The sequence below is a fragment of a genome, unplaced genomic scaffold (assembly GCF_019419815.1).
Source record: "Pyrus x bretschneideri cultivar Hongxiangsu unplaced genomic scaffold, Pyrus_bretschneideri_v1 Contig21, whole genome shotgun sequence".
Taxonomy (NCBI): Eukaryota; Viridiplantae; Streptophyta; class Magnoliopsida; order Rosales; family Rosaceae; genus Pyrus; species Pyrus x bretschneideri.
Genome location: NW_025999513.1, coordinates 2,850,947 through 2,961,760, shown reverse-complemented (window position 1 = coordinate 2,961,760; position 110,814 = coordinate 2,850,947). Strand labels below are relative to the sequence as shown.

General features: G+C 36.4%; 6 protein-coding genes and 1 pseudogene across 11 annotated transcripts; 4 read left to right on the top strand and 3 right to left on the bottom strand.

The window, feature by feature from the left end:
- Positions 1-5,445: 5,445 nt before the first annotated feature.
- On the bottom strand, positions 5,446-10,351 carry LOC103959245 (type IV inositol polyphosphate 5-phosphatase 7). 4 transcript variants are annotated; one of them, XM_048584277.1, is made up of 12 exons: positions 9,601-10,351; positions 9,383-9,470; positions 8,899-9,055; positions 8,694-8,798; positions 7,834-8,599; positions 7,548-7,741; positions 7,336-7,444; positions 7,087-7,235; positions 6,690-6,955; positions 6,080-6,156; positions 5,793-5,966; positions 5,446-5,683 (listed from the first exon to the last, which is right to left on the bottom strand). In XM_048584277.1, exons 1-9 carry the CDS (start codon positions 9,628-9,630, stop codon positions 6,733-6,735), a joined length of 1,821 nt encoding a protein of 606 aa, XP_048440234.1. In that variant the 5' UTR covers positions 9,631-10,351; the 3' UTR covers positions 5,446-5,683; positions 5,793-5,966; positions 6,080-6,156; positions 6,690-6,732. The 4 variants fall into 4 exon arrangements, with proteins under 4 accessions (XP_048440234.1, XP_048440233.1, XP_018505897.2 ...); XM_048584276.1 differs by having other exon boundaries at positions 5,793-5,963; XM_018650381.2 differs by having other exon boundaries at positions 6,080-6,162; positions 9,601-10,348.
- A 13,526-nt stretch (positions 10,352-23,877) lies between these two features.
- LOC103961168 lies at positions 23,878-47,233 on the top strand (annotated as a pseudogene).
- Positions 47,234-50,350: 3,117 nt separating this feature from the next.
- On the top strand, positions 50,351-52,665 carry LOC103961157 (protein RDM1). Of its 2 annotated transcripts, none has more exons than XM_048584469.1 (3): positions 50,351-50,470; positions 51,321-51,499; positions 52,161-52,665. In XM_048584469.1, exons 2-3 carry the CDS (start codon positions 51,340-51,342, stop codon positions 52,538-52,540), a joined length of 540 nt encoding a protein of 179 aa, XP_048440426.1. In that variant the 5' UTR covers positions 50,351-50,470; positions 51,321-51,339; the 3' UTR covers positions 52,541-52,665. The 2 variants fall into 2 exon arrangements, with proteins under 2 accessions (XP_048440426.1, XP_048440425.1); XM_048584468.1 differs by having other exon boundaries at positions 50,388-50,519.
- Positions 52,636-55,955, bottom strand: LOC103959246 (pentatricopeptide repeat-containing protein At3g22690-like). The gene is given in 2 exon segments (XM_048584467.1): positions 52,636-55,309; positions 55,311-55,955. Coding segments are annotated over 2 exon segments (2,535 nt in total). The 5' UTR covers positions 55,707-55,955; the 3' UTR covers positions 52,636-53,170.
- A 789-nt stretch (positions 55,956-56,744) lies between these two features.
- Positions 56,745-62,546, bottom strand: LOC103959250 (serine/threonine-protein kinase STY13-like). 2 transcript variants are annotated; one of them, XR_007258473.1, is made up of 7 exons: positions 61,452-62,546; positions 60,449-60,570; positions 60,004-60,212; positions 59,741-59,915; positions 58,169-58,303; positions 57,685-57,976; positions 56,745-57,139 (listed from the first exon to the last, which is right to left on the bottom strand). XR_007258473.1 is itself a non-coding variant. In XM_009371602.3 (6 exons), exons 1-6 carry the CDS (start codon positions 61,822-61,824, stop codon positions 57,770-57,772), a joined length of 1,221 nt encoding a protein of 406 aa, XP_009369877.1. In that variant the 5' UTR covers positions 61,825-62,546; the 3' UTR covers positions 57,569-57,769. The 2 variants fall into 2 exon arrangements, 1 of the variants encoding a protein (XP_009369877.1); XM_009371602.3 differs by lacking the exon at positions 56,745-57,139 and having other exon boundaries at positions 57,569-57,976.
- A 1,510-nt stretch (positions 62,547-64,056) lies between these two features.
- On the top strand, positions 64,057-66,551 carry LOC125477290. Its single transcript, XM_048584243.1, has 2 exons — positions 64,057-66,301; positions 66,438-66,551. Exons 1-2 carry the CDS (start codon positions 64,772-64,774, stop codon positions 66,549-66,551), a joined length of 1,644 nt encoding a protein of 547 aa, XP_048440200.1. The 5' UTR covers positions 64,057-64,771.
- A 32,369-nt stretch (positions 66,552-98,920) lies between these two features.
- On the top strand, positions 98,921-103,570 carry LOC103961154 (protein tesmin/TSO1-like CXC 2). The gene is made up of 10 exons (XM_009373684.3): positions 98,921-99,285; positions 99,980-100,140; positions 100,220-100,976; positions 101,121-101,605; positions 101,729-101,806; positions 102,150-102,330; positions 102,413-102,508; positions 102,584-102,650; positions 102,786-102,942; positions 103,024-103,570. Exons 1-10 carry the CDS (start codon positions 99,235-99,237, stop codon positions 103,361-103,363), a joined length of 2,373 nt encoding a protein of 790 aa, XP_009371959.2. The 5' UTR covers positions 98,921-99,234; the 3' UTR covers positions 103,364-103,570.
- Positions 103,571-110,814: the final 7,244 nt, after the last annotated feature.

Sequence of the window (110,814 nt, the reverse complement as noted above, 5' to 3'; positions counted from 1 at the left end):
CAACATAACCACATAACAGAAATGTGAAATCGCGTATTTTAAATTATATTTATTTACTTTGGAGTTCTAATTAAAAAGTTTTGTGATATTTTAAACACATGTATTAGCCACACTGTCATTCCTTGACGTGTTATCTTGATAACTAACGTTTTACATAACACTTATATAACTTAATTTGATCTCATTCCAAATATGTAGTAATCCATTTAATTTAAGTGCGTGTAAATTTCCCCATCTTATTTGCATGCATTTAGACACATCCTGCTTACAAATTATGTCCAGCTCTACCTCCCTTCCTAAGTGTCATGTCTTCATGTCTTTGCTCCAGCCATTCGACACCTCAAGTGCATATTCACCAACATGGCCGACCTATGTCTCCTATAAATAGCATCACCACTTCAAATTTTATTCATACCATCTCTTTACAACTTCTCGCGTTGCATGCATTTGTTGTAGTAGTTTTGCATGCATGAATATATATATAGTTTATAGAGGGGGAGAAAGGAAAGAGAATTTAGGGTTAGTGAGTTGATTATGTGGAAAATTATTAGTAGGCTTGTCTTGCAAATGTTTTAGCTATCGATCGAGGTGAGTGGTTTATGTAATGTGTTTCAAAACATTTTTATTTTCTGATTTATGAAAATCATGAGATATCATGTGATTTATCTATTTTAAATATCTATCTATTTCAAGTCAAGCGTGTATGATTTTGCTGTAAATGCTTTGATGAGAATATATGGTGATATGTGGATTTATCTGAGGTTGTTCATGGAGCATGACAGCTTTAGTGTTGCATTAGCGCGATGAATAAATGTAAATTCAAAACGGAAACATTAGGGCGACAATGGTCATTAGAGATCACGTGGTGAGTTACATTTGACTGAAGAATATAATAACATGTAAAGGGATGATGTGGTATGGCACTATGCTATAGAGATTTGATATTATTAATCATATTTTCTAGTGTGGGTAAAACATCACACTTGACTGCATATTACATATTCTCCTCAATAGACGATGGTGGTTATTGCTTACCCTTCACCTTTATATTTTTTTCAAATGAGTTATTTAGCAAGACAAGTGCTAGACGAGCTTAGGTTGTATTAGACAAGGGATTTAAGAGTTTTTATTATTTTTGTACACCTTGTAAGGATTTTGGAGTTATTTTTATAAGAGAAGTTTGTTTTTGTTTTTATTTTTACTTTTATTTGCACGCCGGGTGTGGAGTTTATTTTGCCACCGACCCTAGGTCCAAGGCGCGACAAGAAAGTATCCATGTTGTACCATATGTCTAACACTCAATAGATTTTCATCTAGTCCAGGTACTATCCAGACTTCCTTGATATATTTAGTCCCATACTTGGTTTCAATCACCAAGGTTCCATGTCCTGTAGCTTGTACTAGCTCACCATTTTCCATCTTCAATTTGAATGTCACATTCTTATCAACATTGATCAACAAGGATTTTTGTGATGTCATGTGATTGCAACATCCACTGTTTATGTACCAAACACTAAGCTTGTTCTTCGTAAACTAAGTGGAATGGCAACCATAGAACATTGAAGCCTCTTCTTCCACATGCTTAGCATGATGAACAAGTTGTTTCATCTTGCTATTACAGTTCTTTGCTATATGACCCAATTTGTTACATCTGTAACGCTTTGGTTTATCTTTGAACCAACAAATGTTGTAGTTTATCACAATATTTACACAACTCCTTAGCATTCTCCTTATTTCCTCCATGTTTCACAAGTGGACCAAATCTATCACTAACCTTAAAACCTCCTTTCTTCTCTTTGTTCTTCCATAACCTCTTTCCTTTGGAGCTATTTTTGTGTGAGCTATATCTAGAGGCTATATGCAAGCTACTAAATGTTTTTGCAGTGACTTCACTCTCCTCAGCGTGTCTTAGTATCTCTAGTCAAATTATTTCAGAGTAGCAACAACCTCAGTAGGATTAATCTCATCTAGTTTCTTAGTCCCCTCAATCACAAAGACAATATAATCATAGTTAGGAGTAAGGCTAATTAACAATTTCTCAACTATTCTCTTGTTTGACCACTCCTCACCATACACCTTCATTTGGTTAATCATATCAAACAATCTAGTCAAATAAGAGGATATCATTTCACCATTTCTCATCTAAGCATATTTAAAATATCTTCTAATACCTTGCACTTTCACTGCTCGAACCTGAGAATCACCTCTATTTCTTGCTTCAACATGTCCCAACTAGCCTTGGTCATCTCTTGATTTGCAAATGTTGGGGAAGATTTCATCCTACTTAAACTTTGGATCAATCGAAGATCCCTAGCATCGCGAGCAATCAAATCTTGAGCAACAATTTGTTATTTCTTAATGAGTTCACCATCTGAATCTGAGGAAAGTCCATAGCCTTCCTCTACAAATTTCAAGAGATTATGAAACTTCAATATAGTCTCAATTTTGAGTATTAGAAATCATAGTTGACTCCAGTGAATGCTGGAGCTCGAAGCTTAGCTCCAGATCTGGTGATCTTGCTTGAAATTGAGTTCTTCGTTGAAAATCCAAAAGCAATCCTTCACAGTTCACGCCCCTTGATTCAATTCGGACCAACCTCTGAGGCCATGCTGTTACATTGATTTTGGAGGCTACTTAGTTTTGTTTACTAGAAAATAAAAAATGAGAGGATGAAGACAATGAGCTCATAAAAGGAGAGTACATAGCTCTTTAGATTTCACGTTGGGTTCTATTACATCAGCTTGAACACACGCAAAGCATGAGTAAAGGAAACGACCGTTACAAACTCACACGCTCGACACGCTTGAGCTAGCTCACGTGCAATGCATGGGCATCACTTAAAATTATCAACTGCTATGACAAATGGCACAATACTTGCCTATCAGCTTCTTTTAATATTGGAAACCGTAACGAAAAACTCTCCGGTACTGTGTACTTTAATAAAAAATTATATTTTTACACTAAAATATCAATCATGATACTATTTACTTTACCCTTTTGTTCTTATTGTTAAAACTTAAAATTTTCAAGCCTTTTTCGTTAGTTTTCTTTTTAATCTTAGCAGTCTATTACATATTCAAAATAGAAAGATGAATAAGCAGCAGATTTGGTTTCTTCACTTCAATTCCCGGTACCAGCATTCCTTCGTCACTGCAATGCTGAACTAATCTCTGTAATTATCCTTTTGCAAACAATCCTTAAACCTCAACAGAAACTCATAGAAGATAAAGACGTCTACATGTATGGGTACGTCTTAAGTCTTGTCTTAACTTTGCTTCTATTCCTCTATTCCAATTCGGTCTTCATGCAAACAGAATTTCAAATCTTGAAATTAATTAATCTCCAAATTTTTTTTTGAGATAATTAATCCCCAAATTGTTAATAATGATTTCTGTTTTTTATCCCCTTATTTGTAGTCTAACCTATTTTATAAGTTAATTCCTTCAAATATAATTTATATCAATAAAATTATTGTTACCACGAAATACAACACCTCCAACAGTGGCGTGAGATAAACAAATAATGTGATTCACTTAGCATTACTGCAACTTATATATAAATTTATTGCTAGCCAATAGTATATATAATTAAGAAATTAGGTACAGAAATTTGTTTTTGACTGATTAGTAATAGACACCTGCATATTATGCATTTTTAGCAACTTGCTGAAATGTTACACTTTTCCTTATTTGTTAGATGCGTCAAAACGACTGGTTTTAAACTTGCATTAACATGCAACCTGAAATTTTGATGATGCAGATGCAACCTGAAATTTTAATGATGCAGATACCTAACTGCATTTTGCTCCTTGAAAGCCTAGACCATCAGATGCATTCGACGGGTTCGACAAAAAACTCGATCCAGAGAGTAAAGTAAAATGCAGCAAAGCCATGAAAGTTCAATTTGGTAATGCAGAAGGAGAATCTACCAAGGGAAAACTACCAGTTTACCAAGGCAATTAATTTAGATGGGAATTCCTTTATGATGGATGTATATAGCTAAATGTGGATTTGTAATAGTCTCTTCCAAATTTCCAATTCGACTTCAAATATATTAAAACCCTACTGTTTTGAATTTTACATCAGCTTTGATTTGGTGAATCCGCTTTCAAAGAGTTTGTTTGCCTTGAGATTTACTCATGTTTGCCCAAATCTTATGGTGTGCCTGCTTTGTTCTACAAAGTAGCGCCATCGGGATTTAATTATATTGAACACCTATAACTTGTTTGTCCATTTCCAACAGAAAATCTTATGTCATCTGGTGTGTCCACCTTTTTGGATTCTACGTCCACGCCACATTAACAAACTAACAAAATTTGCAACGGACTAATGATTCTAGCTATATAAAATTTACAAGACTAAGAATCTAATAAATTTGAATTCGATGAACAAATTTAAATCGGGTTTCCAGTTTAGGGAGTAAAATGCTCCAATTTTGAGACCCCTGAAAAATAGAAAGCCAAACACAAGTGACCCTCTATCATAGTAGTGGAAAGGAGGATTGTCCTTGCATCACAGCTTGGATTTGAACCACGTCGGTCCTAATCTAACAAATTTACGGTTTGACCAAAAAAAAACCATGTTCTGCTACTGCTAGTTTAGTTTTGGTGCTTCTGGTTATTGCGTTTCAGCCACTGAGCAGCAATGTACAGAAGTAGTGATGGATAGAGCAAAGAATCTTTAAATCATGACTTTTCGACATAAACGGCCAAGCCTGTGAATTTTGGCTTGCTTGTCAATTCCTTGAGCAGGAAGCACCACGACCTTTTTCAGTAAAATATATAATTACCAAGACCCAGATATCGATCAACCCCTGAAACTTCCTTTATTCTGTGCTAGCTTCTGTTCTCACTTCAGTAAATAAATATTCATCAAAAATTAACTCAGACATATTTAGTACGAGCATTATTTGACTCTTTACCACTAAGAAAGATTACAAATCGAAAACTAACACATGTACTAAATTAAAATCATAAAAGGAAAAGTTTCTATATACCTACATGCACTCCCTAATTTATATACTTACGAAGACAAAACTCATCATATGTTAAGAGTCGATTATTTTCCTGTAAACCCACATTTTTCCTTTTTCAATCTTCACATTTTAACAGAATTTTCTTTTCATTTTTGATTCTTGGGTGGGGGTTTAAATGCATGCGTAGAAGATGAAACGCATGCACGTTATAGTTTTGGCAGTTAAAAATAAGATTATCAAGTGGTCCTTGCTACAGAGGTGTAATCATGACAGTTTAGTGCAAACTGGTAAAGACAGATGTGGAATGAACCCCCACTACAAAACAAAAATCATGGCTGCTCGTCTATTTTACCTGCCAAACCTGTAAAAACTGACTCGAGCTTTCCCAGTCTGTTAAACACCAGAGAGTTAAAAAGTAAAAGCACTCACAGTAACTTTTTCAGGATAAATCAATTGCCACGACTGGAAGTCTGGAAGAACAGGAGGCTTTTGGAATTCAATCATAAAACACCATTGTTTTTCTTTCTGTTTTCTTTGCATTTAATAACAAAAAGGATGTAAGAAGATGATTATTTTTAGCCTTTTCACTTTCATTCAGTCATCATATATATATCCCTAATTCCTAAACAAATAAAGAATCACGAATAATTAAAAAAAAAAAGTCTTCTTGTACTTTCCACTTGGCGAGTTCCGATTGGCTGAGTTCATCCTGCAAGACAAAAGTTTATAACTTTACGTAAGTAAAAGCTCAAGGGAAATTTAAATATTATTTACTGTAAGCACAGAAGTAAAAACACTTTTTAACACAATTATAGTACCTAATTAATGTGGGGTAAGTGCTTATTAACTGGATGACCAAATAATGGAGTGTTGTTTCTGACTGCTGAAACTGATTTTTTTACTGCTACCAAGTTATGAAACCAACTGTAGTTACTGTACAATTTGCTGTTCATGTATGAGTTAACAGACCAAAATTGCAAAATTAGCACCTGCTAAGAGAAGGTAAAATGGTCAAATTAGACAAACTAACCCTTCAAGGATGTACAGAAAAAAGCAAGAGAAAAAAGTCAATTAAAAAAGGAAAAGAAAAGAAAAGAAGAGTTACCTTTTTCGGTTTGTGGGCTAAGGGAGTGTCTCTATCAACCCTACAAGTATGTTCTTCAAAGTGATTCCCGCCTGCAACTGCAACTGGGGACCAAATTCTAAATAAGACCAAGAAATAACCAAGATATCCATACTTGTGAAGAAAACAAGAGGATTAAAAAATTTGGACACTTTCAGGTTTACTAAAAGAGGCATTATTCCTCTCATTGCATGAGTTTTCATTTTAGGCATATCCAATAGGATCAAAATCTATGGATTGAACCGTCTGACGGGAGAAATGCTAAAGAGTGACACATGAAATGAAACTACAGTGAAAAAAGGGTTGATTTGATTGCGGAACCATACCAAGAGAAGAGTTGGAACTTGTTCAACTAAAATCTCTAGGGTACATCAGTGTATGATGTACAATGCTGAATTTAACGGCTAGATGTGGGGTCAAGAATCCAAGGGAATTTAAAAGAATTCCTAATTTAATAGGTATTGGGAACCTTAGGAACAACTCAATTATTTAACTAAACAAAACCTGCAAGTGAGACATACACTCAGATGACCATGTGATTTTGTATTGCAGGCATGACACGGACAGAACAAACAACAGAAAGAGAGCATACCTAAATGCAGGACCGATGTGGGTCATCACTGTTCCCTCATCCTTCAGAAAAAGTTTAGCTCGGTATATCCATGTGAATATGGAAGAAGCTCCTCAACTTCTACCCTAGAACTAGAATAACTCATGCTTTTCTTCAACCGGTTATGGCTTGATTCAACCTCAGCCCAAAATACGGCATAAACTGGTCTGTGATCTGAGAACCTAGATTCCCCACGGACATACGATAATTGCTGGAGACCTTCACCATACCACAATATTCGATCACACCTTCACAGATGAAAGGTTAATAAATTAGCAATTCAAAATTTTGGATGATCAATCCATTTTTATTCAATGTACACTTCATCTTCCATTTTATTCATCCATAATTCTCAGTAAAGTAGGGAAGATGGTCTTACCAAGCAGGTGTTCGACGTTTCTCCTTTGGGTGCATATCATCCCCTGCATATCTGTCTGAATTTGTTGAATACTTGTAAGTTGGTGGAAAATAAATCTTCCCCTCATTCCAGCCCCCAAAAACACGACCTCGTTTCTGCTCTATCCGTAACTGTTGCAAGAACTAATGTCAATTGCCTAATGAAGTAGTAAGAATGGAAGCAAGGATTTTAAAACAGAGAAGAAACATAGATAAGTATATTGAAACATGCCTGGTCATTCTCTAACAAGGCCCTCCAGTTTTGCATCTCAACTAACGCTTTAGCAGAGCGGTAAGAGAGGGAAATTCGATAATTTAAATCCCCAAGCCAAATAACACGACTAGAAGTCAAGAAAAAACATAATTAGAACAAGTGGCATATACCAGCAGCTGAACGCCTACAACAAAAGTATGCAATCAATGGTAGATAAGGTAAACAATTACTCATGCTCCAAGATTGTTTCTGGGGATTTCAGCGCGCCAGAGCCCTTAACTTTTGGAAATCTAGTCTTCCGAAGGATCTCCATGACATCAGAATTCCTTCTTAGTTCATCACCCTCCTTTTGTCCAGAGGTTAAATGAGTACAAACAAAGCAAAAGGTCGTATCGTGCAAAGACATGCTCACTGAAATGGATCCCTGAAAATCCAAACAGAAAATTATCTTTGTTATTTACGATTGAAAAATACATCGAAAAGAATCAAAACAACCATAACTAAGTGATTCAATACCTTATTTCCAAGATAACCCATTAATCCTCTTCCAACACATGATACTTTCATGTCTTTCACAGAATCCCTCAGTTCACTCCTGACCCATACTGTGAGAAATATGCCAACCATTTGCTTGCTTGCAACTAAGTTATACCTCGAATGCCCCGGCATTCTGTATCCATCATTGGATGCAGATCCGCCGTAGGACATTGGTGAGAATAAAACAGTACTTGGTGAATCGCCTGGTCCATTATCATCATCAGACGATGCCCATCTAGAATAGTCACTCGGTCTAGAATAGTCACTTGGCCTTGAGTAGTCACTCGGTCTTGAATAGTCACTTGGCCTATTACCCCATTTGAAATTGGGATCGCAATCACTTGGCCTCTGACCATAATCACTTGGCCTCTGACCGTAGTCGCTTTGCCTGTGACCATAGTCGCTTTGCCTGTGACCAAAGATCACTCGATCACAAACACTGAACCTTCGATCAAGTCGAGGTTGTGTGATAGAAGGGTCATTCTCCGTTCTCCAGCTGTGGGTTGCTTGAAATGATCGACGTTGGAAGAAAGACGAGTTCTTCTGCCTAGCTGATCCCTCAAAATCAGCATGTAGTTCTACAATTGGCTGTGGGATGGGAGATGGTGTATAGCACCCACCACCCCCACTGGTCCCGGGAAGATTGTTTAAGGTCTTCCGAATGAGAGCCAACCATTTCTTTGCTGGGCCATTGTCTTCTGCGCCCAGAACATTACCAGCATTTAGAGGAACTATCTCTTGAAACCTGAAAGAGAGAAGTATAGGTGTATATATGAGAAACATGCCTATAATTAGAGTTTGTTCTGAAAGAAGATGAGATTAAAACAGCGAAATCATACCCAAGAACATAAATATCCGCAGGAGGTGAGGCGTGAAGCCAATCACCCAGTTTCAGATTACTCGGAGGAGATCTTCCGGCCACATTCCATGTAGCAACAAAAATGCTGCCCCAATTCAAAAGAGAAAAACTTGTAAACAACACATTAGAGATCCAAAATACTTCATAAGAACAACATTGTAAAAGAAGATATATAGACATTTTACCTATGGTTCTCTACATCTATGATTCGAGGATGATCGAGATTCATTTTTCGCCTACGAACTTGCTCTGTGTTCTTGCTAAACTTTTCTGTCTTGCTTTTCTTAATTGTGCACGGTTCCCTCTCTGAGAAACTAGTCCTGTATTCAACCTGATCACCTCCTGAAGAACAAAATTATTGGAATTAAATGTATTTAACCCCAAGTTGAAGTATTAAAATATGAATCAGAAGAGAGGTCAATAATGCCAAAGAATTAAAAATTTTCATATATACAAGCCAAAACAGATGGGACAATTATGCAGTAACAGAATAGAAATACAAAACAGAACAGTGGCATTGCTGAGACAAAAACTCCAATTATCCAAAGCTATTAGTTAAATCGATTTTCTGTACTTAGATTAAGATTATGTCACCAGAAAACCCCAATAATTATATAATAATAGCAATACCAATCGTATGAAAAACCATTGGAAAAGACGGGTTTCTACCTCCATAGTTAACATCATCTGCCTGAAAGTCCTCATTTTTGCTCTTGATATTGAACCACTTTCTGACCATTTTCTTTGACCATGAGAGCTTCACCAAACAACAAACAAAGAATCAACAAACAATTCCCAGAAATCAAAACATAAACAAATTCATAAATAATCCAGGAAAATAATGCTTTTTTTTTTTTTAAACAGAATTAGAAAGTGAAGAAAAAAACCGTGCTTTTCTTGGAATTCTCAACTCTCATTGTTTCACTATTACTTCATACAGCTTCTGGGTTTATTTTCTGCTTCCCCAAATATGAAAAAAGTTTACTCCTTTAATCCTAAAACTCTAAAAACAATCCAGTAATCTGCAAATATTGGAAGAAAGAGAGGAAACTGCAAATGGGTTTTCTTATTTTTGGCCAATAATAAATGGGTTTTACTGTTTTGGTGTAGTTGCGCTATTAAACGCACTCAATGGTGATGTGTAGGCTCAAAGAAGGAAAACCCAGAAGAATATGAAGGCTCAAAGACTGGTGAGAGAGAGAGAGAGAAGAGAGAGAGAGAGAGAGAGAGAGAGAGCGCTTTAATGCGTGGAAGTGAGATGAGATTCTGAATTTAGAACAAGACAATGCGGCAGACAGAGAGAGAGGAAGAAAGAAAAAGAGAGCCCCCTTCTCTCTCTCTCTTTGAACCAAAGCGCCTCGTTCTTGGTAACAACAGCAAAGTATCGAACTTGAACAGTATAAAGCAATGGGGGAAGAGAGAGAGTGAGGAATGGGGGGAGAGAGAGAGTGAGGAGTGGTGAGAGAGAGTTAATTCTATTGAGAAATATTTAACCCCAAGCAATTAGCACAAGGAAGGCCCAACAGAACGGGAACCGGGCATGTTGTTTAGTTTTAAACTTGTGAGCAGAAACGACCCGGTCAGCAGAAGAATGGCTGCCCGCGGTCAGCAAAGTGAAGGGCAGGTTTTGAGATCCAGACATGTACAGTAGGCACTAGAGGGAGAGGGAGAGCTGTATCCTTCTGCACCATTTGGTCTACCCATCAAAGTAAAAGCAGTTTAAAGATGGAAAAAGAGAAAGCAGTGTTAATATATGTATCTGCTGTGGTCGTTACAAGTACTAGTACTATATTTGTTTATTTTTTTATTTTATTTCTTCTTTTGCTGGCAGAGATTTTTTTTTTTTTTCCTTTTTTTTTAGTCAAAAGAAATATTTTGTTAGATTAGTCACCGACGAAATTCGAACTCACGTCATCATGTAAGAATTCAACATATTTTCACCACTATGGTAAAGGATCACTCGCACTCGCAAAGAATGTTTGGGGTTGAACAATTTTTTCTTTTCATCAAATGCTATTATCTATACTAAAGGGAAGAGAAGTGCTTAGCCTCACAACGGCCTAACAATAATATGATTCAACATTTGACGATAATCAAATCTAAGACCTCTTACTTACAAGTGAAAAATGAATAGTATTACACTGTAGTACTAAGTGCTCTCGAAGAAATATTGTATTGATGATATTGGTAGCTACTACATGGTTTTTTGTTTTGGTGAAACTGTTGCGTTTTGGAGGTTTTGGAGGCATTCAACTTTAGCAAATGCATAAAATCTCCACGACAACTTCATTTCTTGTCCTCTATAGGTTTTTATTTCTAAAGTTCCAATCTTTAATTTTTGGAGCAATATGCATTTGTCATATGTGTGATTCTCTATGTTATTATATATGGAATGATTGTGGATGTTGGTTTGGGAGAATGTTGATGACCAATTTTGGGGGTTTATTAGCTCAAACTAGGTTCTGTGTCCTTGGAAACATATGCGGGTGTCCCAAATCTAAGGTGTTGGGGGTGCCCTTTTTTGTGTGCCACAATGGATGTTGGGGTTCCCTTTTTAATTTTTTAGAAGAGGTTGGTGAGTTTCTCTAAGCAATATTTTTCACTTTGGTTTTTACATTTGATTGGGGAGCTTTCCACATGAAATGTGCTTCCTAATAACTATTAGATTTATAAATGTTGAAGACTCTACTGTATAGTTAAGAATATTAGGGTCTGTTTGATATTCTACTTGAATTCAACTTTTTAAACTCAAAAACAATTTTCAAGTTTTAAGCCTTAAAAGCTTGTTTAGTAAGATTATTTTCAAAAACTAAACTCAATACTAACTCAAAAATAAAGTATATTCTCTAAAAACATAAAAAATGAGTTTTTAGAGTTTTTAAATTTAAACTCATTCCTTTATTTTGTCCCCCTCCTCCTCCCTCACTCCAAATCTATCTCTCTCTCTCTCTCTCTTTTTTATACCTTTTTCTTTTTTCCTTCAATCCGCTCTCTTCGTTCTCTCATCCGATCCTCTATCTTCTTTCTCTTTCTTTCAATCATCTATTACTTTCTTTCTTCCTCTCTCCTCTTTCTCCCTCTCCTGCGACTTCCTCTTTTTAGATCTCTTTGTCTAGTTTAAGTTTTAAGATTTAAAAAATGCAAATCACAAAACAATCAAGTTTTTGAGTCTTAAAGATAATTGTTTTCAAGAAATGCTTTTAAGAAATATTTTGAGAAATGATAAAAATTTTCAAATAAAATATCAAACAGACCCTTAAATTTTCGTTTCGAGGAAAAACAAACTTGAACCTATATTTCCTTTAAACAAGAAATAAGTTACCAATAAAATCCACGACGAATCTTTACACCAAACATATCAACATGTAATTGAAAAATGATCACCGCATGAAAATTTAGCAAACGAGAAACATCATAACGTAGGACCCATTTTGTTGGATCTCGCATGAGCACGTGATAAGCGAGGACTTCTTTGATTAGAGACTTTGAAGAGATCCCTCCTCTAGCATATTTTACTATTTTACTATTACATATGTATGATTTTTTAAAATATAAACGTCATTATTGTATTTAATCAAATTAAATGCCATTTATTAGTTTCTAGTTTTTTTTATTTTTTATTCAAACCCTAATTGGTACACTCTTGCCATTTCGAGATACAATGGAACTATAAGAATGAAGTAGAATGAAGTAGAAAGCGTAGATAGTTTTTTTAAAAGTACGATATTCATTAAGAATGATGTAGAAAACGTCTAAAGTGCCTAAGAAACATTTAACAGGGCTACACCAATTAAGTAGTATATGAATAGGGATTTTGAGCAAATGTGGTCACACAAAGTGGACTTCTAGCTTGATGTGCCCGTCCGCCCACGCCAAGCTCCAGCTCTTCTTGAGGATTCAACGAACCATGTTTGAAAGCCGTATTTGAACAAAAACAAGGTCTTCTCAAAGTTTGAAGTCTTAATTGGTTATTTAACTCTTAGTACCCATGACTCCATAAACATCCAAAGGCAAAGAGCAAGACTGTCTCTTATATTTTGTATTCGTTGTTGCAAATCCTCATGATTGTAATTGGGTCTTAAGCCATTGTTGAGGGGCTTACTTTTTAATGTTACAAGACAAAATCTAGTGAGGAAACGGCGGAATAATTGTTGTTGGGGGTACCACAATGGTATAAAATCACATCCACCCACGTTTCGATGGGTAATCCTTAATCACTTCATTAGCCTCCACTGACTAAATTCAGTTTTTATGATGACAATTTGGTCCCAATTCCCAAATACATATGCAAGATTGGAACTTGCACACAAATGCATTGTCTCCTTTGAAGTCCCATAATAGTGTGCTTTAAGCTACAACCTTTCAAGATTTCAACTCTAACAGGGACTGTTGAGAAGGAATCCTATATTGATGAGAGAAAAGTTTTTGTATGAGTTCATAAGTAAGTTGGGTTACTTTCGATATAACTAATTCATTTTATAGTGAAACCTCAATTTTCTTCGAGAACACCTCTTTTTTCAATGTGGGGAGAAGAAACTGGAGCACTTTTGTTATGACCCTTTCAAGAAATTTAAGTTGGATTGTTTATCCCTTTTTTTGTTCCTACGGAGAAAACATAAAGTTACACAACTACCACTAAAAGCTTATAAAAAAGAGAAAATTTTAACTGTCTGCCACACTGATATAATATGAGGGTGAACGAAAGAGTTGGTACAATCCTAACTCAGAGTATATCATCAAAATAAATACACATTTAACAAGTGTTGAACTGTTACATCATGTAGCGGTGAGAAAGAAATTACAACATCATCAAAATTAAAGAATCTGCTTCTAGTAGGCCATGAACTAGATTAGAATCATTCTCAACGAGTCCATAAGAAGTGATCCTATTTTTTTCATCGGTGACCGATCTGGCAGAAGAACTCAAAAGATAAAGAAGTATCGTTAATTTCTTCATGCTCGTTCCAAGTTCGACATTTGACAAAAATAATTTGCAAGTTTTAAGCTGGTGATAAATAATATGCTTAATATCAGCAACAAAAGTGTGCCACCAAATTCAACTCAACTCTGATAAAGAGTGCCATTAGTTTTTGCATGTCTACGTAGCATTATTCGAAAAAAGTTTAGACAATATTTTTTTCTTTTGAGAGAAAATAACCTTAATACCTAGATTTTCTGTTTCCGCCATTATACACTCCGTACCAAGTTTTAAAACATGAAATAATGAGTGGACTTCCATTTTTTTCATCAAGGTTAATTATCTAATCAGCATTAAATCATTAATCTTGATGAAGTGTTGTGTTTGGTGAATTATGTGCTTTTGCTTTTGTATGCAAGTTAGGACGACATTGTTATTGTTTTTGGTTTGCTTAGGCTAATGTGGGTCTTATGAAATGATTTGAAGCAATAACGAGAACAAAGTGAATATTGAATAGTGCAAAGAAATTTGTGAAAGTGAGAAGGATTGTATCAAAGACAAAGAGCAATGGGGCCATCCTTTGCAATTGACCGATATCTAAAGGGAAAAACAAAAACTTGACAAGTGACCCTACTAGAATTCCAAACATACTCCATTCTTGTACACTTTGACAACCTTGACGATTCACGAAGAATCTCATGAAATGGTATCTAACAAAAATCATATTGTTTTGATTCAATGAGGGCGTTATGAAAAGGGAAATTTGGAAATGCATACTCATCAAATATGCGCCATTACAAGAAGAGAAAAGGATGCTAGCTAGTATACAATGTCTTTTTGTCCATACATTTGGTTGCTTGTGTGCAAATAAATGATGCAATAGTTATTTACTTGTATATGTTTATATTATTTATTAAGCCAACTTCATTATCAACTAAAATTCTTTAAAATACAATTTTAACCTTTTATAAATAAATGAGCAAAAAAAGATAATTACTAAATCATGAGTATTTATTTCAAACCACAACAAAATTAATTTCTCTTTTATTTATAGAAAAATATCAATTGCTTAAAACTAAAAAAATTAATAATGAAAAAATTCTCTCATTCTAAAAGCTTTCTTCCACTACTATCTCAACTTCAATGCTAGTATTTGTTGGAAACTCATTTGACAGGGACCTCCTTTAGATAAGATGATAGTCTGTGAACTCAGTCGGTAGTGGATTTAGCATTCTAATATTGGGAAGTCGTAATCATGATACAGTAGACGTTAGTTAGGTGACGAACTGGGGCTTAGCGTTTATGCGCTTAAGTAGAGGCCTTGGTAAACTAGTTTTATTATTTAATATACAACATGCAACAATCTCATAAATTTTGGTTTAATATTTTAATGAATTTGACACTATGAGATGAAACTTCAAGTGATTACGAGTTCGTAGTACTTTACGAAATAGTATTCAGAGGACGTATGAATTTATAGTGAATTTAAAAAAAATTAAATAAATAACGGTATCAAACATATGGTATAAAAAATATTGGTTGAATATTACACCATTCCTTTATTAATTAAATGATAAGTAACACAATCTGAATGGATAACAATTAAAAAAGAAAAAGAAAAATGGGGAGTTCGTCACATGGGAAGTGGAAAGAGAAAGTCTTTCTTCTTTGTTGGAACTAAGGTCCAAGAGCAGTATAGCCATGGTAGTCTTCTCTGTATTCCTCTTCGTCTGAAATTAAATCTTTCTTCTTAATTCAAAGCTTATGTTACACAATCATGGTGGTCTTCTCTCTTCCATCACATGCCCAGACCATTGGGTGATCCTCAGAGGTCCTCACAAGCGCTTCTTCAGAGTTACGGGTGGTCTCGGGATCACCCAAATCCATGAATGGATCTGTCTCTGGGCTTAACCGTCAATGTAATATGATAATCCGATCAAAATCCTTCATTTTTAGGACCCCATAAAAAAAATAAAAATAAAAAACACAACACATATGTTCTATTAATACATATTGTGATTGTGTAAATCCTATGGAGAGATAGATTAGGAATCCTTTGAGATCTAGAAGATCTTTCCTAATAGACTTTGTATTCCTCGGATAGCAAATTTCTTTCCTCCTTATTACTATAAATAAAGGTACAATGATTGAGAAATTAATACACAATTCTCAAGCCTATTCTCCACTCTCTTCCTCTCCATGCCGCACCTCTTGGTTAAATACAGGCCACAACACAACAAAAGTTCTATGATTCTCTGTAGTGTAGGATACTTTGAGTTTTCTAACTGTTAGATCTTCATTTTATATTTTAAACAAATATTTAATGACTAAAACATCTTGAGTATCCTATATTCTAGGGTACCGTGAAAAATCTCAAAAAACAAATCAATGAAAGAAAAAACTATTTAGCCATCTAAAAAGGGAAATTGGAAAATTAACTAAAATTTGGACCATGAATAACCATCATAACTTTTCATAATTATAATCAAAATATGACATGAAAAATACTGCAATACCTTTCTTAACTAAAATTATTACAAAACTATATGTTTTCCATGGTTGGGAGGCCATCTAAAAGCTTTCGTGGTTTTTTATATCATATTTACTTGAAAGTTGTTTGATCATGGTCCAAATTTATAATGGTGGTTAAAATTCTATCATGGTCCAAATTTTAGCTAATTTTCCAAATTTCCCATCTAATAAGTGCAATACAACGAAAAGTTATATGGGTTCAAATAAAATTTCCGTATTTGCAATGAGCACTTTGATGTTCATGAATTGAAATGGTCAAGAAACTTTTCAATTTTGTGAATTTGATAATAAGGATCTGTATATTGGTATTTGGCTACAATACTTCCATGTATTTAATGTAATTGTCATCTCAACAGTTAGATGGTGATTTGATCAAATACATATATTCACGTGAATTACATCTAACCATCGGACTGTGATTGTACTAAATTACATGTAATTATTGTAGTCATTCCCCACCACGGAAGGCATACATGTGTTATATTCTATAGTGATGATCTACCGACGCCATAACCATAAGCTATTGATGTCTCGATATATGTGAAGGGCATTTTTGTAATTTTATGATATTTTATTTATTGTTTTAGCAATTTTTTTCCCATCATTTTGACAACCATGATTTAATTTCTGATTAGTTTGCCCAATTTTTCTTTGTTTTTGCTGGTTGTCAAGATGATAAACGAAGGAAAATATGTTGTATATGACATCCAAATTGCAACAGAAAAGGTCCCACTCTACACCTTAAAATCAAAATGTTGATCGATGCTTATATAGAACACAAGAAGTTCGTGAAGTGGTATCAAGGGAGCACCACGTTCATGGATTCAGACGAGGCACTATGAATCCATGATTCTGAATAAAAAGAATGGTATCTGGGAGTTGATTGCATCTTAGTCCCACTCATTGTCTATGAGAGCAAAGGAAGTGGCCATAGACCCTTGGCAAATCCCTTTCATAGTTCCACTGAAAGCAACTGCTGAGAAAAATAAGTGATGAATTGATTATATTTCAATTAGCTCCATTCACTCTGATGTTATATGCTTGACAAGTGAAAAGCATTTCTATTTAAGGAAGAATCCCCAATTATCATTGATGTGTTCAAATTCGTCATGAAATCGACAATACGCTCACAATGGTTGACAATCATTCACACGTAACAAAAAATGCAGATTAAATTAGACACAATTAAAACTTAGTCAAAACAAAATGGTTATAAAATTAACCTTGAAGCTTTCTACCTGATTAAAAATGGACATAACATTATGATTACCTGTCTTCTGAAGAGTAAATATTAAAGGGGATAGATGTCCGCAAAATTGTATGACTATGACTATGAGAGGAGATTTGCATTGCATTATTTCAGTAAGAGTAAATTATAGTAATGATCCCTTAACTTTAATCAAATTAGAACAATGGTCTCTCAACTAAAAATCTATTACCATTGATCCCTCAACTTATCAAAATGTGTGGCTATAGTCCTTTTCATTAATTTCGTCAAAATTTTGTCAAAATAAGTTATGTTGAAATAACCATTTATATAATTAGGGTCCATCAACTTATCAAAATGTGTAATTATGGTTCTTTTCGTCAATTACGTCAAAATTTTTGTCAAAACGGTTATGTTGGAATGATTATTACTACAATTGAGTTAAAGTTAAGGGAACCATTTCTCTAGTTGAATTAAAGTTGAGGGACCAATAGTAATGAATTTTTAGTTGAGGAACCATAGCTGCACGTTTTGATGAGTTGATAGACTAATAGTAATAGATTTTTAGTTGAAGGACCATTACGTCAATTGATTTAAAGTTAAAGAACTATAACTACAATTTACTCTCCCAATAAAATCAGGTTCATGCAAAAATAGGTCAATAAAACATAAAGAAACTCGAGGGAATATTTAGTACTGCTGCAGCCTGCTTTTTCTTTTTTGTTTCCCAAATCACCCTCTTTGCCATGCCCTTGAATCTTAAGGCCAAATAATGCAGATTTACGAGGCAGTCAAAGGTATGCAGCAATTGATTTTTTTTTCCAAGATTCTTCATTGCCTTTCTTTTGGCCCATTCCTCTTCAGTCTTTTTCTTTCATGACATTTGTATCCGTTTTAAAGACATGGTTTTGTTCTTTGTTTTCAAAATGTGACAAAGCTTTCTCACATGTCATTATCTTTGGCAGATTCTCTCATCACAGAAACAAAGTTCATTTTACCTCTGTGTTTGTACCAAATATTATATATAACCATCAGATGTAGACCTCGCATACGTTTTTATCCCTGATTAAAGGAATTTATACTGGTATGGGGTGCGTGTCATCATTTTTTTACACAATTTTTTACACACGTTTTGTGGGCCTCACTATGTAATATATTTTAACAATTCGCATCGTTTATGTTTTAGAACATCATTCATAGACTATTTTTACAAAAAATTAAACAAATCCGAAATTATTAAGACTTTCATTTGTAGTAAAGAAAATATACGAATACGGTTATACAAAGAAATCATAAACCCATAATCTAACATTCATATGTTTCAAATTTTGGTGTTTTTTGGTAGCATGATCTTCGACAAAAGACTTAAAAGATAGACGGTTTGAATCGTTGAAATATCAAAAGTAATGTAAAAAATGGTGTCTGAGATCCATGTCTATTTATATTAAGAACAAATCCCTCTCCACATATATATATATATATATGTATATGTGTATGTATGTATGTATTTTCTTTTATTTTGAAGGAGATATGATATATGAGAATCAAAATGGGATATTTAATTATAGGATGGTTGCTTACAAGCCAGTCATGCCTGTATAGGGACGGGAGTGCATTTTTGCTTATCACCCTTAGGTGGTGGTGAGGCTTTCTATCTCATTGAGTAATATTTGATGAGTTTGATTTAATCCATCTATTGCAAAAATCTCAAAATTTAATATTTTGACAACAATCAAGAGGATGGCCGGGAGCACCTTAAGTGTGGTGAGCAAAAATATTCCTTAAGAATGTTAGTATTTTTAAAAGTAAATCAATCGAGGAGAAATACGTATACGTGTAGTGCATTAAGTCAGGCTCTCTCACCCACAAAATGTGGGATCCATCATAAAGAATTAATCATTTTCTTATTGCAGTACACAAACTATTTCACTTAAATTCTGTATGAACTCAGATTCATAATCCTCATAATGTGTGCACGTAAATCTCATAAAAGGTTTATATTAATCATACATAAGAATTGGTGTACATGGTGGAATATCTGAACTTTCTGTTGGTGTTTTCTTTACTTATTAGTTTTACTCTTAACTATATTCATGGAAACATGAAGTTTCTTCTGGCTATTTTTACTTCACGTCCATGAATAATTGGATAGTTATTCTGGACTATCTTTGCGATATTGTTCTTTTTTCTCTCTCTCCCCCAGTTTTCCAGAGTTTCCTTTTGTACATTCCCAGATCCGATTGTTCATTATTTCTGTAACTGTTTCCTGATTGGTAATATATACCTTTCACGAGATTTATGTCAAAAACTAGGGCATGGTCCAGACTACATAAATATATATATCAGGACCACTGTTTTTAGGGTTTTGAATAGAAAGAAATCATTTGACCTAATCTAATAAAATCATTTTCTGGAATTATACTGTCTATAATTAGTGTGACACTGATCATTCATCATAATTCATAATGTGTGCATGCTAATTTCGATCAGTGGGGGACTTGGCTGTAATTGACAACCAAGTACATCATTACATACTTGATTTCTAGACCTTACATACAAAAGAATATTAGAGACGACAACTATGTACACTTGTTACGGTGCCATTTAATTTTTTTACTAAATTCGAAAAGCAAAGGGGAAAAAAAATTCAGACATCCTAATATTTTTTTTACAGAATAATTCAATAACTCATTAAAGTAAAAACTCTCTTCTATCTACTATTTCACCTGTAATACTCTAATTGATTCATAATTATGGAACTCTTTTAGATCGAGCACCTCTCCCATTAAGCAAGCTTGAGTTTTTCCTTTATAAATATAGGGTTCGAAGCGCTACTAATTTTTTAGAAGTAAATAAGTATAATACATTACTTTGACACAAAATAACAAGTTAATACGATTGGATATATACGATTTGACTTGGTTAGCGTGCGATTTTAACTTAAGCTTAAAATTGCACACCAAGCCAAAGAAACATCGCATTCAGTTTAACTGTTTAAGCCTCAAACTCAAAATAGTATATCCGAATTGGACCAATCCATTAGTATTAATAATGTTGAGTAAATCTGAACATAAATGCGAAGAGATATATAGTTCAATCGTACGGTAGAATAAAATTATAAATTGGCTGGCTGAAGCACCCACTTGCATTACATTGACATTTGTGATAGCCGGTCATCTCTTCCTCGTCCAAAATGTGTATCAAATCATTAGGTTCTGACCATTTCATTAGTCTTGTCGTCCCATTAAGCTCCCTAACATGAGCATTCAATATGATTTGGCCCAGCTAATGGTTGGTATATGGATGGGATGGCTCTCTGCGTTTAGGCCATGAAATTGAAATATATACACACACAAAGGTTTTTATTGCAAATGATGTTTTAATTTTCAAGGAGTCATCAGTTTGATCTTTTCATTTCAAACATGGGACTACAATGACCAATCAAATTACGTCACATGTATTATATAAACAATTATTTTTAAAAGATTTAAAATTTGGAAAACCAATTAAGAAAAAAAAAAAAAAAAAAAAGCACAGCGGCCAGCCATCACCCCACCGCCCCACCCCCATATTTTCCCCTTCCTTTCTGTTATCTCCTTCTCTTTGAATGAAGGGTGAATCCAAATTGGACTTTGACATAACATTAAAAAAATAACAATAACAAGATTTACACAAACTTAAATGAAAAAACTCGCATTTTTTCATAATTATGTGGCGTAATGTGATTGGTTGTTGGCGTTCCATACATGTGCCACATAAGCAAATTAATAGAAATTTTAACGGAATTTAATGACAAACACAAAATTAATAGCCTTCTCCAAAATAAAAGACGAAATTAATGAGTTTGAAATATAAAAAAAACTAAGCTGAAGGCTTGTCAAAGCATAAAGACCACTTGTGATAAAATATATATATATATATATATATATATATATATATATATATATATATGGTCCTGTGGAGAGGAGAGAAGGGGCATATGGTTGATGTCGAAACATGGAACACTAGGATGGTCCTATAATTGCGACGACATGTCGGTAAAATACATGAAACTAAGTTTAGGAAAGTGATTTTCGCCACACCTTTTTATCTCCACTCGATGTTTATTCATGGCCTTCAAATAAGTTAAAAAAATAATAGTAAATATATGGGTGCAAAAATCGTTTTCCTTAACGAGCAATATACAATTGCCTCATGGCTAGAGTACCGAATAAAGGTACCGCAAAACCAAAGAAATAAGCTCATTTCCAATGAGTTAGAATGTAGATTCTTGCAGCCCACCTGGAGATGAAGTGGACTGTCTACAAACCATTCAGCTAAGAAGTGGGCCAGTTTGTTCATCCTTTTTCCGGGGATTTCCTTGTGCTCTCAAGGATTTGATCATTACACTTGACCTCCAAAATTTATTCTTCTAAAATTTTCAAATTTTCCCCTCAATGTGATTTATCTGTTAATTGAAAAAAATCGAAAGAAAAGAAAGAAATTGACCGTTGGCCGGAGGGTTCTGCTCCCCGCCTTATAATGCTCCCATCAGTTGTCACTCTTGAAACATCCGATTTGTTCTGTTTACTTTGTGACAACCGACAAGGGAGGTTAGAGGAGGAGTAGGGCAAATGCTCACTACCACTAGAGGCACAAGTCATCACGTATATTGAGTTCTATATAAGTAAACAGTTGGGTGCATTTAGAAGATCCTTTAGTGGGTGTCCAATATATCCAAGCCCCTTCATATCCTTGTCATTTCGGCCATGTTGGATCGTTAGGTATGAATTTTAAGGCTTTGTACATTTGCAAAAGTGTGGAAAGAATTTGGCAGAGGTTGTTATTGTCATTTGATTGACATCAAACGGGTGATAAATAAACAAAGTACAAATACACGACATACATGGAACGATTCCAACGATGTGAACGGCGATATTGGTATTAAAGTGTATTGAGTTGTGTCTAACTTTTTAACAAATTAACCCTTGAAATTCAATTTGTCTAACTATGCTTTCTACCATCAAAATCCTTGAATATGTCCTTCAAAATTGGTTAGTGGAACAATAAAACACATTGTTGATAAGATTTCACAAGTGAATGTGGATGAAAAAATTAATAAAAGTTGAAGATGGTGTTTTACTGTTGTGGTCACTATTCTAAAAATTCTTATCTAGCGACACTTAGGCTCCGCCTAGGCAATAGGCGGCTGACCACCGTCCTAATTCATATTTACACTTTTAAAATTAAGAAATGGTACATAGACCTGCTTAGATGCCCGCCTAGCATGCCCAAATCCGCCTAGGCACCACTTAGGTCGCGACTCTCATTTTAACAGAAATTAAATAACTTTCATTTTACATTTTTTTAATAAATTGTAAGAGACTTATTAAATACTTGACTGAATACACATTATATGATTGTTCCCAATGTTTTCATTACGTTCTAATACTTTATTATGTATTTGTCATTCTATTTTGCAATTTATGTATCCCAATAAAATTATGTATTTTTTAAGTGTAAGCATACACTTATTTATATGATATAGAATAAATTTACTTAAATCCGCCTAGGCGCTAGGTCACAGCCCACCACCCTACTAATGCTTAGCGTTTTTAGAACTTCGGCTATGGTAAAAAGCAATCATGCATATGCACTCTTGTGGGGTTTGATTCCCACTAATCATTTCTCATAACAATTTAACCTGCTAATACTAGTTGTCAAACTAAAAAACAAAAAAAAAAAAAGAGGAGTGAAAGTTCTCTTTGCAAAATAAGAACAAAAAGGCTCTAACAAAACCTTTGGGAGACACGTGACACACATCTCAACAACAATGGATCATATTTGTGCCATTTAAATAATTTTAAAGATAGTGGATCCTACTTTGACAGTAGAAGCAAATTTAGATGCTATTTGAGTTTTGAAAAATTAATTGACAAAATTTAATTTTTAAGAAGTTAAGTGAGACTCGAGTTGAATTTCAAAAATGTTGTAAATAAGCATAATCTTCTTAATTAGGTCTTCAATAAGTCATTTTAATTATGTTATAATTGTAATTTATTATTAAGCTGAACAAATCGTGATCTAAATTGAACAAAATCGACCGGTGCCTAACCTTAGATGTCCAAAAGGATGCTTGAATACAAGGATATTTATAGGGTACAATACAAGATTTTGGAGTCTTCAACCCTTTTTCATTGGGCACGTTGACCTCCATATCATCATCAATGATAGTGAGGGTTTGTACTGTTAGTCATTTAATAGCCAATAATACTTACAAATTTCTAACTTTAGGACCCAAACTGTGAGTCGAGTGAGTAAAACCAAACCAAGTCCCACAGCGAACCCGAAGAACGTGAGTTTTGCACATTGGGTGTTCGAGAGACAAGAACAAATTGTGATTTTATTAATTGTTGCTTTTCTTCTAGTTTTTGTTTGACAATTCTCACAAACACAACAATAACAGAAGCTTTTTTTGCATCAATTTCTTTTGTTTTGGCAAAAATCTCAATTCTCTACCTAGAAACAATGGCAGCATCATTGATACTTTCCTGAAGACTTGCAGCTGTGGAAGTTTCTCACACTCTCCAAGGTATCTTCTTCCAAACCCACCTTTTCTTTTACAGGAATATGGGGTTTTTTTTTTTTGTCTCTAGCTTGTTGGTTTTGCACTTATAAGGTGTTTGGTTGCTCAGAAAATGTTGGGGAAAAGGCAAGCTCTAAGAAGTTGTTGTTTTCTCTCGTTTTCCTGGTTTTGAGATGTTCTTCTTTTAGGATATGAAAGTAGAGAAATTTGATTGTAGTGGGATTAAATTGGGCACAAGTATTGAACTTTGCATTCTGCATTCAGTCTGAATGGAGATACGTTAGCTTAGAAAAAGGTTTGATTTTTGAATGTTATGCTTCATTTGTGCAACTTGAGAAATCTCTAATCCCTGCATTCGTGAGGCTAATGAAACCATTTGACTTAGGCGATCTGATCATGTTAATTGTACCAATAGTTAAATTTCTTATTTTGCAATATGAGGGATACATTATTTACCATTTGTGGGGCCTTCTTGCCTGCACTTGGAATTGAAGGTCATGGCTTTGATTAATGTTGTTGATAAAAAGAAAATAGTATAGCAGCTCCAGTGGTACAACACATCTTGATTTTACTGACATGACATACGAATTTTGTTCCACACAACTGTTGAAAATTGAAACTAGGTTTTCCTTGGATATGCAATTGCAAATTATGTAAGACTTAGAGCAACTCCAGCGTTGGAGCCCACCCCCCTGGCAATACACTATTCAATCCACCTAATGAACAGTAATTGCCCTTAATGAACAGTAAGTAGCCCTGGCAATAGATTTTGCATCTCCACCGTTACACTTCTATAGCCCTGGCAATAGGTAATAAAATATTAGTATTTTTTTTATTTATAAAATTAATACAAAATAATTTTAAATGTAATATCGGATAAGATTTTTAATCGTTGTCGGTGCGCCACGTGTCATTATCCTAAGTATTATTAAATAATACAAAATAAATAATTATAATATGGATTTCTGATAAGATTATTAACCAATCACGTCGCGCTACGTGTCATAATCGGTTCACAATCTTTGAGGATAGATTTCCATCAGATTTTAAACGAATGACGGCATGCCACGTGTCATAATCTGTTAACAATCTTGGATGATAGATTTCCATCAGATTTTTAACGAATGACGGCATGCCACGTGGCATTATGCAGAACCTAATCCTTTCTGAATCCTCTATATAATCCATCATCCATCTTCACAAATCTCACACCAAAATTCTCAAGATCTCTATCATTATTCATAATTTCTGCTTCCTTATTCACAAAAATCAGTTTCAATATTCATAGTTTCTGTTTCTTTCTGCTGTTCATGTGCACTTCTGGACCAACTGGCACAACTCTAAATTTAGGACAATCTTTAACAATATTCCAACATTCCCACCGGTTGAATGATTTATTTTTGCCTTTGGTTTTGGCAGCATACCAAGCTTGTGCTTGAAGTTCCTACACAATAAAAATAAGTAACAAATAAATAATACAAATAAATAATTATAATGAAAATAAGTAACTAGCAAATATATACATATATATATATATATATATATAAGTAACAAAGATAATGAAAATAAGTAACAAAGCAAATAAGAAGGCTTCAAGTTTAGTAAATAATGAAAATAATTAACAAATATATATATATATATACATTAATTTTAATGAAAATAAGTAACAAATAAATAATACAAACAACATAATTATAATGTAACAAATAAATGTAACAAATAAGTAACAATAACATAATTATAATGTAACAAACAACATAATTATAATGTAACAAATAAGTAACAATAAATAATAAATTTTGTACGTAACAAATAAAGAATACAAACAATAAATAATAATATCTTGTTACCATATCCGAGTAATTTTCCCCACTTCGAATATTATTACTAGCTTGTGCCAAAGCGTCTCTCCACGTACTAAACGATTGGCTAAGTAATTTCCAACGACTGGACATCGATTCTTTGGTTCTTTTCCCACCAATTTTCTCAAGATAATTGGTATGAATAAGACTCCACATTTCTCGCAACTGCATCTCATTACCCGTAAGCGAACTATGAGTAACTTCAACCCAGCTAGTACACAACGCAACATCTTCAATAAGCGACCAATTCGTACCTGCACCAGTGGTCATTTTGTTGAAAAAAAATGGATTCAAACTTTGAGACAAAGAAAGGAATGTGATTGAAAGTGGTTGAGAAAATATGAAATTGTTGTGAAGGTAGATGATAATGAGAAGGTATTTATAGAAAAGTAAAAACAATTTTTTTTACAATTTTTTTCAGATTTTTTTTTGAATTTTTTTTAATTTTTTACATTTTTTTTGAATTTTTATTCAATTAATTAATCTCTGCCGTTGGATATAAAAAAATTTGAATTCCAACGCTCCAGATTGTGCCACGTGTCACAACGGTAACTTTTCAGATTTTTTAAACTATTTTTTCATTTATTTTTTAATTTATAAAGCATTTTAATATCCACCGTTGATCTCAGATCGAACGGTGGATATTAAATCTGACAGTTTTAAAATTTTTTACCGTTGAGATCTAACGGTCCACATTAAGTGACCGTTAGGATCTAACGTACCGTGGGAAGCCACGTGGCTTCCCAACGGTAACAGACAAAACTTTTTTTTTTCTAATTAAAGTGTCAGGACGCGCCCCCACGCGCGGGTGGGGTGCACGCGCTTGACACAAAAAAAATTAAATAATAGGCTGACGCCACCCTGGCGTCAGCATGGCGTCACTCCCACCCCGGGCTCAAGGCCTGTCAATTCCTCACGGGCCTGGCCCTCAGGCCTTCCCCTTCCCCCCGGCTTCCCAACGCTGGAGCCGATCCACCTTCACTCGGGCCTCCGTTTTGGAGCCCGTCCCCCGAGCTAAACCCCACGCTGGGGATGCTCTTATAAGAATCAAAGTATAACTACCAATTTCCTATTCTCTTGCATAATATTCTAGTCTTCTAGATGAGTTGCTTTTTTTTTCTATTTCTTTTGTGTTTTCACTTTGGTAATCTATTTCTTTTAGATTTTGCACATTAATTTGGCTACATTAAACAGTCATTCTTTAATAATGTTGTTTGTAGTATGTAGGATGAAAATTTTAGGACCTTATATAATGTGAGTTCTCAATCTTTTAGTGGATCTCTCTAATTTTGGGTCAGTCATTTTGTATGGTATGTGGATAAATGGAGACAAAGCTTGAGTTTACATAAAAGCTGTAGTTAAAAGCAATTTACGATCCAACGATGTATCATTTTCCTCTTTGTATTCTTTTTTTAATGATAAAATTCTTACTTTCATGCACATATAATATCCTCATAATTGAATATGGTCATATTTCAGTTCTCCTCGTACCTGGTATCCAAAGGCTCAAAGTAAGGAAAATTTTTAGGTGTACCGGGTACACCAAATTTTTTTGGTGTACCCTCACTCATTAGAATTTTTTTGGTGTACAAAAAGTGAGGGTGCACCAAATTTTTTTGGTGCACCCTCACCATTATGAGTGAGGGTACACCAAATTTTTTTGGTGTGCTGGGTACACCCAAAAATCCCTCTCAAAGTAAGCAGTGCAAGGTTATTCTGCACATGGGTACCACAAATAGTGGTAAGACGTACAATGCTTTGAAGTGACTGGAATCAAGTCCATCTGGTATGTTGTGAGGCTAAACTTGCAGTGATACTGATTATTTAGTTTACCTAGTTATTAATGGGTGTTGTGCTAGGATAGCATCAAACTAAATGGAACCAACTCAAGCTAACCCACAAGAAATTTATCAAATGAAAATGCAAGAACAAAATATAAAAGACACCAAGATTTTAACGAGGTTCCTCAACAGTTAGTGTAACTGGAGTACGTCCTCGGAGCAGCAGGAGCTCACCCAATAATCCACTATCAACCAAATGAGAGTTTACAAAGTGTTGACAATCTCACAACCCAAAAGCTCAATACACCCAATAGCTCTCACACACCAAAGAAACAAATAGAGAAAGAAATATAAAAAATAATTTCTTCTCTATACATATAACTCAAAGCTATTACAACAACAATTACTTTGGTTGATGATTACCAATCAAATGAAGCAACAACTTCTTCTTCTGTTTTAGGCTTTCTGCAACTCTCCCTTGCTCTCTGCAAAAAAGGAGCTCTTTCTTCTCTCCTTTTTCTTCAAAACCGAAATGAGCTCTCCATTTCTTTTTGCTTCAAAGGGCAACTTATATTTCTATATTGAACCAACACCCACGGGTGTTGAAGAGAACAAAAACACCTTTTCCCTTTTTTCCTCCCCAAAACAAGGAAAGGTGTTGTCCACCTTCTTTTTTAGGTTTGTTTAGCCGAAAGGTCTTTTGGACATTTGTTCACTTGGCCACATACTCCAACAATCTCCACCTTGGCCAAGTTCCGAAAGACGCCATGATAAGCAAAAATGCTTCAAAACTCCTACTGCTCAACGCCTTCTTTATATAGGCAAAATGTGAGCCAAGTTCAAGCAATGAATAAACTTGGCTACACCAACAACCTTAGTCAACATATCAGCGGGGTTGTCTTTAGTTGGAATCTTCTGGAGAATGATCTCCCCTTCACCAACTACTTCACGAACAAAGTGATAACGCACATCTATGTGCTTAGTCCTCGCATGATGAACCTAATACTTAGCCAAATAAATGGCACTCTGACTATCACAATGCACCTCCACCTGCTTCTGATTAACCCCCAAATCTCTAATCAGTCCATGTATCCAAATGGCCTCCTTTATAGCTTCAGCAACTGCCATATATTCAGCCTCTGTAGTAGACAAGGCAACAGACGACTGCAAAATGGACCTCCAACAAACTGGCCATTTAGTCATAGTAAACACATAGCCTGTAGTAGACTTCCTTTCATTCAGATCACCTGCATAATCTGAATCAACATAACCAACAGCAAAATGACTAATACCAGAGTCATCCCTCTCAAAGCATAAACCAACATCTTGAGTACCATGGAGATACCTCAATATCCACTTAGCTGCTTGCCAGTGCTCTTTACCAGGATTATGCATATATCGACTCACCATGCCAACTGCATGAGCAATATCTGGTCTAGAGCATACCATTGCATACATCAAACTCCCAACCAAATTTGCATATGGTATATTTTTCATTTGCAGCTTCTCCTTATCAGCTTTAGGACATTGTAGAGAACTCAATTTAAAATGAGGAGCCAAAGGGGTACTAACCGGTTTAGTTGAATCATGAACTCCAAACTTCCGAATCAACTTCTCAAGGTATTGTCTTTGATTCAAACAAACCAAACCCTTCTCTCTGTCTCTAGTGATCTCCATGCCAAGGATCTTCTTTGCTTCACCAAGATCCTTCATCTCAAACTCATTCTTCATTTGATTCTTCAATTTCTCGATCTCTTCGACATTCTTTGAGGCAATCAACATATCATCAACATATATCAACAAATAAATGAAAGACCCATCTTGCAACTTCTTGAAGTACACACAATGATCATATTGACTTCTAGAATAATTTTGGCCTCTCATAAATTTATCAAACCTCAAATACCATTGTCTTGGAGATTGCTTCAAGCCATAAAGTGATTTCTTCAACTTGCAAAACAAATTCTCTTTCCCTTTCACTTTATACCCATCTGGTTGACACATATAGATCTCTTCATTCAAATCACCATGTAGGAAAGCCGTCTTCACATCGAGTTGCACAAGCTCAAGATCATATTGTGCAACAAGAGCTAACATAATGCGAATTGAGGAGTGCTTCACAACTGGAGAAAAAATTTCATTATAGTCAATGCCTTCCTTTTGTGCATACCCTTTAGCAACTAATCTTGCTTTGAATCTTACATTGCTTTTCTCATCAGCATTTTCCTTCTTGGCATACACCCATTTACAACCAATAGCTTTCTTACCCTTAGACAATTTAGCTAACTCCCAAGTCTTGTTCTTCAAGAGAGAATTCATCTCATCACCCATGGCATTGCACCACTTCTCCTTTTCCTCACTCTCAATGGCTTCCTCAAAATTGGATGGAATCTCATCAGTGATAATAGGAACAGCAAAAGCAACATAGTCATTTTACCGAGCTGGCTTGTTAATTTGTCTTTTTCCTCTGTTCTTGGCAATAGACTCTTGAAGTGAAACTTGCTCTTCAACTTGAATAGAATCTTCAAGTTCAACTTCTTCAACATCCTCATGGTCTCCCACTTTTTCACTTGTAGTGGCTTCGACATCAGCGGAAATAGGATTTGAAGTACTAGAGGCAACTTTCTCAAGCTCCACCTGTTGGACATCTTTCACATTCTTTTCAGAGTCTCTGAACATATTTTCTTCATCAAATGTCACATCTCTGCTGATTACAAGTTTCTTCATCTCCGGGCACCATAACCTGTAACCTTTGACACCACTACTAAAACCAAGAAAGATAGCCTTTTTGTCTCTAGGATCAAGTTTATTTTCAGTTACATGAAAATAAGCAGGTGAACCAAAAATACGAATATAATCATAATCAGTAGAAGGTTTTCCAGTCCATACCTCCATTGCGTCTTACCCTGAACAGCAGCTGAGGGTAATCGGTTGATGATGCGACATGCATAAGTAACTGACTCTGCCCAAAATGACTTGCTCAAACCCGACTGAGACAACATGCATCTAACCTTCTCAAGCAAGGTTCGATTCAATCTTTCTGCAACTCCATTTTGTTGTGGAGTTCCCTGGACACTAAAATATCTCACAATCCCTTCCTCTTTAAAGAAAGGTCGGATGTGTATTCACCACCATTATCCGATCTCAAAATCTTAATCTTTCTCCCAGTCTAGTTCTCAACCATTTTCTTCCAACCTAAGAAAATGCTCAACACCTCACTCTTGTGCTTCATAGTGTAGACCCAAGACCTTCTTGAATAATCATCAACAAAGGTCACGAACCAATGTCTACCACTCAAAGAGGGAGTCTTTGTAGGACCCCAAACATCCGAATGCACATAATCAAGAATGCCCTTCGTCAGATGTACAGCAGTACCAAACTTCACTCTAGTTTGCTTCCCCAAGACACAATGCTCACAAAAATCAAGCTTACAAGTCGTGGCACCTTTTAGAAGACCTTCTTTCACAAGCCCTTGTAGAGCTTTCTCACCAGCATGGCCTAATCTCATATGCCACAATCTAGTAGTATCAGAATCGGATGTGCCCATATTTTCTGAGACTACAGATGCTTCACCTGTCACAATGCTTCCTTGCAATAAATACAAATGGCCACATCGAGGAGCTTTCATCACAACAAGTGCACCATAAGTCACCTTCAATGTCTGCCCATCTGAATGAAACCTGAAGCCCTTGGCTTCCAAAGTTCCCAAAGAAATAAGATTTTTCTTCAAATTCGGTACATACCGAACACCTGTCAACTCTTTAACCATGCCATCATGCAACTTCAAACGAACTGTACCAATCTCTTTTGTTGTGCAAGGATTGTCATCTCCCATGAACACAACATCGCCATCAAACTCTTTCAAGCTTGAAAACCAATCCTTGTGAGGAGTCATATGATGAGTACAACCCGTATCCAACACCCACTTAGTAGTACAATCAAATGATGAGGAAGTGGTTAAAGCAAAATCAGAAAAATTTGTTTCAACTTCAGCAACATTAGCTTCAGAACTTTCTTTACCTTTGGTCTTCAATTTAGGACAATCTTTCTTCCAATGGCCCTTATTACGACAAAAGGCACATTCATCCCTTTCCAAAGGTTTTCTACCTTTAGAGTTTCCTCTAGGTCGAGACTGTGATTTTTTCCTACTAGAAGATGATCTTCTCTCCGATGATCTACCTCTAACAAATAAAGCTTCCGAGGTACTATCATGATTTTTATCTCTATGCCTCATTTCATAATTCATCAAGGCATTTGACACATCTTCAAATTTCACAGTTTCTTTACCATGCATAATAGTGGTAACAAAATGCTCATAAGAGTCCAGCAAGGAATTCAACAATATTAAGGCCTTATCTTCATCCTTAATATCCTCATCTAAATTTAACAAGTCGGCAATCAACTTATTAAAAGCATCAAGGTGTCTAATCATTTTTGTACCTTCTTTATATTGGAAGCGATAGAGCTTTTTCTTCAAGTGTAGCCGGTTCTCTGCACTCTTCGTCATATACTTGTCTTCCAATTTTTGCCACAACACACTTGCCAATGTCTCCCGCATCACAAAATACTTCTGAGTTTTTGCAAGGCACAACCGAATTGAAGAGCAAACCCACAAATTTAATTTCTCCCATTCCGGCTTCGACATAGCTTCCGGCTTCTCTCCTAAAGCGGCAAGTAGATCTTGTTGAGCCAACACATCTTTGACCTCACATTGCCACATCCCAAAGTTGTTTGTGCCATCAAACTTTTCAACTTCGAACTTTGCATTTTGCACCGTAGTTCTTGCAAATCTGGAGCTGCTTCCAAAAGGATTCTCATCTTGCCCGTCTGACATTTTTGGCAATTAGACAGTACCCAAGAGCAACCAGTGCTCTGATACCAATTGTTGTGCTAGGATAGCACCAAACTAAATGGAACCAACTCAAGCTAACCCAAAGGAAATTTATCAAATGAAAATGCAAGAACAAAATATAAAAGACACCAAGATTTTAACGAGGTTTCTCAACAGTCAGTGTAACTGGAGTACGTCCTCGGAGCAGTAGGAGCTCACCCAATAATCCACTATCAACCAAATGGGAGTTTACAAAGTGTTGACAATCTCACAACCCAAAAGCCCAATACACCCAATAGCTCTCACACACCAAAGAAACAAATAGAGAAAGAAATATAAAGAATAATTTCTTCTCTATACATATAGCTCAAAGCTATTACAACAACAATTACTTTGGTTGATGATTACCAATCAAATGAAGCAACAACTTCTTCTTCTGTTTTAGGCTCTCTACAACTCTCCCTTGCTCTCTGCAAAAAAGGAGCTCTTTCTTCTCTCCTTTTTCTTCAAAACCGAAATGAGCTCTCCATTTCTTTTTGCTTCAAAGGGCAACTTATATTTCTATATTGAACCAACACCCACGGGTGTTGAAGAGAACAAAAACACCTTTTCCCTTTTTTCCTCCCCAAAACAAGGAAATGTGTTGTCCACCTTCTTTTTTAGGTTTGTTTAGCCGAAAGGTCTTTTGGACACTTGTCCACTTGGCCACATACTCCAACAATGGGAAACTACTATGATAATGCAAACACATCTGTGAACATAGTTCATTCATTTTCCTTCTTTGCAGGAATATATTGTGGTCATCTGAGATTGCTGGCTTGGGAGGTTACAAAACGGTTGAACAAGGCAAAAGTTCCTTGTGATCTTATTATAGGACAAGAGAGAGACGAGATTGATGGTGCAAAACACAAGGTTGTGACGGTTGAAATGGCTGATGTAACTTCCAGCTACCACTGCGAAATTGTTGATGAAATTCAGGCAAGTTGGTTTTATTATGTAGGCTCTAGAGATTTGCTTTCTACCATTTTTCAAAAAGATTTTAAAGATCAGTTTGTGTTGTTCAAATTGAGATTGTCGTGTTATGTGGAAATGCATAATTATTGAGGTATATGAAAAATACATTGTCCTGAACATACAGAAATACTACCATCTAAGTGAGGTCTGTGTTGAGGTAGCTAATTTCCTTACGGTTGCAAGTCAACATGCATTCTGCCACATAGCGAAATACTATTGTCCTGAACATTGCTTCTTAATTGATTAGTGTTCCTTCTTCTTTTTTTTTGGACCAGATGTTGAGTTGTAAGACAAGGGGTTTTTCTTTCACACGAGCTCTATTAGGAATATCTGCAGATGAACTTCACCTTTGTGGAGACCAGCTTTTGTTCCTCTTATTCAGGAAATATTAAAAGTGACTGGTGATCATTTTGAGGTAATAGGATATTTTTGCAGCCAGATTGTCTCAAGTATTTTCTTGTTTAGTAAATTAGTTGGTTGTAGACTAGAGTGATAAGGATGCTAAATAATTCTTTATTAATGATTTTTTTCGTTGTGCATGGATTTTATTCATTTCAATTTTCAACTATTAATAAAGTTGTATGTATTTACTAATCCCATATTATATCCAAACTGTAAGTTCATTTCACTTTAATTCAAAAAGACTGACAATAATTAGAAGCCTTATGCAATATCAGTAATACATCTACAAGTATTTTAGCCAGAAGCTAAGTGTATGCAGGGTATTATCCTTTATATTTATTCTGGTTTTCACTTAGGAAAATTTAATTGTATGCTTGAGAGGAAGGGAACAAAAGAGTCTGAATGTTACTCCGAGAAATTTTGAGAATTATCACATGTTTTTCGTAGATTATTCAACAAAGTATAGTATCGTTGATTGATATATGAATGATATTTTACTGGTTAAGTGCTTTTTTGAGCCTAATTGTTCAATGCCATGCTGGTGTCTCATGTTATTCTCTTTGTTCTCTCGAAGCATTCTTGTTTGTGGCTTTGATTTAGGTTCACTTCTATGAGAGACTTTCTCCTCTTGTTCCAATGAAAGTTCCTCTCGGTTCTTTTTCTAATATAAAGATAGGTGACTGCATTGTAACTTTTTCACGCCATAAAATATACAAATTAAAGGTAGTGATGGCAGTCTTTTGTATTTGTTTGGTATGCCATGAAATATATTGGTGCATGTGTGTGCGGTTTATGTTTAATCGAAGATATCTTTTCAACATTTTTTTTCTGGCCGTCCATGTTCTTACCTTAATTTTCTCCTGCTTGATGGTTTGTCCTTCAGTTGTGAGGTTATTTGTGTATGGTGTGAACTCTTTAGCATTCTAGGCATGCTTCATGGATAACTATATTTAGGTAGAAGAGTTTCTAGAACTTAGATGTGTTATAAGATCCTCTCTGGAGGGCGAAATAGATGTTGTAACATCCAAGTTTCTAACAGGCTGGGTTAACCTAAAGGATAGATCTTGTTAGATTGATTGACAGGGTATGAGAATTGCATGACTTATGTTTGTTGGTTGAGAAAAATAAAAATTTATCTCAGAATAAGCTTTGAAGCATCTTGATAATGATAAGATTCTATACTTTGAGGTACATGGGAGATAAGGCTGGGAAGAGAGATGCTTGAAAGAAATTGGGAATTAAAGGACAGTCGTGAGTCCAAACTGGTCATTGATTGATAAAGCATCATGCTATTATTAAAAGTGTCAATCCCAATTGTCTCAATAGATTGTGCATCTCTAATATTTTAACATTCACTTTTATTTCTCAGCTTTTAGAAAGGAAATTCTTTTAATGTTTTAGTGCCGATGCTATTTCAACTCGTGTTGATACTCTTTTTCTTTTTTTATTCTATTTATTGACCAAATTATTTTGTACTAAATTGTCAAAGTGAATTTATATCATCTATTGTATTGCTAGAAAGAAACTGAAACTGTGGGAAAACATCTTTGTTCGGTTGTTTATGGTTCCCTTCCACCTGAGACTCGAACAAGATAGGTACTAGTTCCTTTTTGTGTATTTAAAGCTCATCTTGCCAAACTACAAATGATTTCCTTTAGTTACAAGCGTTTTACTATCATGCTACACTCATGTTATGAGAAAAAGTAAAATTCAGATTTCTACTTAATTATGGATTTGTGGTCGTGATTATTGATTTATAATTTCAACCTTTTGATATCACCACATTTTATGAGTTAATATACCCTTTAGGACTGCAGGCAACCATGATTAATGATGCAAGCAATGAGTTTGATGTTCTCGTGGCAAGGTATGCCATTGGGATGGGTCTTAATTTGAACATTTCACGGATCATATTCTCAACAATGATGAAATTTGATAGTTTTGAGATGAGGGAGCTCACTGTACTAGAGGTCAAACAAATTGCAGGTACTGTTGTGTGTTATGTCATAAACTTTGTAATTTGCACAAACATACATTTATTTGGTGCAAGTGGTAACTTGTTATTCTCTTACATTGAAATGATGAATTCTGTATACAAGGACGGACATATTGTTTTTATGGTAGGAAGAGCTGGCAGGTATGGATCAAAATTTCATGTTGGTAAAGTGACTTGTTTAAATGCAGATGATTTGTCCTTGCTTCATTCATCGCTAGAATCCTAATCTCCGACTCTTGAGGTGATTATACTATAATGAAAATGTTCATTACATCCACTTTTAGACATCAGTTTGTGGTTTAGTATGATGTTGTTTGTCTTCTAACTGGGTGCGGTTGCTATACTGCAAAGTGCTGGATTATTTCCTACCCTTGATCTTATGTATATTGATTCATGTTTACACCCAGAATGTGGCCTCTACCAAATATTGGTTGGTTTTCATTTGATCCTTTATATATTGCCATATGTGCTTATCATAGGCTATATATCTTAAATGCTTGCTTACAACCAACGGGGGCTCAGTGAGAGTGGGTGAGGCACATGGATCTGTCACATGTGGTCTTAGGTGAATATTGTGTACTGTTGGAGCTAATTCTAAAGTAGACTAGTGGGAAATTATTAAAGCTACTCTATGATTATGTTTCACTTGTAGTTCACACCGATAACAATTTGGTTCTGGCTGCTCGTTGCAACCAAGATATAAATGATTTCAAAATGGTAGGGTCAATCTAAGTCGATTTGAACATTTTAGGTGATATATTTTGATTTAAATCCAAGACTGCTCTTTTTGTGTTTGCTATGAGTATATGACAACTTCAAACAAAACTAAAATTATCATCTGATGAAGAATTATTTTGATTGTTGACAGTCTATTTTACTGAATTTTAATCCACTTGTTTAATGAGATATATATATATATATATATATATATATATATATATATATATATATATACACACATTTCCTTTTCTTCTCCTACGTGTTCGCAGAAACATTTTTGACAAACTGCCAAATTATCAACCAATTACTTTATTGCCGACTGTGAAGTATTCGTATGCTTGTCAACCTCAATGTAATATTTCTTCTTAACGATCACATATGATAATTGACTTTGGTAAATTGTTTTTCTCCCTCCGTTGCTTCCACCTTCACCTGAAGGAAAAATTTTGTCCTAGCTAAGAACATGTAAGAACATTTGAATACATATGCAAACTAATAACACTTTAAAGTAGGCATGCATTCAAAAACAATTCATAAAACTCATGACTTTCAAAGCCTAGTATATGGTGAACCATAAGACTCTTTAACAATATTAAAGAGAATAAGAATTTTAGAGATTCTTTACCCTTGAAGCTCATCCTTGATTGCACAAGGGATTCACCCAAGTGGAGGGCCTTCAAGTCACCTCCTTGCTCCTTGGATCTTCCTTGTGATTTTCTCCCTTTTAATGCTCCTTTTTCTTCTTTGAGGATTTGAGGATTTGTTCTCCAAAACACCAAAAGTTTGGTGTCTCTAAGTCTCCACACCAAAGATGTTGTGTGAAGATGAAATGGATGACTTAGGGAAGAAAGATTGCTAGATGTTCCTCACCTAAGGTAATTTGTTCTCAAAGAAAATGAGAGAGTTTGTTTCACCCAAATTCAATTAGAAAAACCCTAAGGATGAAATGGCTATAAAGATGTCTTTATACCACCTCACAATGGAGTGGCAAACTTGCAATTAAGCCAAGTTCACTACCCTCCACCCTTATGGCCGGCCATTAGTTGTTATTGGGCTTAATTGCCCATTTTGTTTTAGTTGTCATACAACTTAAACATAATGGGCCTTGTGGACCAAAACGTTTTTGTGCCCCGAAGCCCAAAACTAACTTAAACGCCCAATACGAACGTTTCGTATAATTAATTAACTATTTAATTAATCTTGACTATTCTTCAATTAAACCATTTAATTGCTTATCCATTTCATATAATTTCTTCACTTATATCTTTACTCGGTGTACGATCCATTAGGTTCCAATTAGCGAGGTAGTGGGCGATGTTACTCTTAACGATCGATTGTGAATTGAAACCACATTTCAATTCTCCCTTAAATTAGTGTTTGCTAATCTTTAGGGCTTCCACAAACCATGGGTGACGCCTAGCAGCATGTCATGGTTACCCAAGCTAAGTAGAAGTGGTTGGAGAACCTATCCAGTTACAACTACAATGCAATACGGTCCTTCTCTAATACAATACTCTTAATCACATTGTTTAAGTGATAGTTTGTTTCATGTCTACTATCCAATGTGATACTTCTCTATATGATTCAATTGAATAAGATTTGGAACATCTTCCTTAGTCATATTCATATGCTTTGGCCAAAGACTCTCGAATCATATCTTAGAGTATTCTCCTTCCATCATGGAAGGTTAGAGATCCCTTGTTGTGCATTCATATGCCTACATGACTAGATAGCTTGACCCCAACAATGCCGTGGACACTCCAATGGAATGCCGTTGACATAATCAAAGATCAAGGACCTAACCATTAGACATCAATGATGCCTCAGGTCAAAGGACTACTTTGCATATTGCAACTATTGAGTTCTCACATGACATGTATGTTCGAACTCTTGTTTGATCGTTGTTCAGTGTACTCGATTACTCTTTCGAGCACCTATGTGTTTGCCTTAGTGTCCAACACCAAATGACTTGAGACTAGTTCATACTCACGCTTGAGTCGACATAACACATACTAACCTTAGCGGATTGTCAATGCCCAATTGGCAATCCTATGGCTAGGAACGTTTTAGGAATGAACATAAGAGAAAGGTCTTGTTAATTTAACTAACTTAAATCACTTGTCTCTTAGATCAAATACATTCCTTGGATTCCCTTATTGCTTAAACACAAGATACTATAAATAGTGATTAACAATAAGCTTTGCCCTCTATTAAACATATAAAAGTTTAACACAATAAGTATTCCAAAAAGCTATTACATCAAATGAGTGGCTTTGTGGGCATACTTCCAACAATCTCCCACTTGCACTCAAAGCCATCCTCCCATGTATCTAATACCCATCTTTTCCATATGGCGGTCAAGTTGGATTTGAGACATTGGCTTCGTTAGTGGATCTGCTACGTTATCGGCTGAAGCAACTTTGAGGATGTTGACTTTCCCTTCGGCAGCATATCTTCTAATGATATTAAAGCGCCTATCAAAATGCTTGTTCTTTTGATGTGCCCTGGGTTCCTTGGCTTGAGCTATCGCCCCATTATTATCACAGTACAAAGTTACTGGTGACGTAATGGTTGGAACCACTCCAAGTTCAGTGATGAACTTCTGCATCCAGAACGCTTCTTTGCCGGCTTCAGCTGCAGCGACATATTCAGCCTCTGTCGTGGAATCAGCAATTACACTTTGTTTCTTGCTTTTCCAGCTGACAGCCCCACCATTCAGAGTGAATACATATCCGGAGTTGGAACTTCTATCATCGACGTCAGATTGGAAATCTGCATCTGTATAGCCTTCCACTCGCAACTCTGTCGCTCCTCCATAAACGAGGAACATGTCCTTAGTTCTTCTTAAGTACTTAAGGACCGTCTTGACAGCTGCCCAGTGTTCTGATCCTGGGTTAGATTGATATCGACTAGTAATGCTCACAGCATATGCGATATCAGGCCTTGTGCATATCATGGCATACATGAGACTTCCTATGGCGGAAGCATAAGGAATAGTATTCATTTGCCGTATCTCTTCAGGAGTCTTAGGTCCCATGGACTTAGAAAGGTGAATTCTATGTCTCACAGGAAGAAAACCTTTCTTAGATTGTTCCATCTGGAACCTACTTAGCACCTTATCAATGTACATAGATTGGGATAATCCAATTAATTTTCTGGAGCTATCACGATAGAGCTTTATCCCAAGTACATAAGATGCATCTCCTAAATCTTTCATGTGGAAGGTTTTGGTCAACCACACTTTTACAGAAGAAAGTACTGCAGTGTCATTCCCGAATAGTAATATGTCATCTACATATAACACTAGGAATACAACTGCTTCCCCAACGACTTTTTGATAAACACAATTGTCGTCTTCGTTTTGAGTAAAACCAAACGATTTGATTTCAGTATCAAAACGAATGTTCCAGCTCCTGGAGGCTTGCTTAAGTCCATAAATGGACCTCTGAAGCTTGCATACCTTAGTCTTTTCAGACTTGGACACGAAACCTTCGGGTTGAGCCATATAAAGCTCTTCCTCTAGGTAGCCGTTCAGAAAGGCTGTCTTCACGTCCATTTGCCAGATTTCATAATCATGGTACGCAGCTATAGCAAGCAAAATCCGAATAGACTTAATCATGGCTACAGGAGAGAAAGTTTCTTCATAGTCAATCCCTTCTCGTTGCCTGTAACCCTTGGCTACTAGTCTAGCCTTATAAGTCTCCACGTTCCCATCAACGCCTATCTTCCTCTTGAATACCCATTTGTTTCCAACAGGTACTATACCTTCTGGAGGGTCTACAAGAGTCCAGACCTGATTTTGATACATGGAATCCATCTCGGATTTCATGGCCTCATGCCATCTCTTTGAATCAATGTCGGACATTGCTTCATTGTAGTCTCTAGGGTCCTCCTTTGTGTCATTGTCACCTAGAAGGTGCAATTCCGCAAAGTCATTGTCTAAGCCATACCTCCTAGGTGGCTTATTGACCCGTTCAGATCTACGTGGAGCTAGGGGTTCAGGAACAGGGTTGTCAACATGTCGAGTGCTTATTTGTGGTTCATCATTAATCTCATTAATTTCCATCGTTATACTTATAGTTTCTTTGAGAACAAATTCGTCCTCTAAAAACTTAGCAGTTCTGGCGACAAAGACTTTCTGGTCGTCAGGATGGTAGAACTCATATCCCATAGTTTCTCTAGGATATCCCACAAAATAGCACCTTTCTGATCTCGCTTCAAGCTTAGTAGCTTCAAGCTTCTTGACATATGCTTCACAACCCCAAATCTTAATGTGATTAAGACTTGGCTTTCTTCCATGCCATATCTCATAGGGCGTTTGTGAAACTGATTTGGAAGGTACTCTATTAAGCAAGTAAGCTGCTGTATATAGAGCGTATCCCCAGAATGTTACTGGCAGATCAGCAGAACTCATCATAGAACGAACCATGTTCATCAAGGTTCGATTTCTCCTTTTAGAAACTCCATTAAGTTGTGGAGTTCCCGGTGGAGTCCACTGTGATTTTATTCCACACTCTTTGAGATAATCTAGGAATTCATTACTCAGATATTCACCCCCTCGATCTGATCTTAGGATTTTTATCTGTTTCCCAGTTTGCTTCTCAACTTCATTCTTGAATTCTTTGAACCTTTCAAAGGATTCTGACTTGTACTTCATAAGATACACATAGCCAAACCGAGAGTGATCGTCGGTGAATGTGATATAGTAGGAGAAACCTCCTCTCGACGTAGTAGACATAGGTCCACATACGTCAGTGTGGATTAACCCTAGAATTTCAGTGGCACGCTCTCCTTTCCCAGTGAATGGAGATTTGGTCATCTTCCCTTTCAAACAGCATTCACAAGTACCCATCTGGTCATTACCTAATGGGCGGACATATCCGTCTTTCGACATCTTGCGAATCTTTTCAAGGTTCACATGTCCAAGTTTAAGATGCCACATCCTTTCTTGGTTAACTTCTTCTCTAGCCCTTTTGGGTTTTGAGGTATTCCCGCTTTCAATACAGTGCATCCCACTATTCGTCTCTAGGTGAAAAAGTCCCTCTATCATATTACCATGAGAGATAATACGACCGTTCAAGTATAAAGTGCAACTCATTTTGTCAAACAATACTGAGTGCCCATCTCGTAAAAGCTTAGATATAGAAATCAAATTCTTTATACATGAAGGAAAATATAAACAATTTTTAAGTTCCAGGACTTCCCCAGAGGGTAGGTTAAGCATGTAGGTGCCTATTGCTTTTGCAGAGATTTTGGCGCCGTTCCCAACTCGCACAACCATCTCCTCATTGCGCAGTGTCTTGCTCCCTACTAGTCCCTGCATCGTATTACAGATATGTTGACTAGCGCCTGAATCAAATATCCAAGAATTGGAGCTCACTGTAAAAGCACTTTCTATGACCGAAATAGTCTCTTCAAAAGTTCGTGTCATAAGGCTCGCAATGCGCACCCTGTATTTCTTCTTCCAACGTTCATCCCTTCCACAATGAAAGCATGTTCCTTTGGATTTCTTTGCCTTCTTCTTAAGAAACCTTTTCCTTGTTTTTGCATTTTCACTCCCACTGTCCTTTTTGAAACATCTTTCAAATTTACAGCACATGTCAATCATCTCGTTAAAAGTATGATCGAATCTATTCACTTTATAGTTTACAATAAACTTAGTGAAATCATCCGAGAGATATGCTAGGAAAAAGTCTTGGGCCATTTTGTCAAGTATAATGGTGGGTAGTATTTTAGGCATGTCGTTAACTACATAACATAACAGAAATCGTATTAGATTGTTGATTAACTACTTGATTAGGTCTTGAATCAAATAGTACCACCCACTATTTTTGGCAAACTCCACATCCCTCAATGGAATTCGAGAGTTATATTGAACTCTTAGCGGGGCATGGGAGACTCACCATTACCAAGCCCACCTCACGATGATACGATGTTGGTTAGCAAAAATAATGATGAGAGAATAACGCTTTATTCATTTACAACGTTTGTAATTACCCATCTTGTTTGGCCTCTAGAGAATGTTGCCTCACGATGATACGATGTTGGCATTATTGCACTTAGTTAAGTTATTCCCACCATGCTTAGTTCGTGTAGGGGTTCAAGAATAACCTCACGATGATACGATGTTGGCTATCCTCGTTGCCTACACTTACCTCATCATATGTTTATGGACTCCTCCTGAGTGTAAGCATGCACTTTGTACTCCCCCATGATAGGGTGAAGCCGATGTACAAGTCACAAACGATTGGAGCCCACCACGGTGGAAGGCCTACGAAGAAATGTTCAAAACATCTCTCGTTTATCAACTTAATATTCGTTTGAGGGAGTAGTTTTGGGCTACATCAAAAACATTTTAATCATATTAAAAGAACATGGCCCTATCATAACTATTGGTCCAAGTTAATATGATTTAGTAGCATATAATACTCCCACTTTTTCGTTGAAACAATCGAGACTATATGGAACTACTAACGAACGCATTGCATCCTCATATGGACTATATAGTCATATTAGGTTTTAGGATGATTATGAACCGTTTGATATGATCCAACACGAGCCTTGTGTTGGACCTTGGGTTTAAGGTAGATAGTTGTTGATTTTAGTTACGCGTTTAATCCAATTAAACCGTTATTTCCTATTGGGCGTTGGACCCAACTATTCCAATTTGCATACATATAAACAAAGAGGAATACATGAAAGAATAAGAAGGGCTTATGCCCTTTTACAACACAAATAATGGGCTTATGCCCTTTACAACAACTTGAACTAATCAAATTACATTCAAATCTACTTTACTTAAAACCCAAGTATTCATAATGTAAATCGGCCAATCACATAGCTCAATTATCGAGGCCTTTGGTTCATAATCACCCTTTTCTTAATTAACTAAATTAACTAAGAAAGCAACTTTAAACAATTGGTTTTTGGATCCATAGAATTGATTTAAATGGAACTAAATATAATGAAAATCAAATTCTCATTAAAGAGACAAAACAATTTTTGTTCTCATTTTGTTTTTGGGCCAAAAACAATGACCACAACAATTTGGGTCACTTTGTTAAAACAAAAAACTTTTGGGGTCAAAATGCAAATACACAAAAGTATCAAAACTTTATATAATTTCACAAAAGTCCCTCCATCACCTTTTACCAAAGGTGGCCGGCCATAGTGTTGTAAAATTGAAAAAATTCTAAAGTTTTGTGAGTGGTTTTTGGTAGGTGAGACAAAGGTGACTTTGATGGTTTGTAAGAAAATGTTTTTTATAAAACTTTAAATTTCTTTTAGTCACATCTCACCAATAACTATCACCCATCATTTGAAAATCAAAACTTTATGAAAAACATAAAACTTTTGAATCAAAACTTCAAAACTTTTTGTTCTTGGTAAGAACGTCAAGAAATATGAAGAACATACATGAAAACTCATAATAGCTCCATGGATGTTTTCTTTCACCAAAAACTCAAATTTTCACAACTCAAAAGAGGGTTAATATCCTAGGGTACTTAGGGGTTCCAAAAAGCACTTTAAAACCATTTTAACAAGCCTAACATGAACCCAAAAAATCACCCTTTGGATTTGGTCGAAAATCCCAAAACACTTGGCACCAACTTTTAGTTCCATTATTCATGCTTTAATGAAATACATCTACAACATTTGAGATGCTAAATTTTCAAGTAAAATTTATATTCAAAGCAAGGACAAAGCTTGTAACATTTACAACACTTAAATCACAAAATATGAAAAATCACAAAACCCAAAAGGATCCACCATAAACTAGGCCTAGGCTCTTGATACCACTTGAAGGAAAAATTTTGTCCTAGCTAAGAACATGTAAGAACATTTGAATACATATGCAAACTAATAACACTTTAAAGTAGGCATGCATTCAAAAACAATTCATAAAAGCCATGACTTTCAAAGCCTAGTATATGGTGAACCATAAGACTCTTTAACAATATTAAAGAGAATAAGAATTTTAGAGATTCTTTACCCTTGAAGCTCATCCTTGATTGCACAAGGGATTCACCCAAGTGGAGGGCCTTCAAGTCACCTCCTTGCTCCTTGGATCTTCCTTGTGATTTTCTCCCTTTTAGTGCTCCTTTTTCTTCTTTGAGGATTTGAGGATTTGTTCTCCAAAACACCAAAAGTTTGGTGTCTCTAAGTGTCCACACCAAAGATGTTGTGTGAAGATGAAATGGATGACTTAGGGAAGAAAGATTGCTAGATGTTCCTCACCTAAGGTAATTTGTTCTCAAAGAAAATGAGAGAGTTTGTTTCACCCAAATTCAATTAGAAAAACCCTAAGGATGAAATGGCTATAAAGATGTCTTTATACCACCTCACAATGGAATGGCAAACTTGCAATTAAGCCAAGTTCACTACCCTCCACCCTTATGGCCGGCCATTAGTTGTTATTGGGCTTAATTGCCCATTTTGTTTTAGTTGTCATACAACTTAAACATAATGGGCCTTGTGGACCAAAACGTTTTTGTGCCCCGAAGCCCAAAACTAACTTAAACGCCCAATACGAACGTTTCGTATAATTAATTAACTATTTAATTAATCTTGACCATTCTTCAATTAAACCATTTAATTGCTTATCCATTTCATATAATTTCTTCACTTATATCTTTACTCGGTGTACGATCCATTAGGTTCCAATTAGCGAGGTAGTGGGCGATGTTACTCTTAACGATCGATTGTGAATTGAAACCACATTTCAATTCTCCCTTAAATTAGTGTTTGCTAATCTTTAGGGCTTCCACAAACCATGGGTGACGCCTAGCAGCATGTCATGGTTACCCAAGCTAAGTAGAAGTGGTTGGAGAACCTATCCAGTTACAACTACAATGCAATACGGTCATTCTCTAATATAATACTCTTAATCACATTGTTTAAGTGATAGTTTGTTTCATGTCTACTATCCAATGTGATACTTCTCTATATGATTCAATTGAATAAGATTTGGAACATCTTCCTTAGTCATATTCATATGCTTTGGCCAAAGACTCTCGAATCATATCTTAGAGTATTCTCCTTCCATCATGGAATGTTAGAGATCCCTTGTTGTGCATTCATATGCCTACATGACTAGATAGCTTGACCCCAACAATGTCGTGGACACTCCAATGGAATGTCGTTGACATAATCAAAGATCAAGGACCTAACCATTAGACATCAATGATGCCTCAGGTCAAAGGACTACTTTGCATATTGCAACTATTGAGTTCTCACATGACATGTATGTTCGAACTCTTGTTTGATCGTTGTTCAGTGTACTCGATTACTCTTTCGAGCACCTATGTGTTTGGCTTAGTGTCCAACACCAAATGACTTGAGACTAGTTCATACTCACGCTTGAGTCGACATAACACATACTAACCTTAGCGGATTGTCAATGCCCAATTGGCAATCCTATGGTTAGGAACGTTTTAGGAATGAACATAAGAGAAAGGTCTCGTTAATTTAACTAACTTAAATCACTTGTCTCTTAGATCAAATACATTCCTTGGATTCCCTTATTGCTTAAACACAAGATACTATAAATAGTGATTAACAATAAGCTTTGCCCTCTATTAAACATATAAAAGTTTAACACAATAAGTATTCCAAAAAGCTATTACATCAAATGAGTGGCTTTGTGGGCATACTTCCAACATCACCTTGATTAGAAAGCTGCTACTGTTATCGATGTGTTGCCTCTTAGGTTGCATGATAACTACCTTTTCTGCATAAGGTAAAAACTTCTGCTTGAGTTTGACTTTGTAAGTTTAGAATGCCTTATCGCTAGGTTATCTCATTGGTTTAAAGAATTTAGTTCACCATGCATGGTTGGTAGATTTTTTTTATAACTTTGCTCAATATAGATTCATTGATCATTGCGATTTGCAGCCCAGTTGACATGGATGATGAAATTTCATCCCAGGGCTTTATGGAGGTAACACTAAAATACTATTCTCAAGTGTTGCATATTGTTTATTCTTTATCGGAAACCAACCATTATGTCCTATTATAGTTTGCATAGAATTATGCACAAAGGGGCATGTTTGGCTCCGGGAAATATTCACGCCATGGTCACTTGAGGTACCAAAAACGGAAGCTGCACTTAAGAAGCTTGAATCCATTCACAAGGTAATATAGTTTTACTTAGATTACCTGTTTTGTGAGGAATATGGGATTCTAGTTTTCAAAGTTCATCAGTGGTATGTTCACTCCCAGTCCATGGAAATTACTAAATTCTAACCCGTAAGATTCAGTTGTGGTAATCACTTTAGATCTCACTTTACCTAAAAATATCTGAGTCTGTACTATTTGTTCGTTAGTAAGGATTAGAACCAAAAGATACAAGTTTTCTATGAGGTGAGCTTCTAATAGTTCCTCTGTTGGTGCCAAAATTGGAGGTTTTGGATCTCTATGTTTGGTTGAGTTTCCAGTTAGAGGAATCATTCCCAGACCATGAGCTTGAATCCACATAGAAGTCCATCTACAGCATGTGAGTTCACTTGCAAATGGCATTGGTTTCTTGGTCTGCAATTGCTTGGTACCTCTAATTTGTTTTACTTCGAAATTGTAGGTTGATCGAAGACTTTTTGGAGAGGTTAGGATGGCAGAAGCCGAGAACCAAGAGATTAGTCTCGCTGTACTTCTTCAACTTCACTATTATCCCAAAAAGCCAGACCTAACTTGTGACATATTTGTCGTCCTTCAATGTGTCTTATTCCTTCTCATCGGCGATCAGTTGAACCTTTCATACATCAACTTTTCGGACAAAACATTGAGCTTCAATCTTTGAAGAAAAGTTGTTTGCTTTCTAATTTTTAACAACTTGAAAAATAGTTTCAATTTGTCATTATTTAGCAATGGAAATCAAATCATTGGATTACTCTTGTGGTGTATGCAACATGGATGAAAATAATGGCAGTCAAATTGATGGATACACTGCTCTACATTACATCAAGTAAATATACCTTGGTTAAAGCAAAACTCCAAAGCTCTAAACGAAATCTGAATACATTGTCTTTTTAATTGGCTCAGATCAATGACAATGAAAGCTTTCGAAACTTATCTTTGGAGAAAAAGAGGCATGCATATAAAAGAAAAAGTCTCTTCCGTGATTAAAAAAAAAAAAGCCTTGCTAGAATTTTTAAAATCAAGATAGTTCAAAATGGGGGCGCGTAGCCTTGATCTCAAAATGATGAACGTATATAAAACATTACTTTACGCAAAGTGAAAACAAAAAATTTGACAAATTCTTAAAAACGTGCATGATAATAAAAAGTCTCTCTCTTGATGATTACAATAAACAACTAACCAAAAACATCTTTAGGGGAGCTGTGTAATACCCATATTTAAAAAAATAAAAAAACATAATAAAAAAAAAGTTATACGTATGTGTGTATGTGGGTAATTATTTTTACGTAATGATTTTATTAGAATTCTTTTATGCAAGAACCTACTTTCGATATGTAAAATTGTCTCAATGTAAAATCCTTTATGCTACAAAATTATTTCATTAAAAAAAAAAAAAAAAAAAACCAGCTAGTATTATTTCATGTTCATATGTGCTTAGAGATATTTTTAGCTTGAATTGGAGAAGGGGATTATCATGAGTTTGGCTTGATTTTTCTCAAAAAAGGCCAAGAGTTTGAGGTTGGACTAAATGAGTAGTTTTGTCTTGATATTCTCTCAAAGATGAGGTGTTAATGATTTGGTGATTATTCTCCACTCTAAATGTGGAGGTGGGAAGTCTATAGCATGTATACATTGGCTTCTTAGTATGCATGAGGCAATGTTTGTGGTATTAGAAGTGCTTGCTCATCAATCTAAAGGACTCTTAATCATTTGGGCAATATTCTCACTCCAATGCAACTCTATCAAACTTACCTTGAGATAAATCTTAATGTAGCCTTTGATGCTTGCATCCATCTTGCATGATATTCATTAGTTCATGATTAACTTAACACATGTCTCTTTGCCATTTGAACCCATACCATTGTTAATGATTAACTTCACATTTGGTGTGTTTCTATTGGAACACATAATAGGGCTAATGATTAGTTTACCATTTGTTGTTTTTCTATTGGACCACATTTCATTCTTAATGATTAGGACAACACTTGTTGTTTTGTTATTGGAACACATTTTATGGTAATGATTGGCACCACACTTGGTTTTTTTTCTATTGGCACACTTGGGAGATTTTTTGGAGAGGAAGATGTCATGCAATCTCTATAAAGGAAGGAGAAAGAGCCAACAGAAGGGACATGGAGAGAAGAGAGAGGAACAAGAAGAAAAAGAAAAAGAACAACTCCAACAAAAAGCCATCCTCCCTTTCATATTACCTCTTTACCTTTCGTTTACATACTGTTAAGGTTTGAAGCCATCTTTCATTGTATTTGTAAGTCTCTCATATATAGTGAAACACAATGAAAACAAACCCTAGAGAATGTAGTCGATTCGGCAAACCATTTAAATCTTGTGTTGTTTATGCATTTACATTTTGAGATCATTATCATGAGAGCACTCCCACTAAACCATTGAAAATCTCCATTTACTTTCCTTGAGAATGTTGTAAAATAAGAGAGGCAAATCCCAGAAAATGCAATGAGAGCTTACCCAACAGAATTGCTCTATGGAACTCAAATGGGGTTATGCATCAATATCACCTAGAGAGATGGAGTAAAATGGTAAAGCAATATTTCTCAATTAGATTGTTGTGTGTTATCAATACTATATTATTGATAATATAATACAATTTTGGTTACTAACAATTTGATTAGTGTTGCAGATGTTTTAGAGCATATGATTATTGATATCCTTGTTACATGGCATATACATAAGCATTCTTGTAAAGTAAGAAAAGAGTTAAGTTATGTTTGAGTTGTGAGGATATTCAAGGGCTGAAGCTTGCCTGGAATATAAATAATGAAATCTTGTATATGTCAGTGCATCAGGGGAAGGGCTTGAATATACAATTGGACGTTGGGAGAAGTTGGAAATTGAGAATTTAATTCTGAAAATTGGGCTTAAGGGATGAACGGGAGTTAAGTCATATTCTAAGTATTTAGAGTCATAGTGGTATAAGTATGGTATGGGACGTACATGCTTGTATGCCGTAGGTATGTGTTAGTGGGATTAGAAGGAAGTGAGTACATTCATCCATCTCATTTGCATATATTTCATGCATTTGAAAGAAGTGTTACAATTTAATTATTATTTAATTGATAGATCTTGTTGTGAATTAAAAAGGAAAAAGGTTAAAACTAGGAACAAAAGAACAAAATCTTTTACCAATATAACGGAAGGGTAAAATGCTAACATTTGACTCTCATAAACGCTAAGCACGCAAAGTTGATTGTCAGTCATTGTTACCATTAAACCCACACGCTAAAACCACTCCTTTTCATGAACAAATCTTACTAGTTGATTGTCATTGTATATACTAAAACACGTGATGTGAGTGATGTTTTCTTTGAAAAATGAAAGAAAAGTTAAAGTTAGAAACAAAACAACAATAATTTTGAATTATACACTAAAAGAGGGATCAAATGCTAACGTCTCTCATGCACGCTAATTATGCAAAATTGATAGTCAACCTTTATAATCGTTGGTTTTTCATACTAAGCACGTAAAAGTGATTGTCGGCCTTTATAATCGTTAGTTTTTCATCCAAAGCACTCAAAAGTGACTGTTAGTTATTGTTACCATTAGTTTACTATGGATCCCACACGTAAAAGGGTTGGGTCGGGGCGACCCATATGGTGAGCACTTATGACGGGCCAGTGATGGAGCCCAAAGTGGAACTCTCCTCAGTCTCCTCAGTCTCCTCTGCTTACTTATTCTATTACAAATTAGACCGAATTGGTACAACTGACTGAGAAAAGTTGACGTCACCACAAAAATTCGCTTCTCCTTTGCTGTTTACAGGTCAGTCAGTTCCAGTCCTCCGCTGCTCTCTCTCTCTCTCTGCAATTCAGTAAACTCTCGTACCTCTTATTTATTGGGTCTTCTAATTTGACAAATTGGGTGATTCAGTTCTGCCACTTTTGGGAAATTTGAAGAATCAAGAATGTTTTTAGGATTTTTTTTTTTTTTTTTTTTTGAAATACGATGCAATTGAAAACTAATTAGGCAAAAATGGTTCATGGAAATTCACTGCAAGAATGCTTTGTAGAATTGTTAATTCTGACAAAGTTGATAGAATCGAGCGAAATTTGAAAACCCATTTGGCAGAAGGAAATGGGTTCCCGGTAGAAATTGAAAAGATTAAAAATTGATGATTCATGATTTTGGTAGTCCAGATTAGATTAGCTTAGACTGTGCCTGTTTATTGCATGCCTTTTATCCATAATTCATAACCTAATTTATCTGTTTAGGTTTTAATTTTTGCCTTTGGGAATTAGGAATAGAGAATTTTTGTGACAGTTGTTGTTCCCATGTGGGCAGCCATGGTTTTGAATTTAGCAGCAGGTATTGTCATGCATCTAGTTTCCTCGGAACGCCATTGTTTTCGACAATTTGTAATTGAAGATTAGCGAAAAACCCGATGATAGGATGATTATGTTTCAAATGCCACCAGAATCTGTAATTTTCTCTGAAACCTTCCGTGTAGCAAACTTATCGAAATGATGCTTTATGGTGGTGGGTGGTGTGTATGCTGCAGAAATTGAGTAACTTATGGTTCTTTTGGGAGCTTAACTTTTTTGCGTTTTTTATTTCGGCTAGCTCTTTAATCTTGTACTCCCTGAGAATGCTGAGTGAGTGATGTTGTGTGCAGGTTTGCTGAGTGAGTGACTATGAAGAGGGCAGCTCCCTGGGATGAGCAGGTGGATGTTATTTCATCAGATGACTCTTCTTCCCCGGAAATGGAGATGGAATCCGTTAATGAGTGCGATAGCAAGCAGTCAGACACTAATATCACATTTGATCAACCTGACAAAGAAATAACACCAGAAGGTACGTGCAGTCAAGCTATTGGAGCCTTGTTTTGCTGAAACTGGTGAACCGATTTATGCTGAAATCGTATTGTTACCATCATTTAAGATTTATTGCTAGGTTTTTTTCTAACTATAAGGAAGTATTGTTACCATCATTTAAGATTTATTGCTAGGTTTTTTCTAACTATAAGGAAGTACGAATTCCAGTTGAAATTGCTAGCGCTTTAAACATGCTTTTAAAATACCTTACATTCAAGTTTTGAGGAAGTTATCATCGTAGATGCTTATTATCAACCTTGTATAGCTGAAACATTATGCACCCGTATCATGTGTAGATTACAGTGACTAATTCCATCAAGATGTTATTCATCTGTAAAAATTTCTGTTCCAAGCCATGCAATGCTGTTTGTTCCGGTAAATGGATTAACATTTTTCCATTTTATTACCGAAAAAGCTCCTTGGCTAAGATAATCGGCCAGAAAGTTTTGTTTTTCCTTTTATTGCGGTGCAGTGGCTGGCTACATAGTTGGCTATATTAAATGCGGACTCGCTATTGTTATTCTTGACGTTTGAAATGTACGTTTCACACCTAATGAAGCGTACGTTAACACCCCTGATGAATCCAATGCTCTTGAATCGTTAGATAGCTTTTTATCCTCTAAACGTGTATGTAATTGTAGGTGCTTTGGCACGAAGGGCAGAGATGTATCAGGACTACATGAAGCAGATCCCGATCCCATCAAACCGTGGCTCTGTTATTCCATTTACCTCATGGACGGGTTTAGGCAAGTCCATTAAGCAATTGTATGGACAACCTTTGCATTACCTCACCAATCTTCTCCTAAAACAGTGGGATCAGCTGAGGATCGGCAGTGAGGAGGAGTACAGGCCCTTGGATACCATCATTCATCCTTGTAAAGCTGAAGCCACCATCTGGCTCGTTGAAGAAGTCCACCGGCACACCTCATCTCATCATCATGTAGCAAATCTCTGGCTCAAAGATCCGATGCACCATGCCTCCATTGACGCCATCTTTCCCCAGCTACGAAGCAAATCGTGATAGCCTACAGGCATTTAGGACTGTTTTATGATGCTTGATTATTTTGTCATGTAAAATGTTGGTTAAATTTTGTAGACTTGCTCTCTTTTGTATCCTGATGAAATAAAAACTTTGTTAATGCTCAAGCTTTAGAATGTCGGTTATTAAGATCCTGAAAACAAAAAATGTTGATCGCATTTGAATTCAGTAGGCCTTCATTCTAAGAAGGACAAACCACCACGAAAGTTTGCTAGTCGTCGCTAAATCATTGGCGAAGTTGAAGTAGCCGGCTGCTCCTCACGCTTCTTTTTCGACGATGCATTGGTTCCTCAATTGTCTTCCTTTTCTCCGGATATGCTTGCACTTGATGGACGTTGGTATCATCCTGTTTCATGAGAACTGAGGCTTCTTGATGATGTCCGACGTTAGTATTATCGACGGATGAGGCCGAAACCGAGCCTGGGTTTCCAAGATCTGTGCCTCAATCCCAGTCCAAGGTGGAATATGCTTGATCCATAGATGAGTAGACGTCTTTCTTGAACAAGAAGAAAACTCGTAAGTACGATTTAAGCATGCATTACTGACGGAAAGCCTGAGCAACGAGAATAACAAGGGTTCGAGAAAAGAAACCTTTCTTCAATTACATTTCTATCACCAGTAATCACCACAAGAGCAAAGCCCCTGACGGAAAAAATGGAACCTGTTGTTATCTCGAACGGTAATTTCCCGGTTGTATATTTTTGACACAAACTTGGCAAAGGAGTGACAATCAGAGCACATTCTGAGATTCTTAACCACACGAATCGGCACTCGTTGTCCTGTTCCGATGAGCCCGAAAGCAATGGCCAGTTTCTCGCTGTGACGACTGAGCAAGTACTCCTTTTCCTTCTCATCAACATCAAGCAGTACATTGTCCAAATCCGGAACATGACCAACTTCTCTCAGTCTGAAATTTATTTCTTGTAGCATCGATGCAGTCTGGCTCTTCTCTGTGTTTGTATCACCACCAGACGTAAACTCATGGATCATTCCATTAACCTCTATGGAACTTGATCCGGGTACCTTGTGGATGCCTTTCTCCTTCAAATGCAGCCTCACTTTTGCAACGTCATCCCATTTCCCAGCAGATGCGTATATGTTTGATAGAAGCACATGAATCCCGGTCCTTTGAGTAGATAGTGTGGACATCTGTTCGGCCACATATGATGCAATTTTAACATTCTTATAAGTTCGGCAAGCAGCCAAGAGAGTCCCCCAAATGACATCATTGGGGTCCATTGGCATACTCTTTACCAGATCAACAGCTTCTTCCAAGAGCTGCGCTCGGCCTAGCAGATCAACCATGCAACCATAATGAACAATGTGTGGGGAAATGCCATGAACAGACTTCATTGACCTGAAAATGTTCCATCCTTGTTCCACAAATCCAACATGGCTGCATGCCGTTAGTAGTGCCACAAAGACAACTTCATCTGGTTTCACTCCTTGCCTAATCATCTCATCGAAAAGCTCTAGAGCCCGTTCCCCATTTCCCTCCATGGCCATTGCTCCAATGGCTGCGGTCCATGCAGAAACATCTTTTCTCCTCATTTTATCGAACATCTTCATTGCACTCTGAGGATCGCCACATCTAGCGAACATGTCAACTAAGGCTGTGCCAAGCCGCATATCACAGTCGATTTTATTCTTCTCAATATAAGCATGGGTCCACTTTGCAAGATCAAGAGCTCCTAGATATCCACAGGCAGATGCCACTTCCACCATGGTCACCCTATCTCCTTTTATTCCCTCAGCCTGCATCACCCGAAAAAGCTCAATAGCTTCCTCAAACATACTTTCTTGGACCAAGGCACCAATCATGGTGTTCCAAGAGACAAGATCACTCGTTGGCATCTCATTGAACATTTGCCACGCTGACTTCACGGCACCACTTCTTACAAAACCAGCAATCACCGAGTTCCATGAAACTACAGTCCTATTCAACATATTATCAAAAATTCTGCAGGCCATCTCTTGTTTTCCACACTTCATGTACATGTCAATCATGGCATTACAGATAGCGTCCCAACCTTCTAGTCCATTCCTTATAACATAACCATGGCAGCACTTTCCAGATAAAGAATCGCCTAGTTGTGCACATGCTGAGATTGCAGATAACAATGTAACCCTGTCGGCTCTTGGACCCTGTCGCATCATTTCATCCAAGACAGAAAGTGCCTCCCTAGCCAGTCCCTGACGCACATAATTTGACAAAATTGTATTGTAAAGAACCAAATTCTTATCCACACATTCGTCAAAAATCTGCTTTGCAGCATCCGTTTCTCCACATTTCATATACATATCAACAAGTGCATTCACCATAAGCGTATTAACTTTCACTCCCGACTCTCCAAGGTAAGCACACACCCTCTCACTCAATTTAAGATCCTTCAACTTTGCACAAGCAGAAATGACACACACCATGGTAACTGAATTAGGTTCAAAACCCTCTGCCACCATCTCAAAAAACAAAGAAACAGCCTCCCTTGGGAAGTTCCTCCTAGCATAACCACAAATCAAACTAGTCCACGACACAATATTTCTCTCAGACATTCCATCAAACACCTTGCGTCCATAATCCAACTCCCCACACTCGGCATAAAAATGGATCAAAGAATTCTCAATAAACGCATCTCCCTCCAATCCCATCTTCACAAGCGCTCCATGGAGCTGAACCCCCTCACAGAAAGCCACAACCTTCGAGCAAGAGCTCAGCGCGAACGGAAACGTGAACTTATCGGGCAAAATCCCCCTCACCTGCCATCTGAACATAAAGCAAGATAGCCTCATCACTGAGCCCTGCACTTGCATAACCCCTTATCAGAGAATTGCACATGAACAACACACCCCTTGTTTCTTGGTCCCCAAGGAACAAGTCGAAGGCTTTTCGGGCGTACTCCAAGCTTTCGGAGGTGCCCATTTCGGCGCATGTAGAAATTAGCCTGGTGACAGTGGATGGTTTACTGCCATGGCCGGTTTTGGTGATGTGACAGTGGAGCTGCTTTACTTCGTTCATGGTTTTGCAGTTTCTGAGTGACACAGTTGGGGAAGTTTCCATGGCTGTGGTTTTGGGTTCGTTTTGGGTGGTGGGAGCTGCGAAGCTTGGAGCGGCGGAGACCAGAGGGCTCAGTTGGAGCGTCGCAGCCATTGTTTGGGGTTTGCACCAACTGTGCCAACTAACTTAACTGAAATGTTTCAATTGCTTCCTTCTGCGTTGGGATTGGACTCTTGAATCGTATTGGATTTCATCATACTGTTTTGTAGAAAATTTTTCCCTCTGTTTCCCAATTGAGCGGATATTTTCATTTTTTATTTTTTGAGATGACAATTTCTTCAAAATTTAGAGAAAATGATAATCACCCTTTTTTTTTTTTTTTTTTTTTTCCTGGTGCACACCATTGTTTAATTATCGTGTATAATTATGTATTTCGTTTTTTTATATTTAAATAAAAGCGCGTGGAAATCAACTTTCAAAATTGAAACTTACATATATTCACCTCTTGTATTTGATAACGTACGTAGGATTTTAAGTTACAATTTGCAATAGTTTTTTTTTTTCGTCAGCAGTATTTAAGTTGCATGACATTCATTTTTTTTCCAAAAATAACATTAAAAAATTAAGCGATAAACTGCAATTTTTTTCCAAAGTCTTTATCCAAACAAGATTACAAGCTATAAGGGTATTTATATGTGCGACGAGGTTTCATACTCTGAAAACATGTCACAATAGTTTCATTATCAATACAAGAAAACATTATTCTCAATGTAGACAATTAAGGTATAATTAACCATTCTCCCATTATGTTGCAGAGTAGACTTTTTTAAGATATTCATGACGAAAAATGCTCTGCTCACTGAGACAATTGTAATCAATAAAATTAAAGTCAATTCAATAAGTAAATACACATATTGAAATACTTGGTGCATTTTTTATTCCATATTATTTTTAGAGTATCGAAAACATAAGTCATCTAGTGTATTATTTCAAGTATTATGATGAGCGTGACCTAGAAGTCAATGTGTCCCAAAACATAAAACATTTTAATCAAAACAAATTTACTGAATTATAATTTGAGTCAAATAATAACATTTGAAGTCTTTTTTTTTTTTTACGACTTTGCCTTTGACCCGTGGAAGACGTGTTGGACAACCCAAACATGTTAGGCACTTAGGCTGCATCTAAAAATCTCAGAAGGTGGTTCATCGGAAAAACAAAAAAAAAAAAAAAGGCGTCCCAGTAGGTACTGCTTCACCCCTCATATTTTATTATTATTTTTTTAACTTATAATTAAATAAAAATTGCAATTTCCAAAAACGAAAAAACAAACAAACATCCTTTCCCTAATTTTTCGATACCGACATGTTGTTACCAACACCAGATTTCACAGGTGCAAAGGCAGCTCCAAACTTATCTGGAATCAAAACAATGACTCAAAAAACTGCTTGCAGAACTTCCTACAGCAGCTGCTGCTCTTCTCCTCCACCTCAGACTAGACTTGGGCGGTCCTCCAAGATCCTCATAGCCACTCTCCGGGCTTTTGGGTGGTCCGGTGACCACCCAGGTTCTATAATGAATCCGCTCTGCATGTCGTTACTGTTTTGTTAGCTACAATAATATGAGATATTTGAGGAAAGGTAAGTTGTTGGTTTTGTGTTACATCCATAATAGAGAAAATTATAACATGTGCATGTCACATTCTTTATCTCTTATCAGGTGATGATATTATTGTACAATGGAACAAGGGAAAATGCTCAGAATGGTTGCATGCTTCAGCCTCTGTAAACCACAGAGGAATGTTCATATTCCTTCTCACTCTCACACAAAGAAATCGCGCACTGCCAATGTCAGTTACGTAGCTGGAGCTCACACATTCATCAAAGTGATCTCAGCCATTCATCTTCCTATAGTCTACGATTCTAACACATGGCATTCATAGCTTTACATTATGAGCCCTACACTCGGACCAGTTGATATGGCACGACGCAGTGTTGACACAGAACCACCTCACAAACACAAAATGGAATAGAGATTGATGGAAAATCATAAACCTTTCTTTGTTGATTCAATAAAAAACAAGTTCGCAACCTTAAGAGAGTCTGCAACTGCATATCAGAGTAAACCTTACCACTCTTTCTGTTTTTATCTTATTTTGGCAAGAAAACAGCCCGATCAATTTTCTTTGGTGGTTGCTACAAATAAAGGGTAAAAGCTCATGGACCGCGAGTGGGAGCAAAACAAAAACAGCCCGGAGAACGGTCTTCAGGTATCATTCCACCTCCTTTGCTCGTATCAATTGCTTCCAACATATTCACCACCTCACCCATTTCAGGACGTTTATCTGCATTTCCATCCCAGCACATGCGCATGATGTTTGCCAAAGAACTTGGACAACATTTGGGGATTTCTGGCCGTAGATTCTGATAACAAAATCGTATAATATGCACAATGAAACGCCCATAGAAAGTTATATGTCAAATCTTTAACAGAACAAAAAATTAAAATCTTTACTAAGACAACCACGAATGTTCATTCAGACCTGAACCAACAGAGAAATGTAAACTCTACGTCCTTATGTAAAAAAGAGCCATCCATTCATAGAACAAACTTACCTGCCGAACAACCGCAGATGATACATCAGCAAAGCTCAGATCCGGGTAGGGCATGTCACAGCAATAAATTTCCCATAGACATATGCCAAAGCTATAGACATCACATCTTCTATTGTAAGGCTTACCATCCAGAACCTATATAAATATCTTGTCAGCTTAATGGCTTACCATTGAAAACCCTACATGCTACCACATGAGCTACTGTACTGAACCGTGTGTTCAAACATGCAATGAGAGATGTAAGGAGAGGAAAGAATGTGATAAGTTTAATTTTTGTTCATTGACATTCATTTCAAACCCAATAATGTACATAAAATTGGAAAGAAAAAAAAATTACGTACTCTGTAGATATTTGTAACCAACAGCACAAGTGATGGTTTTACCTCATCAAGGAGGAACAAAAAGCAATTAACCCCCATAAACTCTAGGCTCGTTCCAATGATAACTTCTAATTCTACACTTAATAGTTAGACCCTTTTGTCCAAACCCCGATCACAACCCTCAACCGGCACACATCCCTTTTTTTCTTGATATCATAGCCATAATGCCTTCTCTCTCTAACACCCTTCTCAAAAGGTTGGCCCTTTATGTGGCAAGTATTAGTTCAGGCGAGGGCCTGGAATCCTTAATTTGTACCATCAGTAACAATGACTTCAGTGTGATCTACAATTATGATCCTGCAATCCGCAACTCTTCAACTAAACCCTATCACCTTCCCCTTCTCTCTCTTTCATCTAAAGCTCGATTCAACTTAATCAGTCAAGCTAATTTTTAGTAACACGAAAAGGTCATGAAACTAGTTCTTAAATGCTCAGTGGTGTTGCTCGTGTATTTAATAAGAGGTTATTAGGCTCAACCTCAACGTATTACTTGTTGGGTCTTGATGCCTGGGGATTGCGAGAATGCCAAGGGAGACGATCAGGAGGACATTGAATTCGTAATCAAGTTTGGATGCTAAAAAAGTTCTCATTTGAGTCCTTGTGTTCATCGCCTTCACTTGCAAATTTGGTGGGGTTAAGAGTAAGGGGTCATAAGGTGGGATGGAGAAGTAGTTAGTGCAAATAAGTGTCGATTTGTCCAGGCAAAAGTAAAAGGAAGGTGGCTTTGTAATACTATCTTTACTACTATGAATACCAGCTACAACAAGCAATCCCCAACATTTCAATAGGGATGTTGAGACCCTGTCAGAGCTTTCCTTCGTACCGTTTTCCTGAGCCCAGTTACCATTGCAATTGCCCCACAACAGGCTTATGGCATTTTGGTCTCCTTGGAAAATATGTGGGTAAGGTTTGGGCAGGTGGTTTAGGCTTTTCTCACATGAAAGGCACACGCTTGCTCACATGTGAAAGCCACAAGTTATTTCCACCCATTTTAAAGGGCAATACCAAACAAAAAGATGCATTTAGAAACTATGCATAATTATAGGTGTTAATTGATGACATTAAAAGTGTAGCGAGGTTTGTCGTATTTCTCTTTTCTTTTTGTTCTTGTATTCCAAGTTCATAGAGCACAACTAAAGAATTAGCTTTTAAGGGTAACAAAACATGTAAAGATATTAACTAGCGTGAATACCTCTGGAGCCATGTATCCAAGGGTACCAGTTTCACCAGTCATGTCCCTTGGATTCTGAGCTTCAACACGAGCAACACCAAAATCAGCTATTTTAAGGTTTATGCGAGTATCAAGTAGCATATTCTCTGTTTTGACATCACGGTGTACAATCTTCTGAGAATGCAGATAGCTAAGACTGCAAGGGGAAAGGTAAAAAACCCAGATCAACAAAAATTTACTGGAAAAGCATATGGCCCTGAAATGTAGAGAACAATCGAACTCACCCTCTAGAAAGGTCCAAAGCAAGTTGGACCACAACCTTAAAGGCAAGTTTCTTATGCCTATTTCTTATCAAGTACTGCTTTAGTGTCCCACCAGCGACATACTCCACAATAACACAACATGCTCTAGCAGGATGTGAAATTACACCGTCACTTGAAGAGCCTTTTGTAGGAATCTTAAGATCTGAAGTTCCCATTGAAGCTCCAATGAACTGTGATAAAAGAGGGGAGTGGAGAGAAGCGTTAAGACCCAAAGGATTATAATAAACAAAGAACCACACCGAGGAACTGAGATACTACTATTTTACCGAATCATTTAGTAAAATAACTATCAAGATCACCAGCACAAAATGGAAATGATAATCACTCCACAGCTGACAATATATTGAACATTAATGGTGCAGATTTCAAAACTGAACACAAGATATAAAGAAGAATTGGTATGTACCTTTGTAACATTAGGATGGTCAAGCTTGTGCCAAACAGCAACTTCTTTTTGAAACGATGCCCGCAGAGCAGCAGTTTCAGCAACTGTGGCATAGCCATCCTCCCCCCAGTCCAACAGCTTCACTATAATATTTAGCATGAGATTGCAATTAGAATTCGATATACACACAAACAAAGAAGCAAACAATTTTGTTGCTCTTATTTGACCTCAGTTTGTTAGTCGTAGTCCAAATTTAAATCGCTAGTGTTATACAATATCAAAAAGCCAAGATTCAATCATAATGCTACCATGAAAAATGATCAAACTCCACTGGATTCCAGATAAGTTTATATTGTCGGAAGCATCCAAGAGAGCATATATGAGGTTCAACACCTACTTACATGACTGATAAACACTTAGCGAGAAAAGAGTGAAACAACAGGATTTATGTCACATATTCGCCTTTAGACAGAAAGTTCGATAAACATCGGTACACAATTGACCATACATGCAATGGTACTTTCAATAACGGAAGCCAAAAAGTGTAAATACAATTCATATTACTAGAGAGTTGCTGCAGTATCATATCAGAATTATGTGGTTTTGATGTGTCGATCAAAATTCGACTTAAGCCCTGCAAACACAACCTTCTAATACATCACTACGTCAAGATAAGGTGAAAATCTAAAGATAAATTAGCATGATTACCATGACCATATAAAACTCACATGTCATGACTCAAATGTGAACATGTAACATGTAATCCAGTTTATGCCCAAAAACTTGATATATTCCAAATTAGTGCTTTAACATCACCATTATTCAAATTCTAATATTACATCGTTATCGTTACACTCCAAGCCAAATTAAAATTAGTGATGAGATCCCAAATTAATATCAGAGATACATGGAGAATATGTATTCAACAAATCGGCAACTCAATTGTAATCAAAACAAAAACACGATATCCTACAGGACCAATCAAAATCAAAATTACAATGGAAATGGCATTACTAGTGATTACCTGCAACATCTTGATCATCATAGGTACCCCTGAATATGGTACCATAGGTCCCCCGAGCTACAATGTATCTTATTTCCAATTTAGCTAAATCAATCTCCCATTCTTCCTTAGGCCTGGTTCTCTCAATGTTTTTGGACCAAACCCGGCTCAAATGCTTCTCAAGCTGTATATCTAAGTTCTTCAAATCGATTTTATCCGCTCGGAAGATCATCTCTTTGTTACTAATACTTCCTGTGCCCGTAATATTTGGTTCCACCTCTTTGAAACTCACACTCCCTGCACTTCTAAGTTTTGACTTCATATTACCTTTCAAGTGATCCACCATGTTTGGTACATCCGCAACTTCAACATTCTCACTTGTCCTTGAATCCATTGCTAACAATCAATGCAGAACAACCGAAACACAGAACACCAACTACCAAATAGTAATCGAAACAACCAAAAACAATCAAAAGAAAACAAGCAAATCCCAAAAACAAATCCGTGTCAAACTGCTGTCATAGAGAGACATGATCAACAAAGCTTCAAATTTTCGTCGTCATCTCATCATCATCTTTGCCAGATTCGGATGAATCCCATCAATGACAAATGCTCAAAACAGATAAGTTCGAAAAGCCTTTCGGGTTAACAAATCGATTTAACCAACAAAGGTATCCTTAAATTCAACAAACAAACAGAAAAATATGATCCAATTGAAACCAATCACAACCACCAAATTGCCTCCAGTATTGATAATGATGCGCCAAAGAGAAAAATCGATAGCAGCTTCCCTTCCTTTATATTCCCAGTTCAAAAACAATCTTCAAAATCCCAAGTACCTCGTCACCAACCACTTCCTTTTCATTTTTCTTTTTTCCAAAAAATAAATAAATCAAAAAATGGCAATAAACTCTAAGAAAACGACTCAATTTCCACAACCAGATATATAAGATTCAAACAAAACAAACCCTTCAGGTACAAATCAAACCCACGGACAAGTACCAGAAGGATTTCACGCTTGCAAAAAAAATCCCAATCGATCCCAAAAGATGAATAATTTATAGAGATAGGCGAAAAGGTTGGCCCTTGAATACTACAGAATAGAAGAAAGACAACGTTTTTGGGGTGTTTTGGCAGGTTGGGGCTAATAGGTTGTCTATCGTTTCGGTTTGGTTTTTCCTTTGCGGATGAGATTTCGCGAGAGGATTAACCAAAAACCAGAACAGGCAGCCACAGCCAGAAGGCAGAAGCGAATGAATGAGAGTTTTAGAGAGAGAGAGAGAGAGGGGAGGAGAGAGAAAAAGGGGAAAGGAGCGAGAGAGAAGCGCGGGTTTGCCTAATGTACGGCTTTAGAGGAGAGAGACAGGCTGTTTCAAAAATTAAGGAAAAGAAAAAGGACGAGAGGTACAATTGAGAGGTACAGACGGATACGGGAAAAGCGGCGACAAATTAGTTGGACAAAAACTCAATCTTTAATTTGTTGAAAATATTTGGCAGATTAATGGATGTCGACATGGATTTTCAATACCCACATAGTAACGTGGATTTTAGAAATGAAGGTGATCGTATTTTCAAAAGATCACTGAATTTATTCTATAAATAGAGCATTTCGCGTACTATCAAAATACAGAGAAAAGAAAAGATAAATAACATCAGCATGTATCTATCCCTCTTTTATTTGTCATCCCCTTGTATTACAGTATGATATTTTACACATACTTCACTCCTGTCACTAGTAAATGTTATTTCTCTAACTTTTATTTATTTATATCAAGTTATCAGCACAACTCTCCAATCATTTCTCATTTCTCTTCGCCGAAAGAAAAAAAAATGTTTCCTCTAAGGATTTTACTGTACATCTTTTTCTTCTGCCTCAACTGCTGGATATACCCTCGCGAGGAACTGTTTGCATCATGCTTACTTCTAGTTCTCAACCTAACAGTTACATATATCTTTGATTTCTTATTTGGTGTAGATCTTGATTATTAACCCAGTATTTATTTATGTTAATTTTACTGTAATTCAAGATAATGCTATACAATCGCCCATCTTGAATTACAAATTTAATCTTACTGCAATCTGTTAGGGTAAAATTGGCAATCCCTGACATAATGACTGAGTCTGTAATAGTTTAGACTTGTTATACATTTTCAATTGTAATAGTTTAAGTCTAGGAAGGGTTCTCACACTTTCGATGCAAAGATGTTACCTACACGCGATAAATATTCAGGTACGTTTGCATGCATACATCCAACTACATTCATCTATATCTCATGTTATTGTTTTTGATATAGGACTCTTAACCATTGTGTGATTTATCTCTTTAAAATATCTTATTCCTTTATATTCGAGATTTTAAAGCATGCAAAATAGTCTAATTGCATTGGGACTTATCTGTTGGATGTTGATAAGAGCCATCTGGTTATATGGCTTGGATTCTTATCGGTTTGAGTCGGTTAGGCATTAAGCTCGTATAAGAGTTGTAAAACCCTTGGAAAAAGGGTGCGGCATATATGCATGCTTTTATTAAAAGATTCAAGGGCAGCAGCTTTGTGTTTTGAAAAGCATATAACATTATTTTTTAAGTGGCTGCTAGATAGTGGTTTTGATTAGAATGTGTTTAAAGGAAGCCGCATATGCATGTTTTTGTGGGGAACAAGATTGGCAGCAACTTTGGTTTTTAAAAGAGAAAACATTACCTTCAGTGCATGAATCTAAAATTAACTTTTCAGTAGCTGCCATCTTGTGGTTTGAATAGCATGTGTTTTTAACGGGAAAATATTATTTTCATGCTTATTTTCATTTGGTTTTTGTTGAATATCAATTATGAAAATGTGCCTTGTGATTTTCGTAATTGATTGATTTTTCAACCACACACTTCATCATATAAACATTCTGCATGATCGAGTTAGCATCATGCAAAGTTCGAGGGAAAGGTGATTGACGGTTGCGTTAGTACCGTGCCACTTCAACTCGAGGACTGAAGAAAGATCGAGTAGCAAAGCGCGAAGACAAAGCTGCCAACTGGTATGAGTGTCTAGTTGATGAGTTTTGTAAGTCTTTATGTATTCTTTCTTTCTTAGTGCTTCCTGGCTTGGTAGCCCGAGGATTTTCCCAGTGGTGGGTTTTGCCTCGTTAAATCCTACATCATGTGTGTGCTTTTTATATTCATGTTGAATATTTGTGTAGGATTAATTTTGCATAACTGATTAATTGAAACCATAATTTGCTTTAGCGTTAAGTTCTCATTTATAGATTAAGTTAGTACCCATCCTAGGACTTTCAATTGGCACCAGAGCAGGTCACTAAAAATATCTAGTGAGATCCGTGGGTAGTCTAGGATGAATCGGTCTATGGGTTCAGTTTCTCATCCGCCACATTTTGATGGCGACAACTACGCTGCATGGAAGGCAAAGATGAAATCATTTCTCTGGGCGCTTGACGATAGAGTGTGGCTTGCGGTTGAAGAAGGCTGGGAACCTCCAACAGTTGAAGAAACCAAAGGCGAAGGACAGTCTTCTGTCACTATTTCTATGCTTAAGCCTAGAAAGGTATGGAGTGAAGATGAACGCAACTCTAGCACATTCAATCAAAGAGCATTGAATGCGTTGTTCACTGCCGTTTCGCCTGAGCAATTTAACTACATCAGTAAATGCTCAACGGCGAAAGAAGCTTGGGATATTCTTGAAGTTACTCATGAAGGTAACTCCACTGTCAAAGAATCCAAGCTTCAAAATCTCATCACACAATTTGAAAATATCAAAATGCTAGATGATGAGAGTTTTTCTGACTTTTATGCTAAACTTAGTGTAATTGTCAATGGTTGTCACAATCTTGGTGACAGCATCCCAGAACATAGAGTTGTTAAGAAAATTCTAAGGTCTCTTCCTTCTAGGTTTCATGCGAAAAGGACAGCTATAGAAGAATCGAAAGATTTAAACACCTACAAGTTGGAACAATTGATTGGGTCATTACAAACATATGAGTCTGACTTTACTGAAGTCAAGAAAGGAAAAAATGTAGCCTTCAAAGTCAATAATGAAAAAGTGAATGAGGATTCATTTGAAAACCTGACTCAAGATGAATTTGCTCTTCTCACCAAACAAGCTAGAAAATTTTTGAAACTTAGAAGTTCCAGAGGACGTGAAAATCGAAATAATTTTGATTCAAAAGTTCCTCGTTCTCGAGATTTGTCTCATGGAAATTCTTCTAAGTTTGTCAAACTTGGTGAAAAGAAAAGTTCAAATGACAGAGACAAGTGTTTTGAATGTCAAGGGTATGGACATCATGCTCATGAATGTGCCAATACTCTTAAAAAGCTGAAGGATGAAAAGAACAAGGCGTTAACTTCCACGTGGAGTGACAGTGATTCAGAGAAAGACACGGCATCTGAAGATGATGAGGAAGTGGTTGCATTTTTTGGAACTTTTGATGGATATGAGACGGATGATTCGGAAGTTGAAGAGCCTGATTCCGTAGAAGTCTTACAAAAGTACACTGCACTGTATGATATCACCATGAAAGTGAAGAAGGAAAATGAAGAACTGAAAAATAAACTCGTGCAGCTTGAAAGTGAGAAGAATGAAGCAGAAATCGAGCATCAATCTCAAATGGAACATGCAGAAAAGCTACGAGAGTCAATGTTGGAAAAGTTACATATGCTAGCATCAGACAACAAAGGTCTTGAAAATGAATTAAGTAACATAAAGAAGAAAGTTGAAGAGTTTAGCATTGGCTCAAGCAAAATTGACAAAATGTTGAGCTATGGAAAGATTTCAGGTGATAAAAGCGGTCTAGGTTTTGATATAACTGGAAGTTCGTCCACTTCTGTTACCAAGTTTGTTAAAGCGTTACAAGAACCTAGCATGAAAGTAAGTAGTGATGAACCTTTTGGAAATTCGTGTATCACTACAAAAGAGTCAAATTTCGTAAGAAATTTTGTTGGACCAAAGAAGTTCATTAGGTCAAAAACTTTTATTCCTATTTGTCACTTCTGTGAAAAAATAGGACATATCAGACCTAGGTGTTACAAGCTTCAAAAGGAAAATAAGACTAAAACTTCTTGGATTTCTGAAAAATCAAATCTCAAAGGGAGATTTGTGGCTCACCCAAAGGGAATGAATAGAATTTCAAAAATAATGCCAAACTTCCTTACTCCAAACTTAAAGCAAGTATGGAGAAGAAAAGAGACTCAAATTTGTCTATTGGATAAGGTGTCACCTTCATCTGAGGAAGACAATCTTACATGCTTGGTGGCATTCACTGCTCTCTCATCTTGTCAGTCTGATACTTGGTATCTAGACAGTGGTTGCTCAAGGCACATGACTGGAGACAAAAGATGGTTCACATCTTTCACTGAGGATTGTAAAAATGGAGCAGTCACTTTCGGAGATGGAAAAAGAGCAAGGATTGTTGGAAAAGGAGAAATCAAAACTCTAGGAATTCCATGCTTAAAAGATGTCATGTTAGTTGATGGACTTAAAGCTAACCTAATTAGCATCAGTCAAATTTGTGATGATGATGATGCTGAAGTATTGTTCAATAAATTGAAATGTTGTGTGAAAGTTGCTAGCGGGATAGACATTTTTGAAGGAAAAAGGTCTAAAGACAATTGTTATTGTGTGAATGCAAATGAATCACATGTGCCAAATATATGCAACAAAGCAACTGATGATGTTCTGGATTTATGGCACAAAAGATTAGGCCATATGAATTGTAAGGATATGATCAAGCTTTCCAAGAAGGAATATGTGAGAGGTTTACCAATGTTGGCTGGAGAACTTGGAATTTGTGGAGAATGTCAAGTGGGAAAGCAAACAAAGAGTTCACACAAGTCAACAAACTACATCTCAACCTCACGACCTTTGGAGCTGATGCACATGGACTTAGTTGGACCGGTACAGACCGAAAGTATTGGGGGAAAGAAATATATTCTTGTCTTGGTGGATGATTTCTCACGTTTTACTTGGGTTGCATTCTTGCGTGAGAAATCTGATGCGTTCAAAGCATTTTGTGGCTTGTTGAATAGAATTCAAAATGATAGAGTTGCTTCAAATGATCGTGTGATAAAACTCAGAACCGATCACGGAACTGAATTTGAAAACACATCATTTTCTGAGTTTTGTGATGAAAAAGGAATTGCTCATAATTTTTCTGCTCCAATCACTCCTCAACAAAACGGAGTTGTTGAACGGAAAAATCGTGTGTTGCTTGACATGAGTCGTGTCATGCTGACTAGCGCTCGTTTGACAAGTCATTTTTGGGCTGAAGCAGTCAGCACCGCTTGCTATACTGCAAATAGAGTCTATCTTCGACCTGGTACAAAGTGCACACCATATGAGATTTGGAAAGGAAAGAAACCAAACGTGAAGCATTTGAGAGTGTTTGGAAGTATATGCTACATTTATAGAGATAGAGAAATGTTAGCAAAATTCGATTCACGAAGTGATATTGGAATTTTTCTAGGATACTCTCTCACTAGTAGAGCATATAGAGTGTTCAACAAAAGAACTAAAAATGTCATGGAGTCCATTAATGTTGTTGTGAATGACTCCTCCTTAAGTATTGAACAACCTGCTTCAGATGAAGAATTTCTTCAAAGTAAATTAATCGATGAGCCATCCACTTCTCAGGTTGAAGTGCACCAAAATGTTGACTCAACAAAATCGTTGAGAAAAGGACATAAGCAAGTGCAAAAAGATCACTCCAAGTCCGACATTATTGGCAACGTGGAAGATACCATACTAACAAGAAGCAAAACTACTGCTGTAGTAAACTTCACGTGCTACATATCAAAGATTGAGCCAAAAAATGCCAAGGAAGCTCTTTTAGATGATGACTGGATTATGGCCATGCAAGAGGAACTCAATCAATTTGTTCGCAATGATGTATGGTATCTTGTTCCCCGACCCCAAGAAACAAATGTTATAGGAACAAAGTGGGTGTTTCGGAACAAAACTGATGAACATGGCATCATCACGAGAAATAAAGCTCGTCTCGTGGCTCAAGGATACACTCAGGTAGAAGGTTTGGATTTTGATGAGACGTTTGCACCCGTTGCGAGATTGGAGTCCATTCGGTTGTTACTGGCTTTTGCATGTCATCTGCGTTTTAAATTATATCAAATGGATGTCAAGAGTGCCTTTTTAAACGGAGTACTTCAAGAAGAAGTATACGTGGAACAACCAAAGGGGTTTGTTGATCCAAAACATCCTGATCATGTGTATCGATTGAAGAAAGCTTTGTACGGTTTAAAACAAGCTCCGAGAGCATGGTACGACAAACTCTCATCGTACTTGTTAAGAAAAGGTTATACACGTGGAGCTGTTGACAAGACTTTGTTTGTCAAAAGAATCAAGAAGGACGTGGTGATAGCACAAGTATATGTGGATGATATAGTATTTGGGTCCACATCTGCCACACTTGTAAAAGAATTTACTGAGGTCATGCAGAGTGAATTCGAAATGAGCATGTGTGGAGAACTAAATTTTTTCTTGGGATTACAAGTCAAACAAAGTGAGGATGGTATTTTTGTCTTTCAGACAAAATATGCTAGTGAACTAGTTAAAAAATTTGGCTTGCATTCAGCAAAACCCGTCTCAAATCCCATGGCAACAACCACAAAACTTCACAAGGATCCAAATGGAAAAAGTGTTGATCAAACACTTTACAGGAGCATGATTGGAAGCTTGTTGTATCTTACTGCTAGTAGGCCTGATATCTCTTTCAGCGTTGGTGCTTGTGCACGTTATCAAGCTGATCCAAAAGAATCGCATCTGGAAACTGTCAAAAGAATCATCAGGTATGTGAGTGGTACAATTGATTATGGTCTTCATTATTCCTTTGAAACTAATTCTGAAATTGCTGGATTTTCCGATGCCGATTGGGCAGGAAATGCTGATGACCGGAAAAGTACTTCTGGAGGTTGTTTCTATGTTGGAAATAATCTTGTTGCTTGGCATAGTAAGAAACAAAACTGTGTTTCTTTATCCACTGCCGAAGCCGAATATATAGCTGCTGGTAGTTGTTGTACGCAATTGCTTTGGATGAAGCAAATGCTTAATGATTATGGCATTCATCAAAGTTCCTTTTCTGTTTTCTGTGACAACACTAGTGCCATAAACATTTCCAAGAATCCTGTTCAACATTCTCGTACCAAACATATTGACATTCGTCATCACTTTATTCGTGTTTTGGTAGAAGAGAAGGTTTTAGTACTGGAATATATTGCCACTGAACATCAACTTGCAGACTTGTTTACTAAGCCTTTAGACACTCATCGTTTTGAAACCCTTCGCAAGGCTTTAGGAATATGTCGTGTGTCTTAACTTCTGTTTGTTTTCATTTTTTACTCCTTGTTTCTCTCTTTTCATTTTTCTAGCTTCATAAAAAAAAAAAAAAAAAAAAGGGATTTTCCATATCTTTTTATGCACAACTTTTGTCCACAAAATTCTTTGCTTTGTGCTCAACATGATATATTTTGCCTTGGTGGTTGATACTATACGTATGTTTTCTGATTAAACATGACTACTTGCCAGAAACTCTACACCCTGTGAGCTTTTGAGCCTCCATTAGTGTATGCTATTTTCATACACTCTTAATTGTTTCTGTGTGCTATATCTTATGTGATTTGACTTTCTAGAACTTGCTTTGAGATCTCTCAAGGCTTTGTATCACTTCTTACTCTCCTTTTGAGATGAAATTAGGACTTACGTTCTACATCATTATCCAATAAAGCCAGTGCCTTATCATTTTTCCTATCTGCATTATTGAGCCTCTCCGTAAGTGTATCTTACCCTCTTCCATTTTTATACACTGATTCTCACCTCCGTTGCAACATCAAAGACAGTTGCATCAAATATTTTTTTAGAAAGGTCCACGGTTGGTTCACTACTGAAGACCACAATATTGTGATGATAGCACCCTCCCTAGTTAAGAAAAGATTCGAAAGAAAGAAAGAAGAAAACAAAAAAAAAAAAAAAAAAAAAAAAAAAAAAAAAAAAAAACGAAAAAGGGAATAAAAAAAGGTGTATGTCCGACATACGCATAACAAGGGAATCAAAAGGTGTTTTTCTCTGAAAATCCTCAAAGGTCCAGTTATACTTGAAGACCACGCATATATCCACTGTGCATACCACTTTACATTGCTCTAGTGTTTCTCTCTGCATCAAACTCTCTCCAGTTTTGAGTCTCACGGACTCTATAGCTTCTCAAACTTCTGTTCCCCTTATTCCTTTCTAACTTCATCCAGTGCCTAAGCCCTATTCCAATCCTTCGTAAGAACTTACTTCATCTCTTGAGGGTAGGTTGTTGATGTGTGGAGATGAGATTGATCTGCAAGCCTATGGTAAAGCATTCACATAATGATTCTTTTTGAGTGTAAACACTTCACCCCAAACACTTTGAGTGATATTTCATAATATTCCCTGTGAGTTTCGGAGTTGATGTTGAGATGGCTTGTTTAATCATATTGCATGTATATGGTTTCGACTATTTTAGCAATCTCCTGGTTGTATTATGTTTCTGTGGCCATTACATTGATTATTTTGTTTTATTTCTTATCTTTTTGGTATTTTATTTCTTATCTTTTTGGGTGTTTTATTTGCTTTGCAATTGGAGTCAATTGGGGTTCTTTCTTATTTATAGTCGTTGTTTTTTTTATTTTTGTTCATTGCATGTTGATCACAAAACCATTTTTTTTTTCATGGCATCCTCACGCAAGTCTGCATGTCCTCCTATTCGGAAAGGCAAGACTCCTGCTATTACTCCTTCCTTCTCTCCTCCCCGTACACGTTCTGCGAAACGTAAATTGTTTTCTTCCCCATCTGATTGTTCAGCTTCGCCTGATATTAATTTTTCCCAAGCGGTCCTCCAGCAAATGCTTGATCTGAACAAAAAATTTTCTTTGCTCGAACGTTTCATTAAGTCCTCCACAAATGATCTTAGTCATCGTATTTCTAATTTGGAGCAATGTTTTCATCGCCTTCCCAACCACTTGTTTGCTCCTCTTATTCATATTTCTTCCTCTGATGATGAGGATGACTTCCACCCTGATTGTGTTCCATCGTCTCCTCGTCCTCCTTGCCCACCTATTCCGGACCACTCACCGCTGCCTACTCTTACTCCAGAAGATGATCCAGAAGAGGATCCCGAAGACGATCAGGACTATGATCTCTACTGGGTTTCGGATGACGATGGTGTTGCCAAGCATGATTGAGTATTGGCTTTGGCGTTTCCCTGTGACAAAAAGGGGGAGAGACTAGAGTTAGGGGGAGAGATTTTAGCTAGAAGAGTTCTTTTTGTTTTTAGCTAGGAGAGTATTTTCGTTTGTGAGTTTTTTGGTTAGACGAGCTTGTTTGATGTTACATGATGTCTGGATGATTATTTCTTAATAAAGTTTTTTTAATTGCTGCACGATGAAAGATGTTGATATGCTTGAATCATCTTTAAGTCTTAAGTTTCTTGCAACATCTATTTTTTGTACGTCACGGGTGTTTTGTTTAATGTGTGCAGATTACAGACTTCAGTACATTAGTTTAAGGTTTCTACAATGTTGTTAATTGAGGGTTTTGTCAAGGAAATGCCAAAGGGGGAGATTGTTAGGGTAAAATTGGCAATCCCTGACATAATGACTGAGTCTGTAATAGTTTAGACTTGTTATACATTTTCAATTGTAATAGTTTAAGTCTAGGAAGGGTTCTCACACTTTCGATGCAAAGATGTTACCTACACGCGATAAATATTCAGGTACGTTTGCATGCATACATCCAACTACATTCATCTATATCTCATGTTATTGTTTTTGATATAGGACTCTTAACCATTGTGTGATTTATCTCTTTAAAATATCTTATTCCTTTATATTCGAGATTTTAAAGCATGCAAAATAGTCTAATTGCATTGGGACTTATCTGTTGGATGTTGATAAGAGCCATCTGGTTATATGGCTTGGATTCTTATCGGTTTGAGTCGGTTAGGCATTAAGCTCGTATAAGAGTTGTAAAACCCTTGGAAAAAGGGTGCGGCATATATGCATGCTTTTATTAAAAGATTCAAGGGCAGCAGCTTTGTGTTTTGAAAAGCATATAACATTATTTTTTAAGTGGCTGCTAGATAGTGGTTTTGATTAGAATGTGTTTTTAAAGGAAGCCGCATATGCATGTTTTTGTGGGGAACAAGATTGGCAGCAACTTTGGTTTTTAAAAGAGAAAACATTACCTTCAGTGCATGAATCTAAAATTAACTTTTCAGTAGCTGCCATCTTGTGGTTTGAATAGCATGTGTTTTTAACGGGAAAATATTATTTTCATGCTTATTTTCATTTGGTTTTTGTTGAATATCAATTATGAAAATGTGCCTTGTGATTTTCGTAATTGATTGATTTTTCAACCACACACTTCATCATATAAACATTCTGCATGATCGAGTTAGCATCATGCAAAGTTCGAGGGAAAGGTGATTGACGGTTGCGTTAGTACCGTGCCACTTCAACTCGAGGACTGAAGAAAGATCGAGTAGCAAAGCGCGAAGACAAAGCTGCCAACTGGTATGAGTGTCTAGTTGATGAGTTTTGTAAGTCTTTATGTATTCTTTCTTTCTTAGTGCTTCCTGGCTTGGTAGCCCGAGGATTTTCCCAGTGGTGGGTTTTGCCTCGTTAAATCCTACATCATGTGTGTGCTTTTTATATTCATGTTGAATATTTGTGTAGGATTAATTTTGCATAACTGATTAATTGAAACCATAATTTGCTTTAGCGTTAAGTTCTCATTTATAGATTAAGTTAGTACCCATCCTAGGACTTTCACAATCCAAGATGATGCGATATCATCGCCTATCTTGGACTGCAAATCTAATTTTACTGTAAATTTTATGTGAAGCGGTATAATCGCTCATCCTACCCTGCATATTTAATTTATCTACTGTTTAATTTCATTGCAATTTTAGGTGGTGTGGTATAATCGCCCACCCTGCTCTACATATTCAAATTTTCTTGTTGCTTGAGTGGTGCGGAATAATCGTCTATCCTATATTATGTTATTTCAATGAGAATGGTGCGGTACAATCGCCCTCCTCATTCATCTTGAAAATCTCGAGCCTGAAGTTTCGAGTGCTTATCATTTTGGCCTAAAGATCAAAATGAAAAATTAGTAAGAAACAAAATTTCTAATACTACATACCTTCAGCATACATATTATTGCAAGTTCTTACATATCTCAGTTTTCTTTCAGAAAAGAAAATGGCAAACTTGGCAAAGCTTGATTTTGTTGCTCTGGACATTACTGGGAAGAACTACCTTATATGGGTAGTGGATACTAAGATCCATTTAGAGGTAGGGAATCTTCGAGAAACAATCAAGGAGGAGAACAGTGCATCTTCTCAAGATATGGCGAAAGTCATGATCTTTATCCGTCACCACCTTGATAAAGGACTACAAAACAAGTACCTAACGGTTGAAGATCCGTTAACTCTCTAGAAGGCATTGAGAAATAGATACAATCACCAAAAAACGGTGATTCTTCAAATAACTCGTTATGAGTGGACTCACCTAAGGATCCAGGATTTCAAGTCAGTGGTTCAGTACAATTCTACAATGTTTAGAATTAGCTTCCAGATAAAACTCTGTAAGAAAACCATCACTAAGGAAGATATGCTGAAAAAGACTTTCAGCACCTTTCATGCCTCAAACGTGCTCCTGCAGCAGCAGTATAAAGAGCGAGGTTTCACTGAATAGAATCAGCTGATATTTGTGTTCCTGGTCACTAAACAAAACAATGAGGTCCTGATGAAAAATCATCAGTCCCGACCTACTAGATCTGCATTATTCTCATAAGTGAATGTTGTTTCCCTCAAAGTGAATGCCACATCCTCTGGTGACAATAATCATAAACGAAGACGTGGCCACAAACGAGGACGGTGGAACAAGAAAGGCAAGAATCATGATGTCCAGTTTCACAACCAGGTTCCAAGGCATAATTCAGGCCCGAACTTCAAAAATGTGAATCGCCACAAAGGCAAAGCTCATATGAACAATGCTCCTAGAAATTCTAAAAGAATCTACCATAGGTGTGGTGGCAATGGGCACTAGGTGCATACTTGTCGTACCCCAAAACATTTGGTAGATCTATATCAAGCCTCCATCAAGGAGAAGGGTGTTGAGACCAATTTTCTCGACCAGACTAAACCAATGGATATACCTGATTCAGTGTGCGACTTATCAGGGCAGTTAAACACAATCTACCTAGATGTCTCGGACTTCATTATGAAAATGGGGAATGAAGTATACCAGTTCGACTGAATCATTTATATTTGATGTACTGAACTTGTAGCTTGAAACTAACATTTCAAATTCAATAAAAGTGGCATTTAAATTTCCTATTATAAATTGCTTTTAACCGAAATCTCCTTACTCAGAAAGCATGGATAAGCATTATGGTCATTCTCAAAACAAGAGAAATAGCGGAGATATTTGTCTTGTAAACAGCGCAACCACGCATACAATACTTTGAGATCAAAAGTATTTCTCAAAATTGATGCTTACAAAAGTAAGGGTAACAACAATATCAGGCCAATTATATGTAATTGAAGGTTTAGGGAAAGCCTAGATTATGTTACCAAATGGAACAATATTGTTCATATAGAATGCGTTGTACGCTACATGATCTACTCAAAATTTGTTGAGTTTCAAAGATAAACGTTTAAATGGATACCACATTGAAACGAAAAATACATAAAATGTGGAGTATCTATGCATTACCTCTAATGATACCCAGAAGCTTATATTGAAAAAGTTGCGTGGTTTGACGAGTATATTGTATTATACATACATAAAGACAGTTGAATCACATATTGTTATGAACTAGAAGCTCATTAATTCAAAAGTTTACAGACTTTGGCATGACTGTCTGGGTCACTCAGGATCTACCATGATGTGTAGGATCATTACCAACTCTAATGGACATCTATTATTGTCTAGACACATTACTATCTCAAATGATAACCCTTACAAGGCTTGTTCTCAAAGAAAGTTGGTAATTAAACCATCACAACTACAGGTTGATCCTGAATCCCCATCATTTCTGCAAAGAATTCAAGAGGATATTTGTGATCCTATTCAACCATCATGTGGACCATTTCGATATTTTATGGTTTTGGTTGATGCATCTATCCGATGGTCACATGTTTGTTTCTTGTCTACTCGTAGTGTAGATTTTGTAAGACTTATTGCTCAGATAATTAAGTTGCGAGCACATTTCCCATATTACCTCATTAGGTCAATTCGACTTAATAACGCTGGTGAATTTACATCTCAAATTTTTTATGATTGCTGCATGACATTGGGCATTGATGTTGAACACCATGTTCCTCATGTCCATACTCAAAATGGTCTAGCAAAGACATTTATTAAGTGGCTTCAATTAATAGCTCACACTCTGCTCATGAAAACAAAATTGCCAGTTTCTGCATGGAGACATGCCATCTTACATGTTGCATCATTGGTTCGATTGAGACGTATAACCAACCACCAATACTCCTCAGTACAACTCGTGTTTGGGCATGAGCCAAACATTTCACATTTATGAGTTTTTGGTTGTGCTATTTATATACTTATTGCACCACCACAACGCACTAAAATGGGACATCAACGCAGACTCGTAATTTATGTGGATTTTGATTCACCATCTATCATTAGATATTTGGAAGCTTTGACATGTGATATGTTTATAGCTTGTTTTGCTGATTATCACTTTAATGAGACATTTTTCCCATAGTTAGGGGAAAAAAGACTGTTCTACAAGAACGACAATAGCTGACTTGGGTTGTACCCACCTTATCTTATTTCGATCCACATAACACTCAATGTGAAAATGACATGAAAATGATCGTTCATTTTCAAAGTATTGCCAATCAAATGCCAGATGCATTTAATGATGCTATGAAAGTGACAAAATCATATATACCAACTGCAAATGCACTTGCAAAAATTGATACCCCTGTTGGACAAAATAATGTGGCAGCAAATGATTCATCTAGTGCGTACCTGAAGCATGGTAGACCTCTAAGTTCCAAAGATTCAGCCCCTCGAAAGAGAAAGATGAAGGCATAACTGAATCCAAATGAAATCATTCAAGAAGAAAAAATGAATGACAAATCCACAATTCACGATTATGTATTTTCAGAAAAAGACAATGTCCTTGATAAGACACATGTACTTGAAGAAACAGATGTACATGAAAGCAAAGAAATCTCCATAAATTATGCTTGTACTAATGAATTGTGGGATCATAATGAAATAATCATCGACAACATGTTCGCATTCGCAGTAGCCATCGAAATCATATTAAGTGATGAAATTGAGCCCTACTCTGTTGATGAATGCAAACAGAGGCAGGATTGGCCTCAATGGAGAGATGCAATCCAGGCAGAATTAAATTCCTTAGAAAGGGGAAATGTTTTTAGACCAGTAGTCTAAACCTCGCCTTGTATAAACCCCGTGGGTTACAAATGGGTATTCATAAGAAAGCGAAATGAGAAAAACGAGATTGCAAGATATAAAGCACGACTTGTTGCACAAAGCTTTTCTCAAAGACCTAGAATTGATTATGAGAAGACTTTCTTGTAATAGACACAATTACATTCTATTCTTAATAAGTTTAGTGATTTCAGAAAAACTTGACATGCGACTTATGGATGTCATCACCACATATCTATATGGATAATTAGATACTGACATATATATGAAAGTCTCATAAGGACTTAAGTTGCCTGAAACATCTAACAAACCATGAGATATGCTCTCAATCAAATTAAGGCGATCATTATATGCGCTGAAACAATCTGGACGAATGCGGTATAATCGTCTATGTTAGTATTTGATCAAAGAAGGATATATCAACAATGTCATTTGCTCTTATGTGCTCATTAAGAAATCCAATTCTGGATTTGCTATAATGGCAGTATATGTCAATGATACGAACCTAGTTGGAACTCCTGAAAAGTCAATAAAACTGCAGAATATCTGAACAAACGAATTTGAAATAAAATACCTTGGAAAAATAAAATATTGTCTCAGCCTGCAGATCGAGCATTGTGCTAGTAGAATTTTGGACCACCAATCATCTTACATTGAAAAAATCTTGAAGCGATTTGGCATGGACAAGGCTTATCCATTCAGCATGCCAATGGTCGTTCGTTCTCTGAACATTAAGAAAGATCTGTTCGGTACAAAAAAAGATGATGAAGTGGTCATTGGTCCAGAAGTACCATATCTGAGTGCAATAGGTGTTTTTTTTGTATTTAACACAATATACTAGACCAGATATAGTTTTTTCAGTCAACTTGTTAGCAAGGTATAACTCTACTCCAATAATTCGTCATTAGAAAAGAATCAAAGATATATTGCGATACCTTCGTGGGACAACAGACATGGGTCTCTTCTTCTCAAAGAAATCCATAAATGACCAGGTCCTTGTTAGATATGCAGATGCTGGTTTTCTCTCTGATCTGCATAAAGCCAGCTCACAAACTAGATGTGTGCTCAAGAATGGAAACACAACAATCTCATGGTGTTCAACAAAGCAAACATTAGTTGCTACATCTTCAAATCACTCAGAAATGCTTGCTTTACATGAAGCAAGTCGTGAATGTTCTTGGTTAAGATCAATGATTCATCATATCCAGAAGTCATATGGTTTAACTTCAAAGAGAGACACTCCAACTGTCATTCATAAAGATAATGCAGTCTGTGTTGCCCAAATGAAGGAATGATTCATCAAGGGCGATAAGACTAAACACATATCTTCAAAAAAATTTCAGTGCACATGAGCTTCAGAAGGCTAAAGTTATTGAAGTCAGACAAATCTGTTCCAATGAAAATATGGCAGACTTGTTCACCAAGTCTCTACCAAAGTGCACGTTTCAGAAGTTATTGCAAAGTATCGGATTAAGTTGACTTACCAATTAGCTAAATTTGGAAAATGCGGAATCAAGAGGAGATACATATTAGGGGGAGCACTCATAATAAATGCATGTTGTACTCTTTTTCCTTCGATTAAGATTTTTCCCATTGGGTTTTTCCTATCAAAGTTTTAACGGGGCAATATAAGCATATTTAACAGTATATCAACAATCCAGGTAAAGTTGTACTTTTTTTCCTTCGATATGTTTTTTTTCCAACTGGGTTTTTCTGAGCAAATTTTTAACGAGGCAACTGATGTTGATATATGGGCATCTAAGGGGGAGTGTTGAAAACATTGGCAGTGTTGAAAATATTTGGCAGATTAATAAATGCCCACACAAATTTTCAATACCCACACAGTAATGTGGACTTTGGAAATGAAGGAGATCGTATTTTCAAAAGGTGTGTGCTGGAGTTGCTCTATAAATAGAGCGCTCCGTGTACTATCAAACTATAAAGAAAAGGAAAGATAAATAACATGAGCATCTATCCGTCCCTCTTTTATTTGTCATCCCCTTATATTATAGTTACAGTGTGATATTTTACACCTGCTTCGCTCCTGTCACTAGTAAAGGTTATCTCTTTAACTTTTACATATTTATAACAATTTTTGTTTTTTAAGGAGAAAGTTTTCTAAGCACCTAGAACATGAAATGACATGGAGTTCTCAACGAATAAAATCATAACACTTTGATATCTTAGCTTTGAAGTTAAAAAAATCATCACATTGTCATTTAAGTCATTTAAGTGAAGTTTTGTTAAATAACCAAAATTTTTTGTCAATTGATCTCCAAATTTACCCCTATCTGATTCCAAATTTACCCATTTCACGCCACAGCACCAGTAACCACCCACCTCAATCGCCGCCCTATGACTTTGCCGACGATGCCCAATCCCTTCTCTCTTCCTCCTTTTCTTTCTCCTCTTCCCTCTTTTCTCTCCCACTCTTATGTTGACATGTAACCCGAAAATAGTCGACGGCACCCTTAGTTCTGCTATCGTCGGCCTCCGATTTAAGGGTTTGTGAGGTCAGCGAAATCCCCATCAGTTAATCATGTTTTTCTTATTTATTTCGATTTTTTTTTTTATATTTGGTTGATCTACAAAATGATTAAGCATGATTAAGAATGTAAAGATGAGATGGATGGTTCCACGGGAGGAATGGTGGAAATGGTCGTCGGTGCGGTTGGGGAAAGACGAGAAATGGTGGTGGGTCGATCTGGGGAATCGACAAATGACTCTCTTTTTTATTATTTTTATCAAAACAATTAATTTTTGAAGGATTTATCTCTTTTGTAATTGTTATTTTAGAGGTGTCAGTAAGTAATTAGTTGGGAACATCACTTGTTATGCTTACGTGTGTACCTGGTCTATCGAAAAATTTCTCATTTTTTAAGGATAATATTTAGAGTAATGTTAAGGAAACCAAATTTATAAACTAAAACTCAAGCTTAAATAACAAAGTAATGCTAGGAAGACCAAATTTGCAAACCAAATGATGTGGTTTGCAAAATTTCACTAAAACATAGCATATTAAAATCTTATTTTTGCCATTAGGGCACATTTTAATGATATTTCTCTTCACTTACAAGTGAAACATCTTAGATTCTGAAACCCATAAATAGAGAATTTGATATGCTTCACTTGTTAGTGTAAAATATCATTGCGTATAAAAAAGATTAATTGGTAAGTTTACGAATACACGTAGATCATGTAATCAAACTACATATTAATAGAATTCTCTTTATCAACCAAAAGAGGGTAAAAAAACTATTTAATCTTCTATCACAACAAAAAAGTTAAGGATAGTAACATAATTTCACAAATAAAATTTTGATGGTTTTTGTTTAAGCATTACCTACAGGTGATTTTAACATCTTTAATTTTAAAAAATTAAAAAAAAAATAAAAACTCTCTCCCTTACTCCTTAGTCTCATGTTCTCTCTAATCTTTTCCTCTCTCCTTCAATTTTAAAAACAAATTTTTTTTTTTGTGTGTGTGTGCATAAACTAGTAATGACTTAAAATAAGTAAGAACTATAATTAAAATAACCTTAAGCAAAAAAAAAAAAAAAAAAGCTTTTGTTTTATTTTAGGGCAGTGCTATTTACACCCCTATTTTTACTTCCCACACACCCTTATTAATTTTTGTCTATTAATCTTCTTTAATTCATTTAATCGGACAACCGTAAATTGAGAAATGTGTGTGACACACCCTGACTCGGGATGTCCACTAGGGCTCTGAATTGAGCTGTGTTGGCGGACACCTAGAAGGTGACGAAGCCATAAAATGTATTGATGTGGGCCACACATGTGGCTTTCCAGAGTTTGCTCCAAAATTCTGGAGCGTTCCAGAAAATAGTAATTTACAATTTTGCCCTCGACTTCATTCGTTAATAACTTTTTCATTATAACTTCAAATTGCTTTCCGTTTGTGCCCACGTGTTCGTAGCGACGAGTACTACGAGGATACGCCAAGAAAACGAACCTTACATGACATGACAAGATGGTCAACAAAAGTCAACGTCTTTGCCTCGAAGGGCATTTCCGTAGATTCACATTTAAAAATTATAAAGACTGTAATTTTTGGGGACGGATCATTACATGTGTGAGGGGTAAAAATAAATGTATGAATAGCACCACTCTTATTTTATTACAAACGATATATATACATTTTTTTTTTTTTATGATACACTAAAAGGAAGAGAAGAGTTTAAAGTCATGACATAGTGAGTTTCAAAAAAAATCCATTTCTACCAAGATAATTCATCACTTGCTACATTTACTTTTACCTTTAATAAAATGTACGGGGCATATAATTTATTGAATAACAAAGCCAACGATTTATATACAACCATTACACAATCTTTGGGGACTTTTTTTAATTCGAACAAGTAGGGGAGATCGCACTCGGTACCTGTGGTGCAGTGGTGTATACTCATGACCAATTAAGTTATAAGTCCTTCGTTAAACATTTTTTAAGACTTACTAAAGAAACAGGGCACACCATATATAAGTAATATCTCCCAAAAAATTGTATAAGTAATTAGCATGTGTGTGTGTAAGATAATCCTTTTTGAGTTGTGTTATTGGCACCTCAAAATAGTCAACTTGCACCCCCCCCATTAGGTAATTAGTGCACATGTGTGTTTGTGTATATATAGGATAATTCTTTTAAGAGTGTCAACAACAGCTCAATTTTTCTTTACTGATAAGTTTTGTTAAGTTTGATTAATTAAATAAAAACACAACATAAAATAGTACTTTTTATTCATATATGAGAAAACATTCCAATATCCATGAAACTCAAATGATATAAAACTAGAAATAAAAGTCCAACTCCACTAGCTGAACATGGAAAAGACCAGCACTCATACTGTTCAACTTCTAAGAAGGAAGGTGGTCCTTCGTTTGTGATGGCATTCTTAGGTTGTGTGGATCGCTTGACTCTAAAATTATCGGCTGAGGTGAAAGCTCTCTGATTTGAACACGAGTGCTTCTTACTTGATGCTCGCGACTGTTGGGCCTTGCCTCATCCTCTTCAGCTTTGCTTGGCATGAAATTGTAGTAGGATGTGGTCTTCATGTTGTTATCCTTGAGTTTTGAAGGCTTCTTCGTTTTTCCTTTCATTGCGATGAGAGAAGGTTGAATGTTGAAAATCTAGGTTGTGGTCTGGATTTTATACTGATACGTGCATGGTGTGTAACAAGAAAGTTGTTAATCTTTCTGATAACCAAATCTGGAGCAATTTTAAGAGGACCTGTAAAAGGAAGTTTTTTGTGTAACAGTATGAAACTTTTTCGTTGCTTTTGCAGTACACAGATATTTATGATCTGTGATGGATTCGCATGCAAAAACTTATCTAAACTGTTCTTAAAACGTGTGAATGAATTGATTGCATATATGAGTACAAGTGAGGATGAGATTGAGAGTCTGAATGGCTTTGGGTGGGCTCAATGAGGGCTATTTATATGAGATGAGTTCACCTCTACAGTAGCATTCTAATTCAATAATACAATGTCATGTGAAATGAGACTTTAACGAAACATTGTAATTAGATCAAATATTAAAATGACGATGAACTTGTTTCATAAAAGTCCTTCTCGGACCAAAGATTGTGGCTTTGGGAATAGAATGAAATTTACAAATGAATTGTTAATGTGTAATTCTTAAGAAATAAATTTAGCTATAAGCTTACTAACCCCAAGTAGGTGGGCTACTTTGCACAGCCCCTTCCGCTTTCAAATTTTCAGTGTACATGTGCGGCAATCAAGGCCTGGCCTTGCTACACTTAAAAGTAGGTCACGTGCATTGCACTAGGCGACATCCAAGCCCAAAATACTATAACTTAAACCCTATCAAGCATTTTGTTGTGCCACAGGCTCCACAAGTGTTCATCACTAAATTTAACCGTGCTTTGATGTTGTTTTAGGTTTAATCATCTAAATTCAGTATTTTGGGTGGTATCAAGCCCAACATTTTTCTTCCTTTGGCCTAGAATTGAGTTGCTATCGAGTGTCGGAGTCTTCTTAACCATGTGTCATCCACCTTAATTTTATGCACATTAAGCATTGTATCACGGGCTTCATAAGTGTAAACACATATATCCAGCAATGTACCAACATTGTCCCCGTCTTAACCATCCAAACCTAATACACTGAGTGGTATTAAGTCAATATAACTGAAATATGAGGTCTTATCTTAAAAGTTCTTGACGCAGTCATATGGATCATCACATACATTTAGACCTTGAACTATTGTTGTACTTCTTCGATGTAGATTCGCTTCATATCCTTGTTGACTTGTATTAAATCAACTTACAATGCCATCCCCAAATGAAAACCGGGTGATTAAAATAATGCAATGGGATGCTTAAAAGAATGGCATACGTAGAAACAACATTATAACAACATGTCAACAGTACATAAAGAGCTAGTTGAAAAACAAATGTGTACACGTCAAAATATTAAGAGCAAACCAATGCATCTTTGGCAAACTTTGTCAGAAAACTCATAAGAGCCAAGTGAGAAACCGGTTGGTTGATGGTTGTCCTAAGTTCAACTGCTACGTGATGCATTGGACTCTTGAAACCAATTGCCTGCAAAGTACCAAGTAATGTATTATATTTCATGTTGGCTCTGGGTGCATGAAATTGCTCAAGACTTAATTAACCACAAGAAACTATGACAAAGATTGGGAAGCACACACAGAAGTCAGAAGACTCGGAACACAATAAGAAAAATGTGGTTGGACCAATATTATGCTTAATATAGCAATGACTCCTTGTCCCAAAAATATTTTGTAAACATAAGAGCAACTCACCCCTTAGGGCGATAATTGTCTGGACTATTGGGCAGTTGGCAATTATTACCTTAGTGAATAGTAATTCTTTGTGCATGTTACTGATGCGAAATTTACTTGACACTCAAATTAAACCCTCTTTTTGACAATTGTAGTATGGATGTAAGTAGGGATCGTTCTGGACCGGGGATTAGGAGGGATTGTTAATCTCTTGGAAAATGACTCAAAAACGTAAAAACAAGATAAAACACTAAACTAGACTCAAAGAATGTGAAACTAAACGTTAAAACACTAAGACAAACCAAAAGACTCAAAATGCTTTAAAAACACAAACTAAATTGATTTCTAACTAAATTGAACAATTAAGTAAAGGGGGATTGGATTTGGACGAATTTAAACTAAAAATGGAAACTTGGAAATAAAACAAATTGTAAATATGGATTTGACGGAAATGAATGGATGGGAAGCTAGCTAAGGGGTTCATCTCCACATATGTTATACTTGCATACAAAACGATGTCTAATTGCTTTTCAATAAACCATGAATTCTCAACGCCCCGGGTTAATTAGGTCCGCTTAAATTAACCGTCAAGTTTTCCTTAAGTTAATGAATTGGATGATTGCATACGACAATCCAAAGCATTCCTCACAAGTTCCCTACATGAATTGCATAATAGAGATACAAGCAAGAATCATTAAGCATCATGAAAACTATAAGTGTTGACGAGGCATTCGTTACTATGATTGCATGAAACTTATGCCAAGAATATGTTTAACACGATTGTTTATAAGCAACCTCCACTACTTGTGAATATAAGTTCATAACTATTACGTGAAACTCACTTATATTCTAGCGTCAAATTCATGCATGAAAATTAAGCGTTCATTCTTAATAAACATACATAAATAGGTTATCAATCAAACAGTTAAACAAATTGAATTCACAACTTATGAAACGTAATTAAAAGTAATCAAATCATATTACAAATATAAACATAGTTTCGAATTACCCCCTAGCTAAAGGGGGTTTAGTTCCTCATAACTTTGAAATCAAAGAAACACCTAAACATTCCAACAACTCAAAACTTTGAATTGTATGAACGTTTAAGCACTCTTTTCTTCCATTTCTCATACGTACAAAACAAAGAGAATTAAAATAAAACTTTGAAATCAAAGAAACACCTAAACATTCCAACAACTCAAAACTTGAATTGTATGAACGTTTAGGCACTCTTCTCTTCCTCTTTATTGTGGCACAAGAACTAAGGGATGTTGTAGGTGTGTTGAATGGATTGGGGGATTATGGAAATGGAAGAAATGGAGGAAAAATGGAAGAAAAACTCATGGCTAGGGAGAAGATGGAAGTGTTTGTGGTGTGTTATGTATGAAATGAGATGATGAATGAATGAATGAATGCAAGGGTATTTATAGGAGTAGTGGAGGGAACATATAGGGAGAGAATGGATGGGAGAGCATGTGAATGATAGCTAGGAGAATGATTAAAGGGGTGTGAATGGTTGGAAATGCATGTGGGTGAATTGGTGGTGCAATGATGAAAGAATAAGTGCATGTGTGTGTTTTGTGTTGGAATGAATGTGGATGCATGATGAAAAGTTAATAAATAATGCATGTAGGGTTAGGAAATAAAATCATAACTTAAAGGGGGGATGATTAAAGGATGTGGCTAGGTTGGAAAGGTGTGGAAGATGGATGGAATTAGGGGGAATGCATGGCAATGATGGGGAGTTCTTTGGTGATGAATGCAATGATGAAGAATGAATAAATAATGCATGTAGGGTTAGCTAGGTTGGCTTTGTTTGGGTGCATGTGAGTTAAAGAGGGAGAATGTGGTGAAATGATGAAGTAGGAAGGTGGAAATGCATGTGAATGCATGTGAGTGCATGTGTGTGTGAATGGGTGTTTCTTGATGGTTTTGGGGTTGTGATGCATGTGAATGCATGTGGCTAAGGCTTGTTGATTGGGCTAGAGGTTTTGCATGGCTCAAAGGATTGTTTGATTGGGCTAGGCCCTTTGTTTTATGTCCAAAGTGCATACAAGGCTTTCAAATTCGTCCAACACTTTGGCTCCAAAAATATGCTATCCATTCCAAGCCCAATTTTGCTCCAAAATGCTCCAAAATGCATCTTTTTGCTTCCTTAGCCATATGAACCTAAAAACACACGAAAATGGCTTAAACTACTAAAACAACTATGAATTAACAACATAGATGCACGAAAACAAGCTAAGTAAGTCGCCTAAATATGCTCCTATCAAACTCCCCCACACTTATCTTTTGCTAGTCCTCGAGCAAAACAGAATAAAAACAAACAAACAAAACGACACTAAACACGTAAAACACAACCTAAACCTTCCAACAATCGTTTCAGGGATTTCCAATGCACATGACATGTTAAAAATCATCATTCCCGCAGATTTTAGTCATCTTCACACTTAAGTACATTCTTAATCATAGTCACCACATACTATTTCACAATTAAGCATTTAAAACCATGTTTTGAATGTAGTAACATGCCTTAGAGAATTTGCTCAATTCCTTACAAGATATGCACTCAATTTTCACTCAGATTTTCTAACTACACACCCTAATCTAGTCATATGTGAGAAGATTGATGTAAACATGAAAACGAACACTCACATATATGTATCACAAAGAACGCAATTTCTGGAGTTAATAAGCATGTTTAGATTATGATCTCATGAATGAAATGCTACTACTTAGACGCGAGAACCAGTGACACCATATGCTCATACCAAATTCAAACTCCACAATTGAAATGCACAACACTCAAGATAGAAGTCAAGGGTTGTAACGGGGCTTGGGATATTGGCTCACAAGGAAAGGTAGGGATAAACAAAAGTTCTTTAAACAATAGCAAGCAAAGTAATGAAATTAAGGCTTAGAATTCACTTGGCATGCAGAAATCAACTTTTAGACATAAGGGGGAGATTCAACAACTCTTAGGGCCTAATTTATTGTTTTGGGCCCTTACTTCAACCAACAATACTTTTCAACTCTTTTTTTTTTTTTTTTTTTTTTTTTTCTTTTTTTCTTTCTTTCTTTTTTTTGCCGTGCCTATGGCACATCAACTCACATAAACACTCTTTCCCCCACACTTATTTTCTGCAATACCTTAATCAAAAGGAATTCATTGCTTACTATGCTTCAAGAACAAGGGTAAGGACGGTCATATTCTAGGTTAGGTGAGGATAAAGTGGGTTAACAAAGAACATGGGCTAACATGGCTCAACGGGGGTAAAACTTACAACATATACGAAATATGGGAAGTGAGGCTATTTGGCTATGGTGGCAACTACACAACTTCATCTTGATATATGTTATGCAAATCAATAACATGCTTTGAATGAAATGGGCATGAGTTCTAGCATTTGGAACTATATGATGAAACGCCTTCTAAGTAGTAACCAAGCAAAGAATAATGAGATCATGCAACAACTTTGGAAAACAAGAAATCACAGATTATACTCTCCAAAGAACGTTATAGGCTCAAGTCTCTCAGGGTTGTAGCGTTTGTTTGAGTTCCTTCCTTCAAGCATGTTACATAACTAATTTTTTTCTTTTATGATTGCATGTGAAGTCATACATTATAACCATAACCAAGCATATACCAAGAGTAAATCAAACTTTTCTCCATGTTTATAACTCTTTTTAACAGTCATGCAATTAGAAACCAAATCCTTATCATTGTGTTGGAAGGTGACCTACAACACAAAAATGACTCAAAACACTCTTTTTAGGCTTTTCAAAACATGTTTTTCAAATTTTTATGTGATTTTCGAATTTTTAAGTCAAAACACACTAAACACACTTAAAAACAGCAAGAAACAACATTTGAAGTTATGGTGGATAAAACCCTACGAATTTGCATCAAAACACTTTAGAAACTCCCCCACACTTAAATCAAACATTGTCCTCAATGTTAAAAACCACACTAAACACAAGTAAACATATAAACAGCAATTAAACATACTAAACATGGCAGAATGTATCTAACAAAGAGAAGAGTTTAGAGATGCAAATCTGGTTATGGAGTGTTCGTTCCATCTTCTCCTTGGTGATTGCAGTGAGGCTTGGATCTTTGTGATTCCACAGGCTTACTCTTGAACTGCGCTGCTCCCATCGTTGATTTTCCTTTGTGCTACTCTTGAACTGGGCAGCAGGCTTCCTTTGGTCTCCCCCGAAGGTCTGAGCTTCCTCCTCTTATCTGTTTCTTTGTTCAATCTCTCCAATTCGTATTGAAGAGGGTTAGAGGATAGCTCAGCAAAGCTAGGTAAGCAACCAGGGATTAGAGTCCAGATAGACTCCAAGTGCCGGCTGATTGCTTCTTTCACTTTGCCATGCAAGTAATATTAAGGACAAAGGAAAAGACAGGGAAAGAGCATGATATGAGATACCTTTGCTTTTGCCCTTGATGATATGAGATACCTTTGCTTTTGAAGAAGCGGTGAATGAATCAGCACATGTATTTGTGGTGCTGTTTCCTCCTGGGTCATCTGTACTCCAGGCATCTGGTATCATCTTTGGGGAAGAAGAAAGAATTGAGTATTTCGAAAGGCTTTGCTGGGAGTGCGCCCTCAGGGGTGAGAAAGAGTTGGGCATTTTCTTCAGGTTTGCCTTGCCATAAAAGATGAAAGTCGACAAATATAGGGATAGCAAGTGGTGGTACTGTTCTCTTACCCTTGTCGACAAACGTTTTGATCCCGCAAATCCGGCTTTTTGAAATAGTGACGACTCTTCGAAGACGCCTCTTCGATTTCTGAGCAGGCGCTTTCTGAAAAGCAGAGAAAGCGTCGCCGAACTTTGCGCTTGTCGGCTAAAGACGTGTAGCTACGATGATGGCCTCCACGTGTTGAACGCGTTTTCTGAAAAGCTGAGGGAGTGTCGCCGAACTTTACGCCTCAAATTCCGGCTTTTTGAATCGGTGGACGCGTTGCCTTGGCTTTTTATAGAGCTATCGATCACCGCCAACTTACACACTCTGAAGATTTCCCATTCTTGAAACTCGTTTTCGGCCCTTTGAAAATTTACTCCGTCCACCCCTTCTCTTTGAACATTTTTTTTTAAAAAATGGCAAACCCATCGAACCTTAGCTTAGAATTGAGTCTCCGCAGTGATACGGGCGTGCCGCTTCAAGGTAACGTATGGCGCCCTTCTTTCTTATCTTCTAACGGTCCTCTTACAGGTGAAGATTCCGTGATGCAGGACGCCACAACAGCTACGATAGTAGCTCGGAACCTCCTCACTCCCAGAGATAGTCAGCTGCTTTCAGGACGGTCCGATGAGTTGGCCGTTCAAGAGTCTCTGGCTCTCAGCGTTCAGTGCGCTGGTTCTGTGTCAAACATGGGCCAACGCCTCCTTGCTCGCTCCCGTCAGGTTGAATCATTGATGACGGAGGTGGAGAACCTGAAGCAAGAGATAAAACAACTTAAGCACGAGAATAGAACTTTGCACGTGCTTGCAAATAATTATTCATCAGGCATGAAGAGGAAGCTTGATGAGCTTGATGACCGTCAACGGTTTGCAGCTTTCTTCCAGAGGCACCTCTTTCCTGGGTCATCCAGCGTTCCACCAAGGTTTGGGGCCTTGAATGATCTATCCTCGGTGCCTCCCGCTCCTATGCCTCCTGCTCCGATGCCTCCTGCTCCTATGCCTCCTGCTCCGAGACCTCTTGCTCCGAGAGTGTTGCCACGTAGTGGGGCCTCACGTACACAACCTTTGTAAAGGCTCCATCTTTCTGCCATGTTTAGATACAATTGTAATTTATCGAAAAAAATCAATGAACAAGCAAAAGTTTTATTTACTGTATTGGGTTGCCTCCCAAGTAGCGCTTGCTTTTACGTCTTGTAGCCGGACGAAGAACACAATCATGCCTTAATGGAACCCACGGCATGGAGTTGATCATTGAATGGATGATGATACTTGAAATGTTCCGGCAATGGTTGAATTTCAAGAGTGGGTGCCCTAATCATTGACATCAACAACATATTAGTCAAAAACGACTTTGGATTTTGAGTTGGTGGCTTACCTATGGACTGCAATATTGGCTCTAAAGTCGCAGCACATTCAACAAATGCACAAGGGATGTTTTCATTCAGATTGGACATTTTGAAGGTTGTGGCTGTGTGATCCACTCCAATTTCCTCCTTGATGAATTCAAGATGCTCCTCAACCACTTTTTCCTCGTGAATTGTTGGAAAGGTGTCCAAGATGTCTTTCTTCCCCTCATCTTTCATGGATTGCATGAACCTGCCAGGGAAGGGTGCATTTGGGGGAACAAAGTTAGAAATAATTAAATTTGGAACAACCTTACTTGAATGGGGTGGTGTAGGAATATTGGGAGGTTGCGGCAAGGGTTGTTCTTCCCTTGTCGTGCCTTGTGCATCCTCCTCCTCTTCGAGCAGTAGCAATTCATCCATGGGCTCATCTTCAACCATTTGTTCTTGAATTTGTTCCATGCATTCTGCATTCTGCCTAAATTGACTGTTCCACTCAGCCAACTTTTTTGCTTGATAGAAATCCTCAATTGGTCGCCAAAATGCGTCTTGTTGAAATGGTTGAGCTTCCCTGCCCTGCTCCACAGAATTCAGTTGTTGAATAACTTCATTATAATAATTTGATATACCTGAATTTGGATGTGAAGATTGAGGGGAAGGCTGTGGTGGTGCATATGAATCCTCATATGGTTGCCAATATGTTTCTTGGTGAGTCTCCTTAGCTTGATTTTGTGAACCCTGCACCAAAGAGTTTAATTCATTAAGAATTTGATTATAATCTATTGACGAATTTGAGTTTGGTTGGGCATATTGAATATGAGGTGGCTCCCAATATCTTTCTTGTTGAACATTTTGAGGTTCCCACCACATAGAAGTTGAATGATCACTCCAATCCGAATTGTAAGTATTGGAAAACACGTTATTCCTTGATTGAAGATCAACTATATCAACGTTTTGCATTTGGGACCTTTCCATGAGCTGTGACAAAAGATAAGCATTATCAAATGCCATGTTGTGCTTCTAAAATCAACAAAATAAAACTAAAAATATATACACACAAACGAAAATAAAACAATCCAAGGGATTAGCAAAGTTGCTAATCCCCGGCAACGGCGCCAAAATTTGATGCGAAATTTACTTGACACTCAAATTAAACCCTCTTTTTGACAATTGTAGTATGGATGTAAGTAGGGATCGTTCTGGACCGGGGATTAGGAGGGATTGTTAATCTCTTGGAAAATGACTCAAAAACGTAAAAACAAGATAAAACACTAAACTAGACTCAAAGAATGTGAAACTAAACGTTAAAACACTAAGACAAACCAAAAGACTCAAAATGCTTTAAAAACACAAACTAAATTGATTTCTAACTAAATTGAACAATTAAGTAAAGGGGGATTGGATTTGGACGAATTTAAACTAAAAATGGAAACTTGGAAATAAAACAAATTGTAAATATGGATTTGACGGAAATGAATGGATGGGAAGCTAGCTAAGGGGTTCATCTCCACATATGTTATACTTGCATACAAAACGATGTCTAATTGCTTTTCAATAAACCATGAATTCTCAACGCCCCGGGTTAATTAGGTCCGCTTAAATTAACCGTCAAGTTTTCCTTAAGTTAATGAATTGGATGATTGCATACGACAATCCAAAGCATTCCTCACAAGTTCCCTACATGAATTGCATAATAGAGATACAAGCAAGAATCATTAAGCATCATGAAAACTATAAGTGTTGACGAGGCATTCGTTACTATGATTGCATGAAACTTATGCCAAGAATATGTTTAACACGATTGTTTATAAGCAACCTCCACTACTTGTGAATATAAGTTCATAACTATTACGTGAAACTCACTTATATTCTAGCGTCAAATTCATGCATGAAAATTAAGCGTTCATTCTTAATAAACATACATAAATAGGTTATCAATCAAACAGTTAAACAAATTGAATTCACAACTTATGAAACGTAATTAAAAGTAATCAAATCATATTACAAATATAAACATAGTTTCGAATTACCCCCTAGCTAAAGGGGGTTTAGTTCCTCATAACTTTGAAATCAAAGAAACACCTAAACATTCCAACAACTCAAAACTTTGAATTGTATGAACGTTTAAGCACTCTTTTCTTCCATTTCTCATACGTACAAAACAAAGAGAATTAAAATAAAACTTTGAAATCAAAGAAACACCTAAACATTCCAACAACTCAAAACTTGAATTGTATGAACGTTTAGGCACTCTTCTCTTCCTCTTTATTGTGGCACAAGAACTAAGGGATGTTGTAGGTGTGTTGAATGGATTGGGGGATTATGGAAATGGAAGAAATGGAGGAAAAATGGAAGAAAAACTCATGGCTAGGGAGAAGATGGAAGTGTTTGTGGTGTGTTATGTATGAAATGAGATGATGAATGAATGAATGAATGCAAGGGTATTTATAGGAGTAGTGGAGGGAACATATAGGGAGAGAATGGATGGGAGAGCATGTGAATGATAGCTAGGAGAATGATTAAAGGGGTGTGAATGGTTGGAAATGCATGTGGGTGAATTGGTGGTGCAATGATGAAAGAATAAGTGCATGTGTGTGTTTTGTGTTGGAATGAATGTGGATGCATGATGAAAAGTTAATAAATAATGCATGTAGGGTTAGGAAATAAAATCATAACTTAAAGGGGGGATGATTAAAGGATGTGGCTAGGTTGGAAAGGTGTGGAAGATGGATGGAATTAGGGGGAATGCATGGCAATGATGGGGAGTTCTTTGGTGATGAATGCAATGATGAAGAATGAATAAATAATGCATGTAGGGTTAGCTAGGTTGGCTTTGTTTGGGTGCATGTGAGTTAAAGAGGGAGAATGTGGTGAAATGATGAAGTAGGAAGGTGGAAATGCATGTGAATGCATGTGAGTGCATGTGTGTGTGAATGGGTGTTTCTTGATGGTTTTGGGGTTGTGATGCATGTGAATGCATGTGGCTAAGGCTTGTTGATTGGGCTAGAGGTTTTGCATGGCTCAAAGGATTGTTTGATTGGGCTAGGCCCTTTGTTTTATGTCCAAAGTGCATACAAGGCTTTCAAATTCGTCCAACACTTTGGCTCCAAAAATATGCTATCCATTCCAAGCCCAATTTTGCTCCAAAATGCTCCAAAATGCATCTTTTTGCTTCCTTAGCCATATGAACCTAAAAACACACGAAAATGGCTTAAACTACTAAAACAACTATGAATTAACAACATAGATGCACGAAAACAAGCTAAGTAAGTCGCCTAAATATGCTCCTATCAGTTACAAGGGTAATAGAACCAAACCGTGCTCGAGGTTGTTTGGAATTCATTGGTGGTTGACCAGAGACATGCATCAACAGTGTAAGAAAAAGAACCTTAGAATAAAAAATAGAAAACAAACATTGATCTCATTAACCTTAAGCTAATTTTGTAACAAAGTTTACTATTGTAATTTGGCTTAGGCTAGCCCGGATTCTAGGTCCAAATTTTTATGGGTTTTAAGCTATAAATTGAAAGTGGATGCTTGTAATTTTAGTGGTAAAGCACCTGTCCTTACATTTAGGGCTACAATCCGTGCTTCCTCTCAAGTCAAAAGGAAAAATCAAAAACTTGTAGCACGAAGAAGCAAGTGATCAATGCATGCCTACACAAAGGCGTACGTAACTATATGAAATGGTGATTTGAGCTAAACAAAACTTTAAGTGCGAAGAAGCAAGTGATCAATGAAATGATCAGTGCATGGGCATGTTCTTTGTGTGTTTCATGAAGGTAAAATCAAATCCACTTACACTTTGAGCTAAAAATAAGAGCATCTTGAATGAAGACCTTAAATGGAGTCCCTACAATAGTATGCTCCTTAAATATAGGGACAAAAGGCTTTCAATGGGTTGGAATAGAAGTCCTCAAAGTATTTCAATATATAAAAACTTACCCGCTATTGATTTTAAGTGGAAACAAACGCCACCTGCACAGGAATGCTACACAACAACTTCTTTTTTTTGTTTTTTTTTTTGAACCCACCCACGTGAATCCTGGTAGCCATTCCTGTAGCTTCTCTTTTTTTTATAACCATTGGGAAACCAACAGTAGAGATGGCTTTTTTATTTTTTATTTTTAATTTTTATTAATGGTCATAATACTCAAACAAAATGTACAATGCTTTTCTGAATATTTTAGTCTCTATGTTTACGGATTATCATATACAGATCTCCTATTGCAGACAATATTTCTTTAGAACCCGAATATTCTCTTAAAGTTCCTAAATGAGGTCTCCAAGTCGTGGTTTGAGATGCTCTTAAGTGGGAAATGCATGACCACAGCCCATTGACATGGTAGGATAACATACACATTCACCCCACATTAACATACCCATTGATCAATGCATGGTTACACAAAGGCGTACGTAACTGTATGAAATGGTAATTTGAGCTAAACAAAAGTTGTAGCGCAAAGAAGCAAGTGATCAATGGAAATGATCATTGTTACATTTACACTTAAATGATTATGTTGTTTATGTAATTACTTAATGGGTAAACGGTTATGCTCATAAAAACTTAAACAATTATAGTAAATAATCGTGGTTACCTATCTGCCATAACTATTGCCCATCCCTATCAGTGTATGGGCATGTACTTTGTGTGTTTCGCAAAGGTAAAATCAAATCCATTTACACTTAGAGCTAAAAATAGTGGGAAAAGGATGACCACAGCCTATTGATATGGTAGGATAACATACACATTCACCCCACATTAACCTACCCACAAAAAATAAAAACAAAATACTGATTTTACCCTAGTATTTTAATTTATGATTGAAAAAAGTAAAGAGCCAAATGGTAGTACATGTTTGTAACAAGAGAAACTTCCTAGTGCAAAATAACGTAGAGAAAAACAAAGCAGGTTTTGACTGACACATTTCCACAAACATTTGCCTGAATCATTAGATTCATTACTTTTTGTCCTTCTGAATTTTATTTTGGTCCCTTGCGGATTACAAGAGCATCTTAATCTCAGTTAAATAAAATCCTAAGTATTTGGGTCAACCCAATGCTTTATTCTAGTAACCCGCAATCTGACACTCACTAAATCACAAGACTTTACTCAGATCTAAATCACAACCAGTCATCAAACTTCAAATAATTAATCACAACTGTACCTACTAACATGCTTATCCAATCACTAATAACTAATTTCCTAATTTGCTTGTGTTCGCCAATAATTAAGCAAAAAAATAAAGGAAAACTAATGAAAAATACTTGAAAATTTTGAGTTTTAACGATAAAGACAAAATAAAGGATAAAGTGAATAGTACCAGGATTAACTTTTTAGTATAGAAATATGATTTTCGTTAAGTGAATAGTACCAGAAGCTTTTTCGTTAAAATTTCTAAAAAAATAATTAAAAAAAAACACCTTATATTGCAGAATGCAAATGGAGAATTTGTGTGGTGTGACAAAGTACGCATGTAGTAGACACTATGATTTCGCACGAACTTCCTCCCTCAGAGAATGTGGGAGTTGGGAAAGAGCAAATTGTAAGCTTCTTTTTTATTTTTTATTTTATTTTGATTTTCTAAAAACAAAAATTGTGGGGAGAATCACGTGACACTAGCCTTTAATTTTTATGGGACCACATGCCCTAAACCAAACTTTGTAAAAGTCGCATAAAGTCCAAAGGTGAACATGGAATTATCAATTATTACGAGCCTCATGCCTAATCTATCTGCATTTTGATATATTTTGATACCTTACTTGCAAGTGTGACATTAATGTAATAGTTTATGATGGGGACTTTGATCACACCGTACGCGTTGAGTCACAACGATCAAAGTGGGCTTCGAAAATGGTAAATTTTGAAGTTCGTCCTTCAAACAAGGTGTCTGAGCAACAAAACAATAGATTAAGTTATCATATTATGTAATTTCTAGTAGCATTATTCATGACCCCACGTTTGTGAAAAAAAACTTGCTCTAAAGAGAGAATATGAAAAATTTTTAGAACACTAAATATCACGGTGATAATATACTCGTGCTGTGAGAAATAGAGGATTCGATGAACCCTTGTTGTGGAAGGCCGGCAAACGTAACGTCTATGTTGATGCTCCATTATGTTTGGTGGCATAATTATTGTTAAACTAAATTCATAATATACAAGGTAGCGGTGGGACCTCAATCTAGCAAATAACGTAGCCATTTGAAATCGTTGCGCGCCAAAGCTGCATAACTCGCTGTCGTTACATCAAGCACCAAAACTAATGGTGGAGAGTAAATGCCAATAATTATTAATAATTTGGACATTCTCCAAAAAGCCCTTTCAGCGTAGACACTAAAAATACCTTCGATGTCATTTCACAGGGCTAAAAAAGTAATATCAAGCAAGATGATGACAAAACGTAAATAGGGACCAAGAATAAGTTTGGTTCATGCAATTCACGGGAATTTTATGTTCACCTTATAAATGTTTTGTATTGATTCAAGATTTTCATATATGCATTTATTTATTATTTACCAATTAATTTTCATAAAATTAGAACCACCATAAGATTTTAGGGCGTTACATTTTGTTGTTAATTAACTTAATTTAGTGTGTGTAAACGTATATACCATAATTATAATCCCTATAAACGTTTACCAACAGCTTACCATTTTTGAGTTTTGGGACACCTAATTAATTTAGTCGATACTTAATTATAATGACAAGTACCTCAACTCAAGTTTTTGAACAAGATACGTTGCCCCAATACCCAATTGTTTTTATGGAAAATGTTATTCAACCTAAAACATAAAATAAGTTTTACGATCATTTTTTATATTCACGTTGAATTTTGAATTAGTTTTGTTTGGATATCCTTTGTATTATCATTGTGTTTGAATTAGGGATGAGCAAAATACTCACGGTTGTGGATAATTGTGGTTACCCGCCCATTTAAATTTCACGGTTATGGTTATGGGTAACCGTTTAGATAAATAAATGGTTATAGGTATAACCGTTTACCCGTGAAATTTAAATGGGTGGTTATAAGTATTAACCGCGGTTATAAATGGGTAACCATTTACCCATTTATTTTATATATGTAAAATTAACACAAACCATATTCTCTAGGGGTGAAAAAAAATATCGAAAATTCCAAACCGAACCGAAGAAATCCCGAAACAGAACCGAAAAAATCCCAAACCAAAAATCCCTAAAATTTCGATACCCAATCCCAAACCGATCCTGAAATTTTAGTACGGGAATCAGTCTCACATTTTCATTTGTTCAGTAATGCCAAACCGAATCGAAAAAATATATATTATTTAATTTTAAATATATATATATTTGGAATTGTAACAGCCGTCGGATTTGGTTGAGATTTAATCTCAACCATTGAATTCAAATAAAACCCCCCACTCAGCCGTCCTTAGATCAATGTATAAGTTTGTCCTCACCAACAGACTGAACACTTAAAGAGCTGCATGAAGTTCTCCAAAGTTGAAAGCTGTAGAGATTGCAGCTGCTTACACGTCTTTATCCTTTGAAATATATATGATATTTTGGGAGCCCCATGGAGCAGCCCAAAGTATGTTTCGTAGTCTTTTGTGATCGTTTTATCATTAACTGGCTTTATCTTCTGCCTTCAAGATCTAACTTCTAGCAAAGATTGTGGGGAAATGGGGATTCTCGATTTCATATTTTAATTTGAGATTCCTGATTTGTTTCGAAATTTCGAAAATATTTTGAGATTTCCGAAATTTGGAATTCCTGAAAATTTGGTTTGGGATTGGTCTTTAAATTTCCGTCCTGAAAAATATCAGTTAGGGATTCAGGATACTAGTTTCGGTTCGATATCCCATACCGAAGAATGATATTGAATATAGTGCATGGTTTATATAGCTAATTATAATATAATGTAGCTCATTATATATATTATGTTAATACTTTACATTATGGATTAAATAACCCAAGAATACTGTCTTCTAAACAGTTTTTGCACCCCAAAAATACTTAGCAAATATTATATTACGTTCATTGGTAACAGTTAAAAATATTGTCCGTAAACTATTATTTCAATTATTGGAATGGTATAAGGACTTACAAAACTAAAATACGGAAATGTATGATCAATGTACCTGTAACGGTGTTTAATTGTCAAAAAAAAAGAGAAAATTATGACAATTTTTTTTTTTTTTTTTTCAAGTTGTTAAAAAACATGTAGACGGATGAAAAAGGGGTAATGGTATAAATGGGTTAAAAAGGGTAAATGGGTAAACGGATATTAAACGATTACGGTTAAATGGGTATGCGGTTATGGATATGGTTAACGATTTATAAACGGTCCGTTTAGGCAATTACCCAACGGTTATGCGGGTATGAGTATAAACGGTTATGGGTAAATAATTGCGGTTACCCGCCCGCTATAATCGTTGCCTATTTTTAGTTTGAATAAAACATCTTATCCAAAAATAAAAAAACTTAAAACATAAAATAAGCTTTAAAAATCCCAATTAATATGTGTGGGCCCCATTTTTACTGATTTACCTCTGACTCTTAAAATCCTGAGAGCTGACCTACAATTCAAACAAATTGCGTCAGATATGACATGTATCGAGCTAATTAATAACAAGATTTGAGAAGTTAAACATAGACTGTAACGTTAAATCCATTGATTTTAACTGTGTCAGATGATGCATAGACACTTTTAATCCTAAAATAGGCATTGAAGTGATGATTTTAACCCTATAAAAACGATACAATTTACACCAAACTAGTAATGTACATTAGGGTATTCCCTTAAGGAGAACACTCTATGCATTAGGCATTGAAGTGATGATACTTCTCTATGCATTAACTTTATCTATGACACTTCTCTATGCATTAACATGTAAAAAATGTAAGAAGATAAAAGTAATTGTCAATGGGTAATTCCCCGAGGCCAAAACTAGTGTTCTTTTGATGAAGAGGGGCAAAATAGCGAATGCCTCAAAGGACAGGCATTGCAGTTTACAAAGTCAAGTAGTGAAAAGAATGCAAATCAAAGCAAAATTATTAATATAAAAAGCCAAAGACCCAAAGTGCCAGACCAAAAAAGAGAGGAATTGGAGCCTGAGAGCGAAGGGTGCTGAGTGAAGAGAGAGAGAGAGAGAGAGATTGAGAAAATCCAGACGCAGTAAACTGTACGTTACCTTTTTTAAAGCCGGGTGCGTTGGGTCGGGTGGGTGATGGTGAGAAAATTACAGAAACATATATACATATATACGTACAGCTGTTGAGCGGTGGGGCTTTGAGGTGGGGGTGGTGGGGTCAAAGTTATCCCCACGAGACTTGTTTCCAAACTCTCCCGCCTTCCCTCTTCTTGAAATTCTTAGACCTATTTTCCAAATTGCACGAGACCCACCTCGCCATTTCTTTCCTTTTTGTTTTTTACAGTCTTGGACTTCGGAGAGAAGAGGACCAAATTCACCTCCAAAGAGTAGAGAGAGAGAGAGAGAGAGATAGTGGTGGCATGCGGTGGAGCTGCCTCTCTGGAAATGGACACCCCAGAGAGAAACCAGATCGGCACCCCCAAGGCCAAATTTGAGGTCAGGCTTTGTTCCCATTTTCTTGTTTTTTTCTTCTTCTGAATTATTAAGGTCGTTGCTGAATTGGGTTTTGTTTGGTATTTGAGGTTGTTTCCTCTGTGTTTCTAAAGCATGTGAATTTCTTGAGTTTCCTGTTTGTTTTCATGGGTTGCAGTTGCCCTGCATCACTGCATGTGGGTTGATCTTTGATTTTCAGCTGGATCAGTCCTCAAATATATTTCTTTTCAGATTATTTATTATCCTTTTCTCTCATGTTATTTTTTTTTCTTTTGTTTTGGAAAAAAAAAGTGTCTGCTTTATGTGGGTTTCGAAATTTTGTGATTTGGATCTCAAATCGAGCTCAGTTTCATGGTCAATTGTCACCATTTGGCTTCAGAAAACTCAATTTGGGATTGTTGTGGACCTAATTTTTACCAATTCCAACCCCCCCCCCCCCCCACCTCTTTTTTTACTGGTTTTCAGAAGTTAATGGAATTTAATTTAATTTATACCAATTTGTATGTATTATGTATTCTGTGAATGTTATTTTTCTTTTTGGTGGTGCAATTGAGATTATATATTAATTTTGTATAATTTCTATATTTTAGGTGTTGATGTTCCAATTACTGTCTGTATGTATCGTTTCATCATGTAAGAAGTGTTTTTTTTTTTTTTTTTTTTTTTTTTTTTTTTGTATTTTTCATTACATGTGCAGGATTCTCCTGTGTTTAACTATATCAATAGTCTTTCTCCTATCAAGCCTGTGAAGTCTGTTCACATTACTCAGACGTTCAGCTCACTCAGTTTCGCATCCCTCCCTTCCGTCTTCACTTCGCCCCATGTCAGCTCTCACAAGGAATCCAGGTTCCTAAGGAGGTAATTTACTGCTGTATTTCTTTTTTACTTTGTTTTTCTTACCTAATTCTGTTGGTAAATTATACTCCATTTCTTTCAGGCATAACCCTTCTGATCCGTCAAAACCCGAGTCCTCTCTTGAAAGCGGAAATAAAGTCTCTGCGAATGAAGATGCGGCTGAACTCTGTATTAACTCAGCAGAGTTACATGAGGATTGTGTTCCAGGGGATTCTATTGGAGAAGCTTCTGTTGAGCCATCTAGTGAGCTCTCAAAGTTTGTAATTGAGCTGCCGCGAAATTTGAAATATGACTCTGGTAGCCCTGAGTGTGGAGCAACAACTCGTTGTGGTACTGAGGCAGGTTGTGAGTCGGAAGTGGCTGACTTGTCAGCTCCACTCGTTCCATATGTTCAAAAGACCTCTGAAAATTGTTCTTCCGATGATGGAGCACATCTACAGAACATATGCCAGAGTGAGCAAAGAAACGAATTGACAGGCTGTGATTGGGAGAGTTTGATCTCTGATGCTAGCGACCTATTAATTTTCAATTCCCCCAATGGCTCAGAGGCTTTTAGGGGGATAATGCAGAATCCTCTGGACTCCGTAACAAGATTTTGTAATTCTCTAATGCCGCGACTCTCACAGAATGAAATTAATGATGAGCAAAACGTGCTAGTCCTTGATACAGTTGTTTCCAGAGAACAGCCTGAAACTGAAGATCCTTCATCTCAATATGGAGAAGCTAGTCAGCCGGAAGACACAGAACTGATGCAGGACCATTTGAATAATTGTATGGTTAGCAGTCAAATCGAGAAAGAAAATAATAAAGTGGAAGCACCCATGCAGTTCAATTGTAAGGTAAAGTATTCACTATGCCATCACGATAGTCCTAATAATGCCGATTCCAAAGATTCTTGACTTTGTTATGAATTGTTGTCATTGCCTTGTTTGTTTTGCTTGTTGATGGTTGTGCTAATGTCATTTTCTCTGTTTGTGCATTAGCCTGGTTTAAATTTGCATCGTGGTTTGCGAAGGCGCTGTCTAGATTTTGAGATGGTGGGAGCGCGTAGGAAGAGTTTAGACAATGTTCCAAGTTCTAGTTCTTCTATGTTATCTCAATCTGATGAAAAAATCACCACAAATGATAAGCAACTTGTTCCGATGAAACCTGGTGGTGAATCTGCACGGTGCATCGTACCTGGAATTGGTTTGCACTTAAATGCTCTTGCAACAACCTCAAAAGATTACAAAACCATTAAGCGTGAAATCTTGGCCTATGGTAGACAACTAAGTTTGCCCAACCTCACTGCCCCTGCTAATTCCCCCACAGCCGGTCAAGGACCTGGTCATGAATCTTTCTCTTCGGCTTCTTCTGAAAGGGACATGGATGGCGCCGAAAATGGGGTTCAGCTGCTGCAAGATGCTTCCCAAGAACCTGCATTTTTAGCTAATGAAGAGTTTAACCAGAATAGCCCGAAAAAGAAGAGGCATGTTCTGTTGACCAGATATTCTTCATTAAATTATTATGTCATCTTCATTTTCATTTTTGTGTGATTGGTTAGATTTTTGTACTTTTATCTGACATCTTATAATTCTCATTGGATGTGCAGGCCCAAGTTCGAACAAGCTGGAGAAGCCGAGTCTTCTTGCAAACGTTGCAACTGTAAAAAGTCAAAGTGTCTGAAACTGTAGGTTATTCATCTCCCTTTTAGTGAAGCCTAAAACTTTTGTCACGTTGCTTGCATTCAGACATAGCTTTTGTTGCATGTTTGAATCTATCATCAGTCAGATATATATTGGCTTAGGAATTTCATTTCCCTCACTTTAGAGTTGCATCCAATTATCTCAATCAACATTATCCTTTGCTATGAAAAAGCTGTAAACCTGGTAGTTATTAAAAAGTCTACATGCAGAAGAGTTACCTCCTGCATAATCTCCTGAGGCGGATAAACTGTTGATATTCTTTGATTCTTTTTACTTCTTGCACTGGTCGTTAAGTCTATTATTCAACTTCTGATACTTATTGTGCAGTTACTGTGAATGCTTTGCTGCTGGTGTCTACTGCATAGAGCCATGTTCATGTCAAGAATGCTTCAACAAGCCTATTCATGAAGATACTGTTCTTGCAACTCGTAAACAGATTGAGTCTCGCAACCCACTTGCTTTTGCTCCAAAAGTGATTAGGAACGCTGATCCTGTTCCTGAATATGGGGTTAGAAAATGAGTTAACTGTTCTCTGCTCTGTTTGCAAGTTGAACAGAAATTTAACCGGTAAAATCTGTTTTCACTTGCAGGAGGAGTCCAGCAAGACCCCAGCTTCTGCACGACATAAAAGAGGATGCAACTGCAAGAAATCAAGTTGCCTGAAAAAATACTGTGAATGCTATCAGGTTCACCCCTCAGCATATCTTGTTTGCTTGTAATATCCTATTTAAATGTTATTCACACTTGGTTTTCCTTTACAGGGCGGTGTTGGATGCTCCATTAGCTGCAGATGTGAAGGCTGTAAAAATACATTTGGTAGAAAGGATGGTGAGTGACGTGTTACGCTTTGCATGATTACTTCTTGTGGATTTCTTATTATCTGTATTCCCGTCTGAATCTGATGTCCTTCAAGCGTGCTTGCCAATTGTCTTTATATTTGTTCCTTATTCTTTTGGAATTCAGGGTCTTTTATGGGAACAGAAACTGAGGCAGATGAAGAAGAAGCAGAAGCATGCGGAAAGAGTGCGGCTGAAAATTATCAACAGAAAAATGAAATTCAGGAAAATGAAGAGCAGCGCCAGGATTCTGCTCTTCCCACAACGCCGTTACGGCTTTCCAGGTTTAGTTCTTAAATTATTTGCAAATGAGAAGTTGCTTGTGTCATTGCCATTAGATCATTAACAATTAATTTGTGTTCCAGACAATTGGTCTCGCTGCCGTTTTCATCAAAGAACAAACCCCCGCGATCTTCTGTTTTTAGCATTGGATCCTCTTCTGGATTGTATACAAGCCAGAAACTTGGGATTCTGCGCCCTGAAACCAAGTTTGAGAGACACATCCAAACAGTTCCAGAGGATGAAATGCCAGAGATTCTTCAAGGAGATGGGTCACCCAGCACTGGCATCAAGACTGCTTCTCCGAATGGTAAGAGGGTGTGTCCTCCTAACAGAGAATTCGCGCCATCACCTGGTCGAAGGGCCGGTAGGAAACTAATTTTGCAGTCCATCCCTTCGTTTCCTTCCCTCACTCCCCAGAATTGAGAAGGTCGGAAATTCGCGAAGCTAGAAAAAAAAAAAAAATCTTTTAGTATACCTTGTACTCAAAGGTACTAAGTTTAGCTCTGTATGCTGTTTGAGTTGGTTTTTGATTTTTTTTCTCTGTAGCTGTATAATAATAATATGGTATCCCTGCTTTCATAATACCAACTCTTCGTTGTATATATGGAATTTCATTCTCTAGTGTTTTCTCTTTCCCCCTTTCGTTTCCAAGTTTTACCATTTCTGTCTGGTAATTTTTTACATGGACCATGCTCAAATCTGTTTCCTTTTTCACATGTGTACCATGATTCTCTCCCGCACATCATTTTTCATGATTGAGCGGTTGAGATTTAACTAAATGGTGGTTCTATATGCACTAAATGATGTAGCACATTCTAGATTACATAAATTTTCAGGCCAAATTTTTTTCATGGTCTCTGTGGTGACATTGCACTTTTACGTATGATCGTTGTTAAAAAGCTGTCAATTAAAGACTTGTGGTGAGCCCCGTTAGTAATTTGCAGTCCACGTTCAAACTTCCATTAGTTTTCTGTTAAAAAAAATAAAGAAAACATGTGAGCCTCATGTGTGTGGGGTTAAAACATATGGTGCGTGTGTGAGTGGGGTTGTATTGGATGATGTTCGATCGTGTTATAGTGAGAGAGGAAATAGAGATACGAGTCATGCGCGTGAAATTTCAAGCTTCTCTATGAACGTTCACAAACAAGTTTCTCTATTCCATTGATTAATCTCAGTATGTTTTTATTCTTCTTTTGGTTTGCTGAATTATGTTGCATATACAATCGTTTGGAAATATAAAACAAGGGAGCAGTAAGAAGAGACAATCGGATCCTGTGAAATGAGAGGGTTAAATCCAATTGCGGTTGAGCCCCAAGTCATACTATATCTTTGCTACAGATGCTCTAGGTTAATTTGGTATGAAATTACGACTTTAACCCTCTTCATGTGAGGCTCACGTGAGTTCATTTAACGAAAAACTAACTGAAGTTTAGATTTGGACCCCAATTGCAGATAGGGCTCACCACAAGAGTTTAAATAAAAAATTTTTCACCACAACGATGACATTGCAAGTCTGGTGTCATCACAGGAACTATGAAAAAAATTGGCCAAATTTTCATTACCATTATTAATCAAATTCCAACTTGTATTAAAGTACAAATTCGATTGGTACCACATTATTTGGTTCACAAATTTAATGTGCCTAGCGTTATTCTTAACTAAATCTCATTCTTTATTGCCTTTTGATGCTTTTGGAGAGCAAAGCTCTTGGTTAATACGACGTGGCATATTTTTCTTTTTGAATATGGTTTTCCCTTGAAAGCTCATGAAACCTGAGTAAAATATGCACTGCACAACTCATATCAGATAATGTATCGTATACATTACCTTGTACATATTTGAATTAATTGTCATGAATTCTTGATTTGGTTAAATATCAACCCTTCTTTATTGTCTTTTGATGTTTAGAAAACCAAAGTTCTTGGTTAATATGGCTTGGCATATTTCCTTTTTTAATATGGTTTTCCCTGCACTGCACAGATCAAATCAACGTATCGTATACATTATTGTACTACGTAGTAACGCAAATTGAACTAATCTTCTTGAATTCTTTGTTGGACAAGAATAAAAGACCAACCACAAATATATATATATATATATATATATATATTTCAGAAATAACTCGATATATAGATAATTCTATATGCTAAATAAATTGCAACTATATGTATCGATACAACTCGAATGAAACAAAACTGAAATTAAACAAACAAAATAAAATCAAGGCTTACGTACTGCAATGTTCTTAAAACAAAATTTCGCCCTTAATCAATCCTTATAGTTCGAAGGACGTCTGCTTCACCTAGGATTCAACAATTTAAATCAAGATCCAAACATCGGAAAACTTAATTTTTGGCGAATATCTTTGTGGTTCTCTCTGTATGATAAGTTTTGCTAAGACTTGTCAGAAGAATGATTTTTTTTCTGTCTAAATAAAAGGCAGATGATCATATATATATATATATATATATATATATAAATATACATATATCTGTTCGCAGCAGGTATGAATTTGGGATGCATCTTTTGAGAGGCATTTGCTCACAAAGGGGTGCGTTGTTTTCTTCTTCTTTTTTTTTTTTTTTTTTTTTTTTTAGGTTTTTGTTTTGTTTCTTCATAATAACCAAAAAATTAAAAATTAAATAAGAAATTAATAAATTAATTATTGGATTAATATTAGAGCCCGAGCACGAAGCTCATCTTTTGGATTAATATAGATTAATATTAGAGCCCGAGAATAGAGCCATGTTTTGAAGTGTGAGAAATTTTCAAGTTTAGCAACGAGGGACAAGGGAATTTCTACTCAAACTCTTTATCTAGTTAAAGCCCAACCGTTCTTTATTGTCTTTTGATGCTTAGAAGACCAAAGCTCTTGATTAACATGGCCTGACATATTGTCTTTTTTAATATGGTTTTCTCTTGAAGCACATTAAACCTTAGTAAAATATGCATTGCGCAACTCAGATCATATCAATGTATTGTATTTATTGCCTTGTACGTAGTAACGCTATTTAAATTAATCTTTTTCAATTCTTAATTTAGTTAATTCTCAACCGTTTTTTATTGTCATTTGATGTTTTGAAGACTAAAACTCTTGGTTAATATGGTCTGGCATATTTCATTTTTGAATATGATTTTCCCTTGGTGCTTATGAAATCTTAGTAAAATATGCACTGCACTAATTAGATTAGATCAATGTGTCATGCCCAATCCTGATGTACGTCTAGGATCGATACATGACGTCACCAAGTACCTGTATATCTAACATATCCCGCTTTCGGGATATGGACAAAGCACAACTCAACATTCGAATTGCGTAGTAATTTTTTCGTTTACTCTATGGTTGCATCTAACCTCTTTGTTAGATTGCCTACGTAATCTCTGATGGGATCAAGCCATTTGTAGTTCACTACTCACTACACTCTAACGTTTATCACATAACGTTTGGCAGAAAGGCATAGCATTCCTCAAACAATTTTTGGAACACGACAAGCATGTATTACTAGATTCAGGGCTCTATCGATGATCCACATGACAACCAAGATCTTCATTTCATCAACCATATAAACAATTAGGTTTTCAACACAACACTGCAATTCACATCATGTAACATATCAAAGAACTGACGAAGCACAATACCATTCTCTAGCCACATTAATTAACTAATCTGACCATAATAATAACAATCATATCCATACCTTATAATTTCATACTTTATGAAATCATAATCGAATCGCTAGAAATCCTGAAGGGGAAGGAGTCACCCAAACGTATGACAGCTTTTCTAATTCAATTCACAAGATTCTCAAAACCATTGTTCACAAATACACTAAAAACTAGGGCTAGAGTGACAGAGTTCGGCCGAAGCCTACAATAAGTTACCAAGTAGGTAGTGACACCCCAATGCGGATTAACCAGGCGGAGTCACTCCTACACATGCTGATAGGTAATGATCCCTTAATGCGGATTAACTAGGTGTGATCACCCCTAAACTACGTATGGCCATACCTAGGTAACGAGGATCGCCCAATGTGGATTAACTAGGCGCGATCCGAGGGTTGCCCAATGGATTAACCAGGTGCAATCCATAAATAGTATGGTTCCCTAATGTGGATTAAACATGCAGAACCATTCATATACCACTGCTACATGGTGCAGTCACATCTTCACACAACATACATCAACATAAAATACATCAACATAAATAAATTATAATTACTAGCATACACACTATCGATTCCACAAACAAACGAATATTGAATCATATACTATAAACTACGTCAGTTCATTATGAATCATAATTTCAAATATACATAATACCGATTCCTCTTAACTACCCAATATCTAGTCACCCAGACATATGAATTCTATGAAATATTTCCAACAAGGTTTCATCTCATATTTTCAAACTAGCAATCATATATCTCTTTTTTTTTTTTTTTTAACAAGAAGTTAAATACACATATATATATATATATATCACAATAATGCATCCCATACACGTAAATCGAGGAATATATTAACTAGGATAGCCCACTAACCAATATAGGTCCACTATACTCTACTTAGTCTCTAGTAGTACCAATTTTAGAACCTAAGAATGGTTACTAACATTTTGATCGAAGTCAACCCTAGTAATTCAATTAGGAAGACGGATTTCCGATCCGCAAGATCCTAAAGTTTTTAAATATTACGTACAACGACATCCTAAGGATTGGTGACGATTCAACGGTCGGATCATCACTTGTTACAATGGTCAAGTGGTGTATCTTAATGAAACTAGGTTCAAATGATAGAATTTCACTAATCGGGTGTCAAATATGGAATCGGGGTATCAAATGTAGCCTAGAAGGATCAATTGGTTCCTCGGGCCACGTGCGGCTACCGATTGTCTCGATTTGCTGGAAAATTCACTTAAATCTAAAAATTCTTAAATTATACCAAAGTAAGGACCATGAAGAAGGGAATAAGTTTTATACTTGGGCTGAGGTCAAATTTAGCGAGGAAGATACCTGAAATCGCCACGATCCTCGGAAACCCTAAAATAAGTGCACTTCGATTTGTCTCCACTGCTCCGCCGCCTCCAAACTTGTCTAGGTCTTGTTCCTGGCCTCAATGGGAGTTGAACAATGGTGGTGGTCGACGGAAATACTGGTAGAAATGGCGGCGATCCGTTAAGGAACCCACGACGCCGTCGGGGTTGTTCTTCACGAAACATGGATCAAATCCCGTCAAAATTGGATAGAAATGAAGAGGGAATGACGCTGGGTCGTTTTCCTGTTAGCGGTTCCTTCGAATCGCCGAAAAAATTGACGGAAATGGCGATGGAAGTGTGTAGAAATTCGGGTCAGGGAACTGGGTCACGGGTCTTGAAACGGGTCAACGGGGTTCCTGATCAGCTGTTCTCTCCTTTCCTCCTTGTCCAGCTCCTCCCCCTCCGATTGGGCAGCTCTTCTCCCATTAAATGGGGCTTCTTCCCCCAATCTGATTGGTCCCTCTTTCAAGAATAATAATCATAATTTTTCCTTTAGATAAATTCTTATATTAACATTTATCTCCAACTTTCATTGCTCGTAACTTCTTTGTTATAATTCCGATTAACGAATGGTCTTTGCCAACGTATTTATGGGATCGAGCTCTATTTGAAAACATTAATTTTGACCACAAAAAGACTACGGACTTTAGTTGATTATTTTCGAAATTTCAAACATTGTAACTAACTAAGTAATTAAAATTTAATTAAATTTGCAAAAAATAATATAAAATCGCACGAATACGAAATACGTAAATTATAATAATGAAATTCAGGAATGGGATTTCACACAATGTATCCCATACATTATTTTGTACGTAGTAAGATTAATCTTCTTAAATTCTTTGACGAACATCTAATTGTTAAATTTACCCGTATATGTTGTACATTGAATTCTTCTATCATTAAATTTGACGAAAAGATAAACCGAGAGAAATGGACAAACCCTTATGCCCACTCATCACATGAAAAAGGAAAAAGAAAACCATGATCTCCAAAGACCAAAAACATTTGCTTAACATTCTAGACTACATCAATGTTGACTTTAAAAAGTGGGTATTTATGGGCTCTCCTTGTGTCACCAACTGGGTTATGGTCTATATTTCTCTCTCACATCATCATTACTCTTTCCAACTTAAAAACTATGATTTTCTCTGAAGGCATGGTCTCAGGCTCAGCTGCAATTTGCGTTCGTACTTCAGCGCACTGCTCCAGTTAATTAGCCTCGTGTCTACTATAGTGTTCAAATCATGGACCGACATCACCAACCTAACCACCTAGGTCTAACATAAACATCTAAAAGGCATCGTTGCGATTACTACTTGACCACTTACTTACAAACTATTGTAAATTATTGTCCTACTTCTGATGTGTGATCCTCTATCGCACATCATCCCCTTCATTGTAGCGTGCCGAATAACTATACCAACTTATATAAGTATATAGATATAGACTTGCACGTAATAACAACAGGAGCTCGTAAACGGTTTAATCGCTAGAGTATTGAAGTTGAACATAAAGAGTTTGTTTCTCGCATTCCCTTTCCTTGTCCCTCATATCTTGTTGAACTTTAAGTTAGAAACAGTTAATTAGTGTTCTTCAATGTACCAATCAGAAAGTGACTAGAACGACATTTAGATCACATTGGTAAAATGAGAAATATTGCAAGGTCTTATAAGAGTTTGGACTACCCGTCGTATTGACAATTGGTTTTATAGTGAAACCTCAATGTTTTTCAAAAATGACTTTGTTGAGACGTTGAGGTGTCACAAGTAGCACATGAGGGAGAGCATGCAGATTGACGTTTGCCCAACAGTGAGGGGAACATGGGTGCCATTCGCTAAAACACAAAAAGCTAGAACACAAACAAAATCTCGAACATGATCATGTTTTGGTTTTTGGTTGGGGTCCATTTGCAATTGCCACTATTATTTCTCCATCATCTCCCCACCCCACACATTGCTTTTCTAGATTTGTAAGATGAATCTTTTTAGTTAGTTGGTGGAGAGTGTTTGTTCTGAAAGCGTGATTTAAGAGAGGTCATATATGAAATTTCCACATTTCCAATAATTTGAGAGAGAGAAAGGAAGGGAGGAGGGAGCACATCATATTAGTCGGTGGCCGACAACTCTAGTGTCTTCAAAGTATTGTAGCTTAAATTTGGTGGGTAGTAAGCATCAAATAGGAGTAAAAATAAGGTGATCGGTATAGTATGCTCACTGTCTAAATCAATACAAGCTGTAGTCTTTGGAAGTGTCACAAGCTCCAAAACTCCAACATAAATTTAAGTTACATGCCCCTCCTATTCAAATTAAGCCACAATATCTCAAAGTATTTTGGTATAATTAAAACAGAATTGTCATTTAACATATCATTTTTTTTAACAAACGATATTATCTACACTAAGAGAGTGGGGGAGTGGGTACTTACTAAGCATCACAATGGGCTAGCAATAATGTGGTTCAAATTCTTCTTTGGCAAGAATCAAAAATTTTATTTTATTTTTAACAAACGATATTATCTACATTAAGAGGGTGAGGGAGTAGGCTAAGCCTTACAATGGGCTAGCAATAATGTGGTTCAAATTTGCCATTAGCGAGAATCGAACCTAAAACCTCTTACTTACAAATGAAGAAGAATGCCACTAGACAATAGTACTAAGTGATGTTGTTTAATATATCCTTTTATGAGAAAAAATTTTCGACGTGAGACACTAGTATTTTTTCCTCCATAGTTCTTAATCCAGTAATGCATCAAGAAGTTTTACTTGGCTTCACTCTTTTTTCCTTGAAAACTCTGACTCTATAATGTTTATTTAGTTGAATATATGTCTAGTAATTGC

Bases quoted from the DNA above. Each gene is read 5' to 3' on its own strand.
- LOC103959250 (XM_009371602.3), bottom strand. From the start codon at position 61,824: ATGGATTCAAGGACAAGTGAGAATGTTGAAGTTGCGGATGTACCAAAC. The intron at 60,213-60,448 runs GTACATACCAAT...CTTTTATCACAG, and splicing joins ACCATCCTAATGTTACAAAG to TTCATTGGAGCTTCAATGGG. The intron at 57,977-58,168 runs GTAAGTTTGTTC...TTTTGTTATCAG, and splicing joins CATCTGCGGTTGTTCGGCAG to AATCTACGGCCAGAAATCCC.
- LOC125477290 (XM_048584243.1), top strand. From the start codon at position 64,772: ATGAATCGGTCTATGGGTTCAGTTTCTCATCCGCCACATTTTGATGGC. The intron at 66,302-66,437 runs GTAAGTAGTGAT...GTGAAAAAATAG, and splicing joins TACAAGAACCTAGCATGAAA to GACATATCAGACCTAGGTGT.
- LOC103959245 (XM_048584277.1), bottom strand. From the start codon at position 9,630: ATGAGAGTTGAGAATTCCAAGAAAAGCACG. The intron at 8,799-8,898 runs GTAAAATGTCTA...GAATTGGGGCAG, and splicing joins ATAGATGTAGAGAACCATAG to CATTTTTGTTGCTACATGGA. The intron at 7,236-7,335 runs GCATGTTTCAAT...TTCTTGCAACAG, and splicing joins CCTTGTTAGAGAATGACCAG to TTACGGATAGAGCAGAAACG.
- LOC103961157 (XM_048584469.1), top strand. From the start codon at position 51,340: ATGAAGAGGGCAGCTCCCTGGGATGAGCAGGTGGATGTTATTTCATCA. The intron at 51,500-52,160 runs GTACGTGCAGTC...ATGTAATTGTAG, and splicing joins CAAAGAAATAACACCAGAAG to GTGCTTTGGCACGAAGGGCA.
- LOC103961154 (XM_009373684.3), top strand. From the start codon at position 99,235: ATGGACACCCCAGAGAGAAACCAGATCGGCACCCCCAAGGCCAAATTT. The intron at 99,286-99,979 runs GTCAGGCTTTGT...TTACATGTGCAG, and splicing joins CCCCCAAGGCCAAATTTGAG to GATTCTCCTGTGTTTAACTA. The intron at 100,977-101,120 runs GTAAAGTATTCA...TTTGTGCATTAG, and splicing joins CCATGCAGTTCAATTGTAAG to CCTGGTTTAAATTTGCATCG.